The sequence below is a fragment of the Mytilus trossulus genome, chromosome 6, assembly GCF_036588685.1.
Source record: "Mytilus trossulus isolate FHL-02 chromosome 6, PNRI_Mtr1.1.1.hap1, whole genome shotgun sequence".
NCBI lineage: Eukaryota > Metazoa > Mollusca > Bivalvia > Mytilida > Mytilidae > Mytilus > Mytilus trossulus.
Window position 1 is genome coordinate 84,906,941 of NC_086378.1, and position 121,896 is coordinate 85,028,836.

At 32.0% G+C, this 121,896-nt stretch overlaps 5 protein-coding genes across 18 annotated transcripts; 3 read left to right on the forward strand and 2 right to left on the reverse strand.

The window, feature by feature from the left end:
* Positions 1-16,436: 16,436 nt before the first annotated feature.
* LOC134723082 (uncharacterized) lies at positions 16,437-18,080 on the reverse strand. The gene has a single exon (XM_063586720.1). The coding sequence runs from the start codon at positions 18,078-18,080 to the stop codon at positions 16,437-16,439; it is 1,644 nt and encodes a 547-aa protein (XP_063442790.1).
* A 15,348-nt stretch (positions 18,081-33,428) lies between these two features.
* LOC134723083 (serine/threonine-protein phosphatase 6 regulatory ankyrin repeat subunit B-like) lies at positions 33,429-40,560 on the forward strand. The gene is made up of 2 exons (XM_063586721.1): positions 33,429-38,750; positions 40,495-40,560. The coding sequence occupies exons 1-2, from the start codon at positions 33,429-33,431 to the stop codon at positions 40,558-40,560; spliced, it is 5,388 nt and encodes a 1,795-aa protein (XP_063442791.1).
* Positions 38,722-42,483, forward strand: LOC134723837 (ankyrin repeat domain-containing protein 50-like). The gene is made up of 2 exons (XM_063587380.1): positions 38,722-39,680; positions 40,495-42,483. Exon 2 carries the CDS (start codon positions 41,436-41,438, stop codon positions 42,393-42,395), a length of 960 nt encoding a protein of 319 aa, XP_063443450.1. The 5' UTR covers positions 38,722-39,680; positions 40,495-41,435; the 3' UTR covers positions 42,396-42,483.
* A 9,643-nt stretch (positions 42,484-52,126) lies between these two features.
* On the reverse strand, positions 52,127-77,278 carry LOC134722063 (probable tubulin polyglutamylase TTLL9). Of its 12 annotated transcripts, none has more exons than XM_063585504.1 (21): positions 77,043-77,278; positions 75,792-75,866; positions 75,095-75,144; positions 74,106-74,155; positions 73,630-73,716; positions 71,985-72,032; positions 70,616-70,663; positions 69,271-69,321; positions 68,507-68,566; positions 67,008-67,040; positions 64,438-64,549; positions 63,832-63,917; positions 60,113-60,146; positions 59,699-59,833; positions 58,786-58,917; positions 57,290-57,377; positions 56,459-56,580; positions 55,572-55,705; positions 54,018-54,131; positions 53,487-53,617; positions 52,127-52,211 (listed from the first exon to the last, which is right to left on the reverse strand). In XM_063585504.1, exons 3-21 carry the CDS (start codon positions 75,110-75,112, stop codon positions 52,141-52,143), a joined length of 1,554 nt encoding a protein of 517 aa, XP_063441574.1. In that variant the 5' UTR covers positions 75,113-75,144; positions 75,792-75,866; positions 77,043-77,278; the 3' UTR covers positions 52,127-52,140. The 12 variants fall into 12 exon arrangements, with proteins under 12 accessions (XP_063441574.1, XP_063441575.1, XP_063441577.1 ...); XM_063585505.1 differs by having other exon boundaries at positions 77,047-77,170; XM_063585507.1 differs by lacking the exon at positions 69,271-69,321.
* A 24-nt stretch (positions 77,279-77,302) lies between these two features.
* Positions 77,303-116,760, forward strand: LOC134722065 (lysosome membrane protein 2-like). Of its 3 annotated transcripts, XM_063585518.1 has the most exons (15): positions 77,303-77,415; positions 84,275-84,390; positions 85,136-85,293; positions 85,876-86,017; positions 86,966-87,166; positions 87,570-87,661; positions 88,608-88,657; positions 89,125-89,136; positions 89,464-89,521; positions 89,993-90,171; positions 90,431-90,561; positions 91,468-91,541; positions 92,155-92,206; positions 101,526-101,687; positions 114,727-116,760. In XM_063585518.1, the coding sequence occupies exons 2-15, from the start codon at positions 84,277-84,279 to the stop codon at positions 114,799-114,801; spliced, it is 1,500 nt and encodes a 499-aa protein (XP_063441588.1). In that variant the 5' UTR covers positions 77,303-77,415; positions 84,275-84,276; the 3' UTR covers positions 114,802-116,760. The 3 variants fall into 3 exon arrangements, with proteins under 3 accessions (XP_063441588.1, XP_063441587.1, XP_063441589.1); XM_063585517.1 differs by lacking the exon at positions 89,125-89,136 and having other exon boundaries at positions 89,452-89,521; XM_063585519.1 differs by lacking the exon at positions 89,125-89,136 and having other exon boundaries at positions 89,452-89,521; positions 101,526-101,584.
* The last annotated feature ends 5,136 nt before the right edge of the window (positions 116,761-121,896 follow it).

The window sequence follows — 121,896 nt, forward strand, 5'->3', positions numbered from 1 at the left end:
GCCAAGCAACACTCCAATGTGTAATGGCAAATTCATTCTTTTCCAGTCATCTTTCAGTATCTTCCAATACCTTTTTTTTTTTTTTAACAACAAATAAATATTCTTTATTCATCAAATTGCTTGTTACAACTTTACTTCATTGTCCAAGCTTCAATAAAGTATCCCTGTGAATTACTTTCTGGGTATCCAGGAAAATACACAGAATATAATAAAATATAAACATTATTTTGTTTCCATCAATTATATCAATCTTTTTAACTTTATGAAAAATACATTTTGAGATATTGTTTTGTTCTCATTCATAAACCTTCGTAGTTCCTTTATAAACATAGCATACACAACTAAAAATTTCAGTTTTTGCTCTGACACATAGTACGACTTGTAAATACAAAAACCTAAAATTGTCAAGAAATAATTTAAACCGTTATATCTTTGATCTGATATTTTGTATCCAAATACTATATGTTTTGCCAATATCTTGTTTTGAAAATTCATTTTTGCTAGAAGAAAATGAACTTTCTCACAAAAATCTTTCAAAAATAAACATGTAATAAAAAAATGCAAATAATCTTCTTCTTTTGTTTTACAAAAGTTGCATTTATCGTTCTCAGATATTTTCCACTTTAATGGTAGCTGCTTTGTAGGAATAATATATTGAAGCAGTTTCCATCTGAAAATTTTTAACTTATTTTCCTTTAAAATTTTTAATATAAAATCATATACAAATGGCATCTGTGGTACGTATTCTAATTTTAAATATCTTGTCCAAATGTTGATACCGATTGGCTTTGTATATTTTTTATCTACTAAAGTTTTATAGAGTAATTTATTATTGATATTTTTTGTTTCAATTTGTTTATTTTGCCATCTTAATTTAACCTTACATATATTGATTTTACTCTTAACGGAGTTTTCTTTTTTTAAAACTTGCATCCATTCTTTTGGGATGCAGGATTTTAACATCTTAAACTCTGCAATCCAGTTTGTTTTTTTAATTAACTTTTCTAAGATAAAACTTTCGGATAAATTTACTTTACTATCCAACATGTCGTTTATATAAACCAATCCACTTTTAACCCAATTCGGGAAAAACAAGCATTTGTTGCGATATTTAATATATTTATTTCCCCAAATAATCTGTTTTCTAATATTAGAAAAGTGATTAGAAAATGTTGATAAACCTCCTCCTGTTTTAACCCAACTTGAAATTACTTGTAAATAAAAGTCGGGTATTTTTCCAAGTCCATCTATTGATTTAATATTATCTAAATTCATGTTAAAAACAAGAAAGTTTTTACCAAGATTGTTAAAATATTTAGTAGGAATAATCTCCCAATTCGACATATTGGTTGTTGTTAATTTTGAGACCCATGAGGCTTTCAGTGCTGTAAAATAACTGTCAAAATCGATCATTCTTAACCCCCCTTTTTGGTATTCGCCAATAAGTGTGTTTCTTTTTACTTTGTCATTTTTTCCTTCCCAAATGTATTTGAAACAGCATCTTTCAATTTCTTTCAAGTAAATCTCTGGAACTTTACACGAAGTAGCCAAAAATGTAAATTTTGGTAATATTGAAGATTTTATGATCAATATTTTCCCAACCATTGTTAATTTTCTTTTTTCCCATGTTTTAATTAATGATTTCATGTTATCTATTTTAGGTTTCCAATTTAACTTTTCACAAGTTTATCGTGACCAAAATAAATACCTAAAGCTTTGACGGGTTTGTCGGTCCAGCGTATGCCTTCAATCTTATCTACGCTGTTTTTAAGCGCCCCAATCCAAATTCCCTCTGTTTTATTACGATTTAGCTTTTACCCTGAGAAAGAGCCAAATGTTTCAATTATATTCATAGCTTTAGATATATCTGATTTTGAACTACAAAACAGAGTTGTATCATCAGCTAGTTGTGATATTTTAATGCTATGTGTTTTATTATCTATAGTAACACGAAAACCTTTAATGTCTGAGGTTTGCCTCAATCGCTCGGCCATAATTTCGACTGATAAAACAAAAAGTAAAGCCGATCAAGGACATCCTTGACGGATTCCTCTAGAGTTTTCAAAAATTTCGGATACCCATCCATTATTTATTACACACGTCTGTATTCCCTTATATAATGTTTCCACCCATGATATGAATGATTCATTAAAACCAAAATGCTTTAGAACACTTAACATAAATTCCCATTCCAAAGAATCAAAAGCTTTTGTAAAATCAACAAATATTATAGCCCCATCTATTCCGTTTGATTCTGCATAGTCCATTATATCTTGGATTTGCCGTAAATTAAATCCAATAAAACGATTTTTTACATATCCGGTTTGATCTTCATTAATTAATTTAGGAAGAAGTTTTTTTAGTCTCTGTGCTAAAACATGAGATAGTATTTTCAAATCTACATTTAATAATGATATTGGACGATAATTGTCTAAAGATAATGGATCATTTTTCTTGAATAATAAAGAAAGAACACCTGTTCGTTGTGTATATGAAAGAAGTTTTTTCTCATGTCCCTTATTTAGAACTTTTACCAACATTGTTTTTAATTTTTCCCAGAATGTCTTATAAAATTCTAATGTTAAACCATCTAGACCAGGTGATTTATTTAGCTTCATCGTGTTAATAGCTTTAGTACATTCATCTATAGTAACCTCCCTATCACAAATTTTAAAGTCATTTACATTTATCTCCCTTTCCATAATAGTATCACCTACATATGTATGCAGTAGATCTTTATCTGGAGCCGTGGTTGTATATAATATTTTATAATAGTTTTTAATCATTTCTAAAATTTGTTCTTGATTTGTTGTTACCTCGTTATTTTCATTTCTGAGTTTGTTAATAGATTTTTTGACTTGTCGCTGTTTTTCTAATCCCAGAAAATAAGAATTATTCTTTTCCCCTAGTTCTATCCATTTCTCCCTTGATCTAATTTGAGCCCCCTTTGCTTTATATTCATAAATTGTGTCTAATTGTAATTCTAATTGTTTTATATTATTTGTTAGTGTTTCATCTTCTTTTAATTGTTTATCTCTGATTGTCATTAAGTGTTCTAATTCGCTTTCTAATTTTCTTGTTGTCTCCCTTGATAACTTCGATTTTCTTTTACAGAATAGAATAGATTCGTCTCTAATTTCAATTTTTAGATTGTCCCATAAAAGACGGATATCGCTACTGTCATTATTGATTATACGATTTTCGAACTGATTTATTACTCTGTTGATTGTGTTTTTATATTCAATATCCTTTAAGATAGAATTATTTAGTTTCCAGTATCCATTCCCTCTTTCTGAAGCCCCTGTCTTAAAGTTTAAAACTATCCCTTGATGGTCAGTCACTTTAATCAGTGCCGGTTTAATTTTACAATATTCAACGAGAGACTGAAATTCTTTTGCAATTAAAATTAAATCTATCCTACTAGCTCGTGTTTTATCCTTTCTTCTCCATGTAAACTGTTGTGTGCTTTTATGTAAAATAAGCCAAATATCTATAAAATTATGATTTTTCAAAAGAACTTTTAAATTATTAACAGGCTCTGAAAATTTCGTATTTTTATTTAAGCTTTTCCTATCTAAAGTCTTCAATGCTTCATTGAAATCACCGGCAACTAGAGTAATGCCTATAGAATTTTCTTTTATAAAATTGTTTACTTTTTTAAAGAAAGAATTTCTATCGGTTCTATAATTTGGCGCGTAAAGACAAACTATAGACAATATTACATTGTCCATTTTCACATTTAATAAAATAAGTCTTCCGTCATTATCGCAGAATTTATTAATAACCTCAATGTCTGCATGCTTGTTTATACCTATTGCTACCCCCTACTTGCCGTAGTTCCATGACTGCAGTGAAAAATAAAATCAGTTTCTTTTTCTAGACTAGCCCTTGTTTCTTCATTTAGATGTGTTTCTTGTAAAAGTGCAATGGAACACTTATTACGTTTAACCCAATCTATGACTCTTAATCCTTTTTCTTTATTTTGTATACCATTAACATTAAGTGTACATAAATTAATATTTGTCATTATAATGATTAGTTAAAAGGTAATTTAATTTCGTTGACTTATCTTTACGATCTATTCTAACATTAAAGTAGATAGTTTAGATAGTTTATTCTCATAAAACCATGCAAGTACAAAGGTTACAGAGAAGTTGAAAAATAATATACATAAAAAAAACAAAGTATGCATTTAAAATGCATAAAATTCAAAAATTTTCGGATGAGATAACATATTAAAGAATATATATATAGATTTTGATAGTCAAGTGTAATAGTTAAAATTGTATAAAGAAATACTTCCTATAATTTAGGTATGGTATATAAATTATGGTTGTTAAGAAGGAGTGAGCTTACTATTAATACATCTTATAAAATTGCTGAGATTTCTAAGTGTCTTTGGTTTTTTTGAATTAAACAGTTTGTTGAATGCAATAGTGTTATGTCTTGGTATTAGTTCATTTGGAATAAATCTTCTTCTTTCATCTTGTAAAGCCGGGCAAACAAAAATATAGTGGTATTCGTCTCCGATATCACTTTTCGTACATATTGAACATTTTCTATCGCTTCTATCGATGTTATACCATCTCCCCTTTTCTATTGGCAGTGAATGATTCGATGTTCGGAATTTACAAAGTGTATATATATCTCGGTCATTTATGATGTTGAAATAGTTCTCAAATTCAAAATGTTCCTTAAAGAGCCTATAAGTAATGCATTTTGATGTGCTCTGGATAGCTGAATTCCAACTTTGTTTAAACTGGTCAATTAATCTAAGTTTGATACTTTTTGGTAACCATTTGGTGAGGTCTGTATTTTGCACATAAAATAAATTTGAAAATCCGGCATTGTCCAATATATTTTTTATGTTCTTTATCCATAAAATATCATCATTGTTTGTGTGATATCGGGAATATACAAATTTATATAAGATTGATGATAACTTATTTTCATCTATAAGCAGCCTGCACCAATATGTTATCATTCGACATTTAATGCTTATTTCCAATGGGTATAGTCCAGTTTCACCGTACACAATCATGCTTGGGGTAGATCTCTTGAGGTGTACATTCAGTACTTGCAACCTTAGGCGTTACTGTTTGACGTGAACTTGACTGATCGGTGAATGATCGGTGACGGATGTTTGACTGATCGATGACTGATCGGTGATCGGTGACCCATAGGATCCGTCAGATAAGTCAAATAACCTATGTGGGAGTTACCGTGACAACGGTCATCGATCAATCAGTAAATCAAATTTATGCACGGATCGGACGGATACGTATATATTTCAAATTCTTATGTAAACCGAACTCAACAGTGTTTACTATCCATGAACGCGGACCTCGACGAAGACACCATAATTTACACGTTAATTTGGTTGCAATAAAAAATTAAAAAATAGTATAACAGTTATATTAGATGCTTAATTAAAGCGTTAAATTGTTTCTGTTGATTAATAGTTTTGTATTACATATTGTAAACATTAGAAACATATATAATACATAATATGTCTCAGTTAACATGAACTTCTACTTACGAAAATGCCGATGATCCGCCATTGAAGTTTTGAACTTTTTATAGTTTAGAAAAGGTCGCTTTTCATAAAATTAAAAGAATGTCAGTTAAATCATATTTAAATATCATCCGCATTGTTTAAAACTACCAAAACAAAACTATTTATTTAAAAATGACACTGTTTCATTTGAAATCAGTTATTTTCACTAACTCGAGATAAATACTCTCATTAGAATTGAGATATAAAAAGAATTAAAATACTTAAACTATTATTTTGTGGAATAAGAATGCAGTTATTTAATATTTTGATAAAAATTATCAACCGCAATATGATTTCAGTACTTTTTGTTCATCAGGATTGGTTGTTCTTCATAAATTATGTTTACTTTAGGGAAAAAAATATTTGATTTATGTACGCGTTGCGTAAAATGCTAAATTTTCTTCTCATGTTTGAAAATATTGTAACTTCAATTTCAAACTGTTGCTATAAATTCCTTTTATTGACAAATTTTGTATAAAATTTGAATATTGGAAGAAGAAGTATCTTTTTACTTTTAATTTTGTTGAACCAGAATGCGATCATTTCTTCATTTGAATGGAAATAATTGACCACAATTTGATTTTTTCACTGTATATAGTTTAAAATTAATGGTTTGTTTATAAAGTTTAAAGAATGTCAGTGAAATCATACAAAATTTATTCGCATTGTTTAGAATATCCAAAATTGTTTTTCTTTTTATTGATTATGCCTAATTTAAGGAAAAAAATATTTAATTTTTGTACGCGTTGCCTAAAATGCAAATATTTCTTCATTTTACTAAAAATTATTGACCGTCATTGGATTTTTGTACTTTTTATAGATTAGAATAGGTTTTTTTCATGAAATTAAAAGAGTGTCAAAGAAATCATACCAAAAATTTTATTCGCATTGTTTAAAATAACCAAAATTAGTCTTCTATTTATTAAAAATGATGCTATTTTAATTGAATTCAGTCATTTTTACCATTTTGAGACAAGTCATCTCATCAGAATTAAGATATACTGAGAATTTAAATACTTTAACTTTTATTTTTGTTGAATGAGAATGCAGTTATTGATTTATTTTGATACAATTTATTAACCATCACATGATTTCAGTTCTTTTTGTACATTTAGATTAGCTGTTCTTCATAAAATATGCTTACTTTCAGGAAAAAGATATTTAATTTTTGTATGCATTGCCTAAAATGCAAATATTTCTTCATTTTACTAAAAATTATTGACCGCCATTGGATTTTTTGTACTTTTTATAGATTAGAATAGTTTTTTTCATGAAATTACAAGAGTGTTAGAGAAATCATACTAAAATTTTATTCGCATTGTTAAAAATAACCAAAATTAGTCTTCTTTTTATTAGAAATGATGCTATTATATTTGAAATCAGTTATTTCTACCATCTTGAGACAAGTCTTCAAATCAGAATTTAGATATAATGAGAATTAAAATACTTAAACTTTTATTTTTGTGGAATAAGAATGCAGTTATTGATTTATTTTGATACACATTATTAACCGTCATATCATTTCAGTACTATTTGTACATCTGAATTAGCTGTTTTTCATAAAATATGCATACGTTAAGGAAAAAAATATTTAATTTTTGTATGCGTTGCCTAAAATGCAAATATTTCTTCATTTTACTAAAAAATATTGACCGCCTCTGGATTTTTGTACTTTTTATAGATTAGAATAGGTTTTATTTCATGAATTTAAAAGAGTGTCAGAGAAATCATACTAAAATTTTATTCGCATTGTTAAAAATAACCAAAATTAGTCTTCTTTTTATTAGAAATGATGCTATTATATTTGAAATCAGTTATTTCTACCATCTTGAGACAAGTCTTCAAATCAGAATTTAGATATAATGAGAATTAAAATACTTAAACTTTTATTTTTGGTGGAATAAGAATGCAGTTATTGATTTATTTTGATACAAATTATTAACCGTCATATGATTTGAGTACTTTTTGAACATCAAGATTGGCTGTTCTTTATAAAATATGCTTACTTTAAGGAAAAAGATAATTAATTTTTGTACGCGTTGCCTAAAATGCAAATATTTCTTCATTTTTATTGACCACCATTGGATTTTTGTACTATTTATAGATAAGAAAAGCTTTTTTTAATGAAATTAAGAGTGTCAGATAAATCTTACTTACATTTTATTTCGTGTTGTTTAAAATATCCAAAATTAGTCTTCTTTTTATTAAAATTTTATAGGCTTCGATTGTGACAGGAATATTTATAGAAAGTCCTTGATTATGATAAGTTTTTTTTAATGAATTTTATGATGATAACAAGGATTTATATAGCTATGCAAATCCTTGTTCTTACTATACAAATCGTTGCTTTTCCCGAGTATGTTTGGAAAATAAAAAAATAAAAATCGCGATGTAGACAGCGTTTTAAAACCCGCCGTGTTTGAAAATAAATAACCTAAATAAAACAAAAATACCATTCTTTAATAATAATATTTATGTTAGGTTTTATCTGTACATTTCTTTTCAATAAAACTTTGCTAAATAATTATTATTAAAGCAAAATGTGTCATCATGATCATTGAACGTTCGATTTTCACTTGTCGCCATTTTGATTAAACTAAACGAAACTAAGATTCCGTAATTTGCATTATTTTATCATGTGACGTATTACAGGTCAATCCGTCATCAAGGTCGATCGGTTCTATCAGTCCGATCAGTCCGATCAGTCAATTACTTTTACTATAAGTCTGACGGATTGCTGACGTGAGTTTGACGCGAACTTGACTGATCGGTGACTGATCGATGACCGCTGACTGATCGCTGAAATAGTAACGCCTAAGGTTGCAAGTACTGTAGTAAATGCTTTAAAAATTTGAGATGAACTTGTTCAATAATGTCATTTTTTCCAAATCCCCATACTTCACATCCGTATAGAAGAATTGGTTTCACCTGTTTGTCAAATAACTCTAATTGGCATTCAATTGATAAATTGATAAATTACACTGCCTTCCTTTTTTGATAACGTTGTACATAGCTTTTGTTGCTTTTTCTGATAGTATTTTCTTTGCTTTAATGAAGGATCCGGATCTTGTTAACAAAAGTCCAAGGTAGTTAAATTCTTTCACTATTTCAATTTCATTTTCTTCATAAATGAAATTAATATTATTAGGCTGTCTTCCTTTAGAAAAAATTAAAACTTTAGTCTTAGATGTATTTACTTTAAGTTTCCAAGTATCACAATATTCACTGAAGCAATTTAATTGCATTTGAAGGTCTTCCTTTGTTTCTGACATTAGAACAGTATCATCGGCATATAATAAAATGAACAGCTTTAAATAGATATTGAGGCTAGTTTTAAGGGAGTTCGATATTGATGACAAACCTTTCACATTATGAGATAGCAAAAAAATCAGTGAGGTCATTGATATATAGAGAGAATAATAGAGGGGAAAGATTTTCTCCTTGTCTAACTCCAGTGTTACATGGGAAAAAATCAGATTTTTGGTTATTGTAAATAACTCTTGATTTTATATTGTTGTACATACTATGTATTACTGTATGCATTTTTCCATCAATGTGATTCAATGCCATCTTAAACCATAGGCCGTTTCTCCAAACAGTGTCGAACGCCTTAGCAAAATCAATAAAAACACAGAATAACTTTTTCTTTTGCGATCTAGCTAGGTCGAATAGACTGTAATATAAATATGTTATCTGTTGTTGAAGTACAAACTTCCAATTGACAACAGGTAAAAATTTGCGACCTTATTTAATCTCGTGTCAATTATTAACCCGTGAAGTACGGACGTACCCAGGTACATAAAATTTGTTTCATCACCTGTTTCGTTGTGTATAAAGCATTCAACATGTTCGATTTGAACAAATAATTCTACCTCTATCGGTTTAAATGGATTACGTTGCAGTACACTAAAAAATAAGTGAAATAAAAATAATGTGCGAGTAAGACCTTTTAAACATATGAACTGAGTATTTTGCAATTGAAAAGTGCTTTTGCATATGTGGCATACTATAGATAAGCCTGAACTTTGAATGGATTTAAATCCTGTTTTAGAATTCATACGAAAATGATTTTTTGGATTACTTTTACAATTCTGAAACAGATGTTTTCTGAAGATGAGCACATCACTGATAAGGTAAGTAATTTTGGATATATACCCAAGATTGTTTTTATTTGTTTGTTTATAAATTACTTTGTTATCACTTGCAACAAAAGGTTTGTGTTTGTTATCAACTAATAGTAAGTCCCAAAAAGTGTCGCTTTTATGATGTACATGCATATTAAAATTATATTTACGCACATTAACATTATACAAATACATTGTAAGAAATAACTGCTTCACAAACATACAGCTACAGGTTTTAAAAATGACTATATGTAATATTCCTTGTTCTTTTTTAAAGGTAGTTTTACGAATTTTTTGCTATAACATATTTCTAAAAATAGCTTTGGGAAAACCCACTATTGCAAGTAATAAAATTGAGAATGGAAATGGGGAATGTGTCAAAGAGACAACAACCCGACCAAAATAAAAAACAACAGCAGAAGGTCACCAACAGGTCTTCAATGTAGCGAGAAATTCCCGCACCCGGAGGCGTCCTTCAGCTGGCCCCTAAACAAATATATACTAGTTCAGTGATAATGAACGCCATACTAATTGTACACAAGAAACTAATATAAAAATAATACGCACACAATTGCTTGATATATAACATCCTCGACATTGTACATGTAATCTTCTGTTTATAATATAATTTAATTAACTCCTCATCTACTATCTTATAGTAATTGTATAAAATCTCAACTTCACATGTTGATCTTCGTGCTATAAAACCATAAATGTTGTACATTTTCATTTCCATTTCAGATACGAACATTTCAAATTTGATCAATATACATTTGGCGAATAACAAAATGATAGTACTGCATACCCATGTCCATGATAATATTGGTGTAGTACTAACAGCTAAATATATTTGATTGAAATTTATAAAGCAACAAAAAAGTGTATAATATAAACTATATGTTTTGGTCAATGAATATAAACTTCTGTTATCCGATAGATTTTCACACTGATTTGATGTTTCTTAATATAGCATAGGGAAAACCCAGTTTTTTTTAAAAACAGCTGGTTGACTTTTTTTCCTATACAATGATAATACTTAAACAAATGATTATGCAAAATCTGGTTGATCATGATTCTGAAAATAGATATTATCTTTTGACCTATTAAATAATTTATGTTAACACTATAACTTTGATTCTAATATTTTCAATTGACATCTTAAAAATACAAACATTTCTATAGTAATGCATAATTTTAGTATTATTAATAGCGTTTTCAACACCATATTAACTTTTTTATACCATATCTTGTTTAATAACATTCCAACATTTTTTTAAATTTCATCTTTACTTCGATTAAACTCTGTATTTGAGCTTGATTTTTTTTCCATTTATATATTTTTTTATTTTTTGTTTTTTTAAATAATGTAAAAACATATGTTCAGTTCATTATAGTACTTTTTTTTTTAATAAAAGTACATTTCAGTGGTAAATCATTAAAATACAATATTTTGAAATATGTTACAACAGTTGTTTTGACTATGAAGTGGTGAAATATTCTACCCTTTTGATTTTTTAGGTGCAATGTTATCAGTAGGTGTTGGTGGGGTATGATTTCTTGCTGCGGTTCTTCTTGCATTTTTTGGAGTTCTTACAAATTTATCAATTGATTGTTGTGATTTGTCATTGCCTGAGTTACTGACATTTGATATTTGCACATTTTTTGTTGAACCTGTTCTTGTACCACTGTGTTTGCTAGACCCAATACTATGTTGTAATGGTTTAAGTATCGATGTGTTAGATGTTTTGTCAGTTGTTTCAGACATTTGTTCTTTTGTCTGAGCCTCATTGGACTGTAGATTTACATCAGCACTTTCATTAACATCAACCTCTGAGTTTTCATCATTTTATGTTCACTTTGAAGGTCAGTTGGGCAGTCTATCATTGTATGCCCACTTTCTTTGCAAGTTCTACAAACCCAGTCATTTGGACATTCATATATCAAGTGACCAGGCTTCAAGCATTTATGACAATTTTTTACATTGTTTTCATAATTGATGCTTCTGTTGAATTCAGGTTGTCCAGCATGGAAAACCCTAGCCATGTATTTGTCTATCTGCAGATTTCTTGGTATGGTCTTGTCTAGTACCTTGCTGATAACCACTCTGTCACCAGTCTGGCAAGCAGTTAATTCACCATTGACTCTCCGATATTCTCGGAAAAGGTCTTGAATATCACACCCTTGTAGGGTTAGAGCTCTGTGGATTTGTCCATCGTCAGCGGACAGAGAGACATTCTTCACCTTAATACGAATAGTATTTTCATGAAGCCTACCAGGATTGCGAGGATTTTGCGAGTACAGGGGCACCTGCCTGCCACGCAGGTTAAGCCCTGTCACTAACAAAGACAGTCTGTCCTCTTCGTTGTCCATATAAAGGCGCCACATTTCTCTGATCCGTTGAATACCTTTAATACACTCTGCAGGGACTTTGGAACCTATGGCATTGTATATCTCTACATTTGTGAGCCAAAGAGTTCTTGGGGGTTTTACTGAGCCATGTACATCTTCGTCTTTCAGAAAGATGGGTTTTACAAAGTTTCCGGTATCATTTCTTTGAGGTGTCTCAGATTGATTGTTTTCAGTTTGTTTGTTTTGAGTTTTACCAGTGACTACTTCAGAAAAAGACGCCATTTTTTCTTTGTTTTGATTATGTTCATTCACTTCATTTCCGTCAGATTCACTTTCTTCGTTTTGTAGAACACTCAGGGGGCGTTTCATGCGATCAGCAGTCATACGCGTACATATTGCTTCAAGTTGTGGATCCATCTTACCTCTATTTCATTAATAATTAAACTTTTTTAACGGAGTGCTATCTCAACGAGCCTAAGCAACAAGGGAAATCACTCTTTTTGACAGGTACGTGTCGTCGACAGACCCAACAATATCATCAACATAACTGTTATTAAGAATGATTTCGGCTGACTCTGGATATATATCTCAACTCATCTCCGCAGTCATTCCTAATGCAACTATCGCAATTGTGAAACTTGGTCTGTCCCCAAAATGTACTGACTTCAACACATAACATGCCGATGTCTGCTTGCCAGAAGATCTCACCACACAGACCGATGTTTGTTGATCAAAACCTGAGAGTTTTAAGACATTGTAAATATTTGAAATGTCCCCTGCTTTTCAAATTCTATTTTGTCGAAATATTAGCAGCACCACTTGTATGGCATTCAATGCACATAATCTTTTATTAGATGTCCCATGTCTGTGGCGAGGGAAATAAATCAATCCTGATTACCAGATCCGGCTTTGTATCGATCTGATGAGTTAAGCCTGTTTTGACTGATTTTTAAAGTTTGTTCTTCGTTAATTGTTTGTTATAAATTAGGTCGTTAGTTGTCTCAATTGAATTGTTTCGTATATTTGATGTCGGGGCCTCAAACAGTCGACTTTATGGTATGGATTTTTTCTCATCGTGAAGACTGTACTGCTGCCTACAAATGCTGACATCCACTTTATTTGAACTTTCGTGGAAAGTTGTCTTGTCTACCTGCAATCATACCTCATCTTCTTATTTGTATTTTAAAGACAGGTTTCAGTTCCTCATTTTATGGCAGATAATTGTAATGGTCACTCGTAATTCTTGACCTTGGTATCTGAGAGTTTTATAGCAAGGACACTGTTCTTGTGTGGACGTAGCGCGCGTCTGGCCTGTTGGATTTTTAACCAGGTATCTGTTGTTATCTATTAATCGTTTGTTTCTCTGTCCTTTATTTTCTCCCATTTATTTGTATTGTAGTCCTGTCATGTAATATTGTCATTTTAATTTTATAATTAACATTGCCATTAAAGTAGGTGGTTTGGCATGCCACTAAACCAGGTTCAACCCACCATTTTTATCTTTCAATGGCCTGTACCAAGTCAGGGAAATTGCCATTGTTATATTATAGTTCGTTTCTGTGTGTGTGTTACATTTTAATCTTGTGTTTCTGTTGTGTCGTAGTTCTGTTATATTTGATGCGTTTCCCTCAGTTTTAGTTTGTAACTCGGATTTGTTTTTTCTCTATAGATTTATGAATTTCGTACAGCGGTATACTACTGTTGCCTTTATTCAACCATATCTAAAATTTGATCGCGATTTGCATTAGCTGCTCGTCGTAAGCGTTTCGGGTTGAAAATTCTATTCCACTGTTATACTGGTGAGATATTGAACTAGCTAAAAAAAAACGGAAATGCCTGTACCAAATTCGGAATATCACAGTTATTTCTGTTGGTTTGATGAGTTTGGTTTGATGAGTTTGGTTTTGTTATTTTATAAAAGACTTTCCGTTATTTTACTTTTGACTCTAGACGATGTATTTCTACTCTGATATTGTTGGGCAACTCTGTTATCCTAGGATAAGATACAGTCTTGCATTGACAAAAAAGTAATCCAAGCTTTCCTTAAGACCATTATAGATCTTAGATGCTTGCTACTATTGTTATTTGTCTCCATATAAATGATAAATACGTACGTAATGATGGGTCACAATTGGCATTTGAAGAAGACAGTGACTACCTCGCAAACAGTAACCTTATTGGTTTTTCGTCAATTGAAGATGTCCTACTTGTTCAATCTTTGTACTCAGCAATAACTACCTAAATAACAGCAAATAAAATGTGAACTATTTTTCAGGTCGAATAACATCCTTTGTCTTTCAAGCTGTTGAATAGTTTATCAATTCTATGACTATCCACCCTAGAAACGTCTGATGTAACCTGTTTCATTCTATACGCCCTTATTGTCCATTCTTTTCTTATCAGTCTTGATATGTGAAAATCACATTGTCTGCGAATCAAATCTGCTATAGTCTGACCATTCAATCTACTGAAGGCCGTACATTTACCAATATCATTCTTCATACCAACATTTTTTTTGGTTAATTCTCCTATTAGACTTCATTCCAACATCATCGTTTCGTCCAGATTTGATCATATTGTTACCGTGTGTTATCAGATAACTACTAGTTAGGACGTTTTGGCCATGCTGTTAAGTATGAAAATAAGTAATGACTTTATTTAAAGAGGGTGACTCAATTAGCTTTCGCTAATCTACCTTGAGGCCCTCACAAAGAAGAAACAGTACAAATATTACAAAGCTTACAGTTTCTTACATAGTATGTAAATGCACTATTCATGCTAACTATAAATTGTTTGTAGAACAAGAAAAAAATAAATTCATATATATATATATATATATATATATATATATACAACTCGTCTAAACATCAACCCAACAATGTTAGATCTGTAAATTTGCGTTCGCAAATTTTTGGTTCTTTCCTCGCCGGGATTCGAACCCATGCTACTGTGATATCGTGACACCAAATCGCCTGCACTGCAGCCGTCCCGCTAGACCACACGACCACCTGGGCTCTCAAAAAAGAGCTTTCGCTGGCCATGTGTTACCTTTCCACGTCAGTTTTAATCTAGCGGCGTACTACAGTACATGATGTATAAGGCATGAAGATGTTATTGTTACAGATCAGCTAAATTATCTATAGTAAAGGATCCTACAAATTAATGTAAGATACAGTCACAGAAAAAAATTATATTCATAAGTACGTCTGAGTCAGTGACAACCCTACAACAGATGTAACCATCGGATCGCCATCAATGATGGTGATACATGGCTGTGTACATAATGTATATACAACTCGTCTAAACATCAACCCAACAATGTTAGATCTGTAAATTTGCTTTCGCAAATTTTTGGTTCTTCCCTCGCCGGGATTCGAACCCATGCTACTGTGATATCGTGACACCAAATCGCCTGCACTGCAGCCGTCCCGCTAGACCACACGACCACCTGGGCTCTCAAAAAAGAGCTTTCGCTGGCCATGTGTTACCTTTCCACGTCAGTTTTAATCTAGCGGCGTACTACAGTACATGATGTATAAGGCATGAAGATGTTATTGTTACAGATCAGCTAAATTATCTATAGTAAAGGATCCTACAAATTAATGTAAGATACAGTCACAGAAAATAATTATATTCATAAGTACGTCTGAGTCAGTGACAACCCTAAAATGTCTAAGAATATAACTTAAACACACTAATTAATACATTAAAAAGTTCTATTAGATGTTAAAAAGAAATACGCAATATTTCGCTAAACAAATTAGCTTCATCGGGCGTGTGCATCTCTCAAGGTGAAATCGGATGCATGAAAAAAATATTTTTGTAGCTTAATCTATACAAGAGTTGAAAGAGAGTGTAACATATTGATTTATGTTGCATAAAATATGTTTGTAGCTACAACTACGTGAAGTTGGAATAAAAGTTTAACACATTTATAGATGTTCGATTAATTGTATGAATTTCTATAAATTAATTTGTATTATTTTAAGATAATTATGGTTTTGGTTTGCTTTTAAATCTTTTTTCGTCTCTCTCATTGAGTCCATCAAGTTCAAGAGTTCGTAACTGGTGCATCCAAAATCTCTCTCTTTTTTGTCTTCCTTGTGTATCCCAATTTTGATTTTTCTCAATGATTTGAAATGTGACGTTTTCAAAATCATGTCCAGCTCTTAAAAGGTGTCTTGTAATTGGGCAGTTCCTTTCTTTTGTATAAAATGACCGATGGTTATTTAGTCGGATGTTAAATGGTGTTTCTGTTTCACCAACATATTGTAATCTGCAAGTTCCACACGTTAGAACATAAATGCAATTTTGCGTTTGCAATTTGATGTTATAAATATGTTGAAATTTTTCTTTGTGACTGTGCTGAAGAACTGGGTTTCGATGTTGGCGACTTTACAGCACTTTCAATTGTCCCTTCTGCATGACTTATAACCTCCGATTGTTGATATTTCCTGTTTAGATACTTTGGATGTTACTAGAATATCTTTGAGGTTTTTGGGTCTGCGGTAAGCCATAACGGGAGGTGATGGAAAAATCTCTCTCAAGGAAGGATCATTTTCAATAAGACGCCAGTGTTTGTGGACAATTGATGAAAGATTTGTCAGGTGAGGATGAAAGCTAACAACAAACGGGATTTTATTTGTCTGGGCCGTCTTTTCTTTGTATTCAAGTAGGTTTGTTCGGTCTTTTTCTTTTGCTTTCCCGAAAGCTTCTGAAATACTTTTGTTCTTATAACCTCTTGATTTGAGTTGCTGTCTGAGTTGCCTTAAACAATGGTTTAATTTAGATTCCGATGAACAAATCCGTTTTAACCTGATGGCTTGGCTGTACGGAATGCTCCGGGAGCAGTGTTTCGGGTGACAACTCTTCGGAGAGAGAAATTGGTGTTTATCAGTTTTTTTGGTGTGAAGGTCAGTTGTCACGACTCCGTTTTCTAAAGTTATGGTGGTGTCGAGAAACGCAATTTTCTCATTTGAAACTTCAGATGTGAACTTTATCAATTGATGAAAGTTGTTACAGAAATCGAAAAATTCTTGCAGACGTTCTGCAGTTTCGTTCCATTTGATGTCGATGTCATCAATATAACGGAGACAAGACAAGGGTTTGTATGGTACATTCGTAAGGATGCGTTCTTCGAGACTCCCCATGAAAATGTTGGCAAAAGAAGGTGCCATTTTGGTTCCCATACTGGTACCGTCAACCTGCAAGTAGTGCTGGTCGTTGAATACAAAATTGTTGTTTTCAAGCACTAGTCTCAGCAAATGAACCAGACAGTCTGTTGGGGGATGTTTATCCTTACGATTGTTCCATACTTGTTCACAAGCGACTATTCCTTCATTTTTGGGAATATTTGTGTATAAAGAAGACACATCCATCGATACCAAAATTGTGTTGTTTGGTAATGGATTTAATGAATCCATTTTCTTCAAATAATCTGTAGTATCTTGAATGTAAGATGGCATTGTTCTAACATGTGGTCTGAGATGGTAATCCCCAAATTCAGATATTTTTTCGGTTGGATGTCCATTTGCAGATACTATAGGTCTTCCCGGACTCCCTTCTTTATAAAGTTTTGGGAGCAAGTAAAATCGACCGGCTGTGCAGGTTTCATCAGGGCGTAGATAGTCGTACGTGTCGTCATCTATATGTTTTTTGCTGTTCATGTCTGAAAGGACCTCATTAATGTGTTCACTTATTTTCTTGGTAGGATCACTTTCTAAATGTTTGTAAAATTTTGTATTTGAAAGCTGACGATTCCCTTCTTCAATGTAGTCGGTTTTGTTGATCACTACAACTGCACTTCCTTTGTCTACTTGTTTAATAACAATATCATCACGGCTTTTTAAATTATTTATGGCCTGGCTTTCTTGTTCAGAGAGATTCCGTAAACCTTTGCCGCTGACTGATGATTTTACTTCAGTTTTAATTGATGATATAAAGGATTCTAAATTGTCATTCTTACTCCTTGGTGGATTCCATTCGCTTTTCTTTTTAAATCTTGGGATGCACTTGTCCTCTTTATCACTCTCATATTCCGAATCATTCATTCCGGCTCCTTGTAAAAAAAAATTGTGTTGCCTATTAAAATGTTCTTTTAGGCGAAGACGTCTTGCAAATTGATCCACGTCTGTCTCCAGTTGTAGGTTGTTAATGTTTGCTGGTATAGGACAGAAGTTTAGACCTCTACTTTATAATTTTTCTTCGGAGTTGGTTAATTATGTTGACGATAGATTAACAACTAAATTATTCTCCGCGGGTCGTGTCCGTTTTTTGAAACGTCTTTCTCTTAGTTGTTTTGAATCACTCTCTTTTAAAATATTATTTATATCAAAATTTGAAAATTGCTGTTTAAGACCATCTCTGGTGAATTTATTTTGTTGCTTGGTTTTGTAATTTTGACTTTCTATTCTTTCAATATCGGATAATCTTTTCTTGATTAAATCCATGTCTCCGTTAGTAATGGACATTGGTGGTTTAGAAAGTATTTCATTTATTCCAGAGTTGATTTGTTTATATGAATAGATAGAAAAGCAGAGTAAAAGTTGGAGAAGCCGTAAAGAACAATTGAATAAAGTTTCGTCCCAACGTTTCAGAAATCTGAAGGACTTTACACCCGGTGTTTGTGGGGTCAATTTAATATTTAACCCGTTTGGTATTTTGTTGTTATAAATATATGATTTAATGTTTGAAACATGATGTTCAACTTGTATTTTCTGTTTTGTTAAACTTCGTAGTTTGTTAAAATAACTTAGACGTTTAAAAAACGGACACGACCCGCGGAGAATAATTTAGTTGTTAATCTATCGTCAACAGAATTAACCAACTCCGAAGAAAAATGATTAAGTAGAGGTCTAAACTTCTGTCCTATACCAGCAAACATTAACAACCTACAACTGGAGACAGACGTGGATCAATTTGCAAGACGTCTTCGCCTAAAAGAACATTTTAATAGGCAACACAAAAAATCTTACAAGAAGCCGGAATGAATGATTCGGAATATGAGAGTGATAAAGAAGACAAGTGAGCTCATCTATACTTTGGAATAAACTACCAAATGTAATAAAATGTTGTGAAAACCTGGACACTTTTAAACAAAAATGTGTTGATTTCTTGACTATAAATGATTTATAACAACTAACTCAAATATTCTAATGATTTGTATGTTATATATAATGTCTAAAAATAGCAACAATCATCATTCAATCTATCTGAGCGTGGATCACTTTTTTGGTCTTTTGGAAAATGTTGTTTGTGCTGTATTTAGACCCTTCTACAACGAAATTTGTTTTACATGCACACGTATAAAAATTGCGGTTTTTATCCAACGCAATCATAGGTTTGAACGTAGTTTTCAATTTAGACTCGTTTATATTTTTTCATTTGTGGCTTGTATCATATTTTCCCTCCAGTTTATATGATCCGTTCATCCTATATTGACTCTTAGAATTCAAGAGTCTATCTAAAAAAGAGGGTACTTTTTTCTAAAAATGAGGGTACTTTTTATATGGCCTTCCAAATACCGTTTCGATCCCTAACATCACTGAAGAGACATTTATTGTCGAAATCCGGATCTGGTGTACAAAAAAAATATTGACACCTTATGTTTGTGGCATAGCATCGTGGCCACACGTTAATTGTTTTCTGTTTAGTATTAAATTGATATTAAGATCCTTTTTGTTACATCTTGTGATCAATTTTATTTTTGCAATCGCCAATGGCAGTCAGCAGGGTTAAAGAACATCAGTTGTTCGACCTGTTAGTCAAATGCGTTTTGTTTAAATATACTTTTTCACTTTTTTGGTCTTTTGGAAAATGTTGTTTGTGCTGTATTTAGACCCTTCTACAACGAAATTTGTTTTACATGCACACGTATAAAAATTGCGTTTTTTATCCAACGCAATCATAGGTTTGAACGTAGTTTTCAATTTAGACTTGATTATATTTTTTCATTTGGTCTTGTATCATATTTTCCCTCCGGTTTATATGATCCGTTCATCCTATATTGACTCTTAAAATTCAAGAGTCTAACTAAAAATGAGGGTACTTTTTTTAAAAATTAGGGTACTTTTTATATGGCCTTCCAAATACCGTTTAGATCCCTAACATCACTGAAGAGACATTTATTGTTAAAATCCGGATATGGTGTACAAAAAAATATTGACACCTTATGTTTGTGGCATTACATCGTGGCCACACGTTAATTGTTTTCTGTTTAGTATTAAATTTATATTAAGATCCATTTTGTTACATCTTGTGATCAATTTTATTTTGCAATCGCCAATGGCAATCAGCAGGGTTAAAGAACATCAGTTGTTCGACCTGTTAGTCAAATGCGTTTTGTTTAAATATACTTTTTCACTTTTTTGGTCTTTTGGAAAATGTTGTTTGTGCTGTATTTAGACCCTTCTACAACGAAATTTGTTTTACATGCACACGTATAAAAATTGTGGTTTTTATCCAACGCAATCATAGGTTTGAACGTAGTTTTCAATTTAGACTCGTTTATATATATATATATAGTTAGACAGCAAATAAAACTGAGAATGGAAATGGGGAATGTGTCAAAGAGACAACAACCCGACCAAATAAAAAACAACAGCAGAAAGTCACCAACAGGTCTTCAATGTAGCGAGAAATTCCCGCACCCGGAGGCGTCCTTCAGCTGGCCCCTAAACAAATATATACTAGTTCAGTGATAATGAACGCCATACTAATTTCCAGATTGTACACAAGAAACTAATATAAAAATAATACAAGACTAACAAAGGCCAGAGGCTCCTGACTTGGGACAGGCGCAAAAATGCAGCGGGGTTAAACATGTTTGTGAGATCTCAACCCTCCCCCTATACCTCTAACCAATGTAGAAAAATAAACGCATAACAATACGCACATTCAAATTCAGTTCAAGAGAAGTCCGAGTCTGATGTTAGAAGATGTAACTAAAGAAAATAAACAAAATGACAATAATACATAAATAACAACAGACTACTAGCAGTTAACTGACATGCCAGCTCCAGACTTCAATTAAACTGACTGAAAGATTATAATTTCATCATATGAACATCAGGCACAATCCTTCCCGTTAGGGGTTTAGTATCATACCATCATAACATATATGAGAAGAACATAACCCGTGTCATGCCAACAACTGTTTTTAGAATAAATGTCTTTAGTTCCGACGCAAAGACCTTATCATTGACTCAATATTAACGCCAAAATATGCAATCTTTAATGACTTGACAACAGTATCGTAATTATATCCCTTCTTAATCAGTCTATTTAAAGGTTTTGTAAGTTTCTGAGGTGAATACTGACATCTTTGTGCTTTATAAAGAATATTTCCATAAAAAATTGGATGTGAAATACCCGAACGTATAAAAAGTCTGCATGTTGAGCTATATTTACGAATGATGTCTTTATACCGATGATAAAATTTAGTAAACGTTTTGACTAGTTTGTGATATCGAAAACCCTGGTGTAATAATTTTTCAGTAATACATAAATTTCTCTCGTTAAAATCTAAAACATTGTTACAAACACGAGCGAATCGTACAAGTTGAGATATATAAACACCGTAAGATGGTGACAAGGGAACGTCACCATCTAAAAACGGATAATTAACGATAGGAAATGAAAAATCATCCCTTTTATCATAAATTTTAGTATTCAGCTTTCCGTTAGTGATATAGATATCAAGATCGAGGAAAGGGCAGTGGTCATTATTAGTATTAGCTTTATTTAAAGTAAGTTCAGCAGGATAAATTTCATTAATATACATACTGAAGTCGTCATTATTGAGAGCCAAAATATCATCCAAATATCTAAAAGTATTATTAAATTTGTTTATCAGATGTTGTTTTGATGGGTCTTTGCTTATTTTTGTCATAAATTGTAACTCATAACAATACAAAAAGAGGTCCGCAATAAGTGGTGCACAGTTAGTCCCCATTGGAATTCCGATAATCTGACGATATACGGAATCCCCAAAGCGAACAAAAATGTTATCTAGTAAAAATTCAAGGGCATATATAGTATCAAAGCAGGTCCAATTAAGTTTTTTTGTTTATTGCAACTAAAAAATGAACTAAAAGAGTTTGAACATATATATTCACATTCTGATTTTTTTTGAATGCCCATTTAATTAGGTGTGTGAATTTTTTTCTTAATGAGAATGTGAGGCAATGTGGTATACAGGGTAGAAAAATCAAAACTTTGAACAGATTCAAAATCACCAATATGAGCATGCAATCTATCAAGTACTTCCAACGAGTTCTTGACACTCCAAAAGTAATTTATTCCCCTATTTTCGAAGGCCATATTTGAACAATTTATTATAAGGTTTTTAATTGTACCAAGTGTGCTGGTAAGAAGAAGAGACAATTTAGTAGTTGAACAATGGCTTGAAGACGAAATAAATCTATATTTGTAAGGGGTTTTGTGTAGCTTCGGAAGCCAATACATAGTTGGGACTTTCATTGTATTTGGCTCTGATTGTAAAGCGGTGGCTAAAAGTTTATGTTTGTTACAGATTTCGTTTTCTAAAAATGGAGTCAGTTGGAATGTTGGTGAATTGGTGATTTCCCTTTTCAGAACCTCAATGTAAAATTTTACGTCAAACAATAGTAATATTATTAGCAGCTTTATCGGCCGGGACAAAAACAAATTCCTTGGCTAGTTCTTTTAGTTTATGTTTGATACGAGAAATAGGTTTATTGTGGTTATTGTTAATAGTAAAATGCTCTTTAAAATGTTGAATACGTATATCAACTATCTTCATTACTGAATTAAAAAAAGAGTCCAAAGATTTTTTGTCAGCTTTTTCCCGTTTTATCCATTTCATACAGTAAGTATGGAGTGAGTCGTGGATGATATTACGACACTCATTCCAATTAATAATTGACGGGGGACGATATTTAGGTCCTTTACTGGGGAATGATTTTAACTCTCGGTCTTGAACGTTGTTAAGATCTCCTGTTATAACATGGGAAATGGGTCCATAAATATATGCGGAATTACTGCAATTACACGACGTAGGTGTATTTTCACTGATATTAACATCTTTACACAATTGACTATAATTAAACACAAATTTCCGGGTAGATTTCTTGTAAATATAACAAATAAGAGGTAGCTCAGTATTGTCAAAATAACCAGGAATTTGTTCTTTAACAGAATGGTCGTTAAATATACCGGCAATATTTACAAAATCAAAGCCTTTATTGACATACTTAATTTTAATAAAATGTTTTTTATGATCTTCAGGGCGATCAATTTTGGGAAATAATTTAGAATAACAATATGCCATAATAATTTGAACAATTTCATACTTAGGACTGCTATATGAAATTGTGTTGCAATCCTCCAAAATTTTATTTAACTTATTAACCGGTAACGAACAGAGTTTTGTTAACAGATAATGTCTGCCGTTGTTTTTTGAAATAGAAATTAGGTCCGAAATATTGGTATGATTGGCCCGAAATTTTCTTTGATTGCGATTTGTTCTACGAACAGTTTTAGAAACTATATCCAAAATGTTAACGGAATTGGTTCTAGATATATTACCAATTCCCATGATATTATCATTTAGACCGAGAGGGTAAACTGTCTGTAATTTTTTAATCCAATTTAATTCAATTATTTTCCGTGATCGTACAAACTTTGAATGCGATTCACCAGGCTGCTTATTTACTACTTCTAAAGGTTGAACTGCTAAATATTTAAACGGATGGTTGTGCTTCTTAAGGTGTTGGTAAATGATATTTTTGAATTTATTTGGTCTTTTAAAACGATACAGATGTTCTTGAGTGCGTTTAGATAAATATCGCCCAGTTTCTCCTACGTACTGAATACCACACCCCGGTTTGTTTCATGTGAGTAAATAAATAATACTGTTTGTTTTTCAAGTTATATCAGTTTCGAAATTTAAAGAAAATGTGCGACCATTAAACGTGGACCTTACCGTATTGTTGGTGGAAAGACGGGGACATGTAAGTCATTTTTTGGCATGACACTTATCGATAGAAGGGTAACCACGATTTTTATTGTTAAAAATGTTATATACACATTACTACCTAACTGAAAGACTACAAGTGTCCGGTGTCAAAGTAATATATCAAGCTCTATTTCATGAAAAGACTATAATTGATATGAATAAATCGGATCATCACAATCAAAAATCGGCCATCAATACAAAATGTGTCGTTATAACAGAAACACACATTTATATACTTGTAACACAAAACACAGCCACTGGTCATGTACTGGACAACCTCTTCACCTTATTCTCATTATTGTTCCAGATGTTCCAGATTCTAAGAAGTTTGATGTTACTTTGATGATATTACTACTTAGACATCTGACGTCATTGACCCCTCCTAATGGTGGATATGACAGACTGCCTTTATCATCAGAAACTACACCTGCTGCTGACCTCGCCAGAATCAAGTTTTATAGAAACGTCATGGCTCATCTAGATGATGGTAAAATAGACAGTACAGAGTTCTCTGCAGCATGGGATGATGTTACTGGTGTAAGCATTTAGAACATTTTTTAATTATTTATCATAAATACTTTGTAAGCCAACCTATTATACGTGTGAGCGACTGTCATCAATTCACGTACATAGTCGTTGTTCGTCGTTATAGACATTTTCCAAAATATTTTCTTTGGACCAATTATAAAAACGCGATCATACTTGTTGAATTATCCTTCAAGTATTGGGCAAAGAATACTGAACTACGTCGAAAATTCAAATCGAATAGTCTCTAATCAAATGGTAAAATCAAAAGCTCAAACGCATCAAGCACATCAAACGAATGGATAACAACTTTTTTCCAATTGTGAACTTTCCATTTCTAACTCCCAATTGATACGATATTCCCGTGCTTGCATTTCCTATCATGATTTTCTTGATAGAGGTTTGTTGCTCACAATCTCTTCGTAAATTTTACGGACGCCATCACGAGTTGGTTGACCGTTATGGAATAACCGTTTCACAAATGATATTGGATATGTTCCTTACGTCGTAACTACAATCTCCTTCCCTTTTCTCGGAGTTCAGTATTTTTGTGTTTTTACTTTTTTCATAAATTTGACCTACCCAATTAGACTAGCTACCTGATTTGTAATCTCATAAGCAACACGACGGGTGCAACATGATCACCCCTAATTTTTTGTGGGGTTCGTGTTGTTAATTCTTTAGTTTTCTATGGTGTGGCATGCGTACTATTGTTTGTCTGTTTGTCCTTTTCATTTTTAACCATGGATTTGTCAGTTTATTTTCAATTTATGAGTTTGACTGTCCCTCTGGTATCTTTCGTCCCTCTTTCATATTCCTGACTTGGTACAGGCATTTTCTTATATAGGAAATGGTAAATTAAACCTGGTTTCATAGCTAGCTAAACCTTTCACTTGTTTGACAGTCGCGTCAAATTCCATTATATTGACAACGATGTGTGAACAAAACAAACAGACATAATAGGTAAAAATGTCAATAATAGGGGTACAGCAGTCAACATTGTGTTATAATATTAATCACTATAAGAGCAAAACAATATGTAACAAAGAAACACACAAATGCATATGAACAAAGCACATTAGCAAAACTGAAAGGCAAGAATACAATAATTTACAATTATAGCACAATAACACAATAATATAATGACGGGGTGTATAAGTACAGAGACACGTCATGGGTATCACAGAATAGGAAGTACATCACTATTTCATGGTCCCATTGCTTTCTATGTTAAATATCTCCGTTTCAAGCAGGCACACCTCTTTTGTTTTAAGTTCAAAAAAAGTGTCTAAACCACACCGGCAAAAATTGTTCGGACTCGATGATATCTAACATCCGGCACAATGACGGAACATCAATTAACAGAAGAAAGATAGGTATCTCCTTATTTCTTATTTTGTTTAATGATATCGAAGAACATATATACATATACAACTATTTTCTATTGTTAGGTGTAATATTTTCTACAACCGTTCTATATTAACGGAGAAATAAGTAAAATGCACGTCAAAATGACGAATTGAGTGAACCTTGCCTCGAAATTGTTTAATTTTTCGTTAAATTGTTCACATTGTACGGAAAGAAAGGTACGGGAAGATAGATACTGACACGGAAGTAACAAAACTTGTCATTATGAACATCTCAATACTTGTATTTCTGTGTATGGAACGCAATGAATGGGTCATGACAAATTAAAATACACTGGTTTTGTCAATGTTGTTTACTACACAATCACCCGGTTTCGTCTATATATATCACCCGGGTTTTGTTTTTTTAAACCAACAATTTATGGAAAGCAACGTTAACATGGATCTAAACATTGTCTTTTGAAAGACTTTGAATATATATTTATTGTAAAGTAAACTTGGCGTGTTTAATTTATTTTAAACGGGCACTTTTGGACATCGGTACTTATAGTAATACACATTTTCCTAATGAAAGGCGTATCCCTTATTTCACTTATCTTCAAACTAATTTCAAATGGAATATAAATACTCAAAAGCAAACACTGATATCTAATTATTTTATAACATTATGATATTTTTTTATATAGGTTTTGAGATACATCGCAATATGTGATCCCCTTTTTTTTTACCAAAAAAATAATTAACGCGTTAACAAAATTTAAAAAAATCACCAAAAAGTATGCAGAAGATAAGATTTATATAACTAAGAAGTATGTAAAGTTTGATGCAATAATGATAAATCGTTTTTGAGATATGGCGCGACATGTTAAAAACCCACACTCCTGTTTTACTTACAAAGTCCTGTAACTCAAAAAGATTTAATTTGATTTTCACTAAAAGGTTTACAGATCGTTTGACCATTATAAGAAATAACTTTGTTAAGTTTCATGAAAATTATATAAGCTGTAACTGTTCTCAAGTTACGGAGCGACATGTTTACGCTGGACAGACGGATAGACAGATAGGTAGACGGACGGACGGACAGCATAACTGATAGATGGAGGAACGGACGGATGGAAGGAAGGACAGACGGGCGTGTAAAAACGCAAAGAAATGAAATAAAACCTCTTAATTAAAGGTCAATAAGTTTTATAATGATATCGGCCAAGTTGACTTATTTGTATATCTTGTCTACCTATATCATTTTTGCTATTTTACTTTTATATGTTTGAAAATAATAGATAGAAATTGATAAAAAGAACTTGAAATTCGTCATTTAAGGGCAATGCAATAACTCCTTTAAGAAGTAATGTGAGAATTTTGAAGTAAATGGACATATGGTAGATCTCAACATTTTGAAGATAATCATCTGCCCTTTTCGAATTTTCTTTGTCTTTGGCTGTTTTTAAATAATTGACATCATGCACTTGCATGTCCCCCTATGTTTATTTTTTAGCCATGACGGCCATCTTGGTTGACAAGCGGGGTTACAATAAACTTAGATACCCTTATTATAATTTAAAAAGACATATGATTTTAGATAAGGTTTGTTAAATGCAGCCTAGTAATTTTAGATGTAAAAATGTATGTAAAAAATTGTATTGAAAGATAATGAACGACAGTCGACCGGTATCAAGTGATGAAAAAATGAAATGACCTTTTCATTGTCAACCTTTTCATTGTCAAGCTGTCGACCTGTCGATTTTAACACTTGTCGACCTTTTCATTGTCAACCTGTCGACCTGTCGACCTGTTAATATGTCAAAATATATATATATACATGTAAACCGATTTACTTCTAATTTAAACCAATTTACTCCTATTTTCTTCCGATGGAACTACAGTACCGTATATCCTACTTGACCCAAAATTTTATGAACGAGATAACTTGATCGGACATAGCAAACAACTTCACTGGCGTTTTTTTTCAACAACAACAAAAAAAGAAATATTATTTATACTTAAGCGTATACGCACTGACATGTCACAAATGCTTATATGATCGCAGTTGCAGTCAAACCTTCTAACTTTTGACATATGCAGCTTGATACAAATAGTTCCAAACGCTATGAATTCGAATCACTTAGTCTCGCTTGTTTAAAAATATCAATGAGAATGTTTATAATAAACATAATCAAACTCACATAATCCGTTTTCGCGGGTGTCCCTGTTTTCTTATTTCTTACAATATCTTAATTCAGTATACACATTATAAGATAAGTGGCGAATCTAGGAGACGTATAGGTTGCACGCCCCCGACCCAACCTTTGATTGTCAAAACTATATTGATTCATGTATTTAACGATTTTTTAAAGCAAAAAATAGTGAACATATTGTTCAACTTGCTACGCTCGGAGTATGTCAAAGCTGTTCGAATTACGTCCACTTTGAAATAACATGAATCCGTCTGTCCGTATATATTGTCAAAATATATTGACCAACGTCAGTGTACGATCACCATAACACACAGTACAGACCCGTTTTTTTATAGTTAGGTTAACCATAGAAGTAATATTTAAATATTACTTCCATGGGTTAACAAAATAATTATTATTGAATTTTGTCGATCTATATAGGAACAACACTATAATCCATATCCCTTTGTTTGTTATATTAAATACTGCAATTCCAAGCATTCATAACGATTTTGCCTTACGTTTAAATAAAGCAATAGTAATTTCAGGTCAAACCTATTTCTCAAACCTTTAAATGCATATAAGGGCACTAGTTTCGAAAAATTGGTAGTACAAAAACATGTACTTCTAGTCTCAGCTACGGGGCACATTTTCCTCCTGTGTTCATTTCACATATCTTTTTATTATTCAAAAGGAAATTTTAACAAGTGTTCTACAGAAATTCAAAAATTGTAAGCTTACATTTGATACCAAGAGTACCCAAATATTTTACATTTTGACAAAGTAACAGCTATGCGCAGGAATTTATTTGTTTAAACTAAGATCTACTTTTTGATAGATGATCTTTTTGACCGAGCCATTTAGTGTTTATATACCTGTAGCAACATTCAAGCAGCGCCTACATATGGAGTATTCCAGGACTTGTTCTTCACATTATGATTTCCTTGAAAGAGGCAAGGAAATTGTTAAAACAAGATCTAGAGTTTCAAGGGATTAATTTGAAAACTTCCCTTCATAATTTTATCGGAAGCCATCTCGAAATGGTTGACCGTTACGGAACAACTGTTTAAACAGATGCGGACATATATATATTCCAGCTGTCGTAACTACAACCACGTTCTCTATTTCCCGAATGTGACTTAAATAAGACATTTTACAGGGTTTGTACTTTCTTTAGCGCTGATTGTCACAAGAGAATCAGGATCTGCTTGCTTTTCCAGAGCACCCAAGATCACCCTCGGTTTTAAGCGGGGTTTGTGTTGCTCAGTCTTTTATTGTATTTTATTGTTTTATGAATATTGTTTGTCTTATGGTCTTTTTTTTTCTTTTTCGCAAACAGCGTTGTCTTGTTCGACTGACGAGTTTGAATGTCCTTTTGGTATCTTTTGCCTCTCTATTGTTTTTATCTCTATCGATTTGTGAGTTTCTAACAGTGGTATACTATTGTTGCCTTAATAAATCGATTAAGCATCTAGTAACCAATTATGTAACACTTTCTGTCTACATTTGTAGGCCATATATAGATTAGGTGGGCAGAATATGAAGCAGGAGTGTGATTATGCGAGAACAAAATCGTTAGACCGAAGTTACCAAGAGATACTGTTAGAGATCAAGCATTCAAATGAAGCGATACGGGAATTGAATAATTCAGTTGAGTGTTTGCAAAAGTCAAGTAAAGATACAGTTCCCTGGAATATTAGAGGTAAATCTTTGTTTTTAAGACGAAGGATGTGTTGTATTCTTCACTCTCTGAGAGAGCTATTTTATCTGTGAAATATATTACGAATTCAAATAAATACTGGAAAGTCTTTTGTGTCAGTATTACGTAATGTCAGATGTATTTCAACTCAAGCCACCTAGATGTGAATGTTTAAGTGAGTTTTGGGGGTTATTTGGATGCTTCGTAAGAGATTCAATCTATGTTTACAATCAAAACTGGAAGCCGTGGGTGATACCCTTGAAGTCAGGCGTGCTAATTATTTAATTCATCTGACATTTTATAGTACAAAAATCAAGAAAAGAATAAATAAGAAGTTTATTTATTTGACACTGTAAAGGGTCTTTTTTATTAACTTTTATACTGAACCTTTTAAATGTGACAGTAGTTAGTTATGCTAGCAGATACAGTCATCTGCATGATCATTTTGAATAGTACGTCCAAACAAGTGACAATAGAGAATATGTCAAAGGATACAACCCGACAAAATACAGTCCAAAGCCACCAATGAGTCTACTATATATTAGATTTATGAATAACATTTCTTTTAATTACCAAACGTGACTTGTTCCCGATTGTGACTGTTTAGCTGAGTGTGAATTCGCATTGCTATAAGACGTGTTACGGTACTTTTCTATCCCAAATTCATGTATTTAGTTTTGATGTTATATTTGTAATTCTCATCGGATTTTGTCAAATGTCTTGACGTCTTTTCGGTTATATTCATGTGTTATGTTAAAGAAAATTAATCACCGCCTTCATTTATTAGATTCGATTTGGTTCAACATAATTTGTACGATGTATTACGGTTGCAGTTTGATTATAAATTGACCGGACATAGAATATAGGTAATTGTCTAATTGCCACCTCAGTTTGATACTAATAAGTAATGCAAAATTATTTATTGTGTACATGTATCGTTACTCGAACCGATACAGCGTCCTCGTAAGAAAGATCATTGACCTATATCCAGATGTGTTATATATTTTTTTTTTTAAGGAATGTAGAAATATGATAATGTGACGGATGTTCATTCTCAAGATAAAGTGTGAAGTTGTAGTCATATCAACTTGAAACGTAGTTGTGAAGTGATTGGTTTCAACTATTGTGTACTGATTTCACAACTACAAGCACATGGGGAAATTTTAGTGTGAACAGGACATTGTGTTCTATGGACAACAATTTTTGTTTTGGAAATCAGTGAAATAGCGTGTAACTCAGTCTTTGTATACTTTCTCACCTCTCTCAGAACTTCTTTGTCAAGTAGAGTTTTTCGCTATTTGACATGGCGTTTTCAGTTTATCTCGACCTATGTGTTTTGAAGTCTACTTACATTCAAATCATCGGCCTTAGTATAACATTCATGTGCTTTTTAGAAAGGTCCAAGGAAATACCATTTCCTATTAAAAAAATATATACTTGTGCCAAAAAGATATATCCTCATAATGTACAATTTATTAATGTCAATGTACAAAGTGAACTCCACTAAGCATACACTGGGACATTGATTATTCAATGTGAAAGTCGGTTTACGGACACAGTTTCTGTATTAAACGAGCGGAGAAAGATAGCAGATGGACATTTAAACTCATTAGTCGAAAATAAACTGAAAACGCCATAGCTTACAAAGTAAGAAAAAAAAGCTACAGAAAAACAATAGTTAACAAAACACAACACAGAAAACTTAGGACGACTGAATGCACGAACCCCTATAAAAACGATGGTGATGGCAAATAATAAATTTCTATTCACAATAATGAGTTTATTACATAGATATTCTTTTTATGAAGTCATACATTTCACGAGAAATCGCAGTCTTTCACATCAAAAACCTTTTGTATGGCTCCATATGCACATTACCCACCATCTTATTAGCTCACCTGGCCCAAAGGGCCAAGTGAGCTTTTCTCATCACTTGGCGTCCGTCGTCCGTCGTCGTCCGTCGTCGACGTCCGTCGTCGTTAGCTTTTACAAAAATCTTCTCCTCTGAAACTACTGGGCCAAATTATACCAAACTTAGCCACAATCATTATTGGGGTATCTAGTTTAAAAAATTTGTGGGGTGACCTGGCCAACCAACCAAGATGGCTTACACAGCTAAAAATAGAACATAGGGGTAAAATGCAGTTTTTGGCTCATAACTCAAAAACTAAAGCATTTAGAGCAAATCTGACGTGGGATAAATTGTTTATCAGGTCAAGATCTATCTGCCCTTAAATTTTCAGATTGATCGGACAACCCGTTGTTAAGTTGCTGCCCCTGAATTGGTAATTTTAAGGAATTTTTGCCGTTTTTTGTTATTATTTTGAATATTATTATAGATAGAGATAAACTGTAAACAGCAATAATTTACAGCAAAGTAAGACCTTGAAATAAGTCAACATGACCAAAATGGTCAATTGACCCCTAAGGAGTTATTGTCCTTAATAGTCAATTTTTAACAATTTTCATAAAATATGAAATTTTTACTAACATTTTCCACTGAAACTACTGGGCCAAGTTCATTATAGATAGGGATAATTGAAAGCAGCAAGAATGTTCAGTAAAGTAAGATGTACAAACACATCACCATCATCAAAACACTATTTTGTCATGAATCCATCTGCGTCCTTTGTTTAATATTCACATAGACCAAGGTAAGCGACACAGGCTCTTTAGAGCCTCTAGTTCATATTTAGTGGTATAAAATCATTAACGTGCATTTCATATACATTAAACTCACAGGTGGCGCTCGAATCAAAACAGTTAAGGTCAAAATGTATACGAAGTTAAAGAGCATTAAAAAAGGAAAATTACAGAAAGTTGTGCCAAACGTGGATTAAGGATGTATACCTCTGAGCTTGGGTTTAAATATCGGTAGGAAAATAACTTTCACTTAAAATTAAGTGGACCAATCTGATAGCATTTAACATAACAAATTGACCAATGAAATAAACAGGATTGGTTAAAAAAATTGAAAATTTTGTTACTCAAAAATTACTTATTGCAAGTTCTTTATTTGTTCACAGAGATTCGTTTGATTATTATAGTAGTTTTTACTGTAATTTATATTTTCCACTTGTATCCCGGCCCATGTTTTGGAAATAATTTGATTACAAGATTTCATCAGAAACATCAGAGGAATACATCCTTTATTTATCTGATCTTGTATGCGGACAAACATAAGTGTTTGGCATAGTTATATATCATATAAACAGGAAATTACACAACATGAGTAATAATATTTTATGTCAATACAGAAATGTTGACTACTAATTTGATAAGTCTCATGAGAGTTTCATCTACATGTCGTTTTTATATAGATTAGGCCGTTGGTGTCCTAATTGGATTGTTTTACACCAGTCATTTTATAGCTTGCTGTTCGGTGTGAGCCAGGGCTCCTTGTTGAACGCCGTACTTTGACCTCTAATTGTTTATTTTAACACATGGTGACTTGAATGGTGAGATGTCTCATGCCACTTCTAATTTCTATTTAAAGCTCCACAGATGATGGAAATTAAATGTCTCAGGTGGGTTTTTTTTATATTTCAGCCCAAATAAAACAGATTATTGAAGACTGGAAGCAAAATGATCGGATGTTTATAAGCACCAGAGCTGCAAAGCATGTACTAAAATGTATAATGACGAACAGTTGTGTAACAATTACTGCTAGCTCTGGTGTAGGGAAAACAGCCACTCTTCGACATGTAGCTTTAAAGATGTCCAATGAGGGATATGATGTTTTGCTTATAACAGATCCCGGTGACATTGTCAAATTTTACAATCCAAACCAGAAAACATTATTTGTTATTGATGATTTGTGTGGAAACTATTCTTTAAACCATACTGACATAAAAATTTGGGAACCTTTCATAGAACGGTTAAAAGTGATACTTCAAAAACAAGCTGCAAAAGTTATTGCTGCATGCCGTTTACAGCTGTACCAAGATTATAAGTTTGAATCGTTATCCATTTTCAAGTCCTGTGTGTGTAACCTTTTATCAGAAAAAATGAGTTTGTCAAAAACTGAAAAACACATGATAGCTGAGTTATATCTTAAAAGTGAAGCTCCTAAAATTTCTGAATTTTATGATCTATATGATTGTTTTCCACTAATATGCAAACTATATCATGATAAACCTAATTTGAATATTACACATTTTTTCCAAAACCCATTTTCAGTTTATGAAGCAGAGATTGAGATACTACAAAAGAAAGGATGTTTTGCAAAGTACGGGGCTTTGGCCATATGCATTATGTTTAACAACAGATTGCAGGATAGATTTCTGACAGAAGACGTGGATATCAAAACAAGAATTATTTTTGAGAACACTTGTGAGGCATGTCGATTAGAAAGAGGAACATCAAGACTACTTCTAAAAGATGAACTTGATTCACTCATAGACACATTCATAAAGAAAGAAGGAAATGAATACAAAATTATTCATGATAAAGTATTTGACTTTCTTACCTTTCATTTTGGACATAAAATAATGCAATGCTTAATTAAGAATGCTGACAGTGGTTTGATTATGGAAAGATTTTTATTAGAAAGACAGAATGATATGGATCAGTTTATTATAATTGTGCCTCCCAAATATCATCAAATGTACATAGAAAGAATGATAGAGGATTGGTCAAAGGGTATAGTGAATGATGTATTCTGTAATATTAATATGACAATTCCAGCCTTTCGACATTTTTTTCTTTCTCAATTGGATCAACTTAATACATCCTATCAGAGACAATTAGCACACATTAATGATTTACATAACAATAATAATGCGCTATTGATGTCTTGTTTTTATGGTGATATTCCAATCATTAATTGGTGTTTAAAATATTGTGTTGATATTAATCAACATGGTAATAATAATTCAACACCATTGCTTGAGGCTGCTGGTGAAGGACACACAGAAATAGTTACAATGTTATTAGAAAGAGAAACAGATGTTAATAAAAGAGACAAAGACGGATGGTCACCACTAATGAGTGCTTGTGAAAAAGGACACACTGAAATATCAAATATTTTGTTAGAGAAAGGAGCAGATGTCAATAGATGTGACAATTATGATTGGTCTTCTGTAATGTTTGCTTGTTACAATGGACATACAGAAATAGTTAAGATGTTGCTAGACAAAGGAGCATATTGTGATGAATGCAACAACGCTGGTTGGTCACCTCTAATGTGTGCATGTTACAACGGATATGCTAAAATAGTAAAAATGTTGTTGGACAAAGGGGTAGATTATAATACTTGTTCAATAGATGGTTCGTCACCTGTAATGTGTTCTTGTATCAACGGACACACAGAAATAGTTAAGATGTTGTTGAATAAAGGCGTTATTTACAATAAATGCGATAGAGATGGTATGTCACCTGTAATGTGTTCTTGTAATAATGGACATACAGCAATAGTGAAAATGTTATTAGATAGAGGAGTAAATTATGATACATGTGACAACAATGATTTCTCACCTTTAATGTTTGCTTGTAGCAGCGGACATACAGAAATAGTAAAGTTATTGTTAAATAAAGGAGCCGATTTTAATATATGTAATATTAATGGTTGTTCACCTATGGTGTCTGCATGTAACAACGGAAACACGAAAATTGTCGAGATCTTGTTGGACAAAGGAGCCGATTATAGCAAATGTGACAACAACAATTGGGCACCTATTACGTATGCCTGTTATAACGGACACAATGAAATACTCAAAATGCTGTTAGACAAAGGAGCAGATATAAATAAATGTACCAGTAATGGTTGTTCACCTGTTATGTTTGCTTGTAACAACGGAAACACAGACATGGTGGCGATGTTGTTAGAGAAAGGAGCAAATTATAATAAATGTAACAAAAAAGGTGTGTCTCCTTTATTGGTTGCTTGTTACAATGGACATACCGTAATAGTTAATATGTTGGTAGACAGAGGAGTAGATTTTGATAAATGTAGACATAATGGTTGGTCACCTATTATGTGTGCTTGTTACAACGGTTATTCTGAAATAGTAAAACTGTTGTTGAAAATTGGATCAGATTATAATAAATGTAACAATCTGGGTTTGTCATCATTGATGTGTGCTTGTGACAATGGACATTCACACATAGTGAGGATTTTACTGGACAAAGGTGCAGATTACAATACATGTTCTAAAGATGGCTCGTCACCTTTAATATGTGCTTGTAAAATAGGACACACAGAAATTGTAAAGATGTTGTTGGACAAAGGAGCATTCTATAATAAATGTAGCAACAATGGGATGTCACCGTTATTATATGCGTGTAACAGTGGAAATTCTGAAATAGTCAAGATGATGTTAGACAAGGGGGCAGATTATACTAGATGTGACAACAATGATTGGTCACCTGTAATGAGTGCGTGTATAAACGGACATATAGAAATAGTTAAAATGTTGTTACACATAGAATCAGATTATAATAAAAGTGACAAAAATGGTTCGTCACCTTTAATGTGTGCTTGTTACAAAGGACACACAGAAATTGTAAAGATGTTGTTGGACAAAGGAGCATTCTATAATAAATGTAGCAACAATGGGATGTCACCAGTATTATGTGCTTTTAACACAGGAAATACTGAAATAGTCAAGATGTTGTTAGACATAGGAGCAGATTATAATACATTTGACCACAATGATTTGTCACCTTTACTGATTGCGTGTAACAACGGACATATAGAACTAGTTAAAATGTTGTTCGACATGAACATAGGATTAGATTATAATAAAAGTGAAAAAAATGGTTGGTCACCTTTAATGTGTGCTTGTTACATAGGACACGCAGAAATCGTAAGGATGTTATTGGACAAAGGAGCATTCTATAATAAATGTAGCAACAATGGGATGTCACCAGTATTATGTGCGTGTAACAGTGGAAATGCAGAAATAGTCAAGATGCTGTTAGACAGAGGAGCAGATTATACAAAATGTAACAACAATTCCTGGTCACCATTAATGTACGGTTGTGCCATGGGACATACAGAAATAGCAAGAATATTGGTAGACAAAGGAGCGGATTACAATAGTCATGATATTTATGGTTGGTCCCCTCTTATGAGTGCTTGTAACAATGGACATTCAGAAATAGTTAAAATGCTGCTTGACAAAGGAGCAGATTGTAATAAATTTAATAATAATGGTTGGACACCTTTGGTGAGCGCTTGTAACAATGGACATACAGAAATAGTTAAAATGTTGCTAGACAAAGGAGCAGATTCTAAAATATTTAACAACAATATTTGGTCATCTGTGATGATTTCAAATTACACCGTAAAAACAGACAATAACTTGTCACCTGTTTCCTATGTTCCTAATAAAGGATACACAGAAATAGTTAGTATATTGTTAGACAAAGGTGCAGATTATAATACATGTTGCAACAACGGCTGGTCGCCTGTATTGTTTGCTTGTTATAATGGTCTTGACGAAATAGTGCAATTGTTATTAAAAAGAGGAGCAGATTATAATAAACGTAACAACGATAATTTGTCACCTATAAAGTGCGCTTGTAACCGTGGGCATGAAAAAATTGTGAGAATGCTGTTAGTCAAAGGAGAAGATTATGATAAATGTGACAATATTGATTGGTCATATGTAATGATGACTGGCAAATATGATCATACAGATAAAATACAAAAGTTGTTAGACAATGCAGAATATTATGATGAATGTAACAATTATACGCGGTCACCTATAATATGTGCTTGTCACAGAAGACATAAAAAACGAGCAGGTTTGCTGTTGGACGCAGAAGCAGATTCTAATACATGTAGCCACTACGGTTGGTCTCCTGTAATGCATGCTTGTAACGAAGGACACGTAGAAATTGTTAAGAATTTGTTGGACAAAGGAGCAGATTATAATAAATGTGACATCAATGAGCGGTCGCCTCTAATGTGCGCTTGTTATGTAGGGCATACAGATATAGTTCAGATTTTGTTAAACAAAGGAGTAGATTATAATAAATGTGACAACAATAATGTGTCACCTCTAATGTGGTCGTGTAACAAAGGACATACAGATATAGTGAAGATGTTATTATATAAAGGAGCAGATTTACATAAATGTGACAACAATGACTGGTCACCTATTATGTATGCTTGTAACAAAGGACATCGAGAAGCAGTAAAGTTTTTTTTAGACAGAGGAGCCGACTTTGATAAATGTAACATTAATGGTTGGTCTCCTATAATGTTTGCTTGTTACAACGGAAACACTGAAATTGTAAAGATGTTGTTGGACAAAGGAGCAAATTATATTAAATGCAACAAAAAAGGTGTGTCACCTTTTATGCTGGCTTGTAACAAAGGACATACAGAAATAGTCAAGATATTTTTGAACAGAGGAGTAGATTATGATAAATGTAACAAAAAAGGTGTGTCACCTATAATGGTTGCGTGTTACAACGGACATGTAGACATAATGTTTATGTTGTTAGACAGAGGGGCAGATTTTAATAAATGTAGAAAAAATGGTTGGTCACTCATATTGTTTGCTTGCGGCAAAGGATATACAGAAATAGTTAAGATATTGTTAGATAATGGAGTAGATTATAATAAATGTAGCAACAATGGTTTGTCACCTATCATGAATGCTTGTGACAAAGGGCATACAGAAATAGTAGTTATGCTGTTGGAAAAATGCGTAGATTATAGAAAATGTAACAAAGATGGTGTATCGGTTTTAATGTTTGCTTGTAACAGAGGAAATACACGAATAGTTAAAATATTGTTGGACAGAGGAGTCAATTGCAATAAATATGATAATGTTGGCTGGTCACCTATTACTAAAGCTTGTGCAAAAGGATATACAGAAATTGTAAAGGTGTTGATAGACAGAGGGGTAGATTATAATAAATGTGATCGTAATGGTTGGTCACCTTTAATGATTGCTTGTAATAATGGATATATACCCAGTCAACAGACTAACAGTGGGCCAACGTTGGCAAATGGTCGGCGCGTTGGTCGACCGTTGGTGTTGGCTTCACAACATTGGCCCAACGTTGGCAAATTGTCGGTCCGTTGGTCGCAAGTTTATGTTGGCTACACAACATTAGCCCAACGTTGGCAAATTGTCGGTCCGTTGGTCGCAAGTTTATGTTGGCTGCACAACATTGGCCCAGCGTTGGTAAATTGTCGGTACATTGGTCGCACGTTGGTGTTGGCTGCATAACATTGGCCCAACGTTGGTCTGTTGTTGGAAATTCATATTATTATTTCATGTTGGTTATAAATAATCGGGCAACCGTTGGCATAATGTTAGTAGCAACACAGGGCCGATATGAAATTTAGTTAATAGAATTGATTGTATAATATTTTACGCTTTATTTCTCTTGGGAGGCGGATAGTTTCGATTGCAGCAGGCTTTATGAAAAGTTAATGTTATACCGAAAGTGTTTATAAACTGAAATTACATTTACAACTCTATGTTGGGCCAATGCTGGGCCAACGTTGATCATATATTATACTCTATATATAAGTCAGGTAAAATCTATTCTGGAATATCATTACTGTAATAAAAATATGTATATCGTAAACATAGATTGCCTGGTTAAAAATTAAAATTTATTGCAATCATTATTTATAATAAATTTATTCATTAAACTTTGTGAAACATAATAATAGCAATTATATGCAGAGTGATATTTGATACAGCCAGTCTGTTAATCAAGCCGATTCTGATAAGGTTGACCATATGTTCGACAAATTTCAAAGATAGTTGCTATGGTAATTAAGTTTATAGGAAATCTGAATGTAATGGGATGGTCACTTTTGTGACTATTTCCTGTTGTGTATTTGTAAGAAAGCAGTGATACGAAGAAAAAAAAAAGAGAAAATCATGTCATCTGAGATTCAAAGAGAAAGAAAGTAACATGTAAGTTGTAACTTTAAAAAATCTGAAATATATATATATACGATTCAGAATGACAAATACAATAAGATTTTTTAAACTGAGGGATGTTGTTAAAAATCAAAACATATATTAATTTCTATCATTTCATAATGCTAATCTTGAAGTTTATACGTTTCGGGCGAAATATTTTCTAGATTTTAAATCATTTCAATCCTATTAATTATCATGAAATATTTGCCACTGAACATTAGTATCTTCAAACAAATTGTAAATTACCAATATTTTAATATTTTTTTCTAAAATCTATTACGACAAAATGTATGATCATTACTGAAGTTAATAGAATAAAATTATCCGTAATGTTTCAAAAATGTGGTATAATGATTTATACTTCATTAAAATATAAATGAATTTGTAAAGTTTTATTGTTCTATTGTGAAACCTGATCATATACACACTTGCATGTGTAACAGTGTTTTATATATCAAATATATAACTTCATTAATACACATCTATTACTAAATTATTCTTTATATATCATGTATATTACGAATATATAAAGTATGATTCTGAATTCTGAAATAATAATAATAATAAGGGTTTGTGAGACATGTACCCACAAATCCGTCTAATACTAATGAATTTCTGACCATTAGACAAATAACCAATATTAAAAATAATTAAAAAAATGGTTATTTAAGATTTTATTTTGTATTAAATAGTGTTTAAAATATTTAGAATATACATTGATTTATATTACATATCTAGAAGGGAGATTACGCACGCATGCATTAGGCAAATACACAATTCAAGTTTACTTATAACTTTATTACAGAGTCGGTCAGAAAAAAAACATAGCTGTAAAGAGTCTTCGGATAAGGAGATAGATGATGCAGCTTAAGATTGGCTGCGCTTATGCCTTGACAAAGAAGGTGGCAAGAAACAGGAGAAGGGAAAACAGGGAAATACATAATAATGACACTGTTGAAGTTCAAATTGAGGAGGACACTCCTCGTGGTGACGACAAATGAAATCAAATTTAAAATAAATAAAGTTTCATCTTCTGAATTATTTAATTTTCATTCTGGATCTGGAACCAATACAACTAAAATTACATCTCCGAAAAAACTATTTGTATGATCGCCTAACCATAAGCCATACGTCATTTTTTCTGTTAAAGGAATAAATGAAATTGATATGAAAAAAGAAGATGTGGTATGATTACTATTGAGACAACTTTTTACAAGACACCAAATGACACAGAGTTTATCTTGTCGATCCATCAAACATTGCCAAATAAATATCTTAGCGTCACACAATAAATAAAATTAAAAAGGCAAAGTTCAAGAAAAAAAAACAAGGACAGTAACAACAATGGGTAATACAAAAATACAGAATTGCTACCTTAAACTTTGGCAGTTTGGAACACAAAAAAAAATCAAATGTGCTCCGAAGTATTTATCATATATCCAGCTCCTCATGCAGCATCCATTGTAATGTGGTTGATACAATAGACCAACGTATTGCCAACACAAAAATGAGAAATATCTACCTTGGACCAACATAGTGCCAACATAAGAAAAGATATTTTTACGTTGGTCCAACGTTGTGCCAACATGGATTTCGTTTTTCATACAATGGGCCAACGTTGGCCCTATGTATTGCATATAACCGTACAACGTTGGGCCAACATCAAGCCATCATGTTGGGCCAACGTAGGCCCACTTTGCACTTATACGTTGGGCCAACGTTAAAATACAACGATGGGCCAATGCAATGATATACGTTGTGCCAATGTTGGGCCAACATACTCATGTTGTCTGGGTAGACGTAGTAAAGATGTTGTTAGATGCAGGAGCAGACTATAATAAATGTAACAACAACGGTTTGTCACCTATATTGCATGCTTGTAAAAATGGACATACAGAAATGGTTAAAATGTTGATAGATATAGGAGCAGATTATAATGAATGTGTCTGTAATGTTTGGTCACCTTTAATGTTTGCTTGTAGGTACGGACGTGATGAAATAGTTAATATGTTGATAGGTATAGAAGCAGATTGTGATAAATGTAATAAATCCGGGCAGTCACCTTTAATGTGTGCTTGTGATAATGGTCATACAAAAATAGTCAGTGTCCTGTTAGATAGAGGAGCAGAATATAATGCATATAATAATAATCACCAGTCACCTTTAATGTTTGCTTGTGATAAAGGATATACAGAAATAGTAAAGATGTTATTAGACAAAGGAGCAGAATATAATGAATATAATTATAGCCACCAGTCACCTTTAATGTTTGCTTGTATGCGTGGATGTACAGAAATAGTAAAGATGTTATTAGACAGAGGAGCAGATTATGATAAATGTAATAAATACGGGCAGTCGCCTTTAATGTGTGCTTGTGATAATGGTCATACAAAAATAGTCAATGTCCTGTTAGATAGAGGAGCAGAATATAATGCATATAATAATAGTCACCAGTCACCTTTAATGTTTGCTTGTAGGAGTGGTTTGACAGAAATAGTAAAGATGTTATTAGACAGAGGAGCCGAATATAATGAATATGATTATAACCACCAATCACCTTTGATGTTTGCTTGTAGGAGTGGATTTACAGAAATAGTAAAGATGTTACTAGACAGAGGAGCAGATTATAATAAATGTGATAATGATGGTTATTCACCTTTAATGTTAGCTTGTAAAAGTAGTAATATAGTGGAATTATTATGTTAACAGTAGAATATCACGAGTGAGACAAATAGGGTTGGTCACCAGGAGTGAATGTATTTCCAAAGAACAAACAGAAATAGTACAGATGCAGTGGGGCATAAAAGTAAATCATTAGCATTACCAAAATAATGTTGAGTCAGTTGATATATCTGCTTGCCAGTGAAGATATTTATAAAATTGAAAAAGAGATCTAACAATTGGAAAATATGCTAAATAAACTCATCATATATATAATATATATATATATACCAGGATTAAAATTTGATATATGCAAAATATATCATCCTGGTCAACCAGAATTTAGCCTTTTCAATAGTAGAACAAATTCCACAAAGTTTGAATGAATAAATATGCCATAAATGTTTGTTAAAAGGTTAATTTATGCAAAATTGCCATAATGACTGTGTATGCCAGTCGTGTCATGGAAGTCGCCATAAAATGATGGATTGTAAAACACGACCTCTCTGAAAATGAGAATGTCCAAGAAAATGAAATAAATGAAGTTAGTGATAATACTGACAAAATGAAAAACACCATTACATCAGAAACAGATGAACAAACTGAAAAGCACAACAAAAAATGTAACAGATTGTTGACAATGATGTTAAAAAAAACCAACGATGTCTCAACAGTCCATGGGCAAATTTGTTAAAACACCTTCATGACAGATAAGGCCAGGTCTAAAAGCTATAATACCGCCTACTTGTTTGACGTTCTTACTATTTTGATCTGAGCTTCACTGATGAGTCTTATGTAGATGAAACGCGCGTCTGGCGTATCACATTAAAAGCCTGGAATCTTTGAAAACTATCTACACCATTAGAAAGAGGTCATGACAGAAACAGTCACAGAATGCAAAAGAAACAAAATACAGGGAAAATTTTAAAATCTTATATGAATATAATACTATTAAATGAAAAAAATCATGTCAATAATTTTATCTTATCAAAAATTTAAAAAAATTTAAAATATGAAAAAAGTAAGCTCAAGCTGAAAGAATTTACGCATATACATTTTCAAAATTGTCTGTGTTCAAACAATTTTGAAAACAATGGTTTTTCCCCCTGTAATTCTTTTATTATATAATAATCAAGTTGTTACTAAGTGTGATACGTTCTTATGTGATGATAATGGTCCGGCTTTTTAGAAAATTGCGTTGCTCATGATCCGCTATCCATAATATTTAAATTCAGTTATTTCGCTGCTCAGATTGTGATCTGTTCAACAGCAATTAAAACTCTAGACGTATATATCAGAGCATCAGGTAGCAATACACAGTAAGAAGTCTAGTTTCGCATTATGGTCATTGTGAATTTTTTAAATATGCATTTTTTTGTACAATAAAATTGATTTTTAGATAATTGAAGAATAATTTAGCCTTCTTAGTGGGTTTATATGAACATTTAGATTGTTTTAGAATGTTTTATATGCCATTTATCTATTTGACAGTCCGTATTTTCCTATCCGTACCATCCATAGGTCCATAAATTATTGTAGTGTTTATTAACAAAGATTTTGCGCTCGATCTTTTCAATTCAATTTTATGGAAAAACGAGCAGAAATGCATATGATTTTTTTTTACCACTTGATAGATACAAGCCTATGGTTTCAGGAAAGGTATCACTGTAATTGATTGAAATTTTCCTTTGGACCAAATTTTTGAGACTTTTGTGACATGTTCACCCCCCTTCTTTTCCTATATTTTGTATCAAAGAAATGCAGATTGTTGCCATGGTTACACCCATAAGGGATTATATTTCACCATTAAGACCATTAGAAATCAAATCTATGGAAGATTCTCTTTTTATAAATATAAACATGCATAACACAAATATTAAGCCTTATTTGTTAGACAGGAGGGGGAAGAGAAAGTGGGAAAGAGGGTGTTTAAAAGTTATGAGTGTCAATTTTAAGTTTTTTTCCTAACTGTGTATTGCTACCTTATGGCATTTGACAAAGCTAGATAATACAATATAATACAATCAATCAACTCACGACGCATCTTCCTATATCTAATTATCTAATTACTACGACAATTTGATATTAATGAGTATTGTAATTTTCATTGTAATTAATAAATGTTATATATAAAGGCAACAGCAGTATACCGCTGTTCGAAACTCATAAATCGATTGAGAAAAAAACAAATCCGGGTAACGAAATAAAACTGAGGGAAACGCATCAAATTTAAGAGAAGAACAACGACACTTCACAAATATTCTTGTTGTTGCATTGAACACGACATTAAAGGAGGGACGAAAGATATCAAAGGGACAGTCAATCTCATAAATCTGACAACGCCATGGCTAAAAATGAAAAAGACAAACAGACAAACAATAGTACACAGGACACAACATAGAAAACTAAAGAATAAACAACACGAACCCCACCAAAAACTAGGGGTGATCTCAGGTGCTCCGGAAGGGACTTAATTCATTTATATGTGTTGAGGTTTTTTTCGAGAGCAGTCCGGGATTTTTCGAGTGCGTCTGTGTTTTATCGAGTGATTATACAAATTTCCTGTGACTTAGAATGTTACGTGTAAGTATATTTATGTTAAAAACAATAAAACGGGTTCAAATTATGTAACTTTTAAGGCATTAAACCAATGCATTCATCAGTTTGATAAAGGTGTACTAACACTAATACACTTCATGTTTATCAATTGAGATATGTTAACACAATACGAAGGAGCAGACTGTATGTTACTTCTGAGAAATGGGAAATTGATAATTGGGAAGTTGAAATCGTCCCGTTTATAATAGATTTTTGTGTGAAGTCGTCCATCTGGGGAAAAGATCAAGGTATGAAGCAGTCCTTCTAGTATCAGTAGTATCCTTAATTTCAAGTTCACTGGGATATGAGATTTGTAAACACAATACGAAGGAGCAGATTGTATGTTACTTCTGAGAAATGGGAAATTGATAATTGGGAAGTTGAAATCGTCCCGTTTATCATAGATTTTTGTGTGAAGTCGTCCATCTGGGGAAAAGATCAAGGTATGAAACAGTCCTTCTAGTATCAGTAGTATCCTTAATTTCAAGTTCACTGGGATATATGATATGTAAATATTGGCTGAAATATAGGTTATTCAATGATAGGACATCATCAACATATTGGAAAGTAAAATTAAAATATTTTGCGAGGTGCTTTTTCTTTTTTTATTTTAGAAGGTTCTGCATTAGTTCTGCTTCATACGAGTACAAAAACGTATTTTTGAGGGTCAAGACAAATTACGAAAGTACACCTCCCAGGAGCCAAAAATTTCTAGAATTAATTTTTTTCTAAACCTGTTTTTGGGGTTTATATGACTGTAAAAAAATAATTGGTGAGGAAAAAATCATATGGTGGTGCACTTCTTTTTTTGCTACGGCCCTTTGAAAGTACCCGATTTCGATGATTTTCACATTTTTCATCAATTTTTACCCATTTTGGGGCGATAATCATGAAAAAATCACAATTCCACAATTAAACTTTTCGTCATACTTTCAATGAAGGGGATCAATCTGATTAATTTGAATTAAAAAAACTAAAGGAAGGTGTTAATATAAGAAAGTTTTATCATATTTTGATGCTTTTTTTGTGTCAAATTTACCATGTTATCAATTTTGTAAATTTGTGATTTTTCTCCGTTTTAAGTAAAAACTGAATATTTTTTCAACTTATTTGTTATAAATGATTGAAAAAAATACATATCTAAGAGATTTGAAAAGAAAAAAGGGATGTTGGATGTATATGTTTCTGGTAAAATATTTTTTTGTATCCCTCACGCATTTTCTCAAAATTTTGGCTAAAAAGACGGACTTGATTGGTAATAAAATTGGAAAAATTTATTAATCAAAAGCTGCTCATTGGAAATACCCAATTTTGTCACAGAGTTAAGTTTGATTATAACATTTTTTAAATTCATTGATATTTTCACTTGTATCACATATTTTTAGAAATAATTCCAGAACGAGATTTCAACGAGACTGAACGAGACTGAAATGTCAGAAGAATACATCCTAAAGAAATCAATAAATAGAATAAAAGATGAAAAGAAAAAAGTTTTAAACGATCAAAGCAAGCTCTAACTTTAAATTAAAAACTATTATGAAAAATATTTTTCATCAAAAAATCCGAATGATACATAATCAAGAATATATTACAAATACAACTTGAATTTGGAAATAAAAAGTAAATGACGAAAAAACTTTATTGTATGATGGTTCAGTTACGCTTGAAAGGTTTTGAAGCAATACAAAATATGCAATTGAAAAAGTCTCCTGGACTTGACGGTCTGACCTTAGAATTTTACAAAATGTTTTGGGAGAAGCTTTAATATGTACTTTAAAAATTATATATTAAGGGTCGTGAAGATAATAGTTTAACTCACTCGTAGCGGTCTAGTGTTTTGTCGTTAATTTTTAAAACGGGGGGACCCATTTAAATAAGAAAAATATAGAATTATTAAACGTAAATCTTAATATTATGTCCCATGCACTAGCTCAACGACTGCAAAACGTTTTACCAAAACTCATTAGCACAGATCAATCTGGATACATAAAAAAAATCAATTTCAGCCAATTACAAATTTTATAGATCACGCAGATATATAAAGTATAGAAGGGACTAGTATTTTTGAGAGAATAGGCAAAAGTGTCCTTAATTTGCTTTACTTTTTGTCATATCCGTTGAAAAATTGGAACTGAGACTTCGAAATAACGATGTGAAGAAAATTGATATAAAATGTTTGACAAATGAAGATATTGATATACACTATTATGTTCACATTGTGGAAAACAGTTGATCGTTGCTTAGACTGATTTTAATTTTCACACAATACAGATACGCTGTGCGTGTGTTTCTATTGACTGCAAGAGATACTTTAACCGATGATATTCAGGATTGTTAAAAGAAAATCGAATTGGCTTAAATTGTCGTCGAAATGAATATACTGATCACTTAAGTTGTTATTGATCTAGCAGTATTTAATTAGATAGACAAAATAACCTTCTTAAAATGTGGTCAAAAGTAAAATCACAAAAATAATGAACTCCGAAGAAATTTCAAAGCTGAAGGTCCTTTATCGAATAGCAAAATCAAAAGCTCAAACACATCAAACGAATGGATAACAACTATCATATTCCTGACTTGGTACAGGCATTTTCTTATGTAGAATTTTTCTCGGAATTAAGTTTTTTTTGAGAATTTACTTTTTTTTGGAACGACAGTCGCATGGTATCTAGCTATGATGAGTTTATTTACAACCACTCGGTCGATGCCGCTGCTGTTGTGTTTTAATTCCCAGAGGGCATAACCAGCCCAGTAGTCATCATTTCTGTGCTGACACGAATTATTATTGATAAGGTAATATATACAAACATTTTGAATTTTTGAAATACTAAGGCTTTTCTACCTCAGGCATATATTACCTTGTCTTTGTTCTATTGTAGATGTTACTTTTACTGTTGAATGGCTTTATCTGATATCCGTTTGACGTGGCTCGGTACTTATACATCTCATGTATGTGTTTGTATTGGCTTTTTTTTTTTTTTTTTGTGGTTTGTTTTGTATAAGCGACTTTTTATATTTCTTTTGTTCTTATAACGTGACTCTGTACTTTAAAAGATCCCGTCAGTATGATATTGTTCTATTATACGTCATCATGCTATATTTCTATTATGAATTACTATGTACGTTGAACCGTGGTTGAACCACACACGTCAAAATCATTCAATCGCGTAGTGGAATTAACTATATTCGGATTCTTATAAATTCTATATATAACTTTTGGACTAGTTTATATCTTAGTCTATTTCTGAAATTTATTCTTACATACTTTTGAATTTTTAACCCTGTATGCTAACATTGCCTATGTAAATTTTAAAATTGTTTGTATGCACATTGAACGACAAATTTATGTGACGTATAAAAAATTCTGACGTCAGACACTCAAATCAATCAATGTGTTCGTAGGTAGTAGATGTTCATGTGTTCTGTTAAATTGTTCCTTTTAAAATTGTTATACGATGATGACTGATGTACCCAAATCTTGACTATTTTATTTATTGTGTCTGTATATTTAACGCATCAATGTAAATATAACGGAATTTGATGAGACTGTCTTTAAAGTGAGAGGGTTAGCGCTATAGAACCAGGTTTAATCCACCATTTTCTACATTTGAAAATGCCTGTACCAAGTCAGGAATATGACAGTTCTTGTCCATTCGTTTTTGATGCGTTTTGTTATTTGATTTTGCCATGTGATTATGGACTTTCCAAATTGATTTTCCTCTAAGTTCGGTATTTTTGTGATTTTACTTTTTGGCTGAATTTGGCAAAACTTTATTAATTTTGGACCTCAATGCTCCTCAACTTCGTACTTTATTTGGCTCGTTTTAATCTTTAAGGAATGCGAGCGTCACTGATGAGTATATTGTAGACGAAGTGCCCGTCTAGGGTAAATACAAAATTTAATCTTCTTATCTATGAGTTTATTTCCTTTGTATTGACAACAACGAGTGAACAAAACGAACAGATATAATGGGAACAAATGTAAAAATTAGGGGTCAACATTGTGTAATAATGTTAATCACAATAAAAACAATAAAATATTTAAAGGGGCACTAGCTACGAGATATTTAAGAAATCAAATTTATGATGTTTTTTTGTTCAATCATTAATGAAAGTGAAGCAGTGAAATAAATCGATTTTAGCAGCCAGTATAGCAACATTTTGTCGAGAAAAGTTAAGAAAATTTAATGATGAACGATTCACGAAATAAGCTAACAAACTTTAATGATGAATGATTCACTTGAAAGCGAATAAATCGATCATATTGAATCCGTATTCATGTGAACTTCAAGTTAGCCCCCTAGCTAGAGATGTATAACACGTTAATTGTATGTGTAAAGATATTTAAAGGAAAAGAATGTCAACATTGAAAGTGCAACAAAGGTAAATCATTATATGGAATGGTTCGATCCACAAAAAAAACCCTTCTTATACATGTAAAAACGATGATAACATATATTTTGATCTGTAATAAGAAATTAGATATCCGATAGCACGAGGTCGCTTTACTATTTATATCTATATTTATGTTTACATCGCTTATATATAAATATGGCCATAGGAGCTCAACTCGATAGTTGATTAGATGGCGTCTAGACTAAAATACACACGAAACGAAGCTACATATAAGCATGTCCATGCCCTAATAATTGTTTATTTTAGACTTATAATAGTTTTGATAAATGTTTTTCATTGCTATAAATCTAATACGAAAATTTGAGTCAAATCGGTAATCATGAATTTAACAGCTAGGGCTCATTAAACAAAACAAAAATACCAAAAAACATATATCAAATTTTACAACCTCATTAGCAATAGCAATATCAAAAACTGGTCTACACTAATTAAAGGAGATTTTTTTTCAACTTGGGTGAAAGAATATGCTTATAGAAAAGATACATTAGTGATATGGCCAAGTTATGGATATGCAAACATTTACATTCAAAATGTGAAGCCAAATCGTATTTCAAGTCAACTTTATCACAATGTTCGGTAATCGCTCAAATATGATGTTGTGCTTTCAGGTAAAGCTCAGGTTGATCTCATGTGCTCATGTAAGGTACGCAGATCCTGCTCCAGATGTGGTACCCATCGTGTTGATCATGTGAGTACAATTAAGCCCAGTTTTAAAGTCTAATTTGGTAGGTCAAAGGAGTAGGTCTGGTAAGACTCCTTTTTGGCCCCAAAATATAGCAGTTTTACAAAATTGTTAAACAGTAAACTTTTAGTTATTTATTGGACAGTAGAATGCTTCTGCTACATAAATATGGTCTGTTTTTGACAATACAATGCACATATATCGGGTACTAGCAACTTTACGTCATGCTAAATCACTGAAATCGTCACAATTTTAGCATTTTAGTTAAATTTTAGACGGTTTTCGTGTAAAACGAATGTGGCCGCATTCGTGTTCATTCTTAATATTAAAATGTAAGTTGTATTTGATGATAATACATAACATATATAAAGGTTGAGGATGAACACGGATGCGGCCACTTTCATTTTTGACAAAAACCATTTGAAAAGTGACAAAGAAAATCGGGGACAGGATTGTGATTTTGACATTTGAAACAAATCCATGATCATCTGTGATTTTTCATAACGAAAAAATCAACTCGCCGCTGGGTCCATAAAATTAAGGAAGAGATGGTTTCAACTTCACAATAAGATACTCTTGTTAAATAGGTTTTTTTTGTGAGCAGCAATACTCAATCAAGAAATTCATGATAGAAAATACAAGCGCATGAATATCGAATCAATTTGAAGATATATACTCTGTATGCAGATGGTGTTGGAATGTTCCTCATTATAACTGGCAAGATCAAATTTGGAAGCTGAAATCATTCCTCTTGTAAAAGTTTTGTATTCAATCGACCATCATTGTTAATATCTAGATGCAAGTCAAAAGATGAGGCAGACTTAACTGTTAAATCCTTTATCCAAAGTTCAACGGGATAGATGCTTGTTGACGCACCCGCTTCCCTTTTAGCTTTCTAATAAACTCATCATAGATACCAGGAGAATTTTATATATAAGCCAGAGCGTGTTTCTTCTACAAAAGTATACCAGAGGGACAGTCAAACTCATAAATCGAAAATAAACTGACAACGCTATGGCTAAAAATGAAAAAAAAAAAAACCAGACAAACAAAATTACACATGACAAGACATAGAAAACTAAAGAATAAGCAACAGGAACCCCACCAAAAACTAGGGGTGATCTCAGAGGATCTCAAATGTAGAAAATGGTGGATTGAACCTGGCTTTATAGCACTAAACCTCTCACTTGTATGATAGATGCATCAAATTCCCTAATATTTACAACGGAAAAGTAAAAGACATTCCAAATGCTTTAAATTTGATAGAATATTTGGGACAACAAAGACTTATCTGAAATGGAACAAACAGAAAGCGTTTGGTTGGGGAAACAGACGTTGTACAGGAAAATATGAAAATATCAATTGGAAAGAAAAAGCAGGGTTGGGCGCTGATAAACAGGTTGTACTCTGCCACAGTAATTCAGTGTGTGGGGGACCACTAGTGTTAGGTCAATGGTATTTGGTATGCAGTTTTATTAGCAAACAGGTTTTACCATGTCATAGACTGTAAATGCATATTTCAATGGTTCATGTCTGTCAATATTTGTATTTTGTAAATAGTATCGTTTAAATTAGCCAGTTATTTTTCTCTTTTGAGTGGTTTCACTTTTTTACATGTCAGAGCCTTTGATAACCAACTGTACAATATGATTTCTTTTCATTGTTAACACTGAAGGCCAAACTGAATATCTTCATCATTTGAACTCTGGTGGATAGTTGTCTCATTCACAATTATATCAAACCACATCTCAATATTTTTATGTTGATGTGGACAAGGAGGTTCGAATGTAGGTAACCTTTTACTAAGAAATCAACTTGATCCCACAAAAAAAGGATCTGTTTGGGATTGAGCATAATAAACAGTGGAATGAGTAACAAAAGACTGTCATAGTTAAATGATGTCCCCCCCCCAAAAAAAAAACAATCTAAAAAATTGCAATATTCATTTTTTTCATATCATATAATTTTTTATGAAACAATGATGACATACAACACTTATTCAACACAGCTGTAACTTACAGAGTATTTGATACAAATGTTAAAAAAAAAACATCTTCCATCCTCACATAAAACAAAATAAGATATTGAAGACTACTATGACTTTTTAACTGATTGTGCTGTCAGGTATATTTCTCTTAACTGCTTTTTTCTGTCATTGAAACAACCTGAAAAAACATTATTGTAAACGATCATTTATCTGAAAAAAGTACAACACAAATGTTTTCTTCAGATCTACAATTTTAATTGTTTTTTCAAAAGCATAAGCCATGTTGTGCTATTACAAAAAAAAACTTTTTTGAAGCAATTGTATGTGGAAAAGCAACAGATAAAATTGTTTAAAGAAGGTGGTATTACCTGACCACTGAAAGACATAATTATAAAAATATTTTTGAATTTCAAATTATGATATTCATAATTTATTCATTAATAAATGAACAGCTTAATATCAGATTCATTCTTGCATAACAGTAATTTGTGATGTCACTACAATGTCATGAACATGTTCAAATTGACTTATTTGACCAATTTTACACACTGTTTTTGAATGAGGACATTTAAAAATGCCAAAACCTGATAACATGCATGCATCAGAACTAAACACATTTATTCAAAAAACAGTTGTTGGCATGACACAGGTTATGTTCTTCTCATATATGTTATGATGGTGTGATACTAAACCCCTAACGGGAAGGATTGTGCCTGATGTTCATATGATGAAATCATAATCTTTCAATCAGTTTAATTAAAGTCTGAAGCTGGCATGTCAGTCAACTGCTAAAAGTCTGTTGTTATTTATGTATTATTGTCATTTTGTTTATTTTCTTTGGTTACATCTTCTGACATCAGACTCAGACTTTTCTTGAACTGAATTTTAATGTGCGTATTTTTATGCGTTTCCTTTCCTACATTGGCTAGAGGTATAGGGGGAGGGTTGAGATCTCACAAACATGTTTAACCCCCGTCGCATTTGCGCCTGTCCCAATTCAGGAGCCTCTGGACTTTGTTAGTCTTGTATTTTTTTTATTTTAGTTTCTTGTATACAATTTGGAAATTGGTATGGCGTTCATTATCACTGAACTAGTATATATTTGTTTAGGGGCCAGCTGAAGGATGCCTCCGGGTGCGGGAATTTCTCCCTACATTGAAGACCTGTTGGTGACCATCTGCTGTTGTTTTTTCTATGGTAGGGTTGTTGTCTCTTTGACACATTCCCCATTTCCATTCTCAATTTTATGAATTCATTGCAAAAAGAAAACCATATCTTGACCAAAAATAATCATAGATTGAGAAAAAGTACCTGGCTAAGCAAAAGTTTACAATGTCCCATAACACTTTTTAAGATAGATGATGATAAGCAAGATTTTCACTTAAGTCAGACTCCAGGTCTGTTATCAAGTCACTATTATTTTTATATAAAATTTGCTGGGATGACAACTTACCTAGATAAGAGTTAGGTGTAGATACTGCTGAGCCATTAGCAGGTGTACAATCCATATTGTCGTCTGCTACAATAGGTCCATCATCCCAAAGAAGATCCCAACCACCAATTCTCTTCTCTTTACCTGTTAATCTGCAAAAATATATCAAGTCAGAATGCTTTACAGTAAATCATTAAAATTCCAACAAAATATTGAACAGACAATCAAAGTTTTGTGAATCATAATGATACAATAACAATTCATGAGATTTATATTATACACTTCACAATTATCCTTTAAAGGCCATCCATGTAGTAAGATTAGTATACAGAATAAAAAATACATATATGTGTGTTTTTATGTAATAATCAACAATTTTATTTGTGATCTTGTTTTTATGTAATAATCAACAATTTTATTTGTGAAATTGTCATATGTATGTATAAATATGGTAACATAGGTTACTGCAATTGACAAAGAGACAACCAACCAGAGATTAAATGATGTGTATGTTCATGAAATAGTCCAGACAATAATTCATATAAATCTTACCTATTTTCAAGGTCAAGGACATTTAGAAGGTCGCTAATGAGACCAAACTTGAGATCATAATCTTCCTTTCCACTGGCAGTCAGAGAGGGTGAAGCATTGATTTCTATTAACCACCTACAAAATACAAAATCATCAAAATATGGAGTCACTGTTCTTTTTCTGATAGCAAGTTTAACTTTACAAAGTAATGCTTAAAAAACATGTGAGGATTGACTGTATTGCCATGTTTTATTGTTTGTATTTAATGTCACTTTTAAAATCGTTCTTAGCTTGATCATTGCGGCCTCAAATGTTGTAAGATGAAGAACCAATAGGAAACAAGGGACCTTCTGACGAAAAATTAGCTATCAAAAAAGATGGGATTACCAAAAGGTTGTAAACTTTAGAGTTGACAGGAAGATGTAAAGTGTAATCTGCCTAATCCAACACATGAATATTCCAACATCCCTCTTCAACTGCTTATCCTTGGAGAAAAAAACTTGAGTATAAGAACCTCCTGCTTAAGGGCATACGATACATTTACAGGGGAGGTAATGACGTTGCTGACGTAATATGTTTTTTCGCGACATAAAACTATGACATATCGGGAAAAAGATGCATTTTTCGACTAATTCTAATCATTCAAACTGATTTAATTTGAAAGTGCATGGACCCCTTTTTTTTAAATCAATATTTTGTTTCATTTTGCACGGAAACAAAATTTTACAAAACTGTAAACAGTGCATTCTTTTTAATTTAGATAAATATACAGCAAAAAATTAAGTTTTTTTCTTAATTCATGACCATTTGATAAATAAGAGTTATTTCTGAAATTTTAATATACTTATAAAATACAGAAATAACAAATTAACAAAAAACAATTTGTGTTTATCTTTAAAAACAAAAAAGTTAAGGCTTTCTTTCGAAAGTGAAAATATGGCCACAAATCTGAATTTTGAGCAAATATACATAATTTCGAACTCATTTAACTTAATAAAATTGAGAATGGAAATGGGGAATGTGTCAAAGAGACAACAACCAGACCGTAGAAAAAAAAACACAACAGCAGAAGGTCACCAACAGGTCTTCAATGTAGCGAGAAATTCCCGCACCCAGAGGCGTCCTTCAGCTAGCCCCTAAACAAATATATACTAGTTCAGTGATAATGAAGGCCATACTAATTTCCAAATTGTACACAAGAAACTAAAATTAAAATAATACAAGACTAACAAAGGCCAGAGGCTCCTGACTTGGGACATATTTGATTTAATCAGGCAAAAAATAGCCTATATGGAAATTTTCATCAAACTGTAAATACAGGATCAAAACTGCATGGTATGCCCTTAATCCGACATCTTTTACTGGTCCCCAAGTGTGTCTGATTACTCAGGTTGCACTGTAATTATATCTTTTAACAATCCATGCCATTTTGTCATGAAATGACCTACACATTAAACTATTGACACCTGATTATAAGAATATAAATTATTTTTAGAAGGATGATTTTCTTGTTAAAGTCAGCTGGTTGTTTTTCATACAAAATGAATAAAATATTACAATTTAGTATAAACTTACGGTTTTAAGTCATCATCCAGAAGTACATCATAACCATACATCTCAAAACAATGTTTGTCATTAATTATAATCTTCTGAACACTTTGTAGACTCTTTATTATTATGTTATCTATAGCTTTAAACATCTTCTGTACCTGTTTGAATAACCATACACTGTTAGATTATGTTTGAAAAATATACTTATACACTTCCGGGTATAGGATTTTATCACTGTATTGAAGACCTGTCAGTGACATTCTGCTGTTGTCTGCTCTATGATGAGGTTGTTGTCTCTTTGACACATTCCCCATTTCAATTCTAAATTTTATTAAAATTGATTGAAATTTTAACATGTAGAATATTCAAGAAAAACTCAATATGTTTGAATATATACAAGTTTTAAACTTAATAATCCTGAGTAAAAATTTTCATGGTCAAATATGCTCTTAGCAGGGGCAAATCCAGCCATTTTAAAAAGGGGAGGAGGTTCCCAACCCAGGACAAAAGGGGGGTCCAACTAAATGTCCCCATTCAAATGCATTGATCAGCCAAAACAAGGGGGGGTCCAACCCCTGGAACCCCCCTCCCCTGGATCCACCAATAGTTATGCTGCAGTACAGGCTCTATCTAGAAACATTAATTTTAATTGGTCAAGCATTGTAATAAAGAATTCAATGCCATCTATGTTGCATCATAGTGTTGATGAGGGAGAGGCATTGTTTTCCTTTAGCTGTTAAGGGGAACCATTTGAGACATAAAGTACCAATAGTATCTGTTCTTTTAAAATAAATTGATTGCATTAAAGATGCTCAAGCAATTCTTTCAAACATTCTATCTTGAAATTAAACAACTATTTTGCTGTTGGTCAAATTTCATTTTCATGGGCATCTGATCCCCTAAAAACTGACCTTATCTACACCATGTTTGGCTGCCAGATATTTCCTCAGTTGTTGGGTAGACCATTTACAACCTTTCTCAGGGTCATAATCTGGGGCATTCTTCTGTACAGCCACATTGGTTAAATGTACATCTGTTTATGGTTGTAAGGAAACAATTTAATCTAGCAATAAGGTGTTATATTCATGTTTTACTTGTTACTGATATTTAACATTAGAAAATTTTCATTGTATCTAAATTGCAAAAAGAAGCCTCTCACAAAAATTTATGACATTTTGACCTTCATGTATTGTACAACTAAGCTTATTGGACTTGCCTAAACAGACAAAAAACAAAAAAAGGATTTCTGCAAAGAAAATATAATTATGATAGGATTTTCTAAATAAAATCAAATATAACAACATTATTAATTTTCCCATAAAATGTCATAGGAACTAAATCATGCCTTTCTAACATCTATATCTGATATCACTGTACTGTAATTCTTTTTGAAAATTCATTGGGGTGTAAAAGCTTTGACCAAAGTACATTTTGTCTGAAGCACGAAAAATGTGCCCACAGTCAACTTACACCTCTACTAAATTAATAAAAGAAGCATTCAATACTTATCATTACATTTTTTAGCTACGATCATGAAAACACGATTTCTATTTTAAGTTTTTCATTTATTTACCTGTGGACTTTTATTGTGGAAGCTTGCATCATCATGAATATTACTATTTATTTTGAAATGAAAGTTAATTTCAGAATGACCAGAGACTGATGTAAGCCAATCAAAATAGCCTATTGAAACATACATGTGATCATGACAGATGTAATTTTTTGTTATTTAAAAAGAATACATGTATCTTCGATGGAATCTAGAGAAAATCTGGTATTAGAAAATCTGGCAAAACCTCCTCGATACAGCCAGACTTTTAATGGATTATACTGTAAAATATAAAACACACAATTAATATGATGTGTAAATTTTTAATGATTCCCTTATAAATAATTCTGTCAAAGAAACCTTCAGGACTTTTCTTTTATAGCGATCCCAATTGAACCTTTCTATAGATTCACCTGCAAGTTACCTGTCCATTTAAACTTTTGGCAGTTCTATTGTCCCATTGAACAAATACAACAGGTATTGTGCTCTGTATAGTTTATTCACCAGGACCTTTAAATTTCTTCTAAGAGAAATCTATCACTCATTGATTAATCTACCAGAGTAAAAAATGTATCTGCTAAATTGATAGAAATTACATGTTTCACATAAAAAAAAATGCCTGTGATTTGTGTTTATTAAACATTTATAATACTTTTTTCAATCTGTTCAAAATACTTAATAATTTAATCATAAAAAGTTTGTTTTAAAAAAAAAAAGTATTGTTCTTATGAAAATTTGCATCTTTCAGTTTTTGTTAAGTTATAGAATACTTTTAAGAAGGCCTTAATATATAAACATCAACATTTTTAGGGGTTTTATATCAATTTTTTTTTTAGAAATAGGAATAATGTTGATTTTTTTCAGAAATCAACCTTTATTAATGTTTGAATTAGTGTTTACATTCAACAGATTGTTAATATAATACATTCAAACTCATACACAGTTTTTTATACATAGTAAAAGTGTTATTTCTATCAATTTAGCAGATACATTTTTTACTCAGGTAGATTAATCAATGAGTGATAGATTTCTCTTAGAAGAAATTTAAAGGTCTGAGTGAATAAACTAAACAGAGAACAATACCTGTTGTATTTGTTAGATGGGACAATAGAACTTACAAAAGTTTAAATGGACAGGTAACTTGCAGGTGAATCTATAGAAAGGTTCAATTGGGTTCGCAATAAAATAAATGTCTCTCCATTTATCCTCTATTTTATATTCAATTCATGGCAATCAACTTTCTTCTTTTATAATAAAGAATAAAATATATCTCTCTTGTGTATTTTTGCCAATGTGGCGATTTATTCAAAGTCAATAGATCATAAAAGAGTGGCAAAACCAAAGAATCTTCATTGAGTTTATATAAATGCATAAAATTATTATTTCATGAGGTTTTCCTTTGAACTAACCAAATGATAAGTTTTAATAACTGATGACCTGTTAACATAGAAAACAGCACATTTTAGTCTCGTCTCTACAATTGAGGCAAAAAAAAAATCTTTTTCACAAATTACGATAAAACTCATGCCAAGGGAATTTGGTTTATTTTTTTTATGCAAAGATAAGAAAACATAATTTAATCAAGACCAAATACACTCTATCTAATAGTTGCCTCATTGGCAATCATATTTCATTCCATTATTTATACAGACTTAAACAGAAATAATAGAAACAATTCTTTCAACTTACTGAACAGACTAAAACATAAACTCGGACATCAAATTTCCTACCACCAATTAAGAGTGGATTTTCTATATATCTCTGTACAACATAAGTTTCTGGTACATCTCTGGTCTGGTCTGATAATGGCTGATATTCTCCCTGAAACAATATATATTATTTCATTTATAAAATGTGATTTAGCCAACATATACTTTTGTAACTTTTGTTCTGACAACTAAGAAAACATATATAAGAAATTAAAAAGATGGTCATGTAGTATAATTGCCAATGAGACTCATGCTCAGACACCAGAGATCACCCCTGTTTTGGTGGGGTTTATGTAGCTCAGTCTTTACTTTTCTATGATGTATTTTGTGTTCTATTGTTTTCGTTTTGGTCTTATGTTTGCTTTGACATTGTTAGTTTATTTTTTACTTTAAATATTCCTTGAATTTGGTTTCATTTTTCTCTCTTTCGGCTGCCATTTTTGGTTTATAATCTGTGTAACTATACAATATCATGTCATTTGCAATAGCTGGAAATTTTCACCCCTTGCTCAATTTGAAAAAAAGACTTTGGCCCATTGATATTCTGATAAAACCAAACTACTATGAATTTGAAAGGTAGTGTAAGGTCATGTGAATTCACCTACTGTGGATTCATTTATTTTCGTGGGTACCAATTTTTGTGGATAGAGGAAAACTTGCATATTCGTGGGTATTTAAATTCGTGGTTTTGACAAAGTTCACATGCATTTCTTTAGAAAATTTGCATTTCGTGGAACATTTAAATTCGTTGTTTCCCTGTATCAATGAAAACCACGAAAATTGGTATCCAACGAATATTAATGAATCCACAGTATTTAGAAAAAAAGAGTAGAAATATAAATATAAAATCAGTTATTTTTAGTGCAATTAAAGAGTAGAAAGCAGCTGTGTACCTTTTTCCAGTCTGTAATATCTTTCAATCTCCTGAACAAGAAGATTCCCTTGCCCTGTGACTTGGCTGCTGGTTTCATTATCCAAATGATCCCAAGATTCTTCTTAAATTCCTCCACAAAAATGTGATATTCTGACTGAAATTAGAAGGGAAAATCTTCCATATTTACATATTATTACTGTAATTTTTTTAAAGTTATTGTGATGTTTTTATTATTCATATAATAATCAGTATTAATCTACCAAGTGTGGCATTTCTTTTCAAGTTTAATTTTTTAAAAACAATTTATTTTACCATAACATTTGTATTGTTCATGTATCTTATGAAAGAAATGTTTTTGTATTTCAAATGATTAATATTTCAAGAACATAGTCATTGCGATAAACAAAAAATATTGGTTACACTTTTAACTTACAGGAAGTTCATATGTTGTTGGATAAAAATCAAAACTGAAATGCAAAAAAATATAACTAGGATTAGAGCATTGCATCAAAATTTATACATATGGTGTGAAATAAAATTGAGAATGGAAATGGGGAATGTGTCAAAGAGACAACAACCCGACCAAATAAAAAAAAAACAGCAGAAGGTCACCAACAGGTCTTCAATGCAGCGAGAAATTCCCGCACCCGGAGGCGTCCTTCAGCTGGCCCCTAAACAAATATATACTAGTTCAGTGATAATGAACGCCATACTTATTTCCAAATTGTACACAAGAAACTAAAATAAAAATAATACAAGACTAACAAAGGCCAGATGCTCCTGACTTGGGACAGGCGCAAAAATGCGGTGGGGTGAAACATGTTTGTGAGATCTCAACCCTCCCCCTATACCTCTAACCGATGTAGAAAAGTAAACGCATAACAATACGCACATAAAAATTCAGTTCAAGAAAACTGACAATGGCACACTGATCTCTTACAAATATATTATATAATATTTCAATATTTTTACAATTTTTCAATTTCTTATACAAAAAAGATGTGGTATGATTAAAACAAGACAACTATTCACAAGAGACAAAATGACATAGAAATGAACAATTATAGGTAAACTATGTGAGTATATACGTGTTAATATTTTTTGTTTATTTTTAACACTTTTTTAGTTTTTATTATTATAGAATTGAGATAAAAAAAATATCTTCTTTAAAAAAATAACTTATATCTTTATTCAATTTAACAAAAAAAATTGGATTAAGCATTAAAGGGAAACTTCGCAAAAAAATCAAAAATTCATATTATGTCCATTCTGTATAAAAATGCTCAAATTTATAAATATTAAAGTTTTATTCCGCTAGATAAGAGATCACCATCGATTTTAAATTTTGAGTATCAGTTCTTTGCGTTCCGCCATTTTGTTATCTTGTCCAAATAAAAATCACGATATGTCTATAAACCATAAAGAAACAAAACTACAGTAACCGATGTTGTCGTAATTACGTGTCGATATCTTGTCAATCGTACGGTTGTTTTATCTGACTAACTAACTTGATTCGGAAAATGTTCTTATATTTTTAATAACCATATAGTCTGTTATTTTTAAACTGTTAATATTGGAATTAGTTAAAAAGTCAAAGTTCAAATCATAAATAAGAGTTCCGTGAAAATTGTTTTCGAAAATCTAATTCGTTCATAATTCTTTAAAGTAATATACTTTATTCAAATAAATTAGGATCTTCGCTCCACTGATCACCCGCATGGCTTAAGGTATCACTCCCAAAGGTATTGTGAGGGGTGTAAGGTGATAGACCAGGTATTCAAGCGATTTCCTGTCGGGCCTGCAAGTTCATGCATCGTTTCACTTCTGTAGGTATTGATCAGTGTACACGGCCGATAACTTATAACTTTCCATTTTGAACTATCAGGTGCATGTATAATATACATCTCTGTCTTGCGTGTCCGAAAGTGATATAATATACTAGTCATTACTTAACTCATACGCTTGTTTAAATAAAATTTCTGGTGTAAAGAATATTATTTATAAAAAAAAAAAAATGATACCAAAAAAAAAAAAATTGAAGATATACAAATATACGTATTTTTTCCAAGGGTTAATTTGGGGAAAATCAGAGACATATAATTGTATTATATGTCTCTGGGACAATGTTATATTTACTCGTTGTCAATAGTAAAGGACATAGTTGGATCATTCCAGAAATGTTGATTAAAAAAATGTGCGCACTTGTCGACGATTCGTTTATACGCCCGGATAGAAAGTTACGGAACTACAGCGCAATTTAAAATATATACATGTATACATTGAACATAAGAAAGAAACATACATTTTGTGCAAATTGGGGTAAAAGTTTTGTAAATAGACTAGTCCACGTATACCAACAGTACGTAATCATCCAATTCGATAGACTATTGTATACCAAAAGAAGAAGAAGAAGAAGAGGACCAATTTGATTTAAATACAGGTCGATCTATAACTTGCTTTGGTTCATCGAAGTTATGAACATAGTAAAATCACAGATTTATATATCAATTAGATTGTTCTCGAATAAAGAAAGAAATTCGTCATCACCACAACTGTTCCGACATATGCTACTGGACGTACACTAATAATCCCCGAGGGATGTGAATATTTTCTAGGAAAGCTATTGGGTATTAAAGTTTCAAATCATTTTCGGGATTTATTTTCTTTCTTGATATTCAATGACAGCAAATTTAAAGAATAAACTGCTTGTCAGATATTTGTCCGCTTTAGGGGTATTCTTGCCAGTTGAACAGACTTATAATTACATTCAAAAATAGGGAAAGATGACATTAAATTCGTTGTCTTTTGTTTTTAAACATCTTTGGTCAAATAGTTATTAAGTATTATACGTTGTGAGACGAAGACTACTTTAATAAGGACGTCCCCGATTATGATTAAATTTGGTTGACGTTTTTCACACTTGATAAAGAATATCTAATTTCGTAATTTTTCGATTCCATTCCAAGAAGACATTAAATTTGCTGTCAATGTTTTAAGACTTCTCAAGTACAAAAGTATTTTTTCTTTATTCGTTCATATTATATTCCGCTTCGGTAGAGTTATCTTCAGTGAGTTCCAGTTATTAATTTGTACGTGGCTTTTAAAAAGTCTAAATCTAAGTGTTCTCATTCATTTATTTGCCTAATAAAGACAAATAAAAATACTTTGGTAAAGCTATTTATAATTTCTAAGTTCTCCTTTTTATTAGACATCAATCAAGGACAAAAGGTGTAAATCATTTCAATCGGACATATGAATTAAGTTTCCCGTCTTTAACCAAAAATTGTGTATTTCTTAGTAAATTAACTTATTTGAATTCAAATAAATAATAGCACCAAACATAATTAAATAATTCCACGGCGATCAATTTTTATTTGTCACCAACTTGAATATATATTTTAAATATGTGTATTGGATGCTCCCCTTGTCTTATAATTCACTGATCCGAATAGACAGTCACACCTGGCAAGGTGTGCCCGAGAGGCGTGGTTAAATACCGAAGTGCAAATAACAATTTACCTTTCAACAAGCCATCTACGAGTATTGCTACAGAACCGTGAATACACACATCGTATCAACCAAGTCATAGCAGAGATAGTAAAAGGTCAATAAGAGTACACCAACATATTGTCTTTACAAATTATTGTACTTTACTTTGTTCACCTTATCAGTCCGAAAATACATTAATTAAAAATCAATTTATAACTTTTTGTGTTGTCTACAAAAATAATTTGAATATATACGTTTAACATAGAAAATTTATCTCATGAATATGTGCAATTGAACGTATGTGCGTTTTATCTTCTTATTATCGGATGGTTATTAGATAAAGCATAAGTCATCGGCGCGCTTACAATTACGTTAAAATATGATTAAAAACCAAGACTTTTAATGATTGTTTTTTAAATCCCGGCATGCAAAAACCAGGAGAAAACGTCACGACCTACAGGAAGTAGTTAATATTTTTTCATTAAATATTGAATTTCTCCTTTATTACTGCACATATAGCGATAAAACTTTGTGAATATATATATTATGTCATAATGAACATATTTAAACCATAAGTAAAAAATCGTGAATTTTCCCTTTAACAGTTTTATAATCTTATTTTGTACTTAAGAAATGTTCTTAAAGACCAGAAATGTGACAAACCTTTGTGCTTCAGTCTTTCCTTGTTCTCTCTCAGTTTGTTTTCTTAATCTCTTTAGATTTTTTACCATTAGGTTTTTTCTTGTCAACTTGAGTATAAATAATGTGCAAATTGTTTATCTACAAATCTGACCTATTCTCACATTCATAACCTCTAAATACATTTTATTTTTACAATTCTGGTATATTGAATCTTAGATATTTTAGTAAATGAGCTGCCTCAGATAATAATGGACCTTATGCATTAAACTTGCTCATATGTAAATGTTAACGTTTTGTCAGTAAGGAAAATAACTGCCCATAACTATTGTTTGATGGTTTGTTTAAAGTTAATGTGTCAAAAATCCAGTTATAACCATAGAAATATATCTATATAAATATATATTGATTTTCCTAATATTGTCTGATGTTCATGAAATATGCTTATATTGTTGAGTTACAGACTCATATACCCTACACATCATAACATGGTTCTTTTTTCTATTGTAGTGCTTTTCAGAATTCAAACATGATACATCACACATATTTATAGCTGTTTTGACTATGTTGATTACACTAACTTAATAATACTTTTGAAATGTCTATATTTATAAAATATACCCCATATACCTCATAATGGTTTCTGAAATGCAGTATTTTCTGGTGTTCATGTAAAAACATGGTATCATAGTTCTGATGCAGCCATTCTCTATCACACCAATAAAAATCCCAGTCCCCATCACTGTAAACAAATAAGACAATTAGGATACACAATGGGGATATAAATATTATATTAAATGAAAATTCTCTTATCCATTCTGACCCGATAAATGGCCTAGTATATAGCAACCGTTGCCACTTATTTCCCTGAAAAATGTCTTTTTATATATATAAATAGTATACACATTTCTTAAAACCAGTGTTCTATTGAATATTTTCTTTGGTGAAGGAGTAAATAATTTTGATACTTTAAATTCTTCACAACCTGCTATAGTGTTGCCCATAAAACACAAATTACTCACATAATGATTGTCTATTCACAACATTTTATGCCAGCAAACTTTCAAAAAATAAGTTTGACCCAATATTACTTACCATTTAGAAAAAACTAAATGATGAAAGATAAATTCTAACTAAATGTACTTATCTTTTTACCTCTTTTAAAATACTATTAATTTTCAACAACTTACATCTTGCAAATGACAAATTTTTAATGATTTTAAGGAAAATATTATCTGTCCATCTTTATATGAATATGTATATGTGCAAATAACTTAAAAATTTACTTTTGGAGTAACTTGAAATTTTGTGAACAATCCTGTAATTTTTGGATTTGAAATCAATAAACTACCTTTATCTTTATTTTTTAATATATATTTTTTATCAGTCACAGCTGAAAAAAGATTTCTAATACATGGGTTTTCATATCATACAACCACTATCAACCTTATTCTGTAACTGAGATAATATATGCCTATGTCGAGTAAATTATGAGTAAAAAACTTTATTTGACTTTTTTGCACAAAGGAATGATAAAGAAATTTTTAAATGCACCAAAAACAAAACGTTTGAGTAATTTATATATTAAACAATATAATATCACTCATACTGATTATATAAATGATAAGCTCAAGTCATTTGGATTCTTAATAGAAAAGTTATATAATATCTGATGATATAAAAGCTTTATGAAAATGATATACAAAGACATTTGTCATAATTTTACTTCAGCAGAGTAATATAATATGTCTGCAGTTTCTGCAATTTTACTGAAATACCAAAAACAAGAATGTGTCCATAGTACACGGATGCCCCACTCGCACTATCATTTCCTATGTTCAGTGGACCGTGAAATTGGGATCAAAACTTCAATTTGGAATTAAAATTAGAAAGATCATATTATAGGGAACATGTGTACTAAGTTTCAAGTTGATGTAACTTTAACTTCATCAAAAACTACCTTGACCAAAGACTTTAACCTGAACTTTGCACTATCATTTTCTATGTTCAGTGGACCATGAAATTGGGGTCAAAACTATAATTTGGCATTAAAATTAGAAAGATCATATCATGGGGAACATGTGTACTAAGTTTCAAGTTGGTTGGACTTCAACTTCTTCAAAAACTACCTTGACCAAAAACTTTAACCTGAAGCGAACGGACGGACGAACGAACGAAAGGACGAACGAACGAAAGGACGAACGAACGAACGGCACAGACCAGAAAACATAATGCCCCTCTACTATCGTAGGTGGGGCATAAAGATGTTAATGATTAAACAATCATTTACTCTGCTGCAAAACTGAAAGAAGATAATGATCAGAACATTAGTGGAAAGTATACAGATGTACATTACTATGGTTAATTGTTACACAAATCTGCAGTAAAAGGACTGAAGTGTACTGTATGTTTCTACTGATACCTGATCTAGTTTAGACAATATTTTTTATAATAATTCATAACTCATATGGATTATTCAAATGATAAGCTCAAGTCATTTAGATTCTTCATAGAAAAGCTATTGCCGTACATGTGCTATCAGATGATATAAAAGCTTTATAAATATGATATACACAAAGACATTTGTATCTCTCATTTAATCTGCTGCAAAACTTGAAGAAGATAATGATTAGTACATAATTTAGAGGAAGTATATATAATATGGTTAATTGTTACACAAGTCTGCAGTATTAAGACAGAAATGTGCTGTATACTTCTACATATACCTGATCTAGTTAAGACAATATTTTCATTAGTTTTAATTATTAGTTCCCTTACTACTACATGTATTTGTGATTTTTGTTGGGGTAAAGTTAAATTCAAAGAGAATTTTTTATTTTATTACATATGACAATGAATATAATTCATTTAAGTACTGGGTTGCTTAAATTATCTGACCTTAAAGTTTTAAGGTGTAGTACGTGTAATAGTTTTTTAATTAGATGAACAGAATAATAATTGACTCTTAATCTATCTCTTCTTTTAAAAAGACAATTACCCAAGAATGCCTTTAGTGCATACAAAGTTAAAAAAATATATCAAACTTCAAATAAAATAGTAATACTCATATGAACTAATAAGGAAAATTTAACTAAAAATTTCCCAAAAGTCAATGCTAGAATGAAATAGTAAAGTAATAGTAAAATAAGACCAACTATAACCAGTATTTTAGAGGTCTAACTAGACCAAGTATGACTCACCTATTTCTAGGAATTGGAGGTAAACTTTGGAAACTGTAAAATGTTTGTGGGTTTTATAAGAGATATCACATGTCATAGATATAAACACAAGCTAAGATCATTACTCGCTACAAATAAATATATCATATAAATCTGTTTCAACACTGAAAACCCTGAAAATAATTTATGATATTATAATGAATTACATCTCTTAACCTGGTAAACAAATGATTTTTTATTAACTGTATAACATGTAGCATTAAGAATATATAATACTTCTAATATATAAAATACAGTCAGGTTTCTTTGTCTTGCTAAAACAAAATTCTGCCCTGCCTTCCTTTCACATGTAGTTTGTATTCAACAGAAGACATAGATAAACATTAGATAAAATGAATATACTAACATAATGCTTTACCCATAAATGTTCAATACACTATATTTTTCTTCCCATTTATTTGACTTAATTAGGAAGGAAATACTAGTAGTTAAAATGTTACATCTTAAAATTCTAGATTACATTAGGCTATTAGAGAAGCATGTAAATATATATATTTATATGCATAGAATGATTGAAATAAGTTAGAATAGTTAGAAGGTAATTTGTCAGGAAAGTAAAAAGACATCCCCTGTAAAATATAAACAAAATGTTTCTCCCAAGAATCCAAAGGCATGTAATCTGCAGTATAAGTCTACATAACAGGCTATTATTTGAACTTGGAATTATTTTTAATTATGGAATTTGCTTGATTTCTTGTTATTGAAATTTTAAATAAATTCCATGCTTATTCTGTACTGAAATGTTCTGTGCTGCGCACAACACTTTCTATTACAAAGAAAATAGTATATTTTCATTAGAATGTACTGTGCCGTGCACAACACTATCTAACCAAAATACATTATATGAAAAGTGTTATTAACCACTCAAAGCATCATAACACAAAATAAACATGGAATTTATTAAAAAATTTAAACACAAGAAATTATGAAAATTCCATAATTAAAAATAATTCCAAGTTCAAATAATAGCCTGTTACATGTTTATATCAGTACAGAAAGTTTATGTTAGTTATTAGTTCTTTAAAGATAACTGAGGTGGGCTAGGAGGGGTCCTGATCCTGAAATCCTGAAATCCCGACTTAAAATTATGCAATCCCAAGGTCCCGAAATTCGAAAAAAAGAATTCCCAGATCCTGAAAGAGTTAATTTGAAATCCCAAGCTTAAAAACACCTGATCATGGAGTCCCGATAAAGGTCCTATCCCCCTCATAACTGTTTTGAAGTACCAAGATGTTATAAAATTAACAAACAAACATTCAAACAGTTTGATTTGTTGTGCTAAATATTTTTCTTTTGACAAACTGACCAATAAGAGCTAAAATATTAACCTAAGTTTACGGTTAGAAAAGAAAAAATTTCAATTAAAGGTTTCTTCTACTCATGCATATAAAGAAATCTACAGATGATAGAACCATTCTAAGTTAGGACTAGATCAGTATGACCAGGGTATAGCCACTCACCCTAATCGTCCTTGTGCATTGATCTGTGTGGCTTGTGGTGCCACCGGCTGAATAGGTCGACTAAAGGTTAATAAATAAAGATATCACATATCTTTCACAAATGTAAGATTCCATGCATACCAATACAATAAACGTCCTTATAACTCTTTTCCTTAATGTTTTTTTTTCATATATAGTAAAAGAAATGTATATACAATCACAAGTAAAATATTAACTCCTTCAGCAAATTCTATGGAACTAAAATTCAAATAACTTGTCTATTTAAATCATCTTTAAATCTTTGAGTTGGTCTAAAAATTTGGAAAAATTCATTTCAGGTAAAAAAAAATTTTTTTTAGAATTGTTAGAGAAAATTCATGACAATGAAAAAGTATATGTAAAAACTGATTATTTGTTTTTTGTGCATCACCGTATTTGTTTAACTCTTCTGACTTCATAACACTCCACAAAATACTAGCTGAAATTTCAATTTCAATTGTTTTCTATAAAGTTATTAATTCACCTTTGTGAACATACAGTAAAAATAGACTGGTTGTCAATTTCTTTTCGTACATACAAAAATATACAAAAATAACTATAACAAAATTTGTGACCTTCACCTTGGTGCTCAGCAGCATGTCATGTTACCATGGAAACATATAGGTGCCATCAGTTTTGTGCTTTAAATAAGAAAGTGAAGAGAACTTATGCAGTAAAAAAAACAAAAAAGAGTGGAGTAACAGTTGATGGTCCATCACCTAGGTAACATATGACCTTGAACTCACCTGAATCGACTTGGGACTATAATATTTGATGACTGAGAACTTCCAGTATTGCTGTAATGTCAAGGTCAGATACATGAATCAGAACATTTAGTCAGACTTATGCTACATGATTACTAGATAATTACTGGATGATGATGTTTAGAAATTTATTCTAATTGATGAAAAAAAAAATTTTTTTAGTCAGTAACACTTTTAAAGCTGAATAATAGAGTGAAAACTTTTTGACCATTGATGAGAATAGCAATAACTATATTGGTGATCACTGTATAGAATATTAAAGACCTTTACCATATTGAGAATTATATTCAATTAACTGGACTATAATAAGAGGACTACAGCATGCTCAATATTTGAAGCATCTACCAGTAATTTGAAGGGTGTTTTTGTTAGTTATGGAAAGGTTCCATGCAGAGACAAATCCTGTTAGTATTTTTCATGATAAGAGGTCTCCATGCAGTTTCAATGGTGATTAAAGATATATGATAATGGTAAAGGCATGTCTAGAAAATATAACTATGCAGATAAAAGATATATGAAAAGGGTATAGGCATGTCTAGAAAATAGAAGCTGAACTATGCAGATAAATGAAACTGAAGGAGTTTTTAAGGCTTAATTAGATTTTTTTTCAATGGTGTTAAGATTATATAAAGAAACAAAACCCAGAACTAGAATAGACTTCTGACAATAATGATTACAATTCATGTCCTCTTTTTATTCTTAGTTCCATTAATTGTGTACCACAAAAAAAAATCAAAACAAATGAAATTTAAACCCCAAAAGAAAAGTCTACCTTCAAGGTACAGATGACATGTTACATAATAATAGAGTTTTTCCATTCCTGTCAAAACTAAAACTGACACTGGCCTTAACAAGTCGTTTAACAGGATAAAAATTTTCCAAGACAAAGATTTTAAGATGATGAAAGTGTAAAAAATATCAAAGATATTTGAGACTGTGATTCAATAATAGAATAAAGGATAGAATTCATAGTTCTGCAAGATATGTCAGCTCATGGCTAGAAGATGTGACTATGATTCAGGCTGAGATTCTATAATTGGTATAAATAAAGGATAGAGTTCAAATTTCTGCAAGATTTGGTTCATGGCTAGAAGATGTGACTATGATTCAGGCTGATATTCTATAATTGGTATAAATAAAGGATAGAGTTCAAAATTCTGCAAGATTTTGTTCATGGCTAGAAGATGTGACTATGATTGAGGGAGTGATTCTATAATTGGTATAAATAAAGGATAGATTTCATAGTTCTGCAAGATTTATTGTTTGCAGGTTTGGTATGTCTATATAAGGCAAAGAACCAGTTTATTGTATATCTGGCAGTACTCACCTTGGTCTTGACTGGTTTCCTGTCTGAGTGAGACCTGAAGTTTGCTGACTGGAAATTACAAAGCAATAATGGATATGAAAGGATGTCTCCCATTTTATAAGTTATGAAAATTTCCAAACTAAGATTTGAATTCAAACAATTCCCCACATTTGTTATATACAAAATCTTTTTCATATGTTTATCTTTGATTAGGTAAACATTTCTATATGAGGTAAAATATATTAAGTTAAGTTGTTAAGGGAATAAAAGAAATGTATGGGGTATATATCAATAAGAGAGCTAACCAACAACTTAGTAACACAATTAAACATCTAAAGGTCTAAATGAGGCCCTCAACTATAGGTTGTTTTGAAATTATTTCAATTGTATAGAGTCTGAAATAAAGGGAATATCTACATAGTTTAATATCTAATATCAATTATATTCTAAGTAAATTTTTTTAAATATTACACTTTTTCAAAACTTTAAACACTAATTAAAAAAACAAATATTTCAGAAATTTAAAGTTTTCAATACAATGGTTAAGTACCAATTCACCATAAACCAAAGCTTGTGTGAGCATATATGTGCATCCAGTTGTGTCAGTTTTCAGTGCATTTGGGGTATTTCTAAAGATTTAAAGAATTGACTTTGTTGGCCCCGAGTTCAGTGAAAACATGGTGACCAAAATCAATAAATATAATGTAATCTTCAGCTTTACAGAACATGTCGATTTATTTAACATACATCAAAATTCAAGACATTATATTTAGAAAATAAAAGATTTTTCAAGTTTGAGTAAAAAAATAGACTTGGGAACCAATTAAATATGAACTGATTTATTCATAACTTGATTCAACAACAAAACTGAACCCTTATCAGTAAGCATAAATTAATATCAAGCAGATGTGCTCAAATTTTAGTGATGAAATGATTGTTCATTATTTCACAAATCATGCAGTTAAATTCAAAACTATCAATTCACACTGAATAAACTTTTTCAAAAACTATAATTTTAGAGAAATGTAAATTTTAAACATTGAATTTTAAGTATGAAGTTACATTTATAATTAGAATGTCTTAATTCCAAACGCTCGTCCCAATGCCAAGTTATCTTCAAATGAAAAAGAAATTGCTCCACTAAAATTGTCAAAATTATATAAAGTCAAAAGAAATCCCTTATTTTTCTATAGATACAAAATTTAAATAAATATATTTGATTGCATCATTTGTGCATTGTAATTTTAAACAAACAAAAACAAAGAACTATGTCCAGTGATCAGATACAAAATAATGTAATAAACTGCTGTCAAAATGATGCCAACTCAAATGTGCATGCTAGGTCAGTAAATGTATGATTCTGGTACCTTAATAACCCAGTTAGACTTACTTTGATGGCCTGGTGCCCTGTTGGGCTGCTGGTACCTGACTATTAGGACTGAAATTGACAACAAAGCTGTTGAAGCTTCATCACATATAATAAACTGAAGCAGCTGCTTATCTATAAGCAATAACTAATATATAAACAATATATGTCAATGCAACTCAAATATCCTAAATCTCTAACCCAAGCCTGCATGAGCAATATAATCAAAAGCTCTAAATACAATAAATATGGGAAATACCCACTGGCATTGAATACTTTGCAAGCAAGAGTGTAACATTTATGAATTTGACTGTTCCTCTGGTATCTTTCACCCCTGTTTTATGAAATAACTTGTTGTTATTAAGACATTTTAGTTATGGGCGGGGGATTGTGTTATTAACAACATTTTGGTTATAAAAAAAAAACAGAAGTTTTACATACACAACTACTATTCTAGATTTAAAGAAACAAATTCTAAGATATTTCTTTAAAAATCGGGGGTAGTAATGTAGATTAAGTAATGCAATTTGCATACTCAGCAGTTTATAATGTTAAATTGTGTGCTTATCTAAAAGACTGATCCATTTGCAAAAATTAATTCGATCTATAACTTTAAAAAGTTATTTGACCTACAGTATTAATATTGTTATAGAGCAAAGCCACTTGGAATCACACAGTAAGAATCCATCTTTTTTTGATTTTTTTAATTAAATCAAAGTTTAATATTATTTCACTTTTAAAATATTAATTTATTCATGATTTTTTTTTCTTATAAGAATTGAAGTACATTGTAATATAAAGCATCAGTTGAAATAATATATGCTAAACACTGAAAACAAGAGAACAGGAGCAGCATATACATGTATAAATTGCATGTAGAAAATACATAGGTTATATGTTTAAATCAGTACAAAATTGAGAAAGGAAATGGGGAATGTGTCAAAGCGACAACAACCCGACCATAGAGCAGACAAAAGCCGAAGGCCACCAATGGGTCTTCAATGTAGTGAGAGAAACTCCCGCACCGGGAGGCGTCCTTCAGCTCGCCCCTTATAAAATATGTATACTAGTACAGTGATAATGGTTTACTTATTTTAAATTGCTATTTGGATGGAGAGTTGTCTCATTGGCACTCACACCATATTTTCCTATATCTAGTACAGTGATAATGGTTATATATGACTATGTTATCAAATGTTTGCTAAGTTAAATACTAATTGCAATGTTCTTCAATGTATAAGGATTATTTGTAAGCCTAAACATTTAACATTGAAATTAACAGATACTGATCAAACTTGTTTACACTCCAATCCAGAGCCAAGAGTGCTGCACATGAAGACACAATTTCGTCATCTTACAAATTAGAGTTATCTCCCTTTTAGAACTTTTTCTCATTTTAATTCTGTTTTCTTCTTATAAAGCTTGTTCTACTTTGTGCAGGAATAATAATAATATATCAAGTTTAGTAAAGTTACTTTGACATCTAAATAAAACACTTCTATGGAAAAAATCCTGTCAAACAGTCAATAACCTTTAAATAAATAAGCAATATATCAACATAAGACACAATACATTTGAATAATATATTTGTGTAAAAATGTTATTTTCAAGTTGATATATATATTTGGTGTAAATACACATAAGACAAACACATATAATAATGCCTTACCCTGGTACTTCTGTCCAGCCTGGTCGTCCACGTAGCACGTCTAATATTACATTCTGTAGGGAACATTTGAAGCGAATTTCCCTGTCTCTAAATAAAAAAAATATATTTATACTTTAACATATAGGTTCAATCAAATGTTAGCTTTAAAGAATAAAAATATTTTTCTACAGATGTGAAAAAAGACACAAAAAGTTTCCAATTTAAGATGTTTTTGAAGCATTATCAATGATTAGATTTTTTTTTAATCTACAAAACTTAAATGAAAAAAAATAGTATTTATTTTCCTGAGATAAAATACTATTAAAATCCTATGCAAAAGGAATGTCTGTGTTTTGAAAGACCGATTGATACATGGTCGCAGATAAAATAATTATAAATGACAACGTTGGTAAGATATAATACCACAAAAATACTTATAACATTTCAGGTTCACTTTCATACAAGCTTTTGACGAAAAATAACTTGATTGAAATTACCCAATAATTCCTCTATTCTGTTTTGGATTTTTACTCTGATAACCTGGTATCTACAAAAAAATACAAATAATTAAAAAAATGTCCTCTCTTAAACACCATCCTGATTTTAATATAATTTACTATAAACTCCATGTTTGACCAATAGGCCTTTTTAGACATGAGGTCTTTTTCACGTCTTTGTTATGTGATATTTTAATATGTATTTTTCCTTCATATATTTAGAGGTCTTTTTCAACCCTTTCTCTCCTACATCATAAATAATCATATTATCAAAATAAGAAGATATGGTTGGCTTTATTGGCAACAAGACAACTCTCCACTAGATACCAAAGGACATAGAAGTATAAGTCCAACTATAAGATTAGTAAAATATGAAAAATTAAGCATATATTTTCAAAACTTTGCTCCAGATACATTTTGTACTACATTGTATCTTTAGACCTTATTCATGTAGTTTCTTAATTTAATAAAATTCCATGCAGGTTTCATTAAGTTATTGATGTACATGTTGAAAGCGTTAACTACAGATTGAACCTTAACCTTAACATTGACAACCCATTAACAACAACAATGGGATGTATTATTGACTTTCACCACATGCCATGCTATTGTTTCAGAAAAAGAGAAAAGGTTTGGATCCATTATAACGTTTAATCCCACTGCAAATGTTTGCACCTGTCCTAAGTCAGGAATTTGATGTACAGTAGTTGTCGTTTGTTTATGTAATTTATAAGTGTTTCTCGTTTCTCGTTTTTTTTATATAGATTAGACCATTGGTTTTCCCGTTTGAATGGTTTTACACTAGTAATTTTGGGGCCCTTTATAGCTTGTTGTTCGGTGTGAGCCAAGGCTCCCTGCTGAAGGCCGTACATTGACCTATAATAGTTTACTTTTTTATAATAAATTGTTATTTGGATGCAGAGTTGTCTCATTGGCACTCACACCACATCTTCCTATATCTATAAACCTGTAGAACTAACAAAACTTACTCTAGCAACTTTAGACATGTTCAATATGATCTCTTTACACTATATAGTCACTGAAAATATAATCAGTAATTAAGTACAGTAACTAAAACTGAAAAAGTTTGTTATGATCATATGTTCAATTTTTATACTTTTTCTCAATTTCAGTTTTTTTAAATTTAAACAAAACATGAATTTCTCCCTGCATTGAAAACCCATTGGTGGCCTTTGGTTGTTTCTGCTCTATGGTTGGATTGTTGTCTCTTTGACACATTCCCCATTTTCATTCTCAATTAATTAGAATTTTAAACAAGCTTTAGTAAGCTGGAATATGCAGGATTTTTGTTGTATTTTAGTTTTACAACATACATGTATGGTTCTGAATGACAAAAAAATGTGGACATCTGTGTAAAAGTGTTATTAACAACATCAGATGAAAATTCAAAACGGCAAAACACATTTATTTTTATACAAATGTACTTTTTCTTAAAATTGTTCATGTACATGTTCTTTATCATTATTACAATTTTTAGTGTTTTGTCTGAACAAAGAAGTTCTACATTCAGATTAAACACATTAATGATGCAAATATATCTATAATGCCCTTCCTTTTTTTCTGTGAAGTCTCACTTAATGTTCATGATATGTTCCCAGAAAGAGGGAATTTCCTTCAAATTTGAATGCAATTTGGAGACAGTTACAACAATCTACAAGTACTTACTTTATTTCTATTTGTGAGAAAAATCTATTAAGTCTAGACTAGTATATTTCTTTTTTCTCATGTTTAAGTTTAAGTCTAAAATTATAAAAAAATAAATAATTCAATATGTGCAGAACAACATAAACTCAAGTTTTTCAAGGTCCATATCAACCTACATGTAATAAATAACAAAGTGTCAACAAACTGACATATTAAACATGTTAAACTAGAATGTGTGGTTTTGGCCTCTTAGGCAGCCAGCAGACCCCCACTTTTGAAAATTTCTAGATCCACCACTGAGCTTTAGCCTTTAATCAATTTGACACTAGTGGTAGCCGAAAATGGCTGATTAATGCCTTACTACACTCACTAAACAGTGTCAGTGGAGAGCATTAGACTGGACTCATTTCTTTTCTTAATATTTTTTTCTGCAACAGAGCAGTCATTTCACAGTAGCAAAAAGTGAAGACAATATATTCTAAATATTTTGAAGTTATATTTCAAAGTTTCTAATTTTGGAAATGTGGGGTGAAAAGACAAATGCTTCTGTTAAACACAAGGGACCACTTGGTATTTGGTTTTAATAGAATCTTTGACTTAATAATAATCACCAAAACTTGTTACTTTCATTTTTTTTGCATCGTAAATTGCATTAAGGTTCATCATAACAAACGGACAAATATGGCTGTATTTACATTCCAAAAATTACTCTGAGTACAGACTTACCTGTAAAGTTGGAAAAGTTTTAATGCCTAGCATCCACTAGATATAATAAAGTTAAATGCATTTTTTGTTTCAGAAAGATAAAATCTCTTTTGGATTTTGATGGGCATTTTTTTTCCTTCATGCAAAAGGTTTGAAAAATGACTAAGTTGTGGTACAACTATGAGATGCTCCCTCAGGTAAAAAACAGGTTTGTATTGTTTTCACTGTCATTTATTAACATGGACACCAGGTATCTTCACAACTATATGTGAGTTAAAGAGTTTAACTGAGTCAGTGAGTGGACAGTATCAAAGTAATTCAGGTGTTTGTTTATTTTTGCACCATCTGCAGAAAGGAAAAAAAATGCCCATCAAAAACCAAGAAAGATTTTATCTTTCTTAAGCACAAAATGTATTTAACTTTTATATATCTAGTGGATGCTAGGCATTAAAACTTTCCAAACAGCACAGGTAAGTCTGTACACAGAGTAGTTTTTGAGGTGAAAATACGGCCATATTTGTCCATTTGTTATGATGAACATTAACTGGCAATATACGTGTTTTTTACCTACTGCATGTTCTTGGGATTGTGTTTCCAATGTAAATATAAGTTGTCGGTGAAGTGTTGATTTTGTTTTTAATTCGATTGGTTAATTTCATTCATGTGAGATGTTCGGGTTTATACTGAGGCAATATTAAAACTTTTTGCCTATTGTTCTACAAAAAAGTTATCTGGTAAATTACTTAATTTCATCTTTGGAGATTAATTTAACTTGAAAAAAGTTACAAAAAATTAGCAATTTATCGTCGTCTGTCATTAAAGGGAAACAACTCTGACCATCACAACAATCAAAAAATATTTCCGACTTTCACCTCTCGGAATCTTTTCTGCTCTCATTGTTCTTCCCCTGAGTGTCAACGTTAGTTCAATAGCAGGGAATGTAAGATTATCAGTATGATTATTTAAGAGTTCCTTTTGAACCCTCTTTCCCTTGCATAGACATATGAAACATATCTATATCTATACACCTCAAAGCCAAAGTTGGTGCGAGACGTTTCGGCCATGGACCAGTTCGGCCTTGGTCGTTTCGGCTTTGTACGACTTCGGCCAACCCTTTATTTTTATTCTCGATGTTCTATTAAGTCGTCTTATATAGGCAGAAGAGAACAGACTAAACATGCTAAAGTAGATCTCATTGGGCTCTTAGTGTGACGCAAGATTGCAGATTTATGTATTAAAGCGTGACACGTGAAAGTCGAATTATTGTGGTGTGAAAATGGGAAATGAGGTCTTGCGGGAACGCGGGAAATAACAAACAAATTAGAATTGCTTACATACATAGCAGATATGGGTCCGATTACTTTCAATGTAATTGATTAAATTACAATTACTTTGTCATTTGTACGATTAAATTAAATTAATGATTACATCATTTCTGAAAGTGTCTGATTTAATTAATGATTACATTGGCAAAGTAATCATGGTTATGCTGATTACAATGAATTAAAAAAAAAACATTTTGCATGATGTGAATGAATAAACGTTTCATATATAACTTTAGCATTTTTTAGAAAGTATTATGTTTTCTATATTATTAACCCTTGTGGTGCGGGGGCCGTAATATTACGGCCGTACCCAGAATACAGTTATTTTGGCATCAATGGCGCTCCATACATTTAGAGGTCATCGTAAAACCATTTATTTCGTAGTGTATGCACGTTTCCTCAATCTGAAACTATTCATGTCATGTTTCTCACTTTAAATATTCATTTAGAGCTCAAATACGAACTTCAAAATTTGTTATCGGACAAAATTGGGTTTTTTGGAGGGGTGGGCTTACCTTCAAGGTCTGAATCACGGAGTTCAGAGGACTGAAACCTTGACAAATACCGTTAACCTAATGGCACATAACGACTGGTCGTGTCTATTATCAAAATATGCCAAGGAAACGACTACTTCCGGTTGCAAGTCCAGATAAAGTTCAAAGTTGGAAAAATTCCGAAATTTGGTGAATTTTGGTGCAAATGACCTTCTTTACACTGATGAACCAAGATCAGTTTCACTCCGACCTAACAACTGTTGTGATAAAAGTGTTCACTGGTGTCCACGCTACATGTAAACTACAGATGGATGCATCTATTAGCATCTGTCGGACTTACAGGTCGAGAAAAGGAACAAAAAAGGTCAAAATTGACGCTTTTTGTACCTGAGGACCAACTTTGGGGCAAATTCCCGCCAAAACAAATCCGCCTCCTCACCCCGACCACCCCACCCCGTGATCACCTATTTTAGATTTATTGTAATCAGTATGCATCAGCATCAGGGTACAGCTCATTTGCATATCATTTGCATATTTTTGCAAATACTCGAAATTTAGACAATTTCTGAAAACAACTCAGCATGGTAAGGGTTAAGAACCCTGATGTCAGAAACCATTTTTTTCAGTTTTCTGTCCAATTTTGATGTTTTTTCGTCTTATTTGGGGCCTTTAAAGGTTATCAAGGCCTTGGGATACGCTGGTCATCTCAAAATCGCCAAAAAAATAATAATGTTGAAACTTACTTAACCCTTGTCGTGCGGGGGCCGTAATATTACGGCCGTACCCAGAATACCGTTATTTTGGCATCAATGGCGCTCCATACATTTAGAGGTCATCGTAATACCATTTATTTCGTAGTGTATGCACGTTTCCTCAATCTGAAACTATTCATGTCATGTTTCTCACTTTAAATATTCATTTTGAGCTCAAATACGAACTTCAAAATTTGTTATCGGACAAAATTGGGTTTTTTGGAGGGGTGGGCTTACCTTCAAGGTCTGAATGACGGAGTTCAGAGGACTGAAACCTTGACAAATACCGTTAACCTAATGGCACATACTGACTGGTCGTGTCTTTTATCAAAATACGCCAAGGAAACGACTACTTCCGGTTGCAAGTCCAGATAAAGTTCAAAGTTGGAAAAATTCCGAAATTTGGTGAATTTTGGTGCAAATGACCTTCTTTACACTGATGAACCAAGATCAGTTTCACTCCGACCTAACAACTGTTGTGATAAAAGTGTTCACTGGTGTCCACGCTACATGTAAACTACAGATGGATGCATCTATTAGCATCTGTCGGACTTACAGGTCGAGAAAAGGAACGAAAAAAGGTCAAAATTGACGCTTTTTGTACCTGAGGACCAACTTTGGGGCAAATTCCCGCCAAAACAAATCCGCCTCCTCACCCTGACCACCCCACCCCGTGATCACCTATTTTAGATTTATTGTAATCAGTATGCATCAGCATCAGGGTACAGCTCATTTGCATATCATTTGCATATTTTTGCAAATACTCGAAATTTAGACAATTTCTGAAAACAACTCAGCATGGTAAGGGTTAAGAACCCTGATGTCAGAAACCATTTTTTTCAGTTTTCTGTCCAATTTTGATGTTTTTTCGTCTTATTTGGGGCCTTTAAAGGTTATCAAGGCCTTGGGATACGCTGGTCATCTCAAAATCGCCAAAAAAATAATAATGTTGAAACTTACTTAACCCTTGTCGTGCGGGGGCCGTAATATTATGGCCGTACCCAGAATACAGTTATTTTGGCATCAATGGCGCTCCATACATTTAGAGGTCATCTTAATACCATTTATTTCGTAGTGTATGCACGTTTCCTCAATCTGAAACTATTCATGTCATGTTTCTCACTTTAAATATTCATTTTGAGCTCAAATACGAACTTCAAAATTTGTTATCGGACAAAATTGGGTTTTTTGGAGGGGTGGGCTTACCTTCAAGGTCTGAATCACGGAGTTCAGAGGACTGAAACCTTGACAAATACGGTTAACCTAATGGCACATAACGTGTCTATTATCAAAATACGCCAAGGAAACGACTACTTCCGGTTGCAAGTCCAGATAAAGTTCAAAGTTGGAAAAATTCCGAAATTTGGTGAATTTTGGTGCAAATGACCTTCTTTACACTGATGAACCAAGATCAGTTTCACTCCGACCTAACAACTGTTGTGATAAAAGTGTTCACTGGTGTCCACGCTACATGTAAACTACAGATGGATGCATCTATTAGCATCTGTCGGACTTACAGGTCGAGAAAAGAAACGAAAAAAGGTCAAAATTGACGCTTTTTGTACCTGAGGACCAACTTTGGGGCAAATTCCCGCCAAAACAAATCCGCCTCCTCACCCCGACCACCCCACCCCGTGATCACCTATTTTAGATTTATTGTAATCAGTATGCATCAGCATCAGGGTACAGCTCATTTGCATATCATTTGCATATTTTTGCAAATACTCGAAATTTAGACAATTTCTGAAAACAACTCAGCATGGTAAGGGTTAAGAACCCTGATGTCAGAAACCATTTTTTTCAGTTTTCTGTCCAATTTTGATGTTTTTTCGTCTTATTTGGGGCCTTTAAAGGTTATCAAGGCCTTGGGATACGCTGGTCATCTCAAAATCGCCAAAAAAATAATAATGTTGAAACTTACTTAACCCTTGTCGTGCGGGGGCCGTAATATTACGGCCGTACCCAGAATACCATTATTTTGGCATCAATGGCGCTCCATACATTTAGAGGTCATCGTAATACCATTTATTTCGTAGTGTATGCACGTTTCCTCAATCTGAAACTATTCATGTCATGTTTCTCACTTTAAATATTAATTTTGAGCTCAAATACGAACTTCAAAATTTGTTATCGGACAAAATTGGGTTTTTTGGAGGGGTGGGCTTACCTTCAAGGTCTGAATCACGGAGTTCAGAGGACTGAAACCTTGACAAATACGGTTAACCTAATGGCACATAACGTGTCTATTATCAAAATACGCCAAGGAAACGACTACTTCCGGTTGCAAGTCCAGATAAAGTTCAAAGTTGGAAAAATTCCGAAATTTGGTGAATTTTGGTGCAAATGACCTTCTTTACACTGATGAACCAAGATCAGTTTCACTCCGACCTAACAACTGTTGTGATAAAAGTGTTCACTGGTGTCCACGCTACATGTAAACTACAGATGGATGCATCTATTAGCATCTGTCGGACTTACAGGTCGAGAAAAGGAACGAAAAAAGGTCAAAATTGACGCTTTTTGTACCTGAGGACCAACTTTGGGGCAAATTCCTGCCAAACAAATTCACTTCATACATACATGAACATTGTGTCACTGGTTACGACCCGTTGCACTTTATCATCATTAATCTCTGAATTATTTTGACTTCAATTGAATATAGCTTTTAATATAAAAAGCATTTGCTGTTTGTCTTCTGACATATTCTAGACTTTAATTTATATTTGTTTCAAGGTGCATTTTATGGGAGGTAAAATATGGATGAAATTGTACCAGTTTTATCAAATTGTAAACAAAATACAGTGCTAAAAATCATTGCATTTTACATGTTTAGTCCAAATACATACAAAAATTTGCTTATTTTAAACAAGATATTTGTCTAACTTTTAATTAATTTTGTGCTAATTGAATAAATTATCACATGTCTGATATATCTTTTACCATACATATTGTCCTATACATGTAGCTATACTCCGTTGGTAATTGCAATAAAAACAAACCTTAAATGGTTTCCTACCTTTATAAAGTATATAAATAAATAAATAAAATGTACTTAACTATATACTTTACTGGCATTACTTCAACCTTTCTTGAGTTTTGCCCTTTGTACAAACTGAATTTTTCATTTTGTCACCATTTACAGCCATTGCTTTTCAAGAGCTTCTATTCTTTATTATTAACCATTCTCCTTGATCTCCTATTCTGAATATCATTGTTGTGTATTTACATAATATTCTGATCTCCTATTCTGAATATCATTGTTGTTTATTTACATAATATTCTGATCTCCTATTCTGAATATCATTGTTGTTTATTTACATAATATTCTGATCTCCTATTCTGAATATCATTGTTGTTTATTTACATAATATTCTGATCTCCTATTCTGAATATCATTGTTGTTTATTTACATAATATTCATGATAAATCAGCTAAAGATAAATGATTTTAATCAGTCCTCCAAACATATTGTTTGTTTTATGTCAGACACCAGATAACTTAATTAATTATCAACTGAAATAAATTTCACTTGACCTGTTACAGACTTTTCACCTCACAGATATGAAAGGTAAAAATACTGGGTAGAATGGAGAGATCTATATATGTTGGTCAGATAACAGCACAAAATATACTAAACATGTTAACCATAACACAACAAAAACAATGATGTAATTGTTGTTCTTCATCTTAAAAAGTCTTCAAGATCAGAAATGTGTTCTATACTTAAATTTAATTTATTTACTGGATTTGTTTGAAATAACAGGTAATTTTTTTCTTTTTATCATAACTTTTATGATTTTATCCAACTTAAATAAATTTGTATTTGGTATTATTTTTTGTGTCAAATATCTGCTGTTTGTAAGAGATGAAGAAATACAAAGTCATCTTATGCCAAAGGAGTAGGAGCAATAATAGGCCCTTATTTGGCCCAAAAATTACTGCAAATTTAAAAGTTATCGCACATACTCTTAAATTACTAAATAATAGACTAAGGTACAAGGTTTTCAGAAAAACAAAACAAATTTGGCATTGAACAAGTTACTATGGCAACAAATCATGACTTATTTTGCATATTTTGTAAAATTCCTTGATTTTCCTTGTTTTTTCATCAAATTTTAAGTATATTTTAGATTGAAAAAGTATGTGCACACCCAAGACATGCAAGAAACAACAATGTTTCCACAACCAAAATAAAGATAGAAAACTGCATAAATTCTGTATTTTTCATCGTTTTTGTGAAAACAATACAGACTATGATGTAAATTACTACTACTAATTGTGACGTCATCTGATAAAAATCTTGATGATTTTCATTTATATTTCTTGACCCTTTGTATTTCTAATCATAATGTGTCAATTTGAAACATTAATCAAATATTTTGTTTTCTTGGGCAAAAACCCAGTCTTAATTCCCCTACTCCTTTGTATCAATTTTTTTTTCTTGAGCAATTAAAGATTGTCTGATAAGTAATTCAGTTTCCTGTGGGCCTCTAGGTATTAATAAATATACTATATCATGTGTTACTCTGTATGAGTAGTCAACAGGGGGGGGGGGGCATTGGTGACCAAGTGGTCTGCAGGGAGAGGCCTTGGTGGCTAAGTGGTCTACATGGATGGGCCTTAATGGCTAAGTGGTCTACTTGAAGGGGGCCTTGGTTGCGAAGGGATCTTTAGTTAGAGGCATTGGTGCCTGAGTGGTCCATTTGGAAGGGCCTTTGTAGACCACAGAGTCATCAAGATCGTTTGACCTTGGTGACTATGTGGTCTGCATGGATGGGCCTTTGCGGCTTAGTGGTCTACAGGGAGGGGCCTTTGTGGCTAAGTGGTCTACAGGGATGTGCCATGGTTGGCCAAGTGGTCTACATGGATATGTCTAAGTGGCTTAGTGGTCTACAAGAATTGGCCTTGGCAGCCAAGTGGTCGACAGGGATGGGCCTTTCGTGGCTAAGTGTCCTCAGGGAGGGGCCTTGGTGTCTAAGTGTGTCACAAGGATTGGCCTTTGTTGGCTAAGTGTCCTCAGGGAGGGACCTTGCTTGGTGGCAAAGTGTTCTTCAGGGATGGTGGTCTTAGTAGTTCAACTACTGTAACAATAGGCTGTTGATATTTCCAGTTTGTGAGTTTGATTCAAATCTTAAATGACAGGCCCTCAGTCCGACAGGAAATAGCTAATTCATGTAGTGCTAAAAGTGGTATTTAACACCTAAAATTAAATCCATTATGCATTACAGGTATGATGGAGAAGAAGAAGCTATGTAAATGTTGTACAGCAGGGTGGTTACTCTGTGTTATTGGTGGTATTTCCATACCTGTTGTCAGTTATTTCATAAAGAAACAGGTAGAAAAGGTAAGATTCATTTATCAATAAACATACACAGAAGGAAATGTGGTATGATTGCCAATGAGACAACATTCAACCAAAGTTAAAAGATGTGGATGTGCACCTTTCAGAAATGGGGAAAATCCATACTGTATTGTTGGCTAATAAAAAGGTCCGACATAAAAACTGTGAACAATTTAATTGAGAATAGTGAAATCCTAATTTAACGCAAATTAAATTTAGAAGAACAAATATGTCTACAATCGCTGAACTTCAGGCTCCAGGCTTCCGACAGGCACTTAAAGAACATGGCTGGGTCTAACAATTTTGTGAGTGCACAACCTCCTATAACCTGGGACAGTTGTTTAACAGCACAGCATAAGAGTAAACTAAAAATCTGTTGCAAAAGATGGGTATAAGGCAAAAAAACATCTAACATAAAAACAATAGAGACAAAGCAAAGAATAAGAGTATTAGTAGTTACTGACCTGGGCCAGTGCCAATTACAACTTATGACTAAGGCATATTTTCTGAATTTTTTGTTTATAATAGAACTCAGTTATAATAAAGAATACATTTCAAAGCAAATATCTGCATAAAGTAAAGCTGAGATCAAGGTTTGTAAGTACCGGTACATATATAATAAAAGTCAAAAGTATTGAATTTTTTTTTTATTGTTAAAAGGCATTGTATGTTTCATGGGATGCACATAATTTATTTTTTCTATACTAAAAAGAATTCTAACTATTTTCAAACTTTAATGTATTTTCAGACTGTGATTATAAAGAAGGGAGGAGTGTTGTATGACTTATGGAAGGATGTGCCGATTCCTATCTACATGCAGTTCTACATGTTTAATGTCACCAATGTTTATGAAATATTAAATGGTGGGAAACCGTATGTTACACAGAAAGGACCATATACCTACATGTAAGTATTGTGTAATGAAACATCAAGAGATTTCTTTAATGTAAAATGGTATTATTTTAGAAGTCACAAATTAATAACACAGTTTATTAATAAGATGTTCATCTTACAACAACAAATTAACACTAAAGATAAATTATGGGATGAGAGTTTGACCTTCAAGTTTAAAAAAAAAGATAAAAAAAAGTGTCTTTCCTGATAACTAAAATACAGAACCTAAATGCAGTTTAACAGACCAATTTCCGATTTCTCTCAGTTCAGGAATTCTTTTTGCATAGCATACACAATGACCAAAAGAAATAATTATTATTTGCAGACTGAATCAAATGACAAAATTATGATCAGGTGAATTCCATTTAATTTAAATTTGAAAATGTACTCGGCTAAAATGAATTTGTTAAAATTGATAAACCCGTCATAGACAGTTAGTCCAACTGTCTGTCACTCTTTCTATCAACTCATCTGTCGTATATCAGGTTAAAGTTTTGATTTATGCAGTCACACCAAAGTGTTGTCTTTCTCGTGACAATTAGAGATATAAAGTTACATAGATAATATAAATGCTCAAATGTTATTTGTTTGTAGAGAGAAGAGAGAGAAGTTCAATATCACCTTCAATCCAAATGGTACAGTATCATACAGACAGAAAAGAATCTTTATATTTGACAGGTCAAAGTCCATTGGAGATGATTCTGATGTATTTGTTACAGCTAATCCTTTATATTGGGTAATCCTCATTTATTGATCAATTTAAAAGACTTAAATAATTAACTGAGTTATATGGATGTAAATATCTATATACTCTTTATACTGCTTTTTTCTGTGTATTTATCAATGACACTATGTCTGTTGCATCCTATCCTATCAATATCCAATGCATGCAGTTGCCTTATTACATGTAATGCTTAGTTTACACTGATTTACTTTGATGTAAAGAAATGCAATAGTTCACAGAAAACTTATTATGGAATTACAGAACCCATCAAAAACCAGGCGAAAACTTTGGTGCTATAAGGGTAAGCAGTTCTGCTCCACACAACACTAGATACATACATCATATGAAAATGATCTTTCCACAAAGGGGGTATATACTGATTTACTTATTCAAATGATTATTTACCAGTAAATGACAGATTACCTCCCATTAACAAATTGCCTGACAGATTATCTCCCTTTCACCAGATCATTTCAGTATAGGTTACAAGAGCGCAATTATTCGTAATGCATTTTCCATAGGATACCACTAGTGTTCCGTATTTTTTTTCTCGAAGACTACACAAACTAGGGAAAAACGGGTGGCAGTTCCTGTTACTAAAAATGCCAGTGTTGCATTACAACCAACAAAAAATACAGGGTCATGCGGCTCAAATTGACCTAAAATGCAGTTGAAAAAAATCGTCTACTTTTTTCGCTTACTGAAAAAGGCATATTTTTAATGGCTCCGACATGCAGAAATTGAAGATATTTTCTATACTTCGTAAAATGTGAATATGATTTTCGGCAATTTTTAAACCTAATTTGATAAGCTTTCGATTAAATGTAATTCCAATCCTGTATCAACCAATCAGAAGCCGTATAGGATTCTATTCTGAGTACCATCTTGGGGTAAAAAACTTGCCGGTAAAATGTAAACAAATAATTGCGCTCTTGTAACCTTTAGTTGTTTCTTTTTCAGACTGTACTAGCAGCTATAAAATATGAATATTTAGACATAAATAAGATATTACAGTTTGTGTTAAAGTTTGGAGGTGAAGGTCCTTTCTTTGAGAAGAGTGTAAAAGATCTGGTGTGGGGATATAAAGATAAAATGTTAGAAGTAGGAAACGAGTTAGCACCACAATGGTTCTACACAGACTTTGTGGGTTACTTTATGAATGTAAGTGACACATTTTTATTAATCCAAAAGGAGAACCTAGTCCTTATGTTATTTTTTTACTATTTGTAAACCATACTATAAAACTCAGATTAAATTCAAATTTCAGTAGCGTCACTTTTACAGTTCTTCAGTTATGTCTCTTTAAAACTTTATATGATACGCATGTGAGACATCATCTGTGTCTCATGGACACATTCCCCATTGATTTGAAAATTTCATGTGAATTTCTCTTTAAAAAAATCATGTGATTTTCACTTATTAGCTCATTTAAAGTGATATTCTGACAATTGAAAAAAATGTCCCATGTAATAATGATTTAATGTCCCATGTAATAATGATTTAATGTCCCATGTAATAATGATTTAATGTCCCATGTAATAATGATTTAATGTTTTACCTTCAGAAAAATAACACTGATGATGGAGTATATACCATCTTCACAGGAGAGAAAGACATTACAATGTTAGGAATGATAGACAAATATAATGGTTCTAGGTAGGACATGCATATGTTTGGAACTTATTTTATTTTTATGCCCCACCTACGATAGTAGAGGGGCATTATGTTTTCTGGTCTGTGCCTCCGTTCGTTCGTCCGTTCGTTTGTCCGTTGTTCATTTCATCCCGCTTCAGGTTAAAGTTTTTGGTTGAGGTAGTTTTTGATGGAGTTGAAGTCCAATCAATTTGAAACTTAGTACAAATGTTCCCTATGATATGATCGTTCTGATTTTAATGTCAAATAAAAGTATTGACCCCAATTTCATGGTCCACTGAACAAAGAAAAAGATTGTGTGAAGCTCAGGTTAAAGTTTTTGGTCGAGGTAGTTTTTGATGGAGTTGAAGTTTAATCAATTTGAAACTTAGTACAAATGTTCCCTATGATATGATCTTTCTAATTTTAATGTCAAATTAAAGTATTGACCCCAATTTCATGGTCGACTGAACAAAGAAAAAGATAGTGTGAAGCTCAGGTTAAAGTTTTTGGTCAAGGTAGTTTTTAATGAAGTTTAAGTCTAAACAACTTGAAACTTAGTACACATGTTAACTATGATATGATCTTTCTAATTTTAATGCCAAATTAAAGTATTGACACCAATTTCATGGTCCAGTGAACATGTAAAATGATAGTGCGATTGGGGCATCCGTGTTCTATGGACACATTCTTGTTTATTATGATTGAATAAGATAAGTCTAGTAGATAGTAATATAAAAATCTATAGCCATGTATTTGTGAATCCAAAATCTTCTAAAATTAATTTCTTATTTATGAACATGTTCTATTTTCCAATGTCATATAGTATCTTCCAATAACAACTCATATATACATTGTTTAGTCTTAAGTGGATAGTCTCTTTAATAATCTAGGATTCATTTGTATTGTGCTATGTTCATTTATTTGTGACTGTTTTCCTATTAGTAATTATTGTCATGTTTATTTCCAGTTATTTGAATTTCTGGTCAACAAAATCTGCCAACATGGTCAATGGAACAGGTAATTATTTGATTTTTTGGGGATATTAAAAATTTTAATGTACAAGAATTTTAATGTAATCCCTTAGTTATCAAATGTATTACATGTGTTTGTAAAAAAAGTTGACATTAGATTAAGCCAAATGTCAAGAAAATGTCTCATTTTTCATTCAACATTTAATTTACCAATTTTACATCTCTTGTGCAATATTATATGGATGGCAAATCTTTCTTTGGACAATACTGTGTTACATTTTGGAGCTCTTTGCCTTGTATACCTGAATAGTGATAGTTTTGCTTCATGTGTAATTTAATCCTATTTCAGATGGCACCCTAGGTCCCCCATACCTCAGTGAATACAGAACATTATATTTATTTGCTTCGTCTGTACTTTTATCCTATTTCAGATGGCATCCTAGGTCCCCCATACCTCAGTGAAGACAGAACATTATATTTATTTGCTTCATCTGTACTTTAATCCTATTTCAGATGGCACGCTAGGTCTTTCATACCTCAGTAAAGACAGAACATTATATTTATTTGCTTCACGGTACTTTAATGCTATTTCAGATGGCACCATAGATCCTCCATACCTCAGGGAAGACAGAACATTATATTTATTTGCTTTATGTGTACTTTAATCCTATTTCAGATGGCACCCTAGGTCCTCCATACCTCAGTGAAGACAGAACATTATACTTATTTGCATCATGTGTACTTTAATTCTATTTCAGATGGCACACTAGGTCCTCCTTATTTCAGTGAAGACAGAACATTAAATGTATTTGCTTCATGTGTACTCTAATCCTATTTCAGATGGCACCCTAGGTCCTCCATACCTCAGTGAAGACAGAACATTATATTTATTTGCTTCAGATATATGTAGGTATGTATTTAGCATTGATAAGCATATTTTAGAGCTAAATTATATGTACATGTAAGACCTTCTAATGATGTTTTCGTGTAAAATCTACTTTGGAAGTGCATTGATGTACATGAGGATGTAAGAAGTTGACTGTCTTTATCATCAGAATTACTCTCATCTGAAAATCAACTGTCAAAAAGTTAAGAAGCTAATCATTTGTTGTCTTCTTGTTGAGAATAACAAAGCTGGATTTAGGGGTGCTCCATTAATGGAGCTAGTTTTTCATGTTCTTCTCCTGACATTGCCTAGTATGGGAGCCTTGTGTTTTAAAAGTCCAGCATTTCAATAACAATGTACTTCTGAAATATTGAACTTGTTTTGTTGCAACTTGAACCTTAAAACATATTCATTCTAAGTATAGGATGTAGGGTATGGAATTTTTTAATTTTAGATAATTTGAAATGATATAGAATCTTTTGTTATATATTTCAGGTCAGTATCTGGAGAATGGACTTCTAATGTAAAGGTCAAGGACATATCATTACGTAGATACACAGCAGGATTTATGTACCTAGCTAATGCTACAATAAACCCTGATAACATTGGTTTCTGTACTCCAGAGTCTAACTGTATGGATACTGGTTTGGTGAATATAAGCACATGTCAGCTAAGTGAGTTTACCGTCAAACTTTTGGTGTTTTGAGGGCAACATGAACGCAACTAGACTTTTCATTTGAAAGGACCTGTGACCTTTCAATTAAATATGATTAAATCCCTTTACATTTCCACTAACAACAGCAGTATTTAAAGGTATTTATCCATATACATTAAAGGCAGATAATCATATTTTCAAGAAAAACCTGTTGATAGAAATATTTATTTCCAAAGATACTATTCATTTGATTAATTAGACTTTTGTTTCTATTTCAGTTGATTATTTCCACATACCTGCAGTGGTGTCTCTGCCACATTTTTACATGGCATCAGACAGAATCAAAAACTCCATAGGGGGTCTTAGTCCGTCTGCAGAGGAACATCAGACATTTGTTGACCTTGAACATGTAAGCTATTCTTTATCATATTCATTATTACCCTATCTTTGTAAATTTAAAATATGATAAGCAAGCTGTAATAAGAGAAATAGGATCAGTGATATGTTTATGTTTGTTTATCAAGAAATAAAATAAATTTTAAGGGTTCAACGGAATCAAGTGTATTGCCTACTTTCTGTTAGTCGCAGGCTCATCAAAAATGAAGAAAAAAATCAATAAAAATATTCCTCTCAATACTATCTTTTGATTGTAAGACGCTTCTGTCCAAGTTTGGTAAAAATCAAGTTTATGAATCTAAAAAATGTTTTAAAAACTTTAACTGCAAACTGTATGTGATAACTGGAAGAAAACTAAGTCCATTTCAGTCTGCACCAAAAACTTTTTCAACTACTAGTCCGAAGACCAATATTTTGACATTTTTCTTATTGGACCAAACAAAGTTTTGCAAAAACTAACTAGTCCGAACCAAATTTTACTAGTCTGGGGCATCGGACTAGTGGCTAACCGTGCAGACTGCCATTTATAAGTAATATACAGATAAACAAGTACAACAATTCAGCAAAATTTCCTCCAATATACTAGCTTTTGATCATAAACAAGCTTCACTTCCAGTTTGGTACAAATCCAAGATAGCATAAAAAAGTTTTAGAAATTTTAAAAACTTTAATCACGGAGTGTATGTATTGTATTCTGGCAGAAAAAAACCAAGTCCATTTATAAGTATAATGCGGGAAAAAAGTTTGGTACAAATCCAGGATAGTTTGAGAAAGTTATTAAACTTTTAAAATCTTTAATCACAGAGGGAATGTTATGATTCCCAGCAGAAAACATTGCGATATACACATATGTAACTTACAATTTCCTTATGTTTTAAAAAAAGGAATATCACTTTATTTAAGACTGTGTATTTTATAGAACACTGGTTTAGTGCTGTCTGTTGCCAAAAGATTGCAGATCAATCTCTACATACAGCCAGTAGATGGACTTCCGTAAGTTATAATATTTAGTTTGAGTATTAATTTATAATTTAATACACTTTTAAGCAATTGTATCAAATCCCCAATTAAAACCATTAGGTTACAAGTAACTGTTTTATTTTGATGGATTGGTTCTGATAGTGTGGGTTATCATATTTCTGATTATGATTCTTTCTGTTGTTTCTAACTGTATCATGTTTAAGATTTGGTTTAGGCAGTTACCATTAGTTTTATTCTGACAAAACAACCAAAAGTACACATATTCATTTTAATGGACACTTTTTGAAATATTTATCAAATCATTCTTTTGACCCATATTTGTGTGTTTCTCTGAGCATGGATATTGGAATTTATAAGCTAGGTATGATAATTGGCACTCACACTCATTGGCACTCACACCACATCTTCCTATATCTATGATGTCTTTTAAGAAAATATGATTATTTATATTTATAGTACTAAATTTTACAAAGTCACTATCATTCTTATCCTATTGTCAATTCTGGTTTATAATTTACAGAGGATAAAAAAACCAAGACAAAATTTGAAATGAGAAGCAATATTTTTACATTAAAAAACTTCTTGAAAAAAATATTTATATCTGTCATGTTATGTTATTTTCCAGAGAAACTTCTAAGATATTACCTTCTGTGTTACCTGTATTCTGGTTAAACGAGGTAAGTTGCTTTTTACCTGTTTTTGGTAAGATTTTACCATTGAGTTTTACCTGTATTGACTGAGGTAACAAATTGTATGTCAAATGTTTCACTTGTTAATATTAAAAAGATTAATTTTGTTTTTCATGAGGTAAGTTGTATTACAAGTTCAATGTGCCTTTTAAAGTCATATTTCCAAGAGAGCTAAATTACCTTACAGTTGCTAAATGAAGCTAGTTATCGCCCTTGAGGTAAATATGTGTTCAACTGTTTGAGGATGTACTTAGGTGATCTTAGGTAAAAATCAAGTAAATCAAAAATCTGAAATTGATACTTTAAAAGCTTGAAGAGTATTAGTTAAGGATCAAAATACCGGTAAACCAAAGATATTGATAGGTCATGGAGCTCCTTCTCAAGATATTTGACTTATAAAATATGGCAAAAAAAGGCTGAAATTAAAAGATTTACAGGTGTTATGGGGGAAAATGTTTTACCTTGCATGGTATGGAAAAACACCAAGGAGTCTGAATATCCTGGGTAAGTTAACTGTTTTACCTCAAAAACAAAAACAAATTTTCCAGCTCACCAATAGAGGGTAACAGTCAGTAATCATTTCAGTCAGGATTTAAATCAAATAGATTGTCAGAGAGGAGATAAAAAGTAAAGGTAGGTTTAAACAAAGGATAGTAGTATCAAGTCAATATTAGTATATTTCTGTGTGAACAACTCAATATTTTATATGGCAATATATAAGTTCCATATGCTTCTCAGCTATAAAAAAATGATACTCAAGGGATGTTTAACAACCTTGACTACCGACAAGGGCTGGTATATATGGTTGCCATAAATAAAAAAAAGAAAATGGGGACACACTAATCCTTTATTTTAGGGTCAGCTTTTATAGTATAGATATTTTAAAGTTATCTCTGATAATATCAACTAGTTGGGATGACTTACTGACTTGTATCTGTATGTGTTTAGAATCAAGAGTCACTCTGACATCTTTCTTTGATTTAACTGTTTTGAAAGTAGTTTCAGATCAATCATATTTTGCATTCCCTTATATCTATTATATAAATAGATTGTAAATTTAATCGTATATATATTTATTATTTATAAATCAGGAACAATTTAATCATGTTATAAGATACCTATGGTCCTTTAGCAACTCTACATTAACAGAATATTTGAATTTAAATCATTTTACAATCTGAGGAATTATATTGACAATAGTTTATGAAGTCAAGATCATCGTGGCTCCATGGGTAAAGAATATTTATATACTACTAATGTACTATTAATTCAGTTAAACAGATTGAGTTGTCTTACATTAAATTACAATCAGATGTTAAGTTAGCATTACTTCTGATGTCAGTGATGATACTATATTTCTCAAAATAAAAGCAGATTTTTATTTAATAGATTTATTTTTACCTTTCCTTCTTTATACGCCTACAACATGAATGTATGAAATAGACAGATGGGACACACACCTTCACCACAGAAAAAATAATTTGTTAACCTCATTACGATTTAACAGCCTTAGCTTTAAGCTTCAAAGAAAACTTCCCACTTTAATTCATGCCATACAGACTCCTCCAAGACAACAAGAGAATAAAAAATGTTATGTTAATTGAAAATAATTGACATAAAAATGCATTCATTTATAAAATTCTGGGAGACATGTGTTTTGTGCCAGCTAATTGGTATTTTATACCATTCATTCAGAAATTTACTTTATTACTGTTCAAAGTTTGTCTTTCTTGGCATTATTCATTTTTTTCCGTGTCCTACTTTTCAAAACTAAAAATGTTTTTTTTTTAAATGTTTAAAGTACATTTTTTTGAAGACCTGCATTCAAGTTTTCTTCTTGATCTATACATGTCTGTGATCATTTTTTTAATGCATTTGCTTGAATAAGTTTAATTCTATTTCTTTACTAATTGAAACAATATTTTAGTATTTCTAAAATCAACTAGGTTAGTGATTCCAAACCCTAATTTTTTTACTGGAAATTTTTGGTATGTGTTGTCTTTTTCTATAGGTTTTTTCTCTAACTATTGTGCAAGACCAATTTTACAAATACAATACTTAAGAATCTTCATATTTAGTCTTAGTCCAGATAAGAACAGACTTTTACCATGTTTACTGTACTAAACTAGTGTTTCCTGCAGCTTTTAAAAAGGGCAGGGTAATTGTTAGCTCAGAGGGCACATTAAGCGTGATGGACAACAATTTTATGGCACTTACTTAATATGAACAGGCAATTTCTATAAAATCTCTGGGTATAAAATGGATTCATTTAAAACATATACTAGTTTAATGCTATAAAAAAGGACATATACATCTGTAATCAATCATTAACACAAATTGTTAAACAAGAAAAAGTGTTTAAAACATATACAGGAATTTGAGGGTTTAAGTCACTTTTGCGCTCCATGAAAATCAACTTTTTTTGTGTAACAGCAAGGGACCAAGGATGTATGTAACTAGCTCGCACAACTTTTTGGAATTTTTGGTCCTCAATGCTCTCCAACTTTGTATATGTTTTGGCTTTTTCACTATTTTGATCTGAGCGTCACTGATGAGTCTTATGTAGACGAAACGCGCGTCTGGCGTATGAAATTATAATCCTGGTACTTTTGATAACTATATATTCATATTTGACTTTGTAAGATAAAGGACTTGTAGGCATGACTGGCAGTCAGTATTGTATGATTTAATTGGCCCTTATTGTGAAAGATTTTGACATGGGATATAGAAACTTGGTTCACAATTTCTCTTCAGTTTGTTCCTGAGGACATTCCTGAACAACACAAGTTGGATTCATTTTTTTTTTTAAACAAGGAATTACAGTAGAAATTAACTTGCAATGATTTTATCAAGTGCTGCATAACCATTATCCTTATATATCGTCTTAATCGATATTTGGAAATTTAGTTGGAACTGTATAAAATCCTTTTTGGAATGAGTATAACAACTGAAAGGAAGTTGTAAACAAATCAAGAATAGATAACGTTTTCTACTTTTGGTTTGAAAATGAAACGAAAACGGGAAGTGACACGTGTATAGTAAATTCAAAACGAGTCCTGATTCATCAGGAAATTATAATTTTTCGGTTTTAATTCCTTTAGTAAGAGATATATTTTTGTCTCTCTCTTTTGATTGCTTCTAAATGATTTCGTATTTTACGTTTTTTATCAGGGTCTATAAATAGTTATAGGACTACTTTCATGCATGCGTAGCTCAAAGTACAGGAAGCACCTGTTTAACTCGTGAAGACAATTTTAACGTTTTGAATAAAGTTCTATAAATATTTGTTAAAGGAAATTGGCAATAGTTTTTGATGGCATTTAATTTAGGCAGGGCGCCAATTGTTTCCCCCAAAAAGGGCAGGGCGTTGAGAAATCACAGCAGGGCGCCATTACACGCCAAAACCACCTGTAGGAAACACTATAAACCAAATTTAATGAGAATTATGTTGTTGTATGTAATGTTCAGAATAACTGCAACAACTATCTCAGATATTTGAATTAAGAATTAAAACTCTTTAGAACTTGAACATCAAAGTCAAAACAACTTTAGAAGCAAGAAATGAGTAGGGTTTTTGTTAGTACTGCCAAAGTGCATTTTAAATTTCTTAGCTGGCAAACTTAAGTTTGGGTTTGGCTTTTTCTAATAGTAAGTGAGGTATTCAATGTGTTTCTAATTTAATTAACCTTACAAACATGTACTTTTCCAGTAAATTCTACCCTATCTTCTTTCATTTTAGCTGTACTGTTATAATCTAATTAATCACAAATTTGAATGCACCTCCAATTATATGGCATATCAGTTTTAATTAGAGTTGTCTACCTTTGAATGCATGAAATGTGTCATCATTGCAAATTACACAGGCCATCAAGGTTCATACGCTTGAGGTTCATTGAGGGAATTCTTTGGTCTTGCTGTTTTTATCTGTTGTGCATAGAAAACTAATAAGTAAAAGGAAACCCACATAGTGATAAAATATCTGCAATTTCTTGTCATTTTAAGTTTGAAGCTCACTTACTTTATCTGCTTATATCAAAGTCAATTAGCATAAACATTGATTAAAGTGGTGTGACCCTTTCACTAGAATTCAAAGCTTGTGAATTTAGTATTTCTGCAAAGTAGATGTTGCATTGCTCATAAAATTTCTTATTAGTACAAAAGTAAAATTGTGAAAGTGATTGCAGGTTGTACATGGTCCATTTTATACTCTTCCTCTTCTTATATATTAAACAAAAATACACTGCAATATATTTAATTGTGTTGCTTTGTTTTTGAATAATAATTGTTTCTAACATCAAACATTGGAATATAGCATACAAAGTACAACTTGAATGAGTAAACAGGTGAAATACCAAGAAAATTTAGTATTTACAATAAATTTTGTTCTTTTATTGTTTTGACAAAAAGTACTTCAAGCCTATCTTTTAGCAGGTGTGAAAACTGTTTTGAAACTTCAAGATTTATTAGATATCTCTCTCTTACTCCACAGAGAATGTTTAGATGTCTATAATGCACTTAATATTTATGCTCCAATACAATCTTTGTCTTTAATGGATGACTGCCAATAGAAGGGAGGTTATAGAAGGGTGAATCTTCAGGTTGTTTACCCCATGTCTACCGGTGAATTATTGTTGTCGTTGAATTTGAATCATTGTTTCTATTTCCACTGTTGGATGTTTGTATGTTTGTCAGAATGAGGCAATTAACATAACCTGATTGTCTGTTTATAACGCTATGACGAGTTTTTTGTCTGTTTATAAAGATATGACGAAATTTTTGTCTATAAAACAGTCTTAGCCCCACCCTTTTTAATATTTTTGTCGATGACATAGATTCCTATTTCAACCCTGTTTTGTCTGATCCAGTTAATTTAAATCAGAATAACTTTAGTCATCTTCTTTATGCAGATGATTTAATCTTAATTTCAGAAACACCTAATGGCTTGCAACACTGTGTGGATGCCTTACAATCCTTTTGTATTGATTGGGGCCTAAATGTGAACACCAAGAAAACACAAACTATGATTTTATCAAATAGTAAAAATAGATCTTTATTAGATAAACATTATTTTTATTTTGGTCCCCAACCATTAGAATCTGCTACGGAATATAAATACTTAGGTATAGTCTTCAACAATAGAGGTAAACTTAATATAGCAGCTGAAAATCTTGCTGATAAAGCACGTAAGGCATATTTCGCCTTGAAATCAAAATTACCATATCCTAATTGTATTGCAGTGGAAAAATGGGTAAGACTTTTCAACTCATTAATTTCACCAATTATGACTTATGGATCTGAAATTTGGATCTCAGATTTTAATATAAATCTTGACACTGCTGATAAACTACCATTTGAAAAGGTTCAGAATATGATTATGAAAAATGTTCTTGGTGTTCATGGTAAGGCTTCCAATTTAGCTTTACGTACAGAACTTGAGCTATATCCAGTGTGTTTTATATCATATAAACTAATGTTTAAATACTATGCCAGATTAACTGACATTGAAGTTGGAAACAACCCAAAATTTGATCTATTAAAATCTGCATTCATTGAAGATAAAAAATTGTATACACTAAAGAGCGCTTGCTGGGTACAGTCCTTACATAAATTAAAAAAGTTAATCAACTTTGATTCACTTCAAATATCACATAATATGTTTGAGGACTCACTGAAAAACTTTTATAAATGCAAGATTTTGGGTCAACTTGAGAATATTAAATCTAATAACACAGGTAAACTAAGATTTTATAGTAAAATGTGCTCATCATTTGACTTGAAAGCTTACTTAAGATTTGATATTAAAAAATATGATAGGTCACTGCTTACAAAAATTAGAATAAGTGCACATTCACTTGCAATTGAAACTGGGAGGTATAGCAAACCAAAAATTTTAGCAAGTGAAAGATACTGCAAACTTTGTAAAGATAAAGTGGAAGATGAAGTTCATTTTCTTTTACATTGTCCTCTATATAAAGACCTTCGAGAGAAGTTTGATATTTTCAAAAACCTTAATAATGATGATGATATTCAATCAACGATCTATTTACTTAATCCAGTAAATCTAGTTAACACCAGACAAATATGTAGTTATTTAAGTCAAGCTTTTGAAGCTCGTAATAATAATCTAATGTCAGTTGGTCTACCATAAGTATAATACTATGTAATACTGTGATATTATATATATAATTGGTACTTCAAATGTTTTCTTTATGTTGTATTTGCATAAATTGTCATGTTTAATGTGTTTATATCTTGGAATACGCATTGTATCATATGTGCTTTGTCCAATAAAATATTTGAATTTGAATTTGAATAAAAAGATTTTGTGAATCACAACAACATCAGAGGTTGATATTCGATTTGTATCCTAAAATTGTCATCTGAACTTTTGGCACTGCCAGTTAGAGATAGGTAGAGCTATGTACAAAACTGTCCACATGCTATTAACTCAAGTATGAATAAACAACTTATCCACTTTCTATTGGCTTTAGGAAGATTGATCAAAGACAAAATAGTACTCTCAAAATTGTTGCCTAGAATCTCCCAGAGAAATTAATCAAGGACAAAATTGTTCACTTGTCATTTCCTTTCGTGATTCTGAGAAATTAATCATTAGTCAACTTGCCATTTTGGCTCTAGGATCTACCAGTGAATTATATCAAAAATTTGGATTCAATATTGCAATGTATTTTTTATATAACAGAAGATTATAGTGGAACCAGTCTACTTATTCGACTTATTTCTGTCTATAATATGAGAATTCCATCAATATTACTATAGGCTATCTTAAAGTCTTTTCAGCCTGTTTGTTTCAGTTTTGTCTCAACTCATTTAGATTCTTATTGTAAGATAGAAATACTGACATTGACCCTGTTATATCCTCGAACTGTTGGTTTAAACAGAGTTTTTTGCTAGATGGCAAATAATTGTTGTCATTGAGTTTGAATCATAGTTTCTATTTGTGGTTTTGAGTGTTTGTATGTTAGTCAGAAGTGGGCTGTTAAAGTAAAGTTAGGCTGTTTATAACACTATGACTCTCTTATTTTCTATAAAAAGATTCTTTTGTATACAACATCACAGGTGAATATTCGCATTATTTTCAAACATCTTCATTTTACCTTTTTGCACTGATGGATATTAATTTCACCTCTTTGCACTGGAAAGGAAGTATTTTTTATGAAACTATGGGAAAATCAAATAAAAAACATTTAGAATGTAAGATCCATACTTATAATATAATTTTAAAGGTAAAATTGGAAATTGAATTTTTGAAAAAAAAATTGTCTCTTGTCAGTGATTTTGAGCAAAGGAGGAGTCTAAACAAAACTGAATTTCAACTGCTTGATTAGCCGGTTTAGTCATAAAGGAGTTTTATAGTCATATGAATCTTAAGTACTGCCCCCTAGTTTCTTAAGCCATCAAAAAGATATTTATCTATTTACATATTACTTCTTGCTTGTTTTGCTGGATTAAACATGATTAATTTACATAAAGCTTAAGAATCTCCATCTAAGCAAGCAATTTATAAATATAAGTTGTCTCCCCTTGGGTCCAACTGCTTCTTACTTAAGAGAACTTAACATAGAAATATGACAGTTGTTATTCGTTTGCACATTAATATTCATATTGCAGATAACTAACATTTCACAACATATTTTATCATTACCATACTGGTATTAAACATTGTATTCTTGTTATGTTTTGAATTCATTGCCTCCTGAGGGACTATAGTTGGAAAAAGCACATATTGTGTTTGATTGTTTTTTACAGGTATCCCTCCCCCTTTCACTGAAAACTGTGTCCCCTAATTTGATGAATTGATGAAAACAGGATGTATATTTCTCACAACAGAAAATGATAAAGTTTATTTCTAATTCCTTAATGAATGGTTCCTGTCAAACTTCAATTTAAACAGAGATATTTTGTACAGCCCTCCCCTCTCACTGAAAATTATGTCCCCAAATTTAATGTAACAGGATGTATATTTCTTACAACAGTTAATGATATTGGCATGAATCCATTTCTTGTCTGTCTATTAACGAGTATTCCATCAAACTGTTGATGAAAACTCTTCAGAATTCTCTGACCTTTATCATTAAACTTACAGATAAGCTTCTACAGGCTAGAATACCAATACTGACTCTTTTTATAGAAAATTGGTTTTTCATTACAAAAACAAACAAATGTGTATGTGATTTTTATGGGGGAGGATTGCACTCTTTGATTATTTATGTGTTTATGTCAATAATTTTTTATCATTAAAGTTAATTATATACTCTTTTTTCTTCTGAATCATCATGTGGAACAAAAGTTCATTTAGATTAAAGGGGTGTTACTATTTGTATGTTTACAGTTTATCTTAAAAACAAGACCATTACTTTGATTTATGAACTTTATCATATGTTAATGATAGATCTTTCCAGGAGTTGACTGTTTAATTCTAAAGATGTACCAATACATTTCAATCAAACAGTATTATCTTTAAAGTGCTTGCTTAGAAAGAGCTCAGACTGATGTTTGTTCCAGGTTTGTTAGGTAAAATTCAATAAGACAGCAACCCATCATACCTAGCTCCAACGATAACTATAAGACTGACAAATTAAGAAAAATATTATCCTCACTTGACTGTTTCCTTCTTCTGAATGTGTGAAATCTTGCTTCAAAATGTTACAGTGGCCATCAGTGGCTGAGTGCACTTTGTTGTTCAGTGTTGTTACAGTGGCCATCAGTGGCTGAGTGCACTTTGTTGTTCAGTGTTGTTACAGTGGCCATCAGTGGCTGAGTGCACTTTGTTGTTCAGTGTTGTTACAGTGGCCATCAGTGGCTGAGTGCACTTTGTTGTTCAGTGTTGTTACAGTGGCCATCAGTGACTGAGTGCACTTTGTTGTTTAGTGATCACTAGCCTGTACACTCTTAGAATTGGGAGTTTAAACCATGCTCATGAGTAGGTGTTTTAGACACTGATATTAAATGGCAATGACTGCCAATGGTTGTGGTTCTTAATTGCTATTGCTTCTGCCACCAATAAAGACTGGCTGCTATGTCAGAGTCCTTGGAAGAAGATATAAACACCACAGACAGACAAACAAATTCTTCCTGCATTACAGTTTGTGTTGGTTCAGTACAATCAAATGTTTCTCAACAAATAAAAAATTAAACAAAATTCAAGTAAAAAAGAAACAAATAGCAATCTTATGTTTGTTACCCCATTAAAGAAGGCCTTATACAGAAAGATATTTCTTGAAAGCACAAAAATGATATGAAGCCTTGAAAGAGACCTATTAAATGTTATGACTTTTTTTTTCAGACAGCTGTGGTCAATGATAAATATGCTGACCAGTTAAAGAGGATGTTATTTATACCAAAGTTAGTGGTAGAAGTTGTACAGATAGCCATGTTATCTGGTGGTGCTCTACTCCTACTGATATCAGTATTCTATGGTGTATTTAAACTTAGAGAGAATCAAAAGGTAAGTTAGTGGTAGAAGTTGTACAGATAGCCATGTTATCTGGGGGTGCTCTACTCCTACTGATATCAGTATTCTATGGTGTATTTAAACTTAGAGAGAATCAAAAGGTAAGTTAGTGGTAGAAGTTGTACAGATAGCCATGTTATCTGGTGGTGCTCTACTCCTACTGATATCAGTATTCTATGGTGTATTTAAACTGAGAGAGAATCAAAAGGTAAGTTAGTGGTAGAAGTTGTACAGATAGCCATGTTATCTGGGGGTGCTCTCCTCCTTTTGATATCAGTATTATATGGTGTATTTAAACTGAGGGAGAACCAAAAGGTAAGTTAGTGGTAGAAGTTGTACAGATAGCCATGTTATCTGGTGGTGCTCTCCTCCTACTGATATCAGTATTCTATGGTGTATTTAAACTTAGAGAGAATCAAAAGGTAAGTTAGTGGTAGAAGTTGTACAGATAGCCATGTTATCTGGTGGTGCTCTCCTCCTACTGATATCAGTATTCTATGGTGTATTTAAACTGAGAGAGAATCAAAAGGTAAGTTAGTGGTAGAAGTTGTACAGATAGCCATGTTATCTGGTGGTGCTCTCCTCCTACTGATATCAGTATTCTATGGTGTATTTAAACTTAGAGAGAATCAAAAGGTAAGTTAGTGGTAGAAGTTGTACAGATAGCCATGTTATCTGGGGGTGCTCTCCTACTGATATCAGTATTCTATGGTGTATTTAAACTGAGAGAGAATCAAAAGGTAAGTTAGTGGTAGAAGTTGTACAGATAGCCATGTTATCTGGTGGTGCTCTCCTCCTACTGATATCAGTATTTTATGGTGTATTTAAACTGAGGGAGAATCAAAAGGTAAGTTAGTGGTAGAAGTTGTACAGATAGCCATGTTATCTGGTGGTGCTCTCCTCCTACTGATATCAGTATTCTATGGTGTATTTAAAATGAGGGAGAATCAAAAGGTAAGTTAGTGGTAGAAGTTGTACAGATAGCCATGTTATCTGGTGGTGCTCTCCTCCTACTGATATAAGTATTCTATGGTGTATTTAAACTGAGAGAGAATCAAAAGGTAAGTTAGTGGTAGAAGTTGTACAGATAGCCATGTTATCTGGTGGTGCTCTCCTCCTACTGATATCAGTATTCTGTGGTGTATTTAAACTTAGAGAGAATCAAAAGGTAAGTTAGTGGTAGAAGTTGTACAGATAGCCATGTTATCTGGTGGTGCTCTCCTCCTACTGATATCAGTATTCTATGGTGTATTTAAACTTAGAGAGAATCAAAAGGTAAGTTAGTAGTAGAAGTTGTACAGATAGCCATGTTATCTGGTGGAGCTCTCCTCCTACTGATATCAGTATTCTATGGTGTATTTAAACTGAGGGAGAATCAAAAGGTAAGTTAGTGGTAGAAGTTGTACAGATAGCCATGTTATCTGGTGGTGCTCTACTCCTACTGATATCAGTATTCTATGGTGTATTTTAACTGAGGGAGAATCAAAAGGTAAGTTAGTGGTAGAAGTTGTACAGATAGCCATGTTATCTGGTGGTGCTCTCCTCCTACTGATATCAGTATTCTATGGTGTATTTAAACTTAGAGAGAATCAAAAGGTAAGTTAGTAGTAGAAGTTGTACAGATAGCCATGTTATCTGGTGGTGCTCTGCTCCTACTGATATCAGTATTCTATGGTGTATTTAAACTGAGAGAGAATCAAAAGGTAAGTTAGTGGTAGAAGTTGTACAGATAGCCATGTTATCTGGGGGTGCTCTCCTCCTATTGATATCAGTATTATATGGTGTATTTAAACTGAGGGAGAATCAAAAGGTAAGTTAGTGGTAGAAGTTGTACAGATAGCCATGTTATCTGGTGGTGCTCTCCTCCTACTGATATCAGTATTCTATGGTGTATTTAAACTTAGAGAGAATCAAAAGGTAAGTTAGTGGTAGAAGTTTTACAGATAGCCATGTTATCTGGTGGTGCTCTCCTCCTACTGATATCAGTATTCTATGGTGTATTTAAACTGAGAGAGAATCAAAAGGTAAGTTAGTGGTAGAAGTTGTACAGATAGCCATGTTATCTGGTGGTGCTCTCCTCCTACTGATATCAGTATTCTATGGTGTATTTAAACTTAGAGAGAATCAAAAGGTAAGTTAGTGGTAGAAGTTGTACAGATAGCCATGTTATCTGGGGGTGCTCTCCTACTGATATCAGTATTCTATGGTGTATTTAAACTGAGAGAGAATCAAAAGGTAAGTTAGTGGTAGAAGTTGTACAGATAGCCATGTTATCTGGTGGTGCTCTCCTCCTACTGATATCAGTATTTTATGGTGTATTTAAACTGAGGGAGAATCAAAAGGTAAGTTAGTGGTAGAAGTTGTACAGATAGCCATGTTATCTGGTGGTGCTCTCCTCCTACTGATATCAGTATTCTATGGTGTATTTAAAATGAGGGAGAATCAAAAGGTAAGTTAGTGGTAGAAGTTGTACAGATAGCCATGTTATCTGGTGGTGCTCTCCTCCTACTGATATAAGTATTCTATGGTGTATTTAAACTGAGAGAGAATCAAAAGGTAAGTTAGTGGTAGAAGTTGTACAGATAGCCATGTTATCTGGTGGTGCTCTCCTCCTACTGATATCAGTATTCTGTGGTGTATTTAAACTTAGAGAGAATCAAAAGGTAAGTTAGTGGTAGAAGTTGTACAGATAGCCATGTTATCTGGTGGTGCTCTCCTCCTACTGATATCAGTATTCTATGGTGTATTTAAACTTAGAGAGAATCAAAAGGTAAGTTAGTAGTAGAAGTTGTACAGATAGCCATGTTATCTGGTGGAGCTCTCCTCCTACTGATATCAGTATTCTATGGTGTATTTAAACTGAGGGAGAATCAAAAGGTAAGTTAGTGGTAGAAGTTGTACAGATAGCCATGTTATCTGGTGGTGCTCTACTCCTACTGATATCAGTATTCTATGGTGTATTTAAACTGAGGGAGAATCAAAAGGTAAGTTAGTGGTAGAAGTTGTACAGATAGCCATGTTATCTGGTGGTGCTCTCCTCCTACTGATATCAGTATTCTATGGTGTATTTAAACTTAGAGAGAATCAAAAGGTAAGTTAGTAGTAGAAGTTGTACAGATAGCCATGTTATCTGGTGGTGCTCTGCTCCTACTGATATCAGTATTCTATGGTGTATTTAAACTTAGAGAGAATCAAAAGGTAAGTTAGTAGTAGAAGTTGTACAGATAGCCATGTTATCTGGTGGAGCTCTCCTCCTACTGATATCAGTATTCTATGGTGTATTTAAACTGAGGGAGAATCAAAAGATAAGTTAGTGGTAGAAGTTGTACAGATAGCCATGTTATCTGGTGGTGCTCTCCTCCTACTGATATCAGTATTCTATGGTGTATTTAAACTTAGAGAGAATCAAAAGGTAAGTTAGCGGTAGAAGTTGTACAGATAGCCATGTTATCTGGGGGTGCTCTACTCCTACTGATATCAGTATTCTATGGTGTATTTAAACTTAGAGAGAATCAAAAGGTAAGTTAGTGGTAGAAGTTGTACAGATAGCCATGTTATCTGGTGGTGCTCTACTCCTACTGATATTAGTATTATATGGTGTATTTAAACTGAGAGAGAATCAAAAGGTAAGTTAGTGGTAGAAGTTGTACAGATAGCCATGTTATCTGGGGGTGCTCTACTCCTACTGATATCAGTATTCTATGGTGTATTTAAACTTAGAGAGAATCAAAAGGTAAGTTAGTGGTAGAAGTTGTACAGATAGCCATGTTATCTGGGGGTGCTCTACTCCTACTGATATCAGTATTCTATGGTGTATTTAAACTTAGAGAGAATCAAAAGGTAAGTTAGTGGTAGAAGTTGTACAGATAGCCATGTTATCTGGTGGTGCTCTCCTCCTATTGATATCAGTATTCTATGGTGTATTTAAACTTAGAGAGAATCAAAAGGTAAGTTAGTGGTAGAAGTTGTACAGATAGCCATGTTATCTGGTGGTGCTCTCTTCCTACTGATATCAGTATTATATGGTGTATTTAAACTGAGAGAGAATCAAAAGGTAAGTTAGTGGTAGAAGTTGTACAGATAGCCATGTTATCTGGGGGTGCTCTACTCCTACTGATATCAGTATTCTATGGTGTATTTAAACTTAGAGAGAATCAAAAGGTAAGTTAGTGGTAGAAGTTGTACAGATAGCCATGTTATCTGGGGGTGCTCTCCTACTGATATCAGTATTCTATGGTGTATTTAAACTTAGAGAGAATCAAAAGGTAAGTTAGTGGTAGAAGTTGTACAGATAGCCATGTTATCTGGTGGTGCTCTCCTCCTATTGATATCAGTATTCTATGGTGTATTTAAACTTAGAGAGAATCAAAAGGTAAGTTAGTGGTAGAAGTTGTACAGATAGCCATGTTATCTGGTGGTGCTCTACTCCTATTGATATCAGTATTCTATGGTGTATTTAAACTGAGGGAGAATCAAAAGGTAAGTTAGTGGTAGAAGTTGTACAGATAGCCATGTTATCTGGTGGTGCTCTCCTCCTACTGATATCAGTATTCTATGGTGTATCAAAAAAATCAAAAGGCAAGAACATCATCAACTATGTTTTCTCTGTGTATAAAATGACTTAGAAATCTTTGATTGTTTCAAAAACAACAGTGGAAACAACAAAGAGATGTAGACAATTTCCGGTATTCCCGTTTGAATGGTTTTACACTAGTAATTTTGGGGCCCTTTATAGCTTGTTGTTCGATGTGAGCCAAGGCTCCGTGTTGAAGGCCGTACATTGACCTGTAATAGTTTACTTTTTTAAAAATTGTTATTTTGATGGAGAGTTGTCTCATTGGCACTCACACCACATCTTCCTATATCTAATTATATGTTAGATGTCACGTTCAACTAGCAATCTCTTCTAGGTTTAGGCATCCTTCAGTGTCAGACTGTAACATCTCTTCTCAGTATAATTAACCTTCAGTGTCAGACTGTAACATCTCTTCTCCGTATAATCAACCTTCAGTGTCAGACTGTAACATCTCTTCTCCTTATAATCAACCTTCAGTGTCAGACTGTAACATCTCTTCTCCTTATAATCAACCTTCAGTGTCAGACTGTAACATCTCTTCTCCGTATAATCAACCTTCAGTGTCAGACTGTAACATCTCTTCTCCGTATAATCAACCTTCAGTGTCAGACTGTAACATCTCTTCTCAGTATAATTAACCTTCAGTGTCAGACTGTAACATCTCTTCTCAGTATAATTAACCTTCAGTGTCAGACTGTAACATCTCTTCTCCTTATAATCAACCTTCAGTGTCAGACTGTAACATCTCTTCTCCTTATAATCAACCTTCAGTGTCAGACTGTAACATCTCTTCTCCTTATAATCAACCTTTGTCAGACTGTAACATCTCTTCTCCTTATAATCAACCTTCAGTGTCAGACTGTAACATCTCTTCTCCTTATAATCAACCTTCAGTGTCAGACTGTAACATCTCTTCTCAGTATAATTTACCTTCAGTGTCAGACTGTAACATCTCTTCTCCTTATAATCAACCTTCAGTGTCAGACTGTAACATCTCTTCTCCTTATAAATAACCCTTAGTTTCAGACTGTAACATCTCTTCTAGGTTTAGGCAACCTTCAGTGTCAGACTGTAACATCTATTCTTCTTATAATCAACCTTCAGTGTCAGACTGTAACATCTCTTCTCCTTATAATCAACCTTCAGTGTCAGACTGTAACATCTCTTCTCCGTATAATCAACCTTCAGTGTCAGACTGTAACATCTCTTCTCAGTATAATTAACCTTCAGTGTCAGACTGTAACATCTCTTCTCCTTATAATCAACCTTCAGTGTCAGACTGTAACATCTCTTCTCCGTATAATCAACCTTCAGTGTCAGACTGTAACATCTCTTCTCCTTATAATCAACCTTCAGTGTCAGACTGTAACATCTCTTCTCCTTATAATCAACCTTCAGTGTCAGACTGTAACATCTCTTCTCCTTATAATCAACCTTCAGTGTCAGACTGTAACATCTCTTCTCCGCATAATCAACCTTCAGTGTCAGACTGTAACATCTCTTCTCAGTATAATTTACCTTCAGTGTCAGACTGTATTCAATTTTGCTCTGCCTTTGAGATATAGTTCATTTACTACGAATTATTTATTTCTGTTGGTATTAAAACTGGACTGAGAATAAGAATTTTTATATATTCTTGTATTTTTGATTTTGGAATATTTCAATTACATTTGTATAGTGAAATGATTGTAAGGTATATGTCTGTCTGGCAGGTACCATCTGTCCTTGGCCTCATTATCATGGTTCATTGGTCAATTTTAAGTTTCCCATGTTTTGTCCTCTGCTCGTATACTTCAAGTGACATTTCTAAAATATTAAATATAAGGAATGATTGTAAGTTGTACATGTCTATCTGGCATTTTCATATGTCCTTGACCTGATATAATGTTTTTCTTGTTTAGTCTGTTTCTAAGATACTATAAGCCACATGTCATCTGTATGACCTATATTTGATACATGGAATGATTGTTAGGTGAACATGTGACTTTGACCTCATTGATAATGTTTTAAGTATATGTAGTTATTGCAATAAAACCATTATCTTTTTACCTTCAAGACTATCAACATAAAATCAATCATGGTCAGTAAAGCAGACAATGCATTTCATCTGTGCACTCTTAGACTGTTTGGTGGTCACATGAATTATGATTAATCTTCATAAGTTTATGTTTTTTTTCTCTAATGGAAAGAACACAAGAAGGCAGCATTTAGGAAAATGATTAACAAATATGTGTGGTTATATTATGACATGTTCTAATGTCTGTTGGTTTCTGTGTACAATATATTAACTTTCTTTCTTGTGAGCCAATCCTTTTGATTTTCAACCAATTAAATCAAAGGTATGTAAAACTTACAAGTCATGTATCTTCATGTGGTCATTTATGAGAATATATTTCTAGAATACAGAATTATTTGATTTAAACTTCAAAAATATACAAATATTTGTAGCTGCTATGGTCTTATAAAAGTTTAGAGATGGACAATGTAAATTACATGTGGTCAGTTATTTATCTTATTATAACTTTGTTGATACTAAATGCTTTACTTACAATGTTTCATGACACTTGCAGAAATTTATTGCATGAAATTCACCAAAACTTTAGCATTTTATGGTTTGTTACAAATTTGGATGGGTCCCAAATATCTACCATTGACTACTTTGCCTTGTCATGTGGTCTGTGGTCCAGAAATCTGAGTCACTTTATTGTTTCTCATATGCTTAAATGCATCTGCAGATCTATTTAAGGAAAGACTGTAATATTTTTTCTGTCTATGAAGAGTAAATCATGAAAACGTTGATGACATCACAATCACATGACAAAGTTATGTCTATGAGCTGATAGACAAAACACTGTCAGCTAATCAGAAGACGTTTTATATCCAAAATTAAATATAAGTATCAATGGTGTCATGTTAATGTTGTGGTATTCTTCTATCACAAGCCTATACAGGTACATCCATTTGATTTTAGATAAGATAACATGTCTTCCTTAGCTAATGGCTTTGACTATCAAACTTTCACTAACAAAAACACAAACTTTGAAAACAGCACTTCCTTCTTGCTTACTCCTGTTTTTGCACATTTCATCAAGTTTACTGAGATTTTTTACTAATTTGCAAGATATAGAATGAAATACAACATCTGTATTGTATCCAGTGATTTTTAACTTCATTTACAAAAGTGAAAGTAGAAGAGTTAAATTTATGTATGATTAAGAAACTATATGGTAATTTTAATTTACTTGAAGGAGAAAGAATACTCTAACTCATGGTTTGCATTTTGTCTTACATTTTTGCATTATGGCCTCAAACTTCTTTCATTTTGTGCAAAACTGCTGAAATTGCCAAAATAATTTTATTTAGCGGTTTATTCATTACAGAGATTGTAAACTGTAAGTGACTGTTACATAAAGTAATTTTTTAAGATGTCATTTCTGTTTTCCAAAGAAGAGAAGAAAGGTGATTATTTGGGCTGTGAACATGGGGAATATGTCTTTTAATTTAAGTGTCTAAGAACAAAGACATGTGTATCTAATGATCTAATGATCTAATGGGAACATGTTGATAAGTATTGTTGTTAGGAAGGTAACATGTTGTTAAGCTAATTGGTGTACTCTGTATGTTAGAGCACAGTATAAAGGTTGGTGTTACTAATCAAAATCAAGATGATTTCTGCCTACTGTGTAATTTTCTGTTTTATACAACTGCAAAAAATATTGCAGTTATATATTGGTATCACATCGTCATCCATGTCCGAAGGCATTTGGTTTCTGGACAATAACTCTAGTATAACTGTGTAAGTAAAAAGAAATCAATTAAATTTTAACACAATGTTTATGACCACTAAAGGCAGGTTGGGATTGATTTTGGGGATTATAAACCAACAATTTAGGAATTAGGGGCGAAACAAGGGGCCTAATTAAGCATTTTTCTAGTTTCAAGAAAATTACTTGTGGGAAAAAAGAGGGGGAACAATTTGTTCTCAAGATTTCAGAAATTATAAAGAAAATTTCTTCAAATATTTTTTTTTTTGGGGGGGGGGGGGGGGGCAATACACAACAGCATAGTGTATTGCACAACAGAAAAAAAGTGAATATAGATTTAAATCAAATCACATAACCAATTCAAGTTCTTTGAAAACAGTTAACCTATAATGTGTCTAATATTTAATTATAACCAAAATTCAGACCTGTATTGAGTGTGAATATTGTGTCTATTTTTGCCCCAACTGTTCAGGGTTGAACCTCTGTTGTTGTATCCAGCTGTGCTTGGCGAAACAATTTATTTGTTTATTAATTTAGTCCTTATTGTAAAAATATCATATGAAGAAGGCTAGGAGTAAATGATTGTCTTTTGATCTTCAGCATTCAACATTTAAGATTATAAATCCTATTTGTAAATGCGTTAAAGATGGACTAAGTGAATTAGCAACTAAACATACTTATCCTCTACAAAGCAATATAAAGACCAATATTAAAGTTGTGACAAAATATCATTCAAATTAGACAAAAAATCATAAAAGATACTTCAGGGAGGTGATTATAAACCAGCTTCTACCGTAGTTGATTGATTGATTGTTTTTAAAAAGCCACTTACACCACTATTGGTTATTTGATGATGGTCATATTTTCATAGGCAGAAGCCAAAGTTGATTGCAACTGTTTCAAGGAAGATTCTCACTCACAAACTCAGTGTTGACAGGCTAGTCATTGTGTAGTTAAACACCGAGAGAGACCCCGCTGATGTTTTAAAGTCAGAGAAATATTTCAACTTGCACTATTTGACAGCTCCTGGCACCCATTATTTCAGTGGCGGTGGCTTAAGAAAATAATCAGCCTTCAGCAGGTTCAACAAAAGAAGATTATAACTAACTTTTTATTATCCTTCATGGTCTTCTAACGATCAAACTAATTATATGTGTCATTAACATTAGGTTCTATCTTTGGTACAGGAATTGCTCTTGAGTCTTGGCATACATGTTTTATTAAAAATACATTATAACTATGACACAGTTTGTCTTAAGCTCTTTTTCATTGCTGATAATAATGTTCTCATAAAAAGGTAATCATAGGCCATTATCATCAGGGGAAAATATAATAAAAAACAATCAAAGTATATGTATCTACAGGCCATTGCTCAGCATTCTTCAAGGACATATTGTAGCCTAGATTGAGAATTAATAGCATACATTACTGGTATTGAGATTGTTTATAAGTGGGACAATTTGAATCTATACTATTTTCTTTTTGTTTTATCTAACTGTAGAAACATGTAGGTCTCTAATATTTGTAAATATCAATATATCATTCATATGAATTGATAAATGAAAAAAATAAGAAAAATCCAAAACGGAAGGAAATATTTTGGAATCAAGCACTTCCAAGTCTATTGGAAACATAACAACAGACTTACCAGCTTGTTAAATATTTATGAAAAATAAATAGATTAAATTCTTTTAATTCATTTATTTTGTTTTACTTTTTAAAATCTCTAAAAATGCCAATAGAACAGAATCTATTGGAGGATAATAGTTGCTCTTAAAATTTGTGTTTTTGCCTATTTTAAAAAAAATTGCCAGGTAAATGTTTAAGGCTCCTGTGAGCCTCTTTTTTGTAGTGGTGTTGTTAGTTTGCTGTCAACTTATGAGTTTGAATATCCCTATCTTCTGCCTTTTTGGTATGTTCTGCCTCATGTTTGTTTCATAAGATTTTGACAATTACATGAAAATAAATATTTTAAAAGAGTACTTGTTAGCATTAAAATTTTATGACACCAAATGTAACTGAAATTTGGGATGTTTTCAAAATCTTATTTCATGAATGAATGAAAGTTTGATGAAATTTTGCCAAAGCATATAAATTTATTGCATAACTAAATCGTACAATTTAATCTCCTTTGGGGATTATCTTACATTCAATCTCTATGATACATCTTTTTTTTATATATAAAAAAATAAAAGATTCTGTCCTTGACTCGCTTTTTATGACGATCTGGTTTTGACATTTAAGTTCTATATTTACCAACGGTGTTCTATTATTAAGCCAAAGATAATCATCCTAACATCTAGTATACTTTAAATTTATGACTTATTATGCCAAAAGTAATTCACGTTTATTGTTAATAAAGCCTTCTTAAAGAATAACAGTCAGTTTGCACCATAATGTTTTAATGTGTTTATGAACAGTACATTTCAACTTTGTTTGAAAAGATTATTATGCCTTACTCTGAAATACACATAATTACATTTTGAATCCCTAGATCTATTGCTATTAAATTTAAGCTTTTATTGCAGATAAGAGACTTTATTCTCTTCTATTTGGAAATTTTTACTATATTCATAAATTCTTGTGAAAATAATAGGAATGATTTTAGATCATTTATAATTGATGATACCCTTTGATTATCTAATTCAAGGGGCAATACATGGGCGTTATCATACCTTCCCATTTACTAAAATAGTTTTTATTTTTGATAGAACATGCTGCATGTAATAGTATGAGATTTTTAGACATGATAAGATTTAATCATTGGTAGATAATAATAAAAATGGCAGTTTCAGGATCAAACAAATCAAGTGAACACAGAAAGTGTCAGAACTAGAAAACTTATCTGTGATTGTCGATTCTTTGTTGATATCAGATTTTCAGTAGTGTTCAACAGAACAGGTACTATACCATTCCAAAAATCTGTGATTTGATTCCAACAGAACATAATTCCTCAATCTGAATCAGATCCAGATTTAACAAATTTTTCAATAATTGCTCCTCCAGATTTAGATCCCTCAGGGGTTTAGTATCGAGATTCCCTATGTATGTGTTCATGCAATTCATTTACAAATTGCCAATTCCGATTAACCACAGGCACCTGTCTCAGAAAAATATTTCCTATATACCTTAATATAATTTAACAGTGTTATATTAAGGTATATAGGAATTTTTCTGAGACAGGTGCCTGTGTATTTAACCTGAATAATCCCTCCCAGAAAAGGATCTCTCCTACTTGTGTTAATGAAGTAGTTGTAGGTCAGAGGAATATAACGACCGAATTCTGTTGGACATTTAGATGCGGTAGGGACTCTTGTTCCGATTACTAAAAACCCTCATGTTAATCTCTTGGTTTTCTCTTTGGTGGGCTTCTGTCGTTGGATTGCTGTCTCATTGATAATTTCATGGCGTTTTACCAGACAAGATAGACATTAGCTTTAGAAACTTAAGTTGTGTTCTCCCACATATAATTTATACCTACTTGTTGGATTGCTGTCTCATTGATGCCCTATTTTATTTGTATGGAGTGTTACCAGACAAGATAGATATTAGCTTTATAAACTTAAATTGTGTTCTCCCCCATTTAATTTCTACCTAATTGTTAGATTGCTGTCTCATTATTATTAGAAACCTGAATTTTATTTGTATGGATTATTACCAGACTAGATAGACATTAGCTTTAGAAGGATTAGATGTGTTTCCCCTCAGTGGCATAATGTTTACCTACATCAAAACTTACACCAGCTGTTGAAGTATACATTAACTAATACTTATCTTATTTAATTTATTATAAATTGATAACTTACAGGTGTAGGTAAAAAATTAAACATAATTCAATATTAAATTGTTCCTATTTCACAGATTATAGAGTTAAAATTGTTCCTATTTCACAGATTATAGAGTTTAAATTACATTCCAACGATTTTATGGACAGTTTGATGTTATATTTTTATGAAGATAATCTAATTTATCTATAATTTGACTTCAGCAGAAACAAATTTGGAACAGTCTAATCCAGACTTTTTGCTCTAAATGATTAAATCAGATATAAATAGAACAAATATTTCAGAACAAGGTCTTAGTAACACAGTGTATTTGTTCTGTTATTGATTTCATTTAAACTAACAATTTAACTTACAGTAGTAAGCATTAATTTTGTCAATGAAACAATTTTCAGTTCACATTTGGCTTAGTACAATTGCAAAAACATGTTTTACCTTAATTATCTGTTTAAACTTTAATGTCTTTTGAGCTATGTGGGGATGACATTTGCCTGGACCATCATGATGGCCATTAATTTGTTAAATGTAATAAAAACATTAAAAAATATTCAGGCACAGATCCACTGGGGGTTGGATTTGGAAGATCAATGCATTTGAATGGGGACATGTAATTGAAACCCCCCTTTTGTCCTGGGTTAGGAAACCCCCACCCCCTTTTTTAAAATAGCTGGATCTGCCCCTGATATTGTAAAATAATCTTATTGATAAACTCAGATCTTGCAGTAATTTTCATTTTGAGAATGACAGATGCTGTCATCCAGTCACCAGATATTCACTATCATGGTTGCCACTACAGAAGATTGGGTTAACATGGTTACTCATCTATATAGTAAGGTAACCTTGCAAATAGGATTGCAATATTTTATTATTCATTATTGCCAAATATTTCATTAGAAAAATATATTTTTCAGATTTTTATGAAGCCAGGAGACAAAAGATTATCCTCACTAACAGAATCAGACGACAGAAGACATTTAGTTTCCTGATCTTCAGCCAGTGGTCCTGTACTGAACTATTAAATGTTATACAGTGAATTATAAACTAATAATTTATTGCAAAACACAAACCAAAGTGTGAAAACCAGCCAAAATTAAGTCTCAATGAAATACTCAGGAATTATAGATAGAAATACAGACAAAGACATGATTGTATGACATTCTTATGCAAATAGGGTCATTATTGTATACAAAACATGATATTATTGTTCTTTTTTAAATCACATCTATTTTTTAAATTGTTGTTTGATATCACAATTCAACTTTTTTTCATATTCCAAATTATTTATCATTTCTTTGTAAATAAATACATTTTGGATTCAATATTTAGAAAAACAAAATATTTTTAATTTCATACTATTTTCTGTTAGAAAATATACATTTTATCAGATGTTGAATCATGAAAAAATTCACAAAAATAAATGTTTTTGAAATGGAAAATCTTCTAATGAGTAAAAGAAGGACTTCTTTGGTTATAATAATAGTAAACAATATTTTTAATTTTAAAACACTTTGTTGCCCTTTTGATGTGTTTGAAATAATTATTGTGTTGTTTGATTTTGCCTCATACGTTCAAAGTTAAGTGGGACATGTTACTACCTTTTGTTTGCAGTGCATTCTGTACAATTGATTTTTATGCAAATATTGCCAAAAATCTTCCTGGTACAGTAAGCTTATTAAACTGATGTGTTTATTACCTATGACAACCTAATATTTTCATCACATTTGTTTTGGCGAAAATTGCTTCTGTTTGTGCTTAAATGTTATATTATTATAAGTTGTAAGCAGGGCTGAAAGACACTAATACAAATAATTCATTTTTTTGTAAATCTTAAGATATATGGAGCAATTACAATGTAATTTTGTATAACTTTGATCTTCCACTTTATAGAGAGTATTATGTTTGTTGAATGAGAAGTGGTTCCATGATTTGTTTTTGTAATAATCTTGTCTAATATGTTCGAACTTGATAGAGATAATCAAATTATTTTAGTTCTTTTTAATGCATTGTATTTAGATTATATGAAGAACTAGGCATTTATTTTTGTGTATCTTTATTATTAAAACATTGGAAGACCTGTTGGTGACCTTCTACTGTTGTCTGTTCTATGGTCGGTTGTTGTTTCTTTGACACATTCCCCATTTCCATTCTCAATTTTATTATCTGAGGGAATGTATTTCAGCAGTAGTTTTAGCTATTTTTGTGTATGAAGCATTCACACAGGTGGATTATATTTAATTTGCATTAATAAACTGTCTTGTGAAAATGTTAGGGATATTGTCTTTTTTTTCCCTCATTTGAGCATGTTATTATTTGGCTTTGTTAGTAAGGGGTTGATTTGTTCTCCCTTATTCAATTATTTTTTTTGATTCAAAATGTTGAAATTTTGGCATATGAAACATATTTATTATTTTACAGATACCTATTGTGAACATTTTGTTAGATAACCAATACTCCTGAAGATTTATTTGTGATAATTTCTCTGTTTTTTGTATGCTTACATGTTTTTCATCTGAATTTAATTTGTATTTTTTATTGATATGAAATCTTTTTTCTCTAGCTGTTGAATCCTTAACAACTTTTTCTGGAATCCATAGAAATTAAAGTGTCCTTATATACAATTTGAGAAAACCTCATTCCTGTTCTGACTTGGTACAGACACTTTCAAATGAAACTGATTGACTGAACCAGGTTTACCAGTTGCCAACTATCTTATTTATATGCGTTTTTCATTTCTAAATAACTATTTTCCTGAAGTCAATGTCCTCATTTGAATATGGTTTTGTTTTCATCTACCAAAATAGACAATTAATAATTCTGATTTAAATGGTTTTACACTAGTAATTTTTGGGGACCATTGTAGCTTGATGTTTGGTGTGAGCAGGGGTTCCGTGTTGGAGACGGTACTTTTACCTATATTGGTTAACTTCTATAAATTATTACTTAGATGGGGGGGGGGGGGGGGGGGGGGTTGTCTCATTGACACTCATACCACATCTTCCTATATCTACTTAGGATAAATTTTAAATATCTGCTTTTGAAATCTACTGACCATTTAAAGACTTCTACAATATTTCATTTTATTCTTGCTGAAATTTCAATAAATATGTTACACTATATCTTGCCCTCCTGTCGCAGCTGTTTATTATGATACACCAAACACTATAAGATATGTTAGATCTACATGTATAGTCAATAATTAATTTGATATAGGATTATAAAAAGGGGTAAATAGCCATTAATATGGTATTAAGTTATCATTACACTTGGTTTGAAATCTTTGTCAATTTATTTCATGCATTCCTTTAATCGAACATTGAACTAGATTAAGGGAATATTTAATTCTTCATTTGCCAAAAAACATAATTTTATAAAATATTGGCAACCTGCTGTTTGATGTGTTTATAATAAATTACATGCTATTAATGAGCCATAAATACAAGTTAATTTTATTTCTGAAAGAATTGATACTTTTCATGTTCAGTGTGAATATATCATTATTATCATCAGAAGTATTGTAGATCATTGTATTTATGTTCATATCTCTTTGATGATCATTATATTAGAAAGTATTTAAAGTGATACATGTATCTTAACTTTTGATGTAAAAATCCTGTTCATTTGGTGAATATGTATGCCAAAAATAGTTATGTACTTGTTGATTTATTTTTTAAAACAAAAAGACCACTAGGTTAGAACCCAAGAGTCCGTTTCACAAAAAAAAACTTACGATTAAGGTTGATCATAAATCATGAACATTCACCAATTTAGTATACTTATAGTAAGTTTTTTTTTTGTGAAACTGACTCCAAGCTCTTAGAATTTAAGTTTTATAAAAGATTGTGTCTACAGGAAAATTAAATGAATTCGCTCCAAAGACTGAATTTGAACATTACTGTTCCAAATTTCATACTAAGATTGAGTAAGATAAAAGTGATACGAGACTGTTAGTGCTATTTGACAATCATTTGTAATGTGGTCATCTGATAACTGTAGTATTGTAGATCTCAGGTCCTTATGTAACTTTTGAACTTTTTGCAGACCATATCTGCAAATAGTCAAAAAATAACATGAGGACCTAAGATCTACAATACTGCAGCTAGTCTTCTGAATGATGCCAATATTAACCCAACCATTATTACAATGTACATAGATCATGTATGACTAAACTGTGTGTGGATCACTCACATTGCTCATTTGTTTTCTATATGATGTTATTTATTTTGTTCTTGTTAATTTGCTAATAAAAAACACGATGTCACCTTCTGATTATGTTTGTTATATTATTTAAAAGTTATTTAATAATATCTGCATTTCATGCAAAAAATGCAAGCACCTAATGCAGCAAGTAAATTTCTATCCAAAAGAGAGGCAAAAGATACCAGAGGGACTGTCAAATTCATAAGTTGAAAAAATAGTTATCAAAGGTACTAGGATTATAATTTAGAACGCCAGACACCCGTTTTGTCTACATAAGACTAATCAGTGACGCTTATATCAAAAAAGCTATAGAGCCAAACAAATACAAAGTTGAAGAGCATTCAGTATCCAAAATTCCAAAAGTTGTGCCGTAAGTTGGGAAAAAACTGACACTGTTGCGGCTAAAAAAGAGAAAGACAAACAACAAAAGTACACACACAACACAACACAGAAAACTAGGCTGAGCAACACTTAAACCGAGCAATCTCAGGTGTTCTGGAAGGGTATGCACATGCTGCTACACATGTGGCACCTGTCATGTTAACCTGAATATATTTGTGGTTAACATAGGTTGTAATAAGTTGCGGTATCATCAAGTTCTACATTGACTTTTCTTTTTAGCCAAGTTCCCTTTCAGATGAAGTACCAGCTAACAAAGCAGCCAACAATATGGTAGTTGAATGGTATAAATAGTTATGACATGTATGTGACTTCTACATTCAAGTCTGTGTACTCCACAGTCATCTTCTATAGATAAACTTATCACCAGGACTCAACTTTGTATATACACCAGACACGCGTTTCGTCTACAAAAGACTCATCAAAGGCGCTCGAATCCAAAAAATTTCAAATCTAGTATAGATTCATTGCTTGCCTAACCTTCACTGGCTCAAATTATAGACACTCACCTCTGAACATGAGAATTTGCCTAGTGCGTACTGGAAACCAAACCTAAATAAATACACCCACTTAATTTCATCAAGCCTCATATATATCTTGACCTATATCTGCAAATTGAAGGCCATTTAAACACAAAACTGTACAACAAAATAGAATATTTCAGTTTCTCAAAAAAGAAATTTTCATTGCTATGTAGTGACATTCCAGCATCGCAGTTACATGTAATACGATATTCCAGACGAGCATTTTCTATAAAAAAAATATCCTTGATAGAGGGTTGCTGCTCACACAGAAGCTTTAATCCAAGAGTTCTAAAATTAAAAAAAAAAATCCACATAACTGTATATCTGAAGAGAGAAAGTGCAGACAGTTTAAATTTCAATCTCTTTGGACAATTAATGTGATGAATTAGTTACACTTTTTGCTTTAGAAAACCAATTATATATTATAATGAAAATAAATCGTAAAGAAAACAAACTTAAACAGAATTGTTCAATTATAAACTTAAGATCACTGACTTGTTTGCACTAACCAGACAATACAAAAACAAGTTATAATTTATACATTGTGCTTTGCTGAACACGATAATGATAACAATGGTAAAAATCAAAAAAGATGGTCAGTGAACCTTAATGTTGAGCACTTTGATAGACCGTATAGTGATAGTATTGTGTAATTTTCAGTTTTTCTTTTTTAATCTTGTATTTTATAATTAGCATCTTGTTTTAAAACTGAATTGTTTGGATCATTCGTAAACTCAGTTTGTGGAACTTTTAATTTCCCTTAAACCATCAAAGCCAAGGTTCTCTTCACTTTTGATCAATGTTTTGAAAATACTTGAGACAGTTGCTTATTGGCCATAACACAAAAACATCTTGTAAACCCTGTGTGAGTAATGAATAAGATAATGCTGTTTGAAGTTCTGTACAGGAATATGCTACCTGAAGTGTTGTGGTTTGTTTTATTACTTACATTTAGTGCTGAAGGTATCAATATTGTTTCTGAAGATAACATTATCTAAACTGTCGATCTGTTCATAACCATCAAGGTTCAACTTTATGAAATTAATATTTGGAAATTAATATATATGTTTTATCCATAAATCATTATGCTGATAAAGTGTTTACAAGTAAAGCTTCCTACACATATATTTCGAGAGAGGTCAGCTTAGGTATTAAAATCTTTGGGATTAAAAAAACAGTCACAAACATTAACATGCATTTGAATATGAATTTTTATTAAAGTTTTTTTAAGATTGCAATCATAAAAACTGTTTGAATCTCTCAGTTTGGCTTATAATAGAGTAGTCGAATGATGAAAACTGTTCTTAAAACATTTCGAAATCATTTCATATTCTCTTTTTTGGCTTTTGATCAATTTGCCTATTTACAGCAACCAAGGATTTGTATAGTGAATACAAATCCTTGCAGTAACTAAAACATTTTTTTTTGTTTGTTTTCTGTACATACATTCTATTTACAAAATATCACCGAGTATTGGACATAACTTAACATGAACTGGATGCAAGAATATATTAATCACTCAGTTGCGTGCACATCGGTTCGGCTTGCAAAAAAAATTATTGCAAAATTAAAAAAATTATAAATTAAATTTTAAAGGAAACACATATGTTGTCATTTTTTTAATTGATGAAATTTCATTAAATAACGGCATTTGGTTTCAAAATAGATGTTTTATTGGGGATCATGCATGACAAAATCGGACAGTAACTTGTATCTTTTACAAGATTTGAATTTGTTATACTCAGTCTAATACTTGTAGTTTCGGAGCACATTTTACAGAGTACGGTTTATCTGTTTGGAATGAGATGTACCAATCGGCATTAGATTTATCAGAACCCTTCGATATTGTTGCAATTATGCCACGGCGATGTGTTCGACGGACTACCAGAGCCACTCATCCTGCAAACACGCCAAAACAGTATTTGAAAGTCTCATTATATTTTGCGTTTATAGACCATATGATAATGGAACTGGAGAGTGGACGCGTCTGGTATTATCAGAAAATCGCTTCTTTGTGCAAAGTATCTGCTTCCTCGTGTTGTAGGAAATATAATAAACGAACAAATCTCAACATACGAAACTGACCTGGTATGCAATTTTGACGAATTCAATTGGGTGGTCGCTCGATGGCGAACACGTTCACTGGTTTATAACATCTCGCAAGTGCTACCGTGGAGATCTATCAGTGAACTAGACGTCTGTTGAAATCATAATGTACGATCAACAATGAACAATGACAGGTTATCATCGCTAGCTTTACTACAAATTAATCGGGATTTCAGTGTGAATATTGACAAATAAATAGAGAAGCTCGTTTCTGCTTAGACCCGAAGAGCAGATTTTGGACAATTTTCAGTAAATTCTGTATCAGAAAAATGTGTAGTTTATGTTTACAATTAACCATGATTTACTCTTTTCAGAAGCTTTATGAAAAGTTTTACATTTATAAATTGTTTATAAGTCCTATCTACGTGTAGCTCCTGTTTCAACTGCCCTATGACCGAAAACCGAAAAAAAAATTCTTGAATAAAACGGTTCCAAATTTTGTTTGCCTTGTTCCGCTCGGCGGTAGTTGCTTGCCCATCGTTTCTTTATAGCTATGCCCCTGTCACTGAAGATATGGGTATATCGCATGAACTGCTTACGACCATGATCCTCAAAATAGTATGTATACAAGAAAGCACGAATTCCCCGTCAGCAAATGAGGTACATTGAGTTTGTCTGTTAGCAATCTTTGATAGTGTTTAATGTTTAACTGGCGTTCTTAAATCTATTAGATCCACGTGTAGTTTTTGGACCGATTATGTCTCCGTGGTGTTCTTTTACCGACAAGTCCCTCGTTTTGTTCATGTACCCATCTGGCCCCCGTGGTGTTATTGGACCTATTATATATCATCGTGGTGTTCTTGGATATATTTGGCCCTGTGGTGTTCCATTGTTTCTCAACTAAAGTACTGTAGT

Excerpts from the sequence above, each read along its gene's own strand:
- LOC134722065 (XM_063585518.1), top strand. The coding sequence starts at position 84,277 with ATGATGGAGAAGAAGAAGCTATGTAAATGTTGTACAGCAGGGTGGTTA. Across the intron at positions 84,391-85,135 it reads TAAAGAAACAGGTAGAAAAG|ACTGTGATTATAAAGAAGGG; the intron begins GTAAGATTCATT and ends ATGTATTTTCAG. Across the intron at positions 89,522-89,992 it reads TTTGCTTCAGATATATGTAG|GTCAGTATCTGGAGAATGGA; the intron begins GTATGTATTTAG and ends TATATATTTCAG.
- LOC134723082 (XM_063586720.1), bottom strand. The coding sequence starts at position 18,080 with ATGAATGATTCGGAATATGAGAGTGATAAAGAGGACAAGTGCATCCCA.
- LOC134723837 (XM_063587380.1), top strand. The coding sequence starts at position 41,436 with ATGATATACGTTGTGCCAATGTTGGGCCAACATACTCATGTTGTCTGG.
- LOC134723083 (XM_063586721.1), top strand. The coding sequence starts at position 33,429 with ATGACGAACAGTTGTGTAACAATTACTGCTAGCTCTGGTGTAGGGAAA. Across the intron at positions 38,751-40,494 it reads CTAACAGTGGGCCAACGTTG|AGTCGGTCAGAAAAAAAACA; the intron begins GCAAATGGTCGG and ends ACTTTATTACAG.
- LOC134722063 (XM_063585504.1), bottom strand. Across the intron at positions 60,147-63,831 it reads GGAAAGACTGAAGCACAAAG|TTTTGATTTTTATCCAACAA; the intron begins GTTTGTCACATT and ends TTTGCATTTCAG. Across the intron at positions 54,132-55,571 it reads CTGGATGATGACTTAAAACC|GTGGTTAATAGAAATCAATG; the intron begins GTAAGTTTATAC and ends TGTATTTTGTAG.